The sequence below is a fragment of the Equus przewalskii genome, chromosome 17 (assembly GCF_037783145.1).
Source record: "Equus przewalskii isolate Varuska chromosome 17, EquPr2, whole genome shotgun sequence".
Taxonomy (NCBI): domain Eukaryota; kingdom Metazoa; phylum Chordata; class Mammalia; order Perissodactyla; family Equidae; genus Equus; species Equus przewalskii.
In genome coordinates, this window is record NC_091847.1 from 12,730,967 (window position 1) to 12,875,145 (window position 144,179).

At 41.9% G+C, this 144,179-nt stretch overlaps 1 long non-coding RNA gene across 3 annotated transcripts; it reads left to right on the forward strand.

The window, feature by feature from the left end:
• Positions 1-332: 332 nt before the first annotated feature.
• LOC139076767 (uncharacterized) lies at positions 333-97,883 on the forward strand. Of its 3 annotated transcripts, none has more exons than XR_011528696.1 (7): positions 333-531; positions 60,829-60,966; positions 62,893-65,550; positions 80,989-81,034; positions 83,641-83,698; positions 88,295-88,434; positions 92,328-94,436. It is a non-coding gene; the product is annotated as an uncharacterized lncRNA (long non-coding RNA). The 3 variants fall into 3 exon arrangements; XR_011528695.1 differs by having other exon boundaries at positions 353-531; positions 62,893-62,957; XR_011528694.1 differs by lacking the exon at positions 333-531 and having other exon boundaries at positions 60,772-60,966; positions 62,893-62,957; positions 92,328-97,883.
• The last annotated feature ends 46,296 nt before the right edge of the window (positions 97,884-144,179 follow it).

Consider the following 144,179-nt stretch of genomic DNA (forward strand, 5'->3'; position numbering starts at 1 on the left):
CTGCTCTTTCAGCACATAGCACCAGAAGGAATCACGGTCAATCATTCATTCAGCAAAATTGATTGAGTGCCTGCTGTGTGCTGGCGCCATCTGAAGCACTAGGAACACAATGGTGAACAAAATTCAGATGCCGTCACTGTTCTCTTGGTGCTCTGAGTCTGTGAAGGTCAAACATTAATCGGATATTTACACGTAGATGTATCATTACAAAGGGAAAGTAGCGTTCTATGAGTGCATATGGCATGAGGAAGTGCTGAGGGCAGAGGCTGCTGTTACCAGCCTCTCGTGAGGGCAGTCCTGCCACTTGGGCGGAGCTTTGGAAATGTGTGGGAGCATTTTTGTTCACCACCACAAATGACTGGAGGCATTTAGCAGGAGAGGAACAGCGTTAGACATCCTAGAGCTCACAGGATGGTCTTCTACACAAAGTATTGTCTCTCTTCACACGTGACTTTCAGGTACTCTTCTGGATACGCATGTGTTTCATTATCTGAGCTTGGAACTGAACTCCCTTTTACATAAAGATACAAGGTATTTTTGCATGATTTTAATATATAGACTTTTCTGAGACCGTGAGCCACGTAACTCGGGAGAAGATTGTACTTTATTTTGTGTGCGACTTTAATTACAGTTGTTCATTATTTTGGAAAATCCTGTCACTGGCGGCAAAGCTGCTGACGGTGTTTGAGTCCCCAATGCAACAAACCTGTATTGGTCTGCGTTTGGGACTCTGATTCACAGTGATTCTGTATATGGAATCATAGGCAAACGTGGTTACTTTATTGGATCTTTTCCTGTGGTCATGACTAATCATTTACGTAATGAAAGACACCTTACTGTTTATTATAAATTGCTTTATGTTACAGTTTGGGTACTACATTGTTTGTTTTTAAAATTATATGTATAGAGAGGTTAGATGATTTGTAAATTTAATTTTAAGACAGTAAAGGAGACACTATAAAATATTTGTCATAAAAAAAGTGCTGGGTCTTATGGAGTTGAGAGGCACAAGTGTGTAACAAAGAATTTTCCAGAAGAAGTAACACCTCACCTGAGGGCTGAATGACGACGGGCTGGGGTTAACTAGGGAAAGAGTGAGTGGAGAGATGGGTGTGGTGTGCAGTGTCAGACAATAGGGTGAGGTGTCCCTGGAGGATGGAGCCAGGAGTGTTTGAGGAACTGGTAGAAAGCTCTTATGGCTGCTGCTCAGAGATCAAGGCAGAGAGCAGCATGAGATGAGGCTGGTAAGATCGGTGGAGGCTGGTGCCTTCTAGGACCTGTAAACCAAGATAGATTAGATTTTGGTTTTAATTTAAATTTAAAATCAATGGGAAGCAATTGAAGTGCAGAGAGTCATACAATCAGGTTTTCATTTAAAAAAAAATAAGTTCTTGTAGTGCTGGGAAAAGATCAGAGGGGATGGGATGTGGGGTGAATGTGGGGGAATGATGCTAGTTCAGGTGAGAGATGATTATAGCCTGGATTAGGGTGGAGGTAGTGGTTCTGAGAAATATTTGGGAAGTAATACAGACAGACTTTGGAATAAATTGCTTGTTAGCTACACGCAGAAGGGAGAGAATGGTGTCAATGAGGAATCGTAGGACTTTGGCTTGTGAAATTGTGGTGAAGCCATTCACTGAGTTATGGAACCCTGGAAGAGGAAGAGGACCTGGTTTGAGCAGCATCAAGATCACAAGTCTGGCCTTGGAAGGCTGCGATGGTGATGCTGTTGAGACTACGAAGTGGAGATGTTGAGCAGGCAGTTAGAGCTTAAAGAAGCTTATGAGAAGTCTGGCCAGAGATAGAAACATGGGGTCATTTGTGTAATTTAAGGAGCAGTCTTGGCTGTAATTGTACAGGAAGAGAGTGTAGAGTGAAATGAGAGGAGAGCCCAGGATGGAGCTGGAGGAACTTTGACATGTATTTGTGTTGAAGGATGGTTCGTAAAGTGTGGTCCCCAGACCAGCAGCAGTAGCATCACTTGGGAACTTGTTAAAAATGCAAATTCTTGGGCCCCACCCCAGACCTACTTAGTCAGAAATTCTGGGAGTGGGGCCCAGCTCTCTGTGTTTTAGCAAGATCTCCAGGCGATTCCGATGCTCCCTAAAGTGTGAGAATTGCTGGTATAAGAATAGGAAGGAGCAGCCAGAGAGGTTGGAGAGGAAAGGAGAAAATGCGGTATCACAGGAGCCCTGGATAAAAGATGTTTCAAGGAGATTAGCCCACAGCAAAATCCTGCTGAGAAGTCCACCAGTAAATCTTGGTATCTGGTGGCTGAGCAACGTAAAAAAAAATAATATATATATATATATATATATATATATATATAACTCACCACCTTTATAACTCCAAAGTTTCTCTGCGCTGCTCAGCTTTGATAATTTCTGTGAGCATGAGATTTCAAAATATATAATTGGCTGCAACCCAACATATTAAATAGGGGGTCGAGTTTATTATTGTCTATGCTACAATCTTGCATGTGATCACAAGGAGGGAGAATTAGCAGAAGTGGGGGAAACTGGATGTAGAAAGTGACCCTTCGTAATCTTGACTCAGCCACACGCAGACGTGGGAGCACCCTGACTGCCTTGCTCAGAGTCCCTGGTTATAGTTTTCAGCCTGGACTATTCTTAAGAATGTCCTGGGGAGCTTCTGTAAGATACCGACATCCAGGTCTTACACCAGGACAAGCAAATCAGAATCTCTGAAAGTAGGCTTCCGCATTTTAAAAACACTCCACTTGATTACAATGTTCAGTCCAGGGTGGAGCACCTTTGAGCAGGTTGTTTGATGAATTCGGATTCTATTAATTGGGCCATCTACCTTTAACGTAGATTGAGAGGAGTGGTTTATTAGATTAGTCTCACCTGGGTAGGTAGAGCATTCCAAATTTAACAGGCCGTCGAATAGCTCCTTTTTTAGGTTGTAGTTTCTGATGAAAATCAGTCATACACTCCTTTCTATTTTGTTAAATCCACCACTTTTAGCAACATATTGACACTTACAAGATTTAAGCCAACAGTAATTCATTTGCTAGCCCTGAGACCAAGTAAATAAATAGATTCCATGCAGATTTATGAGTTTGTGTTGTACAACACTAACAACAGCGTTGTGCAATATGCTTTTGGTTAAAATTACCTAAAGAGGGAGATAGGGAGGGTTATTTGTGTCAGGGTACTAAATATACATTTTTTTAAGTTGCAGTGAATTAAGCGGTAAGAAAAAGCAGTTTTTCTTTTGTAGGAGACCGCCTATAGAGAGATTCAACCAACCGTGGGTGAGGTAGACAACTTATACAATGCTGACAATGCTCAGAATCACGTCGAGGAGATATTAGTTTGTAGAACCTGCTGTTTGGAGGCCCTGGCTGCCTTAGCTTACTTATCTGATTCATGGCCATTTTTATCTGATGGCCAAGATCTACAAACAACCACCAGGGGGCCCCCAAAGCTTTTCTATCTGATTTCAAGGACCACGGTCTTTGGCAGCAAGCGCAGCTGATAAAATAACCCCAGAGGAAAGTGGAGGGGTGCCTTGGTCCATATTTAAAGTCTGGCTTTCTCCTGTGGACATTTTCATCCAGAATGTAGCAGCAGCTGCTGAAATAGCTTTGATGTACTGTGGGTTTTATCAATTTTTTACTGTAACATTGAATAATCTTTTATGCCTTGGCTTCTTTTTGATGAGCTAAGGTTTTGTGTAAATTCAATATTCGAGGTAGTAAGAAAAAAAAGATTCATTTCTTCTTAAATTAAAAATGAAAAGAAAGAGGTTAACTTTGTTTCTCTACCTTTTTACTGAGCTAGAATAACTGGAGATTTGCAAGGTCTGTGCTGAATAGAGTGGTGCGTTTTCCTAACATCCATTCTTTGTACCAGATCTGTCTTGAATTTCCTTTTAGATCTATTTCAAGAACCCTGAATCTTATTCAAGTGAATGGTTAATTTTGGCCCTTGCAAGGCAACTGCTAATTGTTCTCAGGGGATATGATTCGTAGCCATGAAATATTTTTATTAATCTGGGCAATTCATTTAAATTTTTAGAGAAATATTCCTCATTTTCAGATAGATACTAATAGATTCTGCATCAGTTTGAAAGTATTGTTATTTTTATTTGAATGATCTCTTTTTGGGAGGAGGGATTCACACTATTTAAAATGACATACAGGTAGTAAGGCTCTATCATTTTGAAGAAATGAAAGATGATTCTGTTTATATTTTGGATTGATTTCTATAGAAGTAACATTATTTATCTGAAGTCTGGTCATTCTGAAGTAGTAGAAAGAATTTTATAGTTTTACTGAAACATACATTGAACTCTAAATTAAAGTTGTACCAAATGCAAATATTTAATAACACATGAATACATTCTAGTAAGGATTGAATAAATATAGAATTAATCCAGAAAGTTCTCTGATGATGGATTCAATGATAAACAGATAACCATGTGGTAGGAATTGGCAGGAGAGATTTAAGCATCACAAATCTGGTAAGTAGAGATGTCCTTAAGGTATTGCCCACTTTTTAGATTTTGTGCATATGTGAAATCAGATTCTACTCTCAGTTCCATTAAAACTGTGGTTTCCCCAGACTCCATAGTTTCTTTTTTTTCTTCTTTTGTTTTTTGGTGAGGAAGATTGGCCCTGAGCTATCTGTTGCCAATCTTCCTTTTTTTCCCTCCCCAAAGCCCCAGTACCTAGTTGTCTGTCCTAGTTGTAGGTCATTCTAGTTCCTCTGTGTGGGATGGCACTGCAGCATGGCTTGATGAGTGGCACTAGGTCCACACCCAGGATCCCAAATGGCGAACTCCTGGCCACAGAAGCAGAGTGCGTGAACTTAACCACTCGGCCCTGAGACAGGTACCTCCACACTTTCTTTATGGAGGAAATGTTTTTGTGATGTGAAATAAACTTGAAGTTTAATTTGAAGAATTCTTAAGACCCTTGAAAGATATCTACACAGGATTAAAGTGAACTGAGTTTGTTTCCATAACTGGTCATGGGATGTAACTGAGTCTGTGGGCCTTTATGGTTTGCTTACCATTGTCTAAATACATACAGGGTGTATGTAACAAGTGTTTTCTTTTCTTTGTTTTTTTTAAAGATTGGCACCTGGGCTAACAACTGTTGCCAATCTTTTTTTTCCTGCTTTATCTCCCCAAAACCCCCCTTTACACAGTTGTATATCTTAGTTGCCAGTCCTTCTAGTTGTGGGATGTGGGACACCGCCTCAACGTGGCCTGATGAGCGGTGCCATGTCCATGCCCAGGATCCGAATCCTGGGCCGCCGCAGTGGAGCGCACGAACTTAACCATTGGGCCACGGAGCCGGCCCCCTTTTTTTTCTTTTTTACATGTTAAGGTGTTTATTACAACAGATTGGGTATTGGGAAAATATTGGAAACTATTAATTATTCAACAATAGAGAATTGTGGAAATAAACAATGGAACATCTGCACAATGGAATATTATGAAGCCTTAAGAGTGATGGGGAAATGTTTGTGATATATTAAGTAAAAAAAGAATTATCTTTAATAAACAAATTGAAAAGAAAGAACCTAGAGATTGAAAGAGGCTTATGTGACATATTAACCACTTGGGATGTATCATTTTGTCTTTATAAGTCCAAATGCGCACCCATAATGGGTGCACACACACACAAATTGAGGAATTTTGAAGATTAACTAGTTACTATTTTTTTCATTTATTTTTTTATTTAATTTTTTTTGAGGAAGATTAGCCATGAGCTAACATCCGTGCCCATCTTTCTCTACTTTATATGTGGGATGCCTACCACAGCATGGCTTACCAAGCGGTGCCATGTCCGCACCCGGGATCTGAACCGGCGAACCCTGGGCTGCCGAAGCGGAACGTGCGCACTTAACCACTGCGTCACCGGGCCAGCCTGCTAGTTTTTTTTTAATTGAGCAAACACTGGTTTATAACATTATATAAATTTCATGTATACATCCTTATATTTCGATTTCTGTATAGATTGCATCATGGTCACCACCCAAGGACTAATTACCGTCCATCACCACACACCTGTGCCCAGTTACCCCTTTTGCCCTCCTCTCTCCCTGCTTCCCCTTTGGTAACCACCAATCTAACCTGTATCTATGTGTTTGTTTGTCGTTGTTGTTTTTCTCATCTATTTATGAGTGATATCATACAGTATTTGACTTTCTCTGTCTGACATTTCATTTAGGATAATACCCTCGAGTTCCATCTATGTTGTCGAAAATGGCAAGATTTCATCTTTTTCTTATAGTTGAGTGGTATTCCGTTGTGTATATATATACGCCACATCTTCTTTATCCATTCATCCCTTGATGGGCACTTAGGTTGTTTCCAAGTCTTGGCTATTGTGAATAATGTTGCAATGAGCATAAGGATGCATATATCTTTACACATTCATGTTTTCATGTTCTTAGGATAAATACCCACCAGTGGAATAGCTGGGTCCTATGGTAATTCTATTCTTAATTTTTTGAGGAATCTCTGTACTGTTTTCCATAGTGGCTGCAGCAGTTTACATTCCCACCGGTGGTGTATGAGTTCCCTTTTCTCCACATCCTCTCCAACACTTGTTATTTCTTGTTTTGTTAATTATAGCCATTCTGAAGGGAGTGAGGTGCTATCTCATTGCAGTTTTGATTTACACTTCCCTAGTAATTAGTGATGTTGAACATCTTTTCCTGTGCCTGTTGGCCATCTGTATATCTTCTTTGGAAAAATGTCTGTTCATATCTTTTGCCCATTTTCTAATTGGGTTGTTAGTTTTTTTGTTGTTGAGATGTATGAGTTCTTTATGTATTTTGGATATTGACCCCTTATCAGATATATGGTTTGCAAATATCTTCTCCAAATTGTTAGATTGTCTTTCCATTTTGTTTATGGTTTCCTTTGCTATGCAGAAGCTTTTTTAGTTTGCTATACTCTTATTTCTTTATTTTTTCTATTGTTTTCCTTGCCTGGTCAGACATAGTACTTGAAAATATGCTGCTAAGACCGATGTGGAAGAGTGTACTGGCTATGTTTTCTTCTAGAAGTTTCATGGTTTCAGGTCTTACATTCAAGTCTTTAATCCATTTTGAGTTAATTTTTGTGTATGGTGTAAGATAATGGTCTACTTTCATTCTTTTGCATGTGGCTGTCCAGTATTCCCAACACCATTTATTGAAGAGACTTACCTTTCTCCATTGTATGTTCTTGGCTCCCTTGTTGAAAATGAGCTGTCCATAAATGTGTGGGTTTATTTCTGGGCTGTTTGATTCTGTTCCATTGATCTATCTATCTGTTTTTCACCAGTACCATGTTGTTTTGATTACTTTGTTTGTTCTTCTTTTTCCAATTCCTTTAGGTGCACTGTTAGATTATTCATTTGAGATTTTTCTTGCTTGTTGAAGCAGGCCTGTATTGCTATAAACTCTCTCTTAGAACTGCTTTTGCAGTATCCCATAAATTTTGGTGTGCTGTATTTTTGTTTTCATTTGTCTTCAGGTATTTTTTGATTTCTCATTTGATTTCTTTGTTGACCCAATCATTGTTCAGTAATGTTTTGTTTAATCTCCACGTATTTGTGGCTTTCTACTTTTCTTCCTGTAGTTGATTTGTAGTTTCATACTGTTGTGGTCAGAAAAGAAGCTTGGTATTATTTCAGTCTTCTCAAATTTGTTAAGACTTGTTTTGTGGCCTAACATGTGATCAATCCTGGATAACATTCTATGCACATTTGAAAAAAATGTATGTTCTGCGGTTTTTGGATAGAATGTTCTGTATATATCTGCTAAGTCTGTCTGGTTTAATGTGCTATTTAAGGCCAATGTTTTCCTATTGTTCTTCTGTTTGGATGATCTATCCGTTGGAGTAAGTGGGGTGTTAAAGTCTCCTACTACTATCGTGTTGCTATCTATTTCTCCTTTTATTTCTGTTAATAATTGGTTTATATATTTAGGTGCTCCTCTGTTGAGTGCATAGATATTTACAGATGTTATGTCCTATTGTTGGATTTTTCTCTTTATCATTATGTAGTGCCCTTCTTTATCTCTTATTACAGTTTTTGTTTTAAAATCTATTTTGTCTGATATAAGTATTGCTACCCCTGCTTTTTTTAATTGCCATTTGCGTGGAGTATCTTTTTCCATCCCTTCACTTTCAGTTTGTGAGTGTCTTTAGGTCTTAAGTGTGTCTCTTGCATGCAGCATATATATGGGTCTTTTTTTTGGGGGGGGAAGATTAGCCCTGAGCTAACATCTGTGCCCATCTTCCTCTATTTTATATGTGGGACACCTCCTACAGCATGGCTTGATAAGCAGTGCACAGGTCTGCCCCTGGTGAACTGAACGTGTGAACCCCAGGCTGCTAAAGTTGAGTATGTGAACTTAATGGCTGTGCCACCAGTCTGGCCACTGGGTCTTGTATTTTTAGCCCATCAGCCACCTTATGCCTTTTGATTGGAGCATTTAGCCCACTGACATTTAAAGTAACTATTGATAAGAATGTACTTATTGCCATTTTGTTACTTTTTTTCTGGGTGTTTTAGTAATTCTTCTCTTTTCCTTCTTCTCTTGCTCTCTTCCTTTCTGGTTTGATGGCTTTCTTTAGTATTATGTTTTGGCTCCATTCTCTTAATTTTTTGTAATTTTTTATAGGTTTCTGGTTTGTGATTTCCATGAGGTTCATATGTAAAACCGACGTATGTAGCAATCTATATTATGTTGATGGTCTCTTAATTTTGACCTCTTGCTAAAAACTCTACTCTTTTACTCCCCTTTCCACATTTTATTTGTTGATATCATATCTAACCTCTTTTTGTGTGTATGTCTGTCCGTTACCCTCTTATCATGGAAGTAAATAATTTTAGTACTTTTGTTCTTTGACCTTCATATTAACTTCATAGGTGGTTGATCTGCTACTGTTATTGTATATTTGACTTTACCAGTGACTATATTGGGTTTTTTAAAGATAATTTTCTTATTCCTTTTGTGGTCTTTTCTTTTCCACTTAAATAAGCCCCTTTAGCTTTTCTTCTAAGGCTGGTTTTTTGGTGATAAATTCCTTTAGTTTTCGCTTGTCTGGAAAACTCTTTATCTCTCTTTCCATTCTGAATGATAATCTTGCTGGGTAGAGTATTATTGGCTGTAGATTTTTTCCTATCAGCACTTTAAGTATATCACGCGTCTCCCTTCTAGCCTGTAAGGTTTCTGCTGACAAGTCAGCTCATAGCCTTATGAAGTTTCCTTTGTATATAACTTGTTGCCTTTCTCTTGCAGCTTTTAGGATTCGCTCTTTATCTTTAATTCTTAACATTTTAATTATAATGTGTCTTGGTGTGGGCCTCTTTGGATTTATCTTGTTTGGTGCTCTCTGTTCTTCCTGTATGTGGATGTCTGTTTCCTTCCTTAGGTTAGGAAAGTTTTCAGTTATTATTTCTTCAAGTAGATTCTCTGCCCCTTTGTCTCTCTCTTCTCCTGCTGGGATGCCTGTAATATGGATGTTAATGCTCTTGATATTATTGCAGAGGTCCCTTAGACTGTCCTCATTCTTTTTAATTCTTTTTTATTTTATCTGTTCAGCTTGGGTGATTTCCTCTAGTCTTTCCTGCAGCTCACTGTATCATCTACTCTGCTATTGAGTCCCTCTGGTGAATTTTTCATTTCCATTATTGTTTTCTTCATTTCTAGTTGGTTCTTTTTTATATTTTCCAATTATTTGTTGAAGTTCTCACTGTATTCATCTGTTCTTCTCCCAAGATCAGTGAGCATCCTTATGACTATTAGTTTGTGCTCTTTATCAGGCAGATTGTTTGTCTCTGTTTTGTTTAGTTCTTTTTCTGAGGTTTTGTCCTCTTCCCTTATTTGGTACATATTTCTTTGTCCCCTCATTTTGCGTCTTTCTCTGTGCTTATATCTATGCTTTGGGTAGATCTACTACATCTCCCAATCTTGGAGGAGCGACCTTATGTATGGGATGCCTTATAAGGCCCAGCAACTTGCTTCCATCTCATCACTGGTTCCAAATGTTCCAAGACTGTCCCCTGTGTGGGCTACATGTGTCCTTCTGTTGAGGTGGGGTTGCTCTTACTGCAGGTGTGTGGGAAGGCTAGGCTGTCCCTCTGACTGGCTGGTTGCAAGGCTCAGCTGCATGTGGCTGCTACAATTCTTTCAGTCACTTTATTGAGTGAACCCCCATACAGTTGGCTGCAAGCTCTAATGGCACATTCCTACTGCAGTTTTTCTGTTCAGTCAGTAGGACCCAGCATGGCTGGTTGCCAGGCTCAGGGGCTCACATTGCTCTAGGCCTCTAGCCTGAAAGGCTGTTGTCAGCTTTGTCAGTAGTGCAGCTGGGTGGGGCCTGCCCCAAATGTGGCAGCACACAATTGTTTCAGGCATTGGAAGGTGGCGTAGATCCCATATGTGGCGTAAGACTGCTCCTGGCCATAAAGAACTATTAGTAGGATGTGGCTTTTTTCCTCTCCAGAAAGGTATTTCTGCCTCTTGTACCTCAGTCAGCACTGTCCCTTGTTGTGCAGGTTCTTTTTATCCAGTTTCCAGTTCTCTCTTAGGGGTAATTGTTCCAATGGCAGTTGTGAATTTGTTGAGTCTGTGGGAGGAGGTGAGTTCAGAGTCCTCCTATGCTTCCATCTTTCAAGAAATCTTATTTTTTCTTATAAATTCATTTATGCATTCTTTTACCCAGTGCTTTCATAGTATCAGCAAAGGATGTTAATTTACTACAATGACTGCCAATTGTAGGGCTCCAAAATGCTAGGAGTGAGCATAGCTTCTTAGGATGGATTTCACAGTTTATTTCTGGAGACAACTTTCACTCGGTGAACTCCAAGACTATTGGGTTAAGTAAAGAGCACAGATTTTGTGTTTATGTATGTATTGGGGTGGAGAATATTTTCTTCACCAGTATTCATGGATATATATTTTATAGAAGTAAATTTAAATGTACAGGAGTCAATCCAAATATTTGCATTTGAAAGTTACTGGTAGATATGGTTCTTAGACTAGAGATTCTAGAAATATTTCTTCAATGAGAAAATGGAGTCACTATCTAGAATGCTAATTCATTCTCATCTTGATGATAGGGAACTTCCCTACTTACCTAGGGGTCACTTAGCTTCTACTATACATTAGGCAACCTGGAAATTAGACAGAAAAACAGATGTTTGACTGTCAAAATAGATCACTTGAGGTACAGAATGTAAAGCCTCTGTCCTTTATTCAAGAAAGAACCTTTCAAGCCCTGGTAGTCTCTGGAGTCCTGATTCACCCACACTTCTATGAAATCTGGTGACTTTACTTTCCCAGTCTACAGAAACCACAGATATTAGGGGTGGGTGGGTGCAGGAAAGAGCAGATACAAGGAGCCATACTGAAGGACAGCAAGAAGTGATTGCTGACCCTGAGAAGGACTCTATAAAACACATCCAAATTAAAAAAAAAAAACAGCAATTTTGGGTGATAATTTGGGATCATTGAGCAATGGAGCAGCCTTCTATCTATCAGCTGCCCTTGAGAGTATTACTATGTGGAGCCAGTGGTTTCTACTGATGATTCCTGGAGTCTGAAGGTTTTGTGTTGTCTCAGGGATAGCAAGTGGGTGGGACTCTACAGCACTACCATCTCCTACTTCAACTCTTTTTCTAAAATCTGTTTTGTGTATTAGGATTCTGTAAAAGGGCTTCTCAGCTAAAACGTATATTTGAAAATCAACATTTTAGAATATATTGTGGTTCCATTATGAGGCTGAATAGTAAAGAAAAGATAAAATTATGCTCAGCATTCTTTGTGTAAAAGGCAGAGGAAGATATAAAATATTTGAGAAATATTTGCATTAAAATGGTGAAAATAAAAGTTTTGTGTCATGGTAGGCTCTAAGTAAATATTTGTTGAGTGAATGCCTTACTAAATGCAAACGAGAAACTCAATGTATCAGAAAAGTTGTCTTCCCCCACATCACTGAATACATAAGGCATCACTGAATGGGGCTTTTTTGTTGAATTTTGTGTTTATAGATACCTGGGTTCAATCTTCTAAGAACAACTCAAACAGAGAAGTGACAACATTTGACAAGGCACTTGTTGAAAGTGCCTTCAAGTACCACTCTGCAATCTGTAAAACATCTTTAAGGGATATTTCGTCGAAGTATTTGGAGTGAAAGTTAATGACCTATTCTCTTGCAAATGTGGAAATTGAGATTAAAATCAGCTGTGGAGGCCAAGTCCAGTTTTTTTGGTCTATATAATTAATATATTTAATTAAAGAAAAGAGTACCTATTTTCTTAAAGGTTATTGATTTGATTGTTTGTTATCTTGTGCATTGAATGTTTGTTGCCAAGAATGAGGCAGAGCCAAATAAGGAATCTAGTTGTTTATATATATGGTGTTAAAATTGTAAAATAAATGTATGTGTGTAAATGCAACATATATATAATATACATGCAAAATAGAAATGTGTATATATGTATATACATATATACAAAATAGAAATGTACACCTCAGTGATTTACTGCAGGGGTTGGCAAACTTTTTGTGTAAAAGGCCAGATGGTAAATATATTAGACTTTGTGGGCCATATGATCTCTGTCACAACTACTCAACTCTGCTGTTAATGTAAGCACAGACACACACAATATGTAAACTAATGTGCGGCTGTGTTTGAATAAAGTTTTATTTACAGAACAGGTAGTAGACTAGGTTTGGGCCGTAGGCATGGTTTTCCAATCCCTGATCTATTACAGTACAAACTCCAGCGTTCTTACCATCCAGGACCAGAAATATCATATTGCCCACATTTCAGGAGCATCCTAGTGTCCACTCCCTATCCCCATCCCAGTCTCTCGCTCCTATCCTGACTTTTATGGTACTACATCCTTTGCTTTTCTTTATAGTTTTATCAGCAAAACATACGTACACTAGTGGAGTCATAGAGTGCCTTCTTTTTTCCCAGCATTATCTCTATCAGATTCATCCCTGGTGCATGAAGTGGTAATTTGTTCATTTTCATTGCTGTAAGGAATTTCATTATGTGAATATATTAACATCCATTTTCTCATCCTAATGCTGGTGGACAGTGGATGGTCATTTCTTGTTTCGGCTCTTGTGAATAAGGCTCCTGTGAGCATTCTTGTGCATGCCTCTGGGTGCACATGTACGTGCATGGCTGTTGGGCATGTATTTAGGAGTAGAATTGCTGAGTTTGCTTTGTACTTGGGTTTTAATAGATAATGCCAATAACTTTCCAAAGTAGTTGTACTAACTTATATTCTTACCTGCAGTGCACAGGAGTTCCAATCTTCTACATCAGGGGTCAACAAATTATGGTCCACTGGTCAAAGGTGGAGCCTGAGACTGAGTTGGATTGTCTGCCTCCTCCATTGTTCCTCCCTTGCCAACAGCCATGCCTCACTGCTGCCCAGGGCCTGTGCTGATTACCGTCTACACGGTGGGGACTCTGCTGTTGGCACGGCCCAGGGACTGAGAGGTGGAATCACAGTCAGCTTCTCCTTGGCCAGCTGCTAAATTGAAACAGCCGGGCTCCTCAGAAGGAAAGAAAGGCGAGTTGGAATTTGAGTGTCCCTGGGCCAGAAAGCAAAACTGACCGTGGTGGCCATCCCTCACCTTCCTTCCTTCCACGGCCACTGGGGCTGTTTCTAGCCAGCCACATCTGGGGGCAAAGCCTGCCTACCACCTGGGATAGTCCACTCCAGTCAAAGGCATTGCAGGGGGGAGAGAAGAGTTTTTTTTTTTGTAGAAGTACCTACATATGTAATATCCTTAGTTCTGTCGCTTGTCTGCAAAGCCTAAAAAATGTACTGTCTGGCCCTTTACAGGAAAAGTTTAGCAACTCCTATTCTACAGTTTCACCAACATTTTTATGTTGCTGGTGTTTCTAATTTTAGCTATTCTGACATATCTGTAATTATATTGCATTCTAATTTTAATTTTTGTTTCTCTAATTTCTAAAGACAGTGGGTACCTCATTGTGTTGATTGGCTATTTGCATATCATCTTCTAAGGAGTGTCTATTCAGATCTCTTGGCCATTTTTCTTTTGGGTTGTCTGTCTCTTTCTTATTGATGTGTAGGAATTTTTTATATATTCTGGATATGAGCCTTTGTCGGTTATGTGTTACGAGTTTCTTTTTCTACTGCATGGTTTGCTTTTCTATTTTTTTCACGGTATCATTTGATAAACAGAAGTTCTACATCTTTATTACCCCATCTTTTCCTTTATACCTATGTTTTGTTGAGGAAGCCTTCTCTTACCTTGATCATGCAGATAGTCTCCTAAGTTAGCTTCTAAAACTGTGGCTCTCAAACTTTAGTGTGCATTAGAATTACCTGGAGAACTTTCCAGAGCTCAGCTTGCTGGCCCCACTGCCCCATTCAGCAGGTCTGGGGTGAGGTTGCAGAATTTGTGTTTCTAACACTTTCCAAGCTGGTGCTGACACTGCTGGTCTGGGGACTACACTTTAAGAACCACTGATCTAGAAACTTTGTTGTTTGGCTTTTCACATTTATATCCATAATCCCCCAGAAATTATGAAGTGAGAGTCAGTTTTCATTTCTTTTGTGTAAAAATCTGAGTACCATTTGTTGAAAAGACTGTCCTCTTTCCACTGTTCTGTAAACTAAGTGTCTACACGCGCATGAATCTGGTTTTGGGCTCTGCAATCTATGCCACTGTCTCTTTGCCTACTCTGCGCCGGTACCACACTGTCTTAATTACTGTAGCACTAATTAATACACTTAATTGTACCTGATATATGGTAGAGCAACCTCCCATCATTCTTTTCCTTCAACATACTTTTATGAACAGCTTGTCAATTTGCAAACATACATGCTTGCACATACACATACACACAGATATACACCCTATTGGAGTTTTGATTATAAGTTAATGAAATCTATAAATCAGTTTGAGAGAATTGACGTATTTACAATATTGAATCTCCCAATCTGGTGCTTCTCAACTTCTTTTCCCTAATATTCCCCCTAAAGAGTCTTTTGTAGGCTTTTTCCCCTACTTATCCCCCACCCTCAAGTTTTAATGCCATAGGTACATTGTATATCTGTGCCTTACACATAAAAACAGTACAATCTTTTCATTCCCCCAAGAACCAATTTTTGCCCCTTCTGGGGGAGATTTCACTCCCATCGTGAATATGTGTCCCAGCCCATAGTATAGCCTGCCAGTTATTTAGATATTCCTTGGTTTCCTCAATAACGAATTATTGTTTTCTGTGTAGCAGTCATGCGCGCCTATCTTTCGGTTGATTCCCAGGTATTTGATGTTTTGGAATGTGGGGTTCATGCCTTTCCAGGTTGACCATGTAGCTCCCGAGCAGGAGCGGGGGAACAGGTGTGGTCGCTGCTGTTCGGGACACCGTGGCCTCTGGGCTCCACACCTGAGCGCCTGCCACCTGGCTGCCCCACCTCAGCCAGTCCTAGTCTGTAGACTCTATTTTTCAAGACATGTGCTCAAAAGCCCTAGTGTCCTTCCAAACCCACTTGTCATTTGTGGCTATAAAAGAAAATAACATATATGGTTTTAAGTGCAGGAACAGACATTTGGAAAGGAGGGCCATGTCCTGGAACATGTTCATAATTAAGGCATAAACAACAGTAATTATTTTTTTCAGGGTTTCCAAGAACAGTGTGAAGATGTCTCAGTAGATGGCACTGTTTCTAAATAGATAGAGAAAGCCCTAAACTGATGGAGTAGGTTTGAGGAAAACATTTTTCTGTTAAATTGGAATTAAGAATAATATAAATAAAACTAGAAAAAGTTCTGCAGGATCCCTTGCGATCTTCTTCTCTGGTGAGCTTAATTAAAGTCAATGAAGAAGCTTAAGCTTTTTCCCTCGCCCCCCTTCCTTGGGGCGGGCTGTTGCTGTAATTGTGTCTTTTCTCAGACCAGGCTGAAGTAAATGACAGCGTATTGTCCAGCTGGTGTGGCCAGAATAAAATCACCCAGATGAAGGCCCCGGTGCCTTTCTGTGTGTGGCCCTGTGCTCTGCACAGAAGGCGATGCTGGTTTTCATTTCAGACCCGTTTGTGTGAGAGAGCTCGGAGCGTGAAAGGATAAAGCCAAGAGCCTGCCCTCAGTGTGTTTTCTGTGCAGTAGAGCAGAGGATTTGGTTGCAAATCCTGCCTCTGGCACGCACTGGCTATTTGGTCTTGGCAAGCTGTTAGATCTCTCTGACCGCAGTTTCGTTACCTGAAAAACAGAGATAATATCTACATGACCTGGGGTGTTGTGAGATTAAATGAGGCAACGTCTGTGGAGCACTTAGTCTGGCACCAAGAAGTGGCAATATTGTGATTAGTCTTTGGAGCTTTGAAAGTGGCCTAGAAAGTAGCCCTCATGGGTTGTAAGTGGTCACTGTCATGTGCCCAGGTGACAGATGTCCTCAGATTTGGCTGCCTGCATTGCTCTTGGGTTTGAACTCTGCACCCCAGGCGTATGGTCTTAATCAGCAGATTAAGCAGATCTCTTTGCTTCCTGGTTCCCCTGAGGAGCTGGCAAAACCCAGCAATGCCCCAGCCCTAGAGATTCTGATTTAATCGGTTCAGGGTGTGTCAGGTCTGAGGTGACTCCAGTGGACAGCTGCGTTGAGAAGCCCGGTCGACTGTGTGCTATCTTTACACGGTGTCACCAGCAGAGATGAGACCAGGTCTCAGGTGTGGGGTGTTAGCATCTGAGTATCTGTGAGGTGTGGAGCTGGCCCTTTCCTCCGGGGCACTGTGCAGTCGGCGCAGGTATGTTGCTGACAGGTACCTTTGACAGCCGATTCTGACTCGGCAGAGGTGTGATTAAAATATAAGGGGCATGTTTTCCCCTCAGATGTGCTTTCTGAAATAGAGAAATAAAGCTCCATGAGCAAATCAGAGACAGCATCATGAGGTACTGTATTTTTTCTCACCTTTTTCCTATCCTTATCTGTGTTTCTGCCTCTGTTTGTGTGTATGACTGCGCCTGCCTGTCTGCTCTCTTTCTGTCTTGTCTGTTTCTGTTTCTTTCTATCTGCCTCTGTGTGTCTCTCTGCTCTGTATCTGTCTGCATCTGTTTCTGTCTTTCTCTCTCCGTCTCTCTGTCTGTCTGTCTGTCTCTTGATTCCTTTGTCCTGGTGGGGCCCGATTTGTGTACCCCAGGGTTACCAAGTATATTAGCCAAGGTTTTCCAGAGAAACAGAACCAATAGGAGATGCCATATATATTTATATCTTTATATATTCCTGCATATAAAGAGCTTTATTATGAAGAATTGACTCACCTGTTTGTGAAGGCCGCCAAGTCCCAAGATCTGCTGTTAGCAAGCCCAGGACCAAGGAAAGTCGATGTTGTAAGTTTCATTTGCGGTCCAAGTCCAAAGGCAGGAGAAGACCTGTGTCCCAGCTCAAAGGCAGTCAGGCAGAGAGAGTGAATTCTCCCTTACTCAACTTTTTTGTTCTATTCAGGCCTTCAACAGGTTGGATGAGGCCTACCCACATCGGGGAGGGCAAGCTGCTTTACTCAGCCTGTTGATTCTAATGTTAATCTTATCTAGAGGCACTCTTGTAGACACACCCAGAATAATGTTTGATCAAGTATCTGGGCGGTCCATGGCCCAGTCAAGTTGCCATAAAAATTAATCAACACACCATGAAAGTCCGTATGCCCACCATCCTAGAACTTCTGAGTCACAGAAGTCTTAAATCGGCTGCCTGAGAGTCAGATTTGGCTCTCAGGGATGTTCTGTTGCTCTCCTCCCCTCTCATTTCTATTATATCAGAGCTTCACTCTGGTATTACCTACCTGACCGCTTTTTCTACATCATGACCAGATATGAGGTCACTGAATTTATGACCCTTTTCCTATCTATTCTAATACAGTAGAATAGAACTAGGTTAAACGTGGTTTGTTTACGTCACTGAGAAAATCAAAACACGTTGACAACTTCCACTGGCTATACTCAGCTAAAAGAATTCAACAATTTGACTATGCAACTAGCTGGTTGCTTCTCAGTCCTCTGTCTTGAGAAGAAAACTCACTTCCTGACTGACTTATCTGTAGAAAGAAGAGGATTTCAGTCCTTTGTACCCTCTTTGCCAGGGTGGACCCTAGGGCATTGGTGTTGTCCATCAGGAAGGATGGTTTCCCCCAATGGACTGTCTCCCCATCCTGACTCTTCTCTTTTTAGGTCATCTTATGCTCCTTCCTTGCTGGAATTTTCCCTGACATACCCAGACAGTTAAATCCTTTATCAACCAAAACACACACCACTGGGCGGCTCTGGATGTAAACCGTCTTCTGGAAATAGTGTGGAGTTTGAAAATACAAGTTTGTCAGGACATACATTTTATGATGTTTAAAACAGAACTTAGAAGGTTTTAAAACAAACTGTACTATCCAATAGGAATAAAAGAAAAGGCAGATCCATAACTATATGTAGAAATATAATTCCCTGAGCTAAAGACCATGTAATTATGCAGTGTTTTACATTCTTTTCTGAAAATCTTTGTGATAAATTATTACAATTTCCTTGTTTTTATATGGTACGGTGAAAGGTTTCCACCGGTGCTATGTTTTGAAAAGTGTAGAGCTAGAAGCAGTCTCAGATATTAAGGATTTTAAAAATATGTGTTAGTTTCTGTGCCCTTGCTGCCTGGCAGGGTGGAGGTGGAGGTGAGAGCTCGGGGCGGAGGAGATTGGGAGAGAAAGGGGTGTACAGAACTGGTTGGGGAGAAAGCAGAGAAGGCAAAGCACAGACAACAAGAACCTCCTGGAGCTCCTTCCCTCAGGACATCAGCAGCCTCCTCGTGGCAACACTGGTCAATGCTTGAACCATCCAAGAAAACGTCTGTGTGCCTCCACTCTCTGGGAGCAATTTCAGAATCAATCGGGGCCATTTCCAATCAATCCGGCAGTATATTCAGGCCTGCAGTGGGAAAAAGGATAAACTGTGGCCATCAATTCTGCTGGAGTTTTTGAAGCCTCCCAACCAATTTAAAGGCATATTGGTTTTTGTACTTCCAAAGAATCCAGGTTTTAAAATAAAAATAGGGGCCAGCCTTGTGGCTGAGTGGTTAAAGTTCCGTGTGCTCCACTTCAGCGACCGAGGTTCATGGGTTCAGATCTCGTGTGCAGATCTAATCCACTCATCAGCCAGGCTGTGGAGGCAACCCATATACAAAACAGAGGAAGATTGGCATGGATTTTAGCTCAGGGCAAATCTTCCTCAAGCAAAAAAAAAAAAAAAATTGAAGCAGGAGGCAAGGATGGTCCAGGAACATTCTATGTTTTAGGGCTCGCTGAGCACAAATCAGGAATCCAGTTAGCGACACCAAGGAAATAGATGAGAAGAAAAACCAAGGCTGTGTCATGAAGAAATGACTGTGATTTGCTTTGAGGAAACCTGTGTAGGAGGCCTCGAGTGATGACCTGATTGATGAGAGGTGGGCCAAGATGTGTTTGCTTTTTGGAAGTTATTGAGTGCCAAAAATACGCAGAGTCTGACGCGTGGTGGGATCATTTCCAAGTGTTGCATGCATTCTCCAAAGCACAGTCTCACAGCCATGACATTCTTGGCTCAGCTTCAATGATGGTACCCCCAGCTCCTCCTGCACTGCCACTTCCACAACCAGAGTACACAGGCACAAACACTCGTGTAAGAAATCCACAGACTTATCCTGCTGCTCTGCAATTGCTGACTGGTGTCTCTCTCTTCATTGAACCGTAAGCTCCTTGCGAGCAGGGTAACAAAGACTCTCTTTGACCATACTTCAGTCAGGCTCCTCTGAGCCCTCTTCTTGATTAGGCCCTGACCTTGGGCTCTGTCCTTGGCCCACTTAGTCCAGTTTAAGCAAGAATTTTGCTGGGTCAGTTTAGCAAAAATCCCCTGCCCTCTACATCTTATCAAGTTCCTCATCCCCCACCCTCCATACTTATCACCCTGGCCTGCTGTCAGCAAAAATCCCATTGAGCCAGTCTAGCAAGAATTCTCTCTTATTCCTGAAGTTTCCTCTTAGTAATTCTCTGTTCGCTGACCCTCACCCTGTGCTTTGGCTATAAATCCCCACTTGCCATTGTTGTATTCAGAGTTGAGCCTGATCTCTCTCCCCTGCTGCGGAACCCCCATTGCAGGAGTCCCTTGAATAAAGTCTCTCTTACTGTCTTAACAAGTGTTGGAATAATTTTTTCTTTGACAAAGGTCAGCTTGACTTTGCTTCCTTAGGATCTAACACAGGATCTAAATCATAGTGGGTTCTGAATGAGGAATCTTTGAAGGGACAAGGAAGTGAAAGATAGAAGAAATAGGTAGCTTAGTTTAGACCGCAAACAGGGGCTTTGAAGCCCACAGACCTGTGTTCCACCTCCTGTTCTGATATTCATCAGCTATGAGATCACGGATAAGCTATTGAACTTTCTCATGTTCAGCTTCCTCAGCTGCAAAGAATAAGGATATAGAGTTGTTTTGAGGAGCAAATGTGACAATGTGAAATGTCAGGCATTTGGTATTTGATCAATAAATGTTATGATTGTTATTGCTATTAGTAATCATAATGGCAAAATGACCACCCAGCCTGGGGCATGTAGGAAAGAGTCATTCCATCTAGAACTTCACTTCTTCCAAGGCTTTCCTATTCTGTTATGGACTGAATTGTGTCCCCCTCAAATTCATATTTGAAGCCTCACCGCACAACGTGACTCTGTTTGGAGATAGCACCTTTAAGAAGGTAACTAAGGTTAAATGAGGTCAGAAGGATGGGGGCCTAACCTGAGAGGAATAGTGTCCTTATAAGAAGAGGAAGACACTAGAGATGTCTCTCTCTTGCCACGCTCACAGAGAGGAAAGGCCATGTGAGGACACAGTGAGAAGGCGGCCGTCCACGTACCAAGAAGAGAGGCCTCACCAGAAATCAACCTTAGCACTTTGATCTTGGACTTCCAGCTTCCAGAACTATGAGAAAACGAACTGTTGTTTAAACCGCCCAGTCTGTGGTATTCGGTCATGGCAGGCTGAACTGACAAATATACACGCTAAGGCCCGCTGCTGACACTGAGCTCCTCACTATGTAAACAGCCATCCTCCCCAACTCACACTGTGATTTCTCCACCCATCATTATATTTGTTACTCATTCAATCTGATTTTTATCAATTCCATCCAAGCCTTTATACCCTTTTCCAGAATTTGGCTCTTCAAAGACTATGATTATCTTCTCGTCAAGCTATCTTTCAAATGAAAATTGGTATTCAATATTTTGAGTTTATAATTTTATATGACCAATGCACTAATTAATTTTATAAACAAGGCTTGGGATGGTTAGAGAAATGACAGAGAATTGACACAAATGGGAAGGCTTCATGGAGGAGCCAAAGCATGTGTTAAGAAAGGGAAGAGTTCCACTATTTTGACCAAAGAGAAAGTGGAAGGCTATATTTTTTGAGGCACTGAGCCCATTAGTGCTTGCATTCAACTTTTAAAAGAGTAAATCCCTCTCTATGACACCATTTGGGTGAGCAGATGCTCCAGTTATTTATTGCCTAACAAACCACCACATAATTTAATGGCTTAAAGTTATTTATTTTGCTTATGAATCTGAAGTCTGGCCAGAGCTTGACAGGGACAACACATCTCCATCCTATGTGACGAGAGCTGGGGCAGGTCTGCTGGGGGCCAGAGGAGCCACTTCCAAGGTAGTTCATTCACACGGCTGGCAAGCTTGGTTGCTCAGCCAGACTCTGGGTCAGGGCCTCAGTTTCCCTCCTCCATATTGGCATCCACAAAGGCTGCTTAGGCTTCCTCACAGCATGGTAGCTGAGTTCCAAGAATGAGGTCTTAAGAGACAGGAAGGAAGTGGAAGCTGCCGGTTGTTAAGGACTGGACTTGGAAATTTTGCTTTAATCTATCTGCCAAGTTGTCACAGAGCCCAGATTCCAGAGGAGGCCCCTAGATGCCCCCTTTTTTTTTTTTTTTTTTTTAAAGATTTTATTTTTTCCTTTTTCTCCCCAAAGCCCCCCGGTATATAGTTGTGTATTCTTCGTTGTGCGTTCCTCTAGTTGTGGCATGTGGGACGCTGCCTCAGCGTGGTCTGACGAGCAGTGCCATGTCCGCGCCCAGGATTCGAACGGACGAAACACTGGGCCGCCTGCAGCGGAGCGCGCGAACTTAACCACTCGGCCACGGGGCCAGCCCCCCTAGATGCCCCCTTTTGATGGGAGGCGTGCCAGAGAATTTTGAGTCCATGTTTTATCTCTGGCACAGCAAATCATGTAAATCAGAGGTTCTCGACTCTGGCTGTCTTTTAGAAACATTTCGAACTTAAAAATAAAATACCAATGCTTGTGACCACCTTGACATATTCTGGTTTAATTGAGCTGGAGGAGGCCTAAGAATCTGCATTTAAAACATTTTCAAGGTGATTCTGACATGCAAACAGATCTCTGGCCAAGGCTCCTTTGTCCAAAGATTGGCAAAAACAGGCCGTGAGTCTAAGGGTGAGAAGAGGCTTCTCCTGTCGTCTGGAGCCCGACAGAAGGAAACACAGCTCAGGTAGTTGACTCAAGAATTGTCCCAACACTGCTGCCTACAAGATAAACTGCTTCCAAATGAGTATAGGGGAAAAACTTTCAAGTAAATGGACCTGCCATCATCACACATGCTTTCTCTCATATTACATTTTACCTGCAGTTTGTAAATATTACAAAAAAAAATCAATAACACTGTCGTATTGCCATAACCTAATTTGTCTTTTCTGATTGTATGAAGCATGAGTAGGTGTCTGGCATCATATTTCCAGGCCCCAGAGAGCAATGTTAAACATTTATAGTGCACTTAATCATCTGTCAGAAATGTACAAAGGCATAATGTCTCATTAATAATTATTAAATCATTGAGTCACACAGAAGGAGATGTTCCCCTCTTTACTTACATAATGACCAGCAACCAGTAAAATGTAGGTCATTTGTGATGCACGACCAGCACATCTGATAGTGGAAATCTGCTTGAGGAAATTAATAAAACGTCTTTTTAAGAGATAGACTTTTAGAAAGGAAGAAATAGCCATATGGATTGCTGCAATATTCAGCCAGGGGAAATGGATGCTGCCTCTCTGTTCAGACAGGTTAAAATTCAGTCAGGTAATTGCTGGGAGGGAAGAGATGGGAAAGGAAATGATCTTATTTGCTTGCAGAGGTTAGACAACTCATTTCAAAATGCCCAGCTTTGGGCTTTTATTCGTAAGTGTGTGTATCATTTTATAAATAAAAGAGATACATATTTTGATTTGGAATGAAGTCAGGATGGAAGGCGCAATCTGAATTTTTCAAGATGTGGCTTTTATTTCCAATGCTGGTCATGAGGATTTTTTATTTTACAAGAACTTTTAATATCAGACAATGTCATTATAGCAACAAATAATATAAGAATTGAATTACATCTGTTGTAGATTCCATTCCCCCATCACCCAATATTCAGCATAGAGAATTTAATGTTTTAGCCTTTAAAAAATTTGCAGGCTATATTTGTCTTAACAGCAGTTGATAGGACATCAAGCCTCTTTATTTTTCATTTTCAACCTTAAACTTTCTTCATTCTGGATAAAAGCGAAGTTTCCCAATCTACACAGGTGACGACTGCATGATCCGGTCAACCGAGGTGGTGGTTCAAGGTTCTTAGAATGGTTATAGGTATCACAAGAAGTCAGTTTGGGCCTGGTTGACATTGTGTGCCACCAACATTCCTTTAGTCAACTTGTGGAGTCGTTCACACCTTGCTCCTTACTATGCTTTGCTGATCTTTGGCAAGAGTATTAAACACACAATTTTGCCTTTGTTGCTCATCTTCCAGGTCTGGATCAATAATCAGTAACCACATCCTTTCCTGCCACTAGTTGTCTCTCTGCTTGGTTGTTAAACACAGCCTTGCCCATAGATCTTTGATCCATTGTGGGGTAAAGCACCTGTTAGTTGTCACTTATGGGGAAAATCATCAGAACTTTTCATTTTTGTCACCATGTCTCACCAAAGTTTTGGGAAGAAGTACATTTAAAATGCATCTTGAAATTTGGTAAGATGTTAACATGCCTGAAAAAATTAATAAATTTGTGCCCCTCCCTTGTCCCTAAATGATTTAAAGTGCTCATAAGGATACATTCAATTTTTCAAAACACTACAAAGAGAAGTAGATGAGAAACAAGAAGAAAAATTACTGGTGGAGATATAAAAAGGAGCCGGAATGAAGCCAAAACAAAAATGCAGACCATACAATCTGTTACTCTTGTAACAGATGGGCCTCAAATTGCTCTGTAAGTATTCTAGAAACTAAACGAAAAGAGATGTTTGATTGGTTACACTATTCAGAGTTCGTGAGATTAAAAACAAACCCATCTCTAAGGAGATGCACAATTCATTTTGATACTACGGCGAGAGTAATATTCCTTCTGGGACTGTCTCTAATGAGCACGCTGTGCAATGCAACAGCATCCTCAGTGTGGATACCTGGCATCCAGCTGTGTCTCCTATTGTGTTTCTCAATGTAAACTGATGATGTCACACCACAGCCCAAATCAGTGAAAGCCTTCCCATGGAAGGAGAGTTGAGAAGGGAAAAGGGGCAAAAGACACTCTTAGTTCACAAATTTCTGCTGTACTAGCTTAATTCCAGAGTAGACTTTAGAATATCTGGATGGAAAGATGAAAAGGATAGATTTCATGCATCCTCCAAAACAGCTTTTTTTTCTCTAAATTGAGCTTTTGATAAATTCCAGAAGGCAGCAGCATGTTTAATGTTGCACTTCCAGGCAAATGCTTAGGCTGTGTGCATTTCATGTTACCAATTAAGCGTGGAACCAAATGCCCTATAGACAGTGACTAGGGGTAAGGTTGACACACCCTGTGAAAACTGAGGTGCTGAGAGGGCGCTTACCTGGATCAGTGTCTGTTACCCTCTCTAGGAGGTGAGCTGGAAGAATATCAGTGTGCAAGGGCAGAGGACTGAGTTATGTTTAATGATCTCTGAGCATTTTTGCAAGTACTGTCACAGGAGCATGAGAATCAAAGAAGCTGGGCTGACAAACCATAATAGTCAAGGCGAGTCATTGCCAAAGGCAGAGGGAGTGAGGAAGTAAGATGGCCCATCTGTGCAGATTCTAAGATACATCTCAATGGAGCTTTCTGGTAAAGCAGCGGATTCACTTGTCCCTTTATTCATGCAATATGTATCCTTTGAGCACTAGAGTGTGGTAAACCCTGTGCAAGGTACTGGGCATGCCTATAGAAAACACGCATGGTTTGGTTCTCTCTCTATTTTTTTTATTCTCATCTTCTACCAATAGATCGATGGTCCGGTGCCTTCCACCAGAGGTTTTGGAGCTCACAATTTGTTTTCCTGGCTTCTCAGCACCAATGACCCTCAGAGAGACAAGGGCCAAGCCTAACCCTGTGGTCATATAAAGACTTTAATTCTGTGTTCAGGTAATGATAGAGGTCCTGGTGTCAAGGAAAGCATTGTTTTTAATTTTGTTATTTTTAAAGTGAGTAATAAGATAAAGGTTGGGAATTACTGTTAGTAACACAGATATGAGAGGGTCCTTATGACTTCCTTACTAGAATAATCATTGGGAAGCCATAGTTTTATGATGAATGATTTTGAGACCTAATTACTAAATCTGAAAGGCTGTTTTTTACATGTCAGTAATGCTAGAAAAAGATCCTTTATTCTTAAGGACTAGCAGGGAATGAGCAGTACAAAATGTTCTTGTTAAAATTTCCCTTCTCTTTTTAAAATAGATGATCAAAGACATTGCAGCATTCCTATCATTTTAGGAGATGTATACGTATATGAGAAATGGCACATAGGAAGACTCAGATCTTATGACAGAATAAGAGAAAATTCAAGCCGGACGGCAACATCTAGCTCAACCTCTTCATTTTGCATATGAGAAACTGTTCTAGAATGGGGGCGTTACTTATAAATGTCACAAAGTTAATGGCAGGACAAATATTGAGTTCACTGCTCCTCTTTCTGAATGTAGTGGCCTATTACTGCTGTCTACATTCCTCCTTGCTCCCAGAATGTCCACTTTGTTGTTGCCATAATATGCCCACCCTCACGGGGATAAATGGTGACTATTGTGGTAATCATCTTCCCCATTGCTAGTGGGTATGCTCTGGTGTGTGATATGTAAGAGCAGATTTATCGGTGCCCTTTGGAAAAGTTCTGCCTCCCTCACAAGAGGGAGACACTTGAGAATAGAACCTTTTTGCTATTACCTACCTTGCTTTCTCCTTTGGATATTGTCATGGCAGGGCACAAAGCTTAGAGCTGTCACAGCTCCCTTTGTGACCACAAGAGGAGATTGTTGTCACTTCACCAAAGTCAGCAGACTGGAAAGAGAAAATCTGTCTTATCCTTGCTGACATCATTGACCTTCTGAGCAAGCCTGTGACTGACTATATCTTCCCCTCAGGTTAGCAAAACTCTCCTTTGATTTAAGCCAGGCAGGAGGGTACTTGGTATATTCAAGAATAAACAAGGGGCCAGAGTGATTAGAGAACGTGAAGGAAAAGGAGTATAGAAGGAGATGAAGTTAGGAGGTACTAGGAAACCAAATCAGGTGGGATTTTGTAGGATGGTAAGGACTTTTAGTCTTTGCTGTGTGAGTGAGGAGCCTTTGGAGAGTTGTGAGCAGAAGCATGATGTGTTCTGACTTACGTGTAACTGAATCACTCTGGTTGGTATTTCAAAAATGGGAGGTCAAAGGGAACCCAGGAGACCTGTTGGGACTCTATTGACATAATCCAGGGGAAAGATGGCAGTAGCTTAGACTGGGGTAGAAGTGGCAAAAATGGTGAGAAGTCATTAGATTCTGGATACATTCTAAAGGTAAAGATATAACATCTGTTGACATAATAAGAGGAGAGAGATATGGAGAGAGAGAGAGAGAGAGAGAGAGAGAGAGAGAGAGAGAGAGAGAGAGAGAGAGAGAGAGAGAGAGAGAGAGAGAGAGAGAGAGAGAGAGAGAGAGAGAGAAAGGGAGAGAAAGAGAAAAAGAGAGAAAGAAAGAGAGATCTAAAATGACTACATGATTTTGGCCTGAGCAATGGAAAGGATGAAGTTGCCATGATCTAGATAGGAAGAATGCAGGAGGAGCTGTTTCTGGGGGGCAACAAGTTCTGTTCTGGACATGTTAAGTTTGAGGTGCCTATTAGACTTATAAGTAGAGATGTTAAGTTGGCTGTCAGATCTTGAAGTCTGGGGTTTAGGGGAGAATTATACGCTAGAGATGTAAATTTGGGAATTCTTATCATATTGATTGTATTCAAAGTCATGGAACTGGATGTGATCTGCAAGTAGATGAGTATAGATAGAAAGGAGAAGAGACCCAGAGACTGAACTCTGGAGTTACTCCAACATTTAGAGGTGAGGAGAAACGGGAGACTGAGAATGAGCAACCAGGAAGGTAAGCGGAAAATCAGGAGAGAGGGTGATCCTAGAGGCCAAATGAAGAAAGTGTTCAAGGAGGAGGGAGCAATCAACTGTGCAGACAAAGGCAAGTCAAGTTGCCTCAGATTCCCATTACAAGATATAAGGGGATGGATACCCAGGGTCTCCTTCCAATATTTTCCAGTAGTCTTGGATGGGGAGAGATGCTTACATCTGTCCAAGTTGCCTCTGACTCTGAGATCTGCTTGTTTAGAGTTCTTAACCTCTACTCTGCATTTGACTCCTCTGTGTACTGCCTCTTTTTGCTACCACATCACTATAGTGGAGACTTTCCTGACTATCCACTCCCCACAGTCCACCTACTCCAGGCTGCATGTGTGGTAGACTGAATGGAAGATTTAGTGGCAACTGGGATGTGATGTCACAGGGCAGCGCAACACACAGTGAAATGAATCAGCCAGGATAGGCTAGGTTATGCTGTCGTAACAAACAACCCCAAATTTCACTGGCTGAAACCAACAAATGGGTGTGTACGATTTTTGCATTTCACTATGTACACTTTGCCAAAAAAACAACTGCAAACAAAGTTTGGGCTCACTTAGCATGTGCATGCTGAGGTATTTAGGGATAACATGTACTGATGTCAGCAACTTACTTTGAAATACAACCAAAAAATGAAATAGATCAATGAGTGGATGGAGAGATGAAAGGATGGATAGATATGTGATAAGGCAAATACAGCAAAATGTTAATTGTAGGATCAAGGTGGTGGGTACAGAGATGTTCAATGAATTCTTTCAATTTCTGAGTGTTTGAGAATTTCCATAATAGAATAGGAAAAACAACAATGATAGCTCATGTTATGCATTGTCATGGGTCAGCATGGGTCTCTGCTCATCATGAATACTCAGGGGCCTAGGCTGGAGTAGTCATCATCTGAAATGTTTTGGATCCCCATGGCAGAGGGGAAGAGAACTCTGGAGGCAATTAAATGTACTGGTTGGGAAGTGACTCATGGCTTTTTAGGGAGAACTAAGCGTACAGCTCCACTCTATTATAGGGGTCTAGGAAATAGACCTTGACCGTGTACCCAGAAATGGAAATACTGGAAATCTTGGATGAACATCACTGATGCCTTCTACATGAGTAGTTAGATATTCTTTGTTCTTTAAAGCCCCTGAACTATTTCCATCTCTGGGGAATTGTCCCTGACAGTATTTTCTTTTCTAATTTCAGCTTCTTGCTATGTTCTTGGGCCTCCTTTATCCTCCCCCTTCCCATGCCTAGCACGCTTCTGACTTTCTTGTCACTTTCTTGTATAAAACAGTTAACTCTTTGTAGCTTCAGTTCTTCCAGGCTATGCAGACAGGGCCTCAAGCCATTATCAAATATGTCCATGAAGCTTGTTTTACTTACCTAATTTTCCCTGAGAGGAATTTTATGCTTATTCTCACAGTAACCATCACCTCCCCTGTCTGCCTGCTTGATCACGGTGTCTGTAGCTGGGAGAAGCTGGGTGTGGGTCAGCCTCTGTAACATGTGATGGCAGTCACGAATTTGGCAGATTGTCATGATGGTTAAGAGCCTCAAGTCTGCAGACTTGCTGGTTTTAGCTCCAGTTCCCCCACTTCCTGGCTCTGTGAGTTGGTCAAATTGCTTCTCTGTGCATCAGAATCCTCATCTTTAAAATGAGGCTGCTGAGAATATTACCTCTTAGGGTTATTGTGAGAATTAAATGAGTTAATTCATGAAAGTGGTTAGCTTACTAAGGGCTCAAAAAGAGACAGCTATTATTATTTCTAGCACTAGGTGACTTTAGGCAGACTGCCGAACCCTCCAAAACTGTTTTGTTTTTTCTATTTGTAAAACAAACTCCTGATGACATCAGCCACTGCATCAAACTACTGCTTTGTGATCATTTTTTCTGCTCATTGCCCTGCTATGAGAGTTCAATGAGTGATGCATGTTGAGATTCTGTTCAGACTGCAACCCCCTAGGAGGCAGGGACTCTCCACGAGTGTACAGCTCCCAGCTGAGGCAGGCCACTGCTTGATGATGCCTGGATTGTGAAGATGACCAAAGCGGTGGGCTTAGACCTCCCTTTTTCCCAATGTCTTTTGGATTCAATTTGGAATTATGAACAAGTAAAATGTTTGAAAGTTTAAAAAGGTGACAGTTACACAGGTAAGGAGACTATTATACCTTGTTAAAGAGACCTATGTTGAATTTTGATACACTTTTCCTTCTTCCTTTTCTTTGTCCACCTTTAACAAATAAACACACATGCCAAGCAAGGGGTAAACAAAATCAGCATGGTCCTGGCTCCCACAGGGCTTATAACTAATGGAGATGCAGACAGGTAATTAAGTAATTGTAGTACAGCCTTGCTAGATCAGAATAGAATGAGTGAAAGTTACTGAATTTATCATAGACAATGTCTGTGATCATAAACCTCTCTAAACATGTCATACATGTCTTGAGATGTATAACAAATATCATTTAAGAACAGACAATCTTTATTTAGGATATTGTTAAAAGTATTTTATATCCATCAATTTATATGGTCCTACAGCATCTCTAGCCAGCCCTGGTGGTTTAGTGGTTGAGATTCAGTGCTCTCACCACTGTGGCCTGGGTTCATTTCCTGGTCAGGGAACTACACCACCCCTCTGTCCATTGTTTTACTGTCACGGCTGTATGTTGCTGTGATGCCGAAAGCTATGCCACCAGGATTTCAAATACCACCATGGTCAGCCATGGTGGGCAATCAACAGAACTTCCAGAGTAAGACTAGGAAGAAGGACCTGGTCACTCACTTCTGAAAAAATTGGCCATGAAAACCCTATGAATAGTAGTGGAGCAATGCCTATAGTGCTAGAAGATGAGAGGACAACACAAAAAGACCTAGCAGCCTTCCGCTCTGCTGTACACAGCATGCTAGGAGTCAAAATTCACTCCATGGCACTAACAACAAACAGTATCTCTGGGAGGTATTCACTTCTTTCTCCATCTCTCCATTCATCTATCCTTCCAAACTTAGGGAACACCTCATATATTCTATCTAGGCCCTTGTACAAAATATTGGGTATAATAAAATATGGTTCTAGACGTAGAGAACCTTACTACCAAATAGGGGAAGACAAGAGATGAACACACAGTTATTTAGAGAGATAGGTGTGGTATAGACACAGGTTTTCCGAGGGATTGAATTGTTCTGGTTATTTACTGTTGTATAACAATTCATCTCAAAAGTTAGTGGCTTAAAACAAGAATAGTCATTCATCTGATAGTTTCTGTGGGTCAGAAATTCAGGAGCGATTCGGTGAAGCAGTTCTGGGTCAGAGTGTCTACGAGGTTGCCTTCAGGTGATGGCTGGGGCTGGGTCACTGCAAAGGCTTATTCACTCACATGTCTGGCACCTGCACTGAGAAGACACAGCAGCTGGGGGCTGGAGCAGCTGAAGCAATTGGGGACATTCAAATATCTCTCTGTATCTCTGTTTGATGTCTCCACATAGTCTCTCCTGCTTGGTAGCTTCAGGGTGGACAGACTTCTTATGTGGTGGCTCAGGGCTCTGACGGTGAGTGTCCTCAAAGAGGGCACAAAGCATAAGCCATTGTCGCCTTTATAAACCAGACCTGGATCTTATGCAGCACAACGTCCGTGCACTGTCATTAATGGAAGGTGTCACAAAGACTTGCTCAAAGTCAAGGGGAAGAAAAACAGATTTTACCTCCTGATGGGGGAGTGGCAATGTACTGGAAGAGCATGTGGGACTAGTGATACTGCTGTGGTCATATTTAGAATATTCGGTCTGCCGCAGAGGCATCTAATATTTTTCTTAGTGGGAGTGTGCACAGGAGCAGTGTCAAGCAAGCCTCCACAGGTGAGGTGATGCTGGGGCCTGGTTTAAGGATGAGTAAGAGTTGACAGTCTGGATTAGGCAAGTAGGACATATTTATTATTCCCATTTTGTATATGGGGAAAAGAGGCACAAAAGAGTTTCTAAAGATACCTAAGGTCGTGAACTTTCATAATAGAAATGCTGGAAGTGGTTTCTAGTCTCCTGACCCTCAGCTCCGCTCTTGAGACAGCCAGGAGATTCTCCCCCAGGAGTGGGGCACTTCCTCCCCCCAGCTCCAGGAAGCACAGCGGAGTCTCCAAGAGTGGAACACGGGGGCTTTTATTTAACAAAAGGAAACCTGTATTAGAAACGGTTGAAAAATGCTCCATTAGATCCTACTGCTGCAATTAATTGTAGACTCTTTTGATGAGTTCTTTGATGCCAAAACCTATCATTTAATTAACAAAAAAACCTGAATACAAAATCCCAGATACTAGAGATTCTAAGAAGTATATTTGAATTTAAGGGGGAAAGAAAGCCTTTACTTCATAGAGATAATTCCTTAAGGAGTTACCAGGTGAATTGATAAATTGAGTTAGTGACTTATGCTTTCCCCTCATGTACATTTTCTTTTTTTTTTTTTTTTTAAAGATTTTATTTTTTTCCTTTTTCTCCCCAAAGCCCCCCGGTACATAGTTGTGCATTCTTCGTTGTGGGTTCTTCTAGTTGTGGCATGTGGGACCCTGCCTCAGCGTGGTCTGATGAGCAATGCCATGTCCGCGCCCAGGATTCGAACCAACGAAACACTGGGCCGCCTGCAGCAGAGCGCGCGAACTTAACCGCTCAGCCACGGGGCCAGCCCCCCCTCATGTACATTTTCTAAAAACCTTTGGAGATTATTGAATGAGGAGGATATTCTCTTTCCTTAGAGATCTTCAGGTCAATAAATGTTTATTGAGAACCGACTATGGGCCAGAAACTGTGTTATGTGTTAGGGGAACGAAATGCACACACCGTGGTATTTCCTCTCAAAAAGCCTACCCATGGTTAATTTGAATGTCAAACAAGAAATGTAATGATACATAGATATGCATGTATTGCTCTGCTGGTTTCGAAACTGGTTTGGGAGGAAGGGGCAGTCCTGCAGGAGAGGATGCTGGGCAGAGTCTGGAAGAATGTGTAGGAGTTCCCCAGGCATAGCTGGTGGGAAACAGGCAGAATAAAACATAATCTTTTGGAACTGCATGCAATTCAGGATTCACGGGATTGATAAGAATGGTGAATAAAATTAATTTCCTCTCCTTCTGGTGTAGCAGTTTCCATTTGTCCACATCAGTGGATTTCCTTAGCTGATGTCTCCCAGTACCCTTACAGATCAGATATAGAACTAATCTATTTTCTCATTTGCTTAAAAAGAAGAAAAATATTATACATTTGTAAAATGAGTAGCAGTGACTGCATTTCAAATCCTCTTTGTCTGGTTTGTGGACCTGAAATTCCCATACTTTATCAATATCAGCCTTTCGAGTTGGTTTGGATTTCCGATGATGGAGCTCTCAATCTTTCAGGACTAATCGCTTTGGTTATTTCAGGGAGGACTCGACACCATAGTTACATGTGTTTCTACTTGCAGTCTCCTCCTTAAACTGGAAGACGGGCTGTGTGTTTCTTTAACAGTAACTGCTAGTTTCCAACAAATTTGATTTGTGGCCACTGGGGAAAGCAGGAAATTTCAGACAGAAATTCCAGACCCTCAGCTTCAGTTACAGGCGTCGCATCTCTCTCTCCTGGGATGCTTTCTCAGATAATTCTCAGAGGTCTGTCCTATCTCAGATCCTTAAATGTGTCTGGAATATCACCACATGTCATGGAAAGACTGATACATAAAAAAAGCCAGTCACAACGTAAATGCCTGACAACAGGGGAATGTCTACATAAGTTACGGCACAGCCAAGCTGTTGAATGCATTGCTGCGGTTAAAATGAATGAGGCAGCTCTGGGTGTTCTATCAGAGAAAGACCTCTAAGATGTATTATTGAGTAAAAAAAGCAAGCTGCGGAGCAATATATGGCACCATTTATGTGCAGGTTACTCCCATAAAACAGTACGACACGTTTTCATGGGTACACATATACGAACGTAAATGCGAGGAACCGCTCCGGGAGCAGAGATGCCAAAGGGTAGCAGTGGTTCTCTCTTTGGAACACAGGACTGGGGCGATGGCCCAGTAGGAGCTGGACTTTATCTGTAACAGTTGAGAGCTTTTGCTACTTGTGTTTTTGTTGTTTATAAGGAGACCATACGCATGTGTTACCCACGTGATTTTAAAAACTAAAGGGAACCTAGGAAAAGGGACTGTCCTAGGCAATGGTTCCGAGCCACAGGGACATGGTTGCCACAGGGGTGTTAAATTAATTAAACAAGGAGGCTGCCTTGGCGGCTACATAAGCAAAGCAATTACCTAAACCTGTAAACGCCTCAAGGTTACGAAATCAAAACTCTAAGGACAACCAACCACGAACAACCAATTAGGCTTTAAGCTGTAGCCAATCAAATAGTTTCCTTCTTTTGCTGCCTCCGTTTCTCTATATGTCTTTCCCCTGGTTCTTGTTGATGGAGAGCTATTAACCACTTCTGGTTTGGCGCTGCCCAATGATTTGAATAGATTTTTCTCAAATAAACTCTTTAAATTTTTAATATGCCTCAGTTTATCTTTCAGCAAAGGACGGACTGAGGCCCCTACAAATACTCATTCTGCCACTCATAACTGTGTTATTTTACTAAGTCACTTATCTCCCTGAGCCCAGTAACAACCACCTTGGAGAGTTGTTATGAGGATTATGTTTGATAATTTATAAAAAGCGCCAGACTCTTTCTCTTTCTGCTTTTGTGTTGTGGATGCTGGCTTCATGGCCCCAGCTTTAGTCCTGCTCTTGGCCTTCTCAGGGTTAGACACCCACCTGGAGTCTCCCATTGTTCTTTTGTTTGTAGTCCCCCGGAGCTCATGCCTCTGATGGCAGGTCCCCTGGAGCTTCTATGGAGAGGCTCCCTCTCCCGTCTCCCTGCAGTCACGCAGAATTCTACCTGCTGGGATGACAACCTCCCTCGGGTGGAGGTGGGGCCTCCTGCATTGTTGGCATTCTTTATCATTTATATTCTCATCCTCAACACAAAGAGGAATGTTTTCAGTTCCTGGCACAGTCTGGGCTTAATTCTCCTCTGGCAGTTCACCCCCAGAAGTTGTTCTCTGCGTGGGGAGCTGGCATTTGTAAATCAATGGAAGATTTGCCTGAGAGCAAACAGCAAAAAGACAGCCCAGCGCTGGGGTTTTGTTTAGATCTAATACACAGAGGGTGGGCTCTTCTGGGGCAAGTTGAGCACGCTGGCTCTGGCTTCAGGAGAGAGCAGGCTGCTGCCTCCGCCCCTCAAGAGGAGACACTTCCAGTTAGCACATTCTCGGGTCAGCAGAGAAGGGCCTTCCTGGCACGAGGACGCTTTAGTTTCCTCCTTAGTACGCATCTTGTTGTTTTACAAAATCATTGCCCCTTTGAGCTTTCCAGGATGGTGGGAAATGTGGCTTATTAATTCCTTTTGTTTTCCCCCTGCAACACACTGCCAACAGAGAGATTTCGCTGTGCGCTTGTAGATTTACAGCGGATGTTTGAGAGCTAGGTTTCTTATTGCCCTTATTTCTTGTTAATAATAGGAAGAACGTGAATTTCTCTTGTTGCTGATGGAGGTGAAGGCTTTTCTGTGAGCGTCTTTGGAGAACTGAACGCGGCCCATGGAGGTGTCCACACTGAGTGTGGCGTGGACTGGCTTCACCCACAAATGGTCCAGCCACTGTGGCTGGTGGGAATTAGAGGATCTGGCCTCCTGGCCCAAGGATTGTCCTTCTTCCTCACGCACTTGCACTGTTGCCTGAGTCTTCCACTGTAAGAGTCTCCTCAAGGGTTGGTGCCAGTAAGATGCAAAATTGTCTGGAAGGGGAGCTGATCAAGGGATTCTCAAATAGTTTTTGAAAAACAAATGCCTGAGAAACATGGCATTAACTATCACCTATCAGATATTAATAGTATAAATTAGCACAGTAAAGATTGAAGACGTTCTCAAGTAAATAAAGTGGTTTATATTTGTTTACGCAGGTGTTTTCCACATTACACAATTTTCAGGTAAACTCTTTTATTGTCTTGAGGAACCAGTGTTCTCAGAGCGACCAACAACCTGATGGAATTAGTTTATTATTTTCCCCAGTCACTCTAGCAAGTCTGAGAGTTCAGGACCCGAGGAAGGAAGGCATTAAGAAAGGAGCAAACCCTGGATTTTGCTCCAAGGGAGGTGAGTGTTCAGTGATGTCTAAAGGGCTAGAGAGCCCTGTGAACTGATTAGCAGGAAGGGGATCTCGTAAGACTGCATCTTTTACATATTGACCCAAAGTTTATATTAACTTTAAGAAATCCTAGGTTCACCCAAAGACAACTATTAAATTGTTTCAGAATCTTCTGGCAAGCTGTGAGTCCTTATCCTACTTATGATGAGGATTATTTTATGCTGGTTACTTTTAAAAACTGCAGATGAGAAGGAGGCTCCAAGGAATGGAATTTGCTTGCCCTTTGATGAGAGACATTTGCATTTGTGAAGTCTCCATCTGTGGGGGTGTCTCCCTCTCTGTGCCAGGAGAAAGGGGGTATGGCCTTATCTCTGGAAACTCTTAATGGGGAAGGCAAGGACTTAAGTTGTTTACTGTCTGATAACCTCATGTAACTGACCCCCCCACCCCACACCACCAACATCCTCCTTTGTCTTTAGCTGAAGATAATATTTAAGGTGGTGACTTCTGGCATTTACTTAATCTGGTTTGATTTTTATATAAAAGCTATAGGACCACCCACTAACCAGACCCCACCTGAGCTGATACCATTTTACCAACTTTTTTTTACATATTCTTTCCTTTGTCTTGTAAAGAGATAACTCACATACCTATGCCTTAAATTTAGCCCTACTCTCAACCCATGTTTGCAGCAGCAGCTCCTCCTGCCTGTGGGTCCTGTCCCCATGCAACAGCAGCTCTTTACTGCCCATGGGTCCTGTCCCTGTGCTATTCCACGCTATTCTCTAAATAAAAGAGCACTACTGCCAGACCTTGAGAGTCCAAGAAATCTTTCTTTTGACTCCTTGGCTCACCGACCCTGCATCACTTATACGGAGTAATTCCAAATGGAATTATATACTAAACCAAACCTTTCCATCTACCCTCCCTCCCTCACTCCCTCCCTTCCTTCCTTCTTTTGTTCCTTCCTTCCCTCTCTCCTTCCCTCCCTTCCTCTCTCTCTTTCTTCTCCCTCTCTCTTCTTCCTCTCCTCTCCCTCCCCACCCTAACTCCTTCCTTTTCTCTTTCCTTAAATGGCACAGTCCATTTCTCATTCTGGACCTCCATTTGCCTCCTTATGAAGCTTTCTCAATTAACCAGTTTTATAGGCCATTCATTTCTGAACTCCACTATTGTAACTTAGCTCCTTTAAAGTTGCCTTGGTCGACAGTTTTTTTTTTTTCCCCCAAATAAAGCAAAGTCTGTAGAAATAGTGGCTAAGAGGATAGACCTTGGAGTCAGATGGACCCCGGTTCAAATCCTGGCCCTGTAGTGGTGGACACTGCAGCTTGGCTCATCCAGTCTCCATTTCCAGCCTCCTTATCCTGTGTCTAACTCTGTTAGGGAGGCTGTAAATGCTAAAGGCTAAAGCAGCTAGGATTTGTCACCTGACATTATTCTGGTAAATGAGTTATTAACTGTTCATATATATTTAAAAATATAGTGAGAGTAAGGGGGGAGAGGGCATGGCCCATACCATATGGAGTGTTAGGTGCATTACCATTTTCCATTAGAGCCTTTTCTTCTATTTTCATGGGCACTCCAGTGCAGAATTTGTGATCTTTCTTACTGAAATGCTGTTGAAACCTTACTCCCTACGTAGTAGAATTTAGTGTAAGTTGAGGTTCCCAAAGCTCTCCCAGAAAATCTTTGGGACTAAAGAGTCTAAAGGATCTTGGAAGATGGTGCTCTCAGCCATCCGCCTAGATCTGCTTGCTGCCTGCTTCGAGGTTGGAGTGTGTCAGGACTGAGCATGACCCAGAGAACAAGGTCCCAGAGCAGGCTGACTGAGCTGGGGAGAAAGGGACACTTGGAGTTGTGGATTATCAGGGTCAGTGTCTAGAAGAACCAAGGTTTATCTGGAGTTATAGGCAAAGCAACAAGCCTAAAGAATAAGATGAGGGTGGAGAACAGCAGTTCAGCACACCTGAGAATCAATGCACAGAGAGAGCCCAGAAGCAGCGTACAAGTGGTGACTGTGCATGGCACTCTGGTTCTGAAGCAGCACTTGTCAGCTGTGTGGCATGTGAGCTGTGCCCCAGCTCACAGGAGGAATGCTGGAGCAGATAATAGCACTGATCCTGATAACCCTGTTTTATGGAGGTGGATTGTCACAAGGGGCGTCCACAAAGAGATTTTCTCTATAGGTCTCAGTTCATTGACAGCACAAAGGTGTATTGTCTGTGCTCCTTGCTTATTTCCCTGGATTTCTTTTTCCAGCTCTGCAGAAGCCAGTACTATTGAATGCATCTTGGCATCATCACTCATCCCCTCCAGGCATTTGAATGATCTTTTTATCATCCCAGTCCACCGAGCGTGACTCCTTAACCCTCTGCCAGGGATCACTCAGTGAATGAAGCCAAATGTGGTAGTTTTAGAGCTGTGCTGACTCTTCGCCTTGGAACCGTTGTTTGAGCACACTGTATGGAGCATTTTCCTTGTCACTGGGCCACGAAGGCAGCTTGTCCCTGGCTTCAGTGGAAAGCTGGCATTTGTGAATTGATGACTGGCTTCTGGGGTATTTTCTCCCCGTAAAGTAAGATCCTGGATACTTTTAAAAATTAAGAGAAAAGGTACTTGATTCATTTGCATATTCACACTGGAGGCTTGTGGTCTACATTCAGCATTAATGTATCTCATAAAAGATTGCCTGATGCATAATTAAGATTTGGAAGCAGGCACTGTGTGAAAGCCATACAGAATGCATGCATTCTCCAAGTAGGTTAGAGCATTTGGTGTCCAAGTTCTCTTGTACAGAGTTTTAGTTTGCATACTGCTCTTTGCTGTTTGCTCTCTGCTCTCAGAGCTCCCGTGTACAATTGTAAGCTAGGCTTATATGTTGTGCAGGTTGTGCACTGCAAAAAGGCACCATTATATTGTATACATCATGGCTATGTGTACTTATTGTAAAAAAAATCTCGCAGATGGCAATAAGTGTCTTATTTTAACAAATATGGAAAATTTTCTGACAGATGGTAGTGATGTGCTTAGAAGAAAGGGTACCTTTTCCGTATTTGCACAAAGGTCCCTGATGAGCAAGCTTCAGGAAATTTGAACGGTTAAGAGATTGTTTTCCCTTGTCTCAAAATGTGAGGGTAGCAAAGTGTCTGTGTGGCCCTAAGGAGACAACCTTTGGAAAGTGGAAGCTTTTCAGGGAGATGGGGAGAGGGGCTCTTAATGGGAGTTGAGGAAGCAACACTGGCTTGACCCTCTTCTCCCCTAGAAATTGGAATGGCTTCCCTATGACCAGGGAGAGATTGGAGTGGGTGGCGGTCTCCATGAGAAGTGGAGATCCAGGCTCTGCTTGTGCACAGCACCCTGGATGGAATGTGCCTGCACTGAGCCAGGGGACAATGGTCTCGCTTGGAAGTCTTGGCAAAAGATCTCTGAGGCTCAGCTTGATACAAGTCAGGGACATTCCACCTTCTAAACAGGCCTGGCCACCTTGGGCACTGAACATCTTAGCAGCAACCCATAGGGGTGTAAGGACATGGATCCCTTCCTCAGATTTTCTGGTCTGTGTAAGCCATTCCTCCCTCCCTAGGACTTCTGTAGGAATTTATATGATATTAAGCATCTCACTAAATTTAATCTAATGTAAAAATAAAGCAATGTGGTGTTTCTTGTATCCAAGTCCAATGGAGCAAATTTATCTGCTCTACACTTGAAAACAGATGATGCTTTTAGCTCAGAATCACAATATTTCCAAACAGATCTCTCGTGTCAGTCACTGGGACCAAGTGTGATTGAGGGAATGTCTATCTTTAGCATTTTGTCTCTTTCTTTATAAAACACCCTCTCTCATTCGACCTCATTCACTTCTTCACCCCAGGAACCCAGCATGCATCTGGTGCATGTTTGCTGACCCAGGTCCCTCTTCTTACAGGAGGTGCCCTGCACTCTCCTCCTTGCCTCACTTTGGTTCCTATCTAAGCATACGGGTCCTGTGAGTCATCCTTTTCAAACCTACCTTCTGATAACAAATTGGGGTGATGCATTAATGACTTATGGTGAATTAACAGGTTACCCTGCTGTCAAGGACAAATAAACCAGAGACCCAATTGGCAAAGGCTATTTATTCATAAACTTGTACCTGCAAGGGAAGCATCCACTGCCACTTTGTTTTCAGCAAGGGCTGGAAAGGTTTTATAGAATAAAAAGAAGTCTTGAGACAGTATTTGATTGGTGAGCTTTCAATTAGGGTGGCTTTCTGGTTGGCCTTTGTGTATATTTGGTAATCTTTAACTAATTCAATGACTGGGGAATTTTCAGGCTGGGCAGAATTAGAAGCACTTTTCCGCCTCTTCAGGGCTATCAAGATATTTCTTAACTACGAGGGGCAGAGTGAGAAATGTGACCCTGGCTGAGACCAGGCAGGGCTTCTTTCCTTTGTGCAAGAGTGTGTTGTTCTTACTTCCAAGAATAAAATTTCTCAAGAAATAGTTTCTCACTGCTGGCATTCTGCCCTTCCTCCTGTCCTATTTGAACAGCAGCAGCAGCAACAATAGTATAAGAAAAAAATCTGTTGTGCACTGAGTACTTATTAAGTATGGAGATTACAAGGTAAGTGTAGTGATTCCCATTTCAGTGAAGGAGAAACTGAGGCTCAGAGAGGTTGAATGAACTGACCAAGGATTTTCAGCTATTCAGGTAGTAAGAGTCAGGATTGAGATGAGACCTGTTTGGTTCTAAATACCATGATCTTCCAACTGTACCATCTCCTCACTAGGTAAATGAGTAGAGTGGTGGCAGCAATTCAGGCCATTAGGCAGGGCTGGTGGGGGACCTGTTCTGGGTAATGAACCCCACTAGCATCTTCTAGATCAAACCTCCTGTTTGGATCAAATGTTAGCAGCCCACATGTGGATCTAGCTTTGTGTATAGAAACTGTCTATTCTGAAGTTGAGCATTCTTCAGTTTCTGCTGTGGTTCACTAGAGAAGATGGCCAAGGGTGGTTTAGGAAGAGGTGGAGGCAGCCTGAGGGCTCCAGGGTCTGGAAGCGACAAGTAGACTGTGGCGACCCAATTGTTACTAAGTGCCTTTGCTGCTGGGATCTGCCACCAAAGCCTTGCATCTTTAGACGGAGAGTAAAACAACTGTTATTAAACTGGCAAAAGGAAAAAAACAGCAGTAGAGATGAACACAAGTTCTAGACATTTTCTCCCTTTAGTATACAATCGAGTGCTTTTCTCCTCAAATTTTCAGCTCAGTCTCATGACTCTGCACAGTCCTTTTATGGACAGATTGCCTCAGTAATTTGACACTAAGGTAGGATGATAGGGTGATGTGTTGAAACAACCTCCCCAGAGTGGAGAGAGATGACAGCAGCCGTCCAGAGAAGATGAGTATCTGATGGGACTTCATTGTACTTCATGGCATGTTGTAAAAATCCCTCCTTCTGTCAGTCTCGCATCCTTAGGGACATGATACCCTTGCATCCCAGGTGTGAAAGTCGTACCTAAATCTCGCTTCCCCTGACCCCTTAGCGTGCATACTTGGCAAGGGGAGGGGGCAGACGTTGGAGGATATTTCCAGGACTTCACTGGCTTCCCATTCACCACCAGGGTGATTCCATCTGCAAAGGGGGTATGTCATTGGTACTTGAAAACCACCCAAGGAAGCGGGTTTTAGTTACAGCTTAGTAAGGGGCCCCTCTGGGTATAAGAAAAGAACTGGAATTAGCTGTTGTCAGGGGAGGGGTAGATGAGTTAAAAGTTCCTGCCACCCCCACCCAGATGCCTAATGAATGCAGATGGGAGACAGGAGACCAATAAACAGATGTCTCTGCTGTTTGTGAATTTTATCGCGGAGGAGAAAAAAGTTACCATGTAAATCAGAGCAGAAAGCCAATACAAATTACTCATTACTTTTTAACTGCCACCAATCAATTAATGTTCTTTTCTCAAACAGTGTTTGCTCTATTCCCATGACTTAGGAACTCGTACTTCCCTTCCCCAGAGCTGTTGAGTCATACTGGGAAGGTGTAAATGATAATCCTTCTCGAAGCATGACAATTCCCAAACTCTTGGGCCTGAATCATAATCTTAAAGGATGCTACAGGTACAGAGCCAGGGACCTCATGTTTCTTTGGCCGCCTATGAAAGGTGGTGGAGAAAGGAGGGCTCCTGGTTATACTGACGAGTATCTGGTGGCTCCTAACCTAGAAAGCCAAACTCTGTCCGTGCCTGCAAACTGCTCAGAGAGGTTTTGTATTAACCAGATGTCAGCGGAGGTCTCCTGACCACTGAGACTCAAATGAAGCTGACTCTGATCCCATTCCAAATTCAGGGAGGAAATCTAAGTCATTCCCAGTCTCTCCAGGGATGCTGGAAGGCGGTGGCTTACATTTCTGCCAGTTGCCCCTGGCTTCAAGTCTCTGTTTCCCAGAGTAATTCAGTTCACAGGGTGTGTTGCTGTCCCACCCATGCTGTCATGTTCCAAAATGCACCGTGTGAGGGCCGCTTCCCTTGCGTTACTACCTCTTCCCGGCATCCCCACCCCAAGGCCATCGTGTGGTCATTGACGTTAGTGAAGATTTGGGCAGATGGAGAGGACTGATATTATAAAAATGCAAACAACCTAAAATTGAATAATATTCTTTATAACTCCTTCACCATTTTTACCAACCCAAGCTCTTGGTTCACCTCACTCCTTTTCCTGATTCCCTCTTTTATCCTGTTTATTTCCCTTCCCTCCTCTGTTCCTATCCCCCTCCCACTAAGGAACAACAGCAATGAAAGGCACAAAGCACTCAGCTTAGCTCTGGGGCTCTTTGCACATCCAAGGGCTCACAGAAGTGCTCTGCAGCACGGGGGACCCTGAACGATGCTCAGCCCTTCTCCTTCCCCATCAGTGTCTGCTGAAAGGGAAGAGGAGTAGTAGAGAGATTTTAATCCTCACTGATGTGGTTTATGACGCTCCTCCTAGCTCTTTCTCAGAAGGCAGAAGCCTCTGTAGTGAGATGCTTTTGGTCACTAGTGTTTCTTCCCTGCCGCACAAGGCTTATGTCGTCGAGCTAAGCAGACCTCTTCCGTTCTAAGATGTGTCTACTATGGTGGTTCTCCAAGTATCATTCCTGGACCGACAGCACCATCTGGGAACTTGTTAGAGATGCAGATTCTCAGGCCTCACCCTAGACCTACTGAATCAGAGACTCTAGGGTGGGGTCCAGCAGTCTGGCTTAACACACCCTCTGGGTGATTCTGAGGTACACTCAAATTTGAGAACCACTGAGCTAACAGATGGGCTTAAAAGGCACCCAGGCAGAGAACACTGGCCACAAATGCCAACAAATCAGTAATTAATTAGAGTGCATGCCAAACACTACATTTTCCTACAGGGTTGATGACTGTAGAGAGGCTGAAGGCCTTATGGATCTTACCAAGTGAGGCCAAGGAGGAGAGTTAATGGAAGTTAATATTTATGGGGAACTTACTATGTGCTGGGCACTGCTTGACATTGTTACACGATAGCTTGTTTATCCTTCACAGTAGTCCTGTGATGTAGGCATTCTTATTATCCCCATCTTACAGGTGGGGAAAGGGAGGCAGAGAGGAGTGAAGTAACTTGCTCAAAGACACACAGCCAGGAAAAGACAGAGCCCATATGAGGGCTTTATGACTCTAGTTCCCCTGTCTTACCACTTTGCCGTACCCTTTCTTTTCCATCAGCCATTTTTGAAAGGACACCTTTAACCTCCTGCTTAGCCTTTTCCTGTTGATAGTGGAAGAAATGGATTCAAAGGACTGTTAGCTCTTTTGCTTGGAAATAAAGGAAGCCAAGAAGATAGGGAGTCACATCTATGGCTCTCTTTCCTTATTTGTAAATAGGAAAGAAACACTGGGAGGCAGTATACTGAGGGAAATCTGAACTTTGAAGTCAGATGGGCATGGGCTAGAAGCATTGCTCATGCCAGCTGAGATTGTGGGCATTACGGTCCTCATCTGTAAAAGGTTTAAATAGTATACATCTCAGGGTTATTGTGAGAATTACAGAGCCCACCTGTGTAAGCTCCAGAATGAACAATCCAAGCATGTGAACCCCTCGCTTGCCCCTTCCTTTCTTCTGCATAGAAGGATTTCCATAGAAGTAGAGTTTGGGAATAGCTCGTAATTTTATGGAGGATCCCTAGATACAAACAGATGAAACTGGAATTACTGATTCTTTAATGTTGCTTTCTAGATTCTATTCTTCCTCTACAAGGGGATTTTAACCCTTCTGATTTCTGTACACCTAGAAGGATGCTGAATGGGATACATTTTGATTAGATGAGCAGTGGCGGTAAAAATCACTGGTCTTAAGTGGGGGTGATTAGGAGGCAGAGGAAGGTTCTCCTGTACCCTGGGCCTGTGGCCTGGTGCTGACCTCCACAACTGGCATACGGAACTGCTCTTGGGAGCTGCTGGATCCTGGGTAAAGTCTTCACCAGTGGACCAAATATTGCCTGCTCTTCTCGGGCCTCCTCACTGGCCTACTTAGAATCTACGCCTTCCAAACATCAAACATCTCAAGACCTCTCAGCAGCAAAGAGCAGAACAAGTATTCTTGAGGAGAAACGTGTGAGGGAGATAAATTTACCACGCGATGTTTAATTTGCCTCAATAATATCACTTCTGAATCCCCCCGACCTTAAAATGATTAAGCAAATTGAAAGAGCTTTGTCATTTCATTGACCTACCATTGGCCCTCGTAAAAAAGTCATCATGAACTTCAAATGTTAGTGTGTGGTTACTAATATCATTTTAGCTTTCCATATTCTATACTTTCTCTAGTAATTATGTTGCTTCAAATAATTCTTTCTCAGTGGCTATCCAGTGTACATTATGTGCAATTCCCAAAGTTGCAAAGAAACTTTCTATTGGCATGAAAGATTATTTTACCATTATAGGGAAAGTGTGTGGCTTTTATGCCTGCATAATTGTCTTTTCTTATGGCAAGTATGCCCTGATCTCCATTCTTAGCTCATGTACTTTGAGGAAATGAATCCACTCCAGATTCCAGGGTGTTTCATACTATTGTAAGCTTGCTTATCTGTGCATTCCATCTTCCCAGCTGTTGGGATTGGTTCAGGAATAGGCCCAAAACCTAAGTCAGGTCCATCAAGGCCAATGAGGCCCTACTGAGGGATTCTGGTACAGTATTATGGGAAGCAGAATCTCTCTTTTCCTCTGGATTTCATATTATATCAATGGGAATAAAAGATGCTGGGCTTAATCCTGAGGATTTTGAGAATGAAGCTGTCAAAGGGGAAGTAGAATTGACAGCTTGTTCCTGATGACATTGTTTGGTGTCTTAGTCTGCTTGTGCTGCTATAACGGTTATCATAGACTGGGCAGCTTTAGCAACCAACATTTATTTCTCACAGCTCTGGAGCCTGGGAAGTCCAAGATCAAGGCACAAGCAGACACAATATCTGGTGGGGGCCTGCTTCCAGTAGATGGTCTTTTTCTCCTTGTATCCTAATGGCAGACAGCAGGGAAGCAAACTCCTTTGTGACTCTTATAAGGACACTGGTCCCAATCATTATGGCTCCACCCTCATGACCTCATGTAGTCCTAATTACCTCCCCAAGTCTCCCCCTCCCAGTACTATCACACTGGGGTGTAGGGTTTCAACACATGAATTTATGGGGGACATAGACGTTCAGTCCATAATATTTGGGTTCTGAAATAGGCCCCAAATTAACTTAATCTTGCCTATAGACTTTTCAGCTTATGTAAGATATATATATATATATATATATATATATATATATATATTTTTTTTTTTTTTCCTGCTTAAACTGGCTGGGTCAAATTATCTGCAATTTGCAACTGTTGAGCCCTGTCATATTATTGTTTATTAATACATTCTTTTTGATTAGTTAGAGTCATAGAATTTTAGACCTGGAAGGAAATCAAGAGATTACCTAGTTCAGGGATTGGCACATTTTTTCTTGAAGGGCCTGATAGTAAATATTTTAGGTTTTGTGGGCCGTATGGTCTTTGTTGAAACTACTCAGTTGTGCCATTGTAGCTAGAATGCGGCCATATACCATACGTAAACAAATGAGCATGGCTGTGTTCCAATAAAACTTCAACAGGTGGTAGGCCCACAGGCTGTAGTTTACCAACCAGTAAGCTGGTTGAATCCTTCTTATTTAACTAGTGAGGGAATCAAGGCCTCTAGAAAATCAAATAGCCTGTCAACAAGGGACCATTTCGTTTCTGGTCAAGCTGAGAGAAGAACCTGTCTTCTGGGTTTCCTAGTACTCCGTGTTGCCAACTCTTAACATAGTCTGGCTTGATGTAAGCTTGAGGTTGAATGAGCTTGGGGACAATGCAACAGCCTGAACTGCATTCTTGAAACTTTTGCCCATGAGGCTGGATGGGACAAAACCTGAGCTGTGTCCAGTCAGTGTGGGCCAGGTGGACCCGCCTTTGGGAGATTGTTGGACCTCATTCTCTGCTTACCAGAGTTAGGTTTTGGTTCTTCTTCTTTCTAGTTTATTATTGAAATTTTTGTTATTTTTTCAGGTTGAGGTAAATTGACAAAGTTGTAATATATTTAAAGTGTACAACATGATTTGATATATGTACATATTGTGAAAGGATTCTCACTATCAAGTTAATTAATATATCCATTACCAAACATATTTGCTTTTTTTTTTTTTTTCCGGTGAGAACACTTAAGTTCTACTTTCTTACCAAATTTCAATTATACAATATTATCAACTATAGTTGCCATGTTATACATTAAATCCTCAGACCTGATTCATCTGATAACTGAAAGTTTGTACCTTTGACCAGCCTGTCTCTATTTCCCCCACTCTCCTGCCCCTGGCAACCATCATTCTACTCTCTGTTTCTATAAGCTTGATATATATATAGATTTTAAGATTCCATATATAATTGATACCATGTAGTATTTGTCTTTCTCTGTTTGACTTATTTCACTTGACATAATACCCTCCAGTTTCACCCATGTTGTCACAAATGATGGGATTTCCTTCTTTTATCAGGCTGAATAATATTCCATTTTATATCTCTCTCTCTCTCTCTCACTTTTTTTTATCCTTCCATCCATTGACAAACATTTAGGTTGTCTCCATACCTTGGCTATTCTGAATAATGCTACAGTGAACATGGGAGTACAGATATCTCTTTGAGATAGCTATTGGTTTCCTTTGGATATGTATCCAGAAGTGGAATTGCTGACTCACGTGGTAGTTCTATTTTTAATTTCTTCAGGAAGCTCCATACTGTTTTCCATGGAGGCTGTGCTAGTTCATATTCCCACCGACAGCATACAAGTGTCCCCTTTTCTCTACACCCTTGGCAGCATTTGTTATCTCTGGTCTTTTTGATAAGAAACTTTCTAACACATGTGAGGTGATATCTCATTGTGGGTTTGACTTACATTTCCCAGATTATTAGTGATGTTGAGTACTTTTTCATGCATCTTTTGGCCATTCATATATCTTCTTTGGAAAAATGTCTATTCCAGTCCTTTGCCTATTTTTCTTTTTATGAGGAAGATCAGCCATGAGCTAACATCCACTGCCAATTCTCCTCTTTTTGTTGAGGAAGAGTGGCCCTGAACTAACATCTGTGCCCATCTCCCTCTATTTTATACGTGGGATGCCTGCCACAGCATGGCTTGATGAGCCATGTGTAGGTCTGCACCCGGGATCTGAACTGGCAAACCCTGGGCTGCCGAAGCAGAGCACGTGAATTTAACTGCTACACTACCAGGCCGGCTCCCTTTGCCCATTTTTTTAACTGAATTATTTGTCTTTTGCCATTGAGTTATATGAGTTCCTTGTATATTTTGTATATTAACCTTTTGTTGATGGTTTCCTTTGCTGGCAAAGCTTTTTTTTTTTTTTTGAGGAAGACTAGCCCTGAGCTAACATCTGCCACCAATCCTCCTCTTTTTTGCTGAAGAAGATTGGCCTTGAGCTAACATCCATTCCCATCTTCCTCCACTTTATATGTGGGACGCCATAGCATCCCACAGGCCTGTCACAGCATGGCCTGAGAAGTGGTACATAAGTCTGTACACGGGATCCGAACCGGCAAACCCCAGGCTGCCGAGCAGAATGTGTGAACTTAACTGCTGAGCCACCATGATGGCCCCTGGGCAGAAGCTTGTTCTTTTGAGGTAGTCTCAATTGTTTATTTTTACTTTGGTTGCCTTTGCTTTTGGTGTCAAGTCCAAAAAATCAGTGCCAAGACCCATGTCAAGGAACTTCCTGCCTATGTTTTCTTCTAGGACTTTCATGTCCTATGTTCAAGTCTTTAATTCATTTTGAACTGATTTTTGTGTATGGTGTAGGATAAGGGTCCAGTTCCACTCTTTTGCTTGTGGAGATCTGGTTTTCCCAGCACCATTTACTGAAGAGACTCCCGTGCCCATTTAAAAACTGCTTCTTTGTTTGCTATGGTCCTGTGGGACTCATGAATGCAAGTCCCATTGGCTATCAGAGCTAGGTGATTTGGGGGCCTGTTTCTTGGGGGGCAGCTATAAAAGTTGGGGCACTAGATGTGTGGACAAGCTGCTTCCAGGGTGATGCTGGTGACTTGATTTTATTGATGGAGTGAGCAGCAGAGAGAAGTCAGGGGATGTGCCCACCAGTTTTTGCAGGCTCCAAGGCAGATTGCAGTCAGGACCTAGATGAGGGCTGTTTAGAAGCGGGACCCTCAGGCAGCAGCTTGTAAAATAGGCAGTCAAACCCTTTCAGGAAAACACTGGGAGATGGGTGTTTTTGCCTGCCCCCTTATGCTGAGCCCTGGGGGACGGCCGTGGAGAGTGTTCATATGCCCTTTAAGAACTGCTTCTTTGTTAGCTTTAATCCTGTGGGATTCTTGAATGCAAGCCTCGTTGCTTTCAGAGCTGGGTGTTCTGAGGCCCATCCTTCGAAGGGGATTTCTCCATGTGTAGCCATACGTTTGGTGCATTCGTGGGAGGAGGGAAATTCAAGAGCTTCCCTTGCCGCCATGTTGGTCCAGGGTCCCCATAGAAGTTTACAGGAAAAGATGGAGTCTTTTAAGGGTCAAGTTGGACTCCAGGCATTTTTCTGGGATGAAGTTATTTTCATATGGTGAGAGTAATTTGGATCTTCTTGTCAACTTTTTATTGCTGAGTGATAGAATGAGGACCAGTTCACCACGTTGCTCATCAGTTCCAAGCATTTGTACTTTTTTCTGTCTTTGTTTTTCTCCCACATCCTGTCTTCCAACATCTGTTCTTCATCTTCATTGCTAACAGAATCAAAGATCACATCTTCCATGAAAGCTTCCGTTATCGATCTAGTTAATTCTCTGGTCAGTTCTCTGATTAGGTGTATACCTGGAGTACACTGTAACAATTTCCACTTGTTGACATATTCTTTTGTGCTGTTTCTTTCATATGTGGGTAAGTGCTTATTTGAATGAAGGATCTCTCTCTTCCCAAACCAACATCAGGAACATTGGCTTTTATTTCTTTGCCTTACCTCCCATAGATCAGGGCTCTAGTTGTGGCAGTGGGTCTGTAAAGTCTGTCTGACGACTCGCTGGTTCTTGATGTGCATGTGAAACCCATACAGTACTGAGTATGAAGTGATGCCTCAGAAACTTGTTGCAATACTGGTTCTGGATGGAAGTGAAGGATGTCAGATGGTGCCACATTGGAATTATCGTGGTCCTAAGCACCAGAACATCAACTTTACGAGGGATTCCAAATAGAAAGTACTCATCTCATTACCACAGCCTGAAGAGAAGCTCACTATTCAGACAAAATGCAGCTTCTAAGGAGAAAGAAGATCACATAGTTTAGAAAGACAGAGAGCTGTAATATTGTACAGCCATTCCTCAGATTGTCAAACAAGCAAGGGAGGGTGCCAAACGTTTGCAGATGTGTGAGTTGTTCATTTTGAACTAATTCTGAGTGTCTCATGATTCTTCACAAAGGATCTAGAGCAAGAAGTCAACCTCTACACAGTGGGCGTAGGGGGGGTCAATGTGGGATCCACAAAATGATCCTGAGGACCTGGGAGAAGAATATAGTCCAGATCAGAATTATTCCTTTAGCCACATTGGTTTTGTTAAATATTTGACAAATATTTATTGAGTGACTACTGTATCCCAGAATCATTACTATTTCTTGGTAAGAATGAAATGGAGATGGATATCTGAACCCATTCCTTTCTGTGATTTGTTAGATATTCATGTGTATAGTAAATTGTATTTGTTTTCACTGTAGAGTATTGGGCCAGCCATTTAACAAAATCTTTTGTGGTCTTTGTAATATTATTTATCAATGAAGATCTCTAAGCATTATATATGAGGCTACCTCTAGGTGCCTTGATTAGGCGGTCTTCACCTGATTTTTTATAGTCATGATCTTGGTGTCTAGAGTGCAGATAAGCAATCTTCCTATGAGATTCTATGTTAAGACTTATTTCTGCCCGGGCCTGCTATGCATTATACTAGGATACGAACAAACCACTATTTTGACATATATTTTCATGGTTTACTATGGAGATACTCCTACCGACAATCTTTACTGCTAAAGAGTTATGTCTGGTGTCTATGGAAGGCTTGAAAACAATTCTTCCAGCTCCAGTCATTCATCCCTAAATAACATCAACCAGTTCTTTACTTTTCAAAAAGCGTCCTTTCTTCCAGGTGGTTTTGAGAAAGTGAGATTCACTTCTGTCATGAATTTAGGCCTTGGAGTGCATTAATCCAGGTTATGAATTGCTCCAAGAGGCTGGACCTGAGCAAAGCACAGTTTTGATATCCTTACTCACTTCTCAGCTGTTATTACCCCGATGTTGGAGGTGGACACTCGTGTCTTCTTGATGTCCCTAATCACCACTGTGGCACCACATCCAAGGTAACCTATTTTGGAAAGAACACTTTTTTGGGGGACCAGCATTAATTGAGTGGCTACTGTGTTCCAGACACTGTAAAGTCTTTACATTTGATATTCGCTGCAAGCCCATGAGGTAGATATCCTTAAATATAATTTACAAAAGAGGAAACTGAGGCTCAGAGACTTTAAGTAAGTTGTTCAGCTCAGTCTGCTTCCTAAGTCCTTGTCTCTTCTAGTGCACCCAAGAGCTCTCTACTTCACACTGCCCCCTTTAAACACAATAAAATTTGCCTGGATCACCGCCCAACCATCTTGGACTATCTTTTCTGTCTTGCAAGCCCATAGTGCTGAGGGGTTAGTGCTAAGGTTTTTTTCCTAAGGTGTTAATTGCTGATTTTACCTTTCTCAGGTGTATTTGCATTTTAAGAGTTCATTCATCTAATCAAAAAATATTTGCTAAGTTAATATTTCAATATTTATAAAGAGGCAATGTAGCATAGCTGTTAGGTGTGGATTCTCTGGTGACAAATTATCTAGGTTTAAGTCCTTACCAGCTATGTAACTTGGTTAAGTTGCTTAACTTCTGTACCTCATTTTAACAATACAGCAGTTACCCCCTTTATCCACAGGGAAAACATTCCAAGACCCGCAGTGGATGCCTGAAACCGCAGATAGTACGGAACGCTACATATACTATGTTTTTTCCTATACATACATACCTATGATAAAGTTTAGTTTATAAATTAGGCACAGTAAGAGATTTACAGAATAATTGATAATAAAACGAACAATATAACAATACACTGTAATAAAATCACTGTAGATCTTAGCAACCTCAGCATATGATTTTTCTCATTCCTTATTAAGTCAAGAACTTTCACTTTTTCACTTAGAGGAAGCACTTTAAGGATTCTCTTTGGCAAATCCGAATTGCCGGCATCACTACTCTTGAGCTTTAGGGCTCTTATTAAGTAAAATAATGGTGACTTGAACACAAGCCCTGCAATACCACAACAGTTGATCTGATGACAGAGACTAACAAGCAGTAGCATATACAGTGTGGATCCGCTGGACAAAGGGATGATTCACATCCTGAGTAAGATGGAGCAGGAGGGAATGCATGAGATTTCATCACGCTACTCAGAACAAGTGCAATTTAAAACTTACGAATTGTTTATTTCTAGAATTTTCCATTTAATATTTTCAAACTGTGGTTGACCACGAGTAACAGAAATCTGTGAAAGGAAAACCGTGGATAAGGAGGGACTACTGTATAATTATCGTGAGAATTAAATAATCAAAATCACATCAAGCTCTTGGAACAGTGCCAGGCAACATAGTAAGTGCTCAAAATACTGAGAGACAGGGAGTGAGAGAGCAGGCACGTATTCTGTGCCAGCACAGGGGATGACCAGAGTCACGAGAGCTCACCTCAGCTCTTTACGGATCACTTTGGCTACTTCAGAAATGATTTTTCGCACAATAATGAAACTGTAATGAAATAGCTAAAATGTACTAAGCACTTATTATATGCCAGGCTCTAAACTAAGAGCTTTACTTGGATTATCTTATATAATCCTCAACAACTCTACGAGGAGCCCTTATCCCCGTTTTACAAGGAGAGGGCTTGAGGGGCAGGGCTGCGATTGGACCCCATCAGCCTGACTGCAGAGCCCGTCTGTGCTGAACCTCTGCTCCCTTCCGGGTTGTTTACACTCGACGCCAGCCCGTGTTCTCCTAACCTCTCTCCTTCAGGATCCCTCAGCCTCTCCCACATGCTCGTGAGTTATTTCCCATATTAGTTCACAGAGACGTATTGCCAACTAGAAACAGACTTTTTTTCACCAGTAAAGTCTGTATTTCAAGAGCTTTGTGTGGATCAGCAATGGGACATCCGGCTGGGGCTGCTGTTTGCAGAAGAGATACAGAGGGAGGACGTACAGGGAATTTGGCCAAATGTGAACATTTATATTTTTCCAGATAATTAACTATGGCAGCTTGTAAGTAAAATATTTGCCAGTGCTCGTGAACATTACCAGTGTAATGTTATCTTTTGATTAAACACCATATGTTCTCTAATAATGCGTATGTATGAGGGATAGAGAGAAAGGTGCCAAGAGGCTCAGAATTCTGAATTTCTTAAACTTGGTGGGTGTCAGCCAGATTGTGATGTAGTTCTTGACTTTCAAGGGAGAAAGAGAGACAAGGATTTTGTTGATGATGCATTGTTCTTTCTCTAATCCGCCTACAAACAATATTGTCAGTGTTAACAATGTGAGTAATACTACACGCAAAGAGCACTGGGTTGAGTTTGGTAGTAGGAACTTCATGAGTTGGGGTTTGGTTTAACTTCTCAATGAAACTCATTTTCTAGGTCAGTGGGTCTCAAACTTCAGCTGCATCAGCATTACCTAGTGGCCTAGGCAAGGTTAAACAGATTTCTGGGCTCTGCTCAGAGTCTCTGATTCAGTAGGTCTGGGGTGGGGCCTGAGAATCTTCATTTCTAACGAGATCCCAGTTGCTGCTGGTGCTGCTGGTCTGGGGACCACACTTTGAGAACCACCAACCTAGGCTGAGGTTTAGATTGTGGGAAGCAGCCTGCAAACATACTCATTGACCAAAGGTCCCATTGTGATGTTTGAAATATGTTTATTTCAACATGCTCTGAGAGATTCATACACATTTTCCTTTATCAAGGGTACGAGTGGTTTGATGAAATGATTTCTGGCATAAAATCAACTTGTGGTTAGCCAAAATTGTAAACCGGACCCTAATCATAAACTTGCATGTTATTATTATTATTATTTTTTTGGTGAGGAAGATTGGCCCTGAGCTAACATCTGTCACCAATCTTCTGCTTTTTGCTTCAGTAAGATTTGCCCTGAGCTAACACCTGTGCCAATATTCCTCTATTTTTTGTATGTGGGATGCCACCATAGCCTGGCTTGATGAGTAGTGTGTAGGTCCGCTTCTGGGATCTGAACCTGCAAGCCCTGGGCTGCCTGAGAGGAGCATGTGAATTTACCACTATGCCACTGGGCAAGTCCCAACTTGAAAGTTATTTATCTTGCTGTAGCCATGAGCAGATCTTCAGAAACACACCAAAAACAGTGTCAATGGAAAAATGCCTATCTGCAGGCATCACAGTGTCCAAGTGGGTGGTCAAGTTCTTAGTCACTGGTTGGCTCATTGACTGGTGCTGCTGTCTCCATTCAGGGCTTTTCTCAGCAGTTCCTCAGTTCCCTGTAGCCTAAAATTCTCAGGATGCACAATTCTGAAGGATGGGGCCATTGCATGGTTTTCTGGGTTATTTTGAGTAATATTGTTATCTTAGCACAGTTACAAATGTTAAAAAAAATATAAAAAGATATCTAACTCAAACCGAATCAACTATGACAGACAGATTGTACCATGGCTCATTGCATGGTGTCTTATTTATTATTAATAAATTATTAATATTGTTTCTAGAATAAGTAGAGTTGGGCTCAATTTTAAGTGGGCGTTAAAACTGCAGTATGTCAGATCAAGCATGATTAGAGAAAGAATGCCCCTAGAATTCATGGACTTCTCTTATTTCAATCGAAGGTGGTTGACTCAGAGTCATCCTCCTCGTCTCTTATATTCCATTGCAACTTTGATTCCCTTTTCTGGTCTAGAGCACCATGAAGAATATGTCACCTTTAATCAGCAGGTGCATTATCCAGGCTGTTGGATTCTGAAGTGATGGCTTTGAGGAGCTGTGGAGCAACATGAGGACACTGAAGTATATAATTAATATATTTGCGTGGGCCAGTGGTTCTCAACCAGGGGCATTTTTCCCCTCTCTTGGGGACATTTGACAGTGTCTAGAGACATTTTTGGGTATTACAGCTGGGGAATTGCTCTTGCTATCTAGTCGGTAGAGGCCAAGATTGCTGCTAAACATCCTACAATGCACAGGACTGCCCCTCACAACAAAGAATTATCCAGCTCCAAATGACAATTGTGCCAAGGTTGAGGAAACCCTGGCCTGGGGTATAAGGGAAGAGAACTGAGGTGCTCTCAGTGCATTGGGTGCCTTAGGAGGGTAAGTCCTTGCAGCCTGTGATGTCGCAGTTTCCAATGAAAGGATCCGAGAAACCTATACAGTGACCCGGGAGTACGTGATACCGTCAAGCCAGCTGGGAGGAGGATGTGGGCAGAAAGGAGGGTCTGTTTGAGGCCTTTTGGGAAGCAAGTCTGCTGCTCTCATCCAGCAGTGTGGAATCCAGCCCTTGCATGAACGTGGCACTCACTTCCAAGGCTGAGAAACAAATTGGCCCTTTCCTGACATCCTCATGTGGAGCTGCAGAAGTCATTAAATGGCATCTTGAAGGAAGAATGATTTCCCTCCCTTCAAACACAATGTTCCGTTAATTTATTCTGACTGGATGTGGAGTGAACCAGTGCTGGACAATGTGTGGGAATACAGGCCCATACCTCATTATCTCTAATGGGAGTTTCAAAGGCGCTCGCAGATTTAGTATCCTATTTGGTCTGACTTGTACAACACCTGTCAGTAGGCTGCTTTCCTGCTATGTCATTAATATTTAAATAATGTGATTTAAAGGTCAAACTGCACCTACAGCAGTGTTAAAATACATCATTTGGTTTTTCTAGATGGTAATGCGAAGGACTCGAAGTGGAAACTCGCAGGAGACAGTGTAAAGGTGATAGCCCTACTGAGGAGAGAGAAGCAGCCACATATGTTTTCATTTTATTATATAATTAACAAATTAAGGAGGTTGCTTCTTTTTTTTCCTGGTCAGAAACCTACATTGTTTGATTTGTCGCAGAGCCAAGCTATAGGGTATGAGTTCTCCCCAGACTAGCCCTGAGTGGGCAGGAGAGGGTGGGGGTCTTGCCTTCAAGGTTCCTTCAAGACTCCCGTCCATCCTTCTCCTGCTGCTGGTACCCTCACTCTTCCCTCATCTGTCTCTCTTCTGAGGCCTCCATCCTCCTCACCTGCCTGACTTACTCAGTGCTCCTTTCCTGAGAAATGCCTTGGCTGGATCGCACGCCTTTGCCTGCTCTGTGCCTCATTTTCAGTAGAGAGAACTGGTCTCCACTATCGTTGCTTTGGGAAGGAGCTCATTAACAAATTTACAAAAGATGTTAATAAGGAAATGGTAGTAAACATTTGCCACCCAGCATTCAACTGCCATTCCTCCTTCTGTTGGGGCTTGGTGCAACACTAAATTCAGGTGCCTGGCTTCCACCAAGGTGACAGAGGGCTGGAATTGTTCCTCTCCAATTGAGACTTAGTAGGTAAGATAAATTCACCTCAGGGGCCCCACGGTGAGTGGACTGTTCCTGCTTTTTGGAGTTCTGTAGCTTTCTTTGTTCTCTCTGTAACCGAGCCTGGATTTATAGTGGTTCATTAACTTTCTGAGCTTCCTGATGCTGTCCTTCGAAGAACTTCCTTTTTCCTAATAGAACAGAATTTTAATGAGATTTTCCTTTTACCTGAGAGTTTTGTCTGAAGGCAAAGCTGAGAACAGTATTTGACACACACTCCTCAAAGCCAAACTAGTTTTGTGAACTTGAGCCCTTCCATTACCTCTTGCCTTGGTAAGAAAGGCTACGTTGGTTTCCTGTTGCTGCTGTACCAAATTATCACAAACTTGATAGCTTATGACAACACACATTTATTATGTTATGGTGCTGGAGGTCAGAAGTCCACAATGGGTCTCACTGGGCCAAAGTCAAGGTGTCAGGAGGGCTGCGTTCCTTCTTTTGGCTCTAAGAGGGAGTCCCTTTCCTTCCCTCTTCCAGCCTCTACATTCTGCCCACATTCCTTGGTTCAGGCTTCCTTCCGTCTCCAAAGCCAGCAACCGCATCACTCCAACCTCTGCTTTTGTCATCACGTCACATAGGACTCTGGCTTTGCTCCCTCCTACTTTCACTTATAAGGACTCTGTGATTATATAGGTCCACTCAGATAATCAAAGATAATCTCTCCATGGCAAGATCCATAACTTAATCACATTTGCCATGTCTCTTTTGCCACGTAACGTAACATATTCATAGGTTCTGGGAATTAAGATGTGGTAAGATGTGACCAACTTTGAGGGGCCATTATTCTGCCTACCACAAAAGGGAGGGGACTTTTTTTTCAGATTTGTTTCCTATATTTCTTTTCTTTTCTCCTTTTTCTTGCACCTTTTTTTGGTTAATAAATGTAAATAAATAAAACACAGACCCAGAAACCCAAAACTTTTAGTTTAATGAACTATTGTAAGGCAAACGCCCTTTTAACCACCATCCAGGTCGAGAAATAGAACTTCACTGGCCACCCCAGAAGTCCTCCATATGTCCTATTCCAAATGCAGGCTCCTTTCTCTATAAACAGCCTAACTTTAGAGTGATCAGGTCTTTCATTTTTTATGGTTTTATCAGTTAAGTGTGCATCTCCAGACACTATAGTTTGGCCTTGCCCATTGGAAACAATCTGATAGGTCTTTTAAATCTCTTTTAATTCACAGGTTTCCTCTTCATCCCTTTTTTTCCCCTAAAATTTATCTATCGGGCTGTTTGACCTTTAGAGCTTCCCACAGTCTGATTTTGCTGATTGCACATTCAAGCCACAGTTCAACATGTTCCTCTGTCCCCTGATTTCCTGCAAATTGGCGGCTGGACCCAGAAACTTAATTGGATTCAGCTTTGATCCCTTTGGCAAGACTCTAGATGATGGTGTGTTCTTTCACCAAGAGCCACATAATGTCTGTTTTTTGCTCTTTTTTGGTGTCAGCACTGTAATTGCTCGATGCCCAGACTAATTAATTCACTGGGAGTTGCAGCATGGGGAAGTCCTAATGACATCATTTTTTGAGAAAAATATAGTTTAGGGGAAGGAGGGCTTTGTGGATCATGAGCGTTTGTGGATATGGGCTCCCCACCCACTCCACCCCTTCCTACAATTCATGGGAGGAGGGCTTTAAGAAAACTCTCCAGAATACAAGATGCCCTAAGCCCTGTCCTTGCCACTACTAGAGTAAGGACACGGAAGTGTCCCCAGGAGAACCTGAGGTGTCCCTTAGGATTTTCGGGTGGAGATGCACTGACAGCAGGGTAAGGAGAGAGCGGTACAGTGGGGCAATGTCATGGTTCCAGGGGTCCTTTTGGACCTTATGAAGGGTAGCCAGGCTAAAGCCATCCTGGAGTCCCTCTGCCTCAAAGGGATGCCAGCAAAATCAAGCCTTGTGGGGAGTCTGGTTGGAATAGAAGCTGAGAGGCTGCCCAAGAGCTCAGGTGGTAGGAATCGCCTGTGTTATGGGATTGTGATGTATGGGGGTACCTGTGAGGTGGCCATCAGGGCACCCACAGAGGACAGCCACATGTGGATATGTGCCACACAGACCTTTGTTCCTTATACTTTTTGTCCTTCCTTGCTGTGCTTACCTAGAGAACTAGAAGCAGAGCAGTGGTGGGGAAGAAGAGTTTGGAAGAAGGTGGGAGACAGGGGGAAGACCAGAGTGTACTCACCTAAGCGCACGTCCACTGCTGTCTATAAATTTGTGGGTCTGCCCTGATCTGTTGGGGAGGGCAGGAGCTTGAATAGGAAGGAGAGATTAAAGTCTTGATGCTAGCGAATTGGACTGGATGGTTTATGCCTGAAAATGACACTGTTCATTAATACTGGAAAAAGACAGAAAAGCTATAGGATCTGATCTGCCCAAGTTGTTGCCAGGGGCGAGGAAGAGAGCCCTGATGGAGGATGGTTGTGGGCATCAGTGAGAGGAAAAGAAAGCTTTTTCTTGATTGTGCCCTACCAATTATTAGACTGATTTCTCTTGGGTTACCCAGAGTTACATTCCAATGCTTGAAATCAAAGCACTGTGCAAAATACAAGAGAACTATGCCTCTAAGGGGTACTTGTGTTGCAACGCAGGGCAACTTTTAAGTTCAAGGTTAGTCTGTTTAGCATCCTTCACGAGGTGGGAGTGGGAAGATCTTGTTAGAGAAGAACGTGATGTTCCCTCCCAAAATGAAACACAGTGGGTTCTGTGTACAAATGGGAAAGATTTTTCTTTTTAATTTAATTTTTGAATAGATAATACATTTCCATGGTTTAAAATATTTTAAAAGGGATAAAGAGAAAGTAACCTCTTACTCCTGTCCCTAGAACGCCCAGTTCTCATCCCAATCTCTCACAGTGTCCACTATTAGTTTTTTATGCTTGTACAAACAAATACCAACATATGTTCTTATTTTTCTTCCTCTTTTTACTCAAAAGTAGCATACTATATACTTATTCTTCTGCAACTTGCCTTTTTTCTCCGTCTGCTTAAAAATATATCTTGAATGTGCTTCCTTATCAATTATAGCTCATTCTCTTTTTTTTAGCAGCTGGTTTAATAAGTTGTCTATTGGTACACATCTAGGTTATTTCCAGTATTTTTCTATTTAGATAAGTCTGCAAAGAAACTGTGTGTGTTCGTGTTTGCATATTGAAATTCCTCTGTCAAAGGTGGAAGAGCTTTTTTTCTTTGCCACTGCAGCTTCCTTGGTTGGAATGGGAAATTCTGGATGGCTCTCCTTTTTGGTGGCTTTCGCCAAGCTCTGATTATTTTACCCTAGACAGGACTGGACTGTACCAGAGGCCAAATCTTTGTAACTTTTAAATTTGAGGAAAGAGAAGGCAAGCAGGAAGACTTGGTCTGGAGTTGGATTTCTCTCTTGGGACACGATGAGCATGTCCCCAGGGAGAAGGGACCAATATTGCTTCCTCTCCTATTTTAGAGCACTTTTCTCATCCAAGGAATGGGGATAAGAACACTCACCCACAGAGTAGCTGTGAGGCTGAAATGAGATTGGAACTGAACTCCCAGCTCGTAGGCACTCTGTAAATGTTAGACACCCGGCTGTTCTGTTAGGAAGGATATTTGATGGCCTCTCACTCAATTCAGTTCACTATTACAAAGTGAAATATGACAGGTGCCAGAGGAGCAGTAGCTGAAGAAAACCATGTGTGTATGGCCATTGTTCATAGAGGCCCAATGACTCCACTTCTTAGTTCTCTCAGTGGGTGTCATGTAAACATGCTTGATGCTGAGACAGCTCACCCCACCCCCTACAGCTGAGCACAACCTGGTCAGACACTGGCAGTTACATTGGCTTCTACAAAAGCAGCTACTGTGAAACAGCAGAGCATGTTCAGGGCAATGTTAAGCAGCCACTGTGGAGAGGGGATGATGCTTGTAGAGAGAGACAGAGGTAGTTGCTAAGAAGTGAGGCTAGAGAGCCAGGCAGGGACTGGATCATGACAAGTGTTGATCGCTAAGTTCAAGCTTTTAGACCATTCCAAAAGCTATGGTTTCCATTGAGGATTTTAAGTAAGAGTGTGACCTGAAATGTGGCTGCATTTGCACGTAGAAAGAACACCGTGGCAACAGTGTGGAAATAGATGGAAGAGGAAGACACTGAGCAGGGAGTAAGGCAAGGGCCCCCCCTCCTAAGGCAGGACCATGGAAATGGAGGCTGTGACCCACTGGAGAGTGCAGAGCATGGGACCTGGTGAGGGGTAGGGAAAGGGCAGAGGGCAGAGTCTGGGACGACTTCAGAGTTTCTGGCTCTGTTGGCCATGGGGCTGGTAGTGCCAGTTTTTGAGCTGTATGTGCCAGAAAAGAAGCTGGTGCTGCATGAGGACTGAAGAGTTCTGTTTGGCAGTGAGCTTGAGTTGCTGGAGGGACATCTAAATGGAGACATCTGGCAGGCAGTTGGGCATGTGGGTGTTCCTTGGGAGAGAGGTCAGGCCTGGCAATAGCATAGATCAGCCTCCTCTACATTCTTTTGCCATTGCTATTTATTTTGGGGGGAATGTTCTTTCCTTTCTTTCATATTTGCATCCTCTCCCACCCCCTCAAAGCTGCCTTTTCCCTACACTGGAGACCATGCCACCAGTGCTCAAACACCCCTAGAGTGCAATTCCTCAACTAGTGGGCCCTTGATCACTATTTCCACCTGTTCCCTGAAACAGAGCCTGGCCCACATGTCTGAGAGTACTGAGCATTTCTAGCCTCTGATGAATGCTGTGTCCACCAGCTACAATCACATGTAATGCAAAGATAGATTAAATGTTTCCTCTTTTGACTACAGGAATAATTATCAATTGTGCAGTGGTTTGTTTTATCAGCATATCAGCAGGTCTCCTGATTGGAACTCTTAAACTATGCCCTTTCACAAGATCAATGGCGGATTGCTGCCTCCCTCTCTCTCACTCTCACACGCCCGCTGTTTCTTCTCATGGAATTAATTAACTGTTGTTCCTTCTTTTCCATATGGATGCCTACAAACCCACGGGCGATCTCCTCCTAAGAAACCCAGTTTTAGAGAAGAAAATGAAAGCTCTTCCATGTATCTTCTTGAACGTTGTAGAACGAGCATTGCAGCATAAATCACCCAAAATTCATCAGCTCTGACATATCATCAAAGAAGAGGAAAGACTTCTAATGAGGTGAGTGAATCTTTGTAAATTCAATAGTCCCTTTGAAAAAACCCTCACGTTTTCTGCTGCCATAGAAACCGTCTTTTTCAAGTGGATTGTAAATAAAAACAGGGCTTTCTGGTTTTATGTTTATATTATATGTGTATTCTCTTTTAAATACGGAAAAGTATGCCTTATTTCTCTCTGAGGTGTCTGGTCTGTTGATCTTATTCTCACTGTGTCTGACTATTGTCATTGGGAAAACTTTAGTTCATCTTGCTGGATTAAGAGATAAGAAACATAGAGAACCAAAAGGTGCCAATATTTAGTTTTAAGCAGTCAGAGGTTTCGTGTTCCTGAGAGCAGATGAAGCATGGAAAAGAATTAAAAAAAAATCTCTCCCTCAGCATGGCTTAAACAGTGTTATAGATCTGTGTGGAATTGCTCACAGAACTCCTGCGACAAGAAGGCCATGGCTATTTTGTGACATTTCTTCTGTTTATTACAATTCACTTTGTGAGGAGAATCAAGTATTTCATCTAGGCAGACGAGGGTTGCCTTCGTGGATGGCTGCCCTTTCTGTATATTCTCCGGTTTTGACTGAGCGCTGTTGAATAGAACATCTGAGAGTCTGAATCAAGGACGGGAGCAGCGTGGCTGGGAGCTGCTCCTGCCGTCAGCTACACCTGCCTAACACCAACAACGGCAGCAAGGCATTCTGGGAGACCTAGAGGTTGAAAGCTTTCTTTACTAACCTTGAGTTAAAGCATAACTGATTTTGCACATTTAAAATGCACTTCAGGAAAAAGTCTCCTTCAAAAAGCTGTCTATTTACCTTTAATTTAGCTATACTTTTCTTCTTTGCATTCCCATAGACTCCATCTTGTCACTCTAAGAATATTGAAAGGGTCCGTTTATGTTTCTGTCTCACCCACCAAACTGGCTACTTTTAAAGGGCAAGGACAGGGTGTTATTTATTCTTATATCCCAGTGCCCAGTTCAGCCCTGCACGTATAGGTCCTCAGTAAATATCTTCTAAACATTGCTGTATCTTGTAACTTGGGATGAGCTTCTCAAGGGCAGGTACCACGTCTCATTTATCTTTCAAATAATTATGAAGATAATTGTTTATATTTATTGGGTACTTGCATGCATTATCACTTCTCATCTTCTCGTCAATTCTATAAGAAACATTCTATTATTGTCCCCATTTGTCAGAGAATGAAATTGAGTCAGAAAGGTAATTTGCTTGAGTTTGTGCTGCTGGTAAGTGGCAGATCTGGGATCTGAACACAAATCCTCTGTTTCCAGAGCATATGGCCAGTGCCATAATATTATACTGCCTCCTAGGCCTCAGCATAGTCCCTTGTTTAGAGAAGATATTAATAGATATTTGTTGAATAAATAAATCTCATAGAAATTCTGGTAGCTCGAAGTCATTAAATGTGTTTGTCTTGCTTTTTAGAAGTAGGCAACACCTAGTTTCTCAGGGTCAGGCTGGTTGATATGCAGGAAACTATTGTGGAAATCATGAGAGCTGTTCACAGATATTTGGATCTTACTCTTTCAGGTACATAGTAGAATTCAATTCCCTGTTACTTTCTGTTAATCATGGACAAAATGATTTGTCTTAGCCCATGAAATACGAGCAGAACTTATGTGTGTCATTTACAGGCAGAAGCTTTGAGGGCCAGTGTATTCTTCACCATGTACTCTTTTCCCTGCAGTGGTGAATGTGGATATAACTGCCACGATGGTGCTTTTCTCAGCCTGGGTGTCCAAGTGACCTTAATAACAGAGCCCCTCGATGGTCCATGTTGGTCATGTGTAGCGTGAGGGAGAAATAAATCTTTTCTGTTGTTAGCCACTGACACTGGGGCTTGCTTGTAAGTGTAGCATAACCTTATTCATCCTGACCAGTACAAATATCGAATGAATGCTCTTCTCTCATTTCAGTCATCTGGATGTTGCTGGCAGAGGTGAGACATCAAGAGGTTCAAGAGGTCTTCATACGATCCCTGGTAATTCAGCAAATATTAAATTATTTCTCCTATCATCCCCTTTTACACTTCAAGGGCAAAGAGTCTTGCCTTAACTTGGAATCTCTTGGTGGTACCTACTAGATATAATTCCACTTGAGTGTATTTTTAGTATGATTGCTTTTCTGGATTTGGCTATGTCTTAGGTTGAGTTCCCCAGAAACAGACTCAGAGATGAGAATTCACATGCAAGGGTTTTATTCAAGAATGGCTACGATGGGAGACCAGGGAGAGAATGAGGAAGCAGGACAGGGAAGGGGAGGAAGCCAAAGCATCACTTGGCCTTGGGTCAAATCTTCAGCAAGATCCCCGGGACTCTGGGTGGTAAGTTATACCTCGGTATTTTCTCATCTGGAGCAAAGGAGTTAGGCTTCCCTCTCCCTGGCTTAATAGTTATTGGTTAATTGTTGCCTTGTTGGGGAGTGGAATGTAAACTCCTCAGAACTGACTCCCTGGCAGGCTGTGGGCAGCCCCAAAGAAGACATACAGGTGCTAGCTGTTGAAAGTACACTGCAGAAGTGGGGAAGAGAGGATGTGCACAGAAAGAGCTAATTTTGGTGTGCACAAAAGAGTTAGTTTGAGCCTACTTTTAACTGTCTTTGCTTAGACATCCGTCAAGAAGAAATTAAAGATTCTCCTTCTCGTTTCTTTGTTACAATGAAAGACAGGGAGACATAGAGGTCCAAAATGACCTTCTTGTCATCAAGGAGGCAGTTGTGATGAAAGATGAAGTTGGCACTTATGACTTCTGAGTCCGGTGTCAAAGAATTGTCCACCAGCTTTTGGACACTCTTGGCATGAGAGCTGGATATAGCAAACTATAAGGGGGCTCTACTTTAATAAAATCTGACATGCAGAAATCTAAATGGACCACAAAAACGAATTAGAGTATGTCTATTCATATTATGAAAGCATTTACTGAAGCTGAAAGGGCAGACGCCAGCATTCCTGGAAACAGATTCTAAGATATCAAAAATAAGAATCTTGCTGTGTAGATTTTTTTTTTTTAAAAAAGAGTTTTACTAAAGAAGTTGGAGGCTTTGTTTCTTTTTAGGTTTTTAACAATAACTTATGTATGGGAATAGGATTATTATCCCAGAGGGGATGTGTTGGAAATGTCCTTTCAAGGTCTCTCAGGTGTTGTGATCACACTGTAACAAAATTGGGATTCTATGTGAGTGTGATCAGAAGTGTTTACGCATGACACCAGGCAATGCATGAGCATATGGAAGGAACACAGACACTGACAAATGTGTAGATTGCATCGTTATGTTTGCATGACTTCTGTTTTATACATCTGTCACAAAGAAAGAAGGAAGCCTGTGATTATCTTTATCTCAGACTGGCAAATGAATGTGTAAAAGTTGGAGAAAAGACAGACATTGTATTTACCAGAAACTCATCAACTACCAGAAGCTGTAAGTAAATGTGTGAGAATCAATTTCTTAGTGCTTGAAAATGTTATCAACCTTTCAGATACAACTGCAAATAACATGAGGTTTAAAAACAAATACCAAATATGTTCCTATTAGGAAATGTTTTAAACTTTGCTCTTTATCAATAAATCTAAATCTCTTCATTCCACAAAATGCTCTGACATTTTGTTTTCCAAATATTATTTTTTCCTTCTGACACCCAACTCTTTTGCTCCCTTACCCCTTCTATGACAATCATAGAAACAAATCAACAAAAATCACCCTAAACGTTTAGTGTTCAATGTGCTGTGCTGGCTTCAACTCAAAAGTTAGCTGAACTTTTTAGTAGAATCATTTTCAACATGTTACTGTCTAGCTATCATACTTATGTCTTTTTTCTCTTTTTTTAAGACAGGAATGTAGCAGAAATAAAATACACCTTTTATTACGACTTTTTGAATCAGTAAGGAAACAGGACTGTGCAGTTGGCTTTTTTCCTTACAGTCCTTGAGTTCCCTGTCTCTTTGTGGAGCCTGCTGGGTGAACTCTAGGGTGCCTGCTGCAGTGGAATTGTGCCTCTTTCTCTCGAAGCAGAAGGTGCAAGTATAGTATTAAAAGCTTAAAAGCTTTAAATTAAAATTAAAAATTAAAAGCGTTAAAGCTGATGGGTACAGGTATATGTGGGTGTCACAGTTTAAAAGTATGTCTGCAAATTCTTTAATTTTCCTCCTTTCAAGAGGTAGAGTCTAATCATCATCTTGCCTTCTTTCCCCAGAGTGTGGGCTAGACTTGGTGACTTGCTTATAAAGACTAGAATAAGGCAGGAGTGATCGTGATAGAACACGACTCCAGAGATTAGGTCATAAACGGGGTTGTGGCTTTCTCCCTGCTCTCTCTGTCTCTCTCTCTCTCTTGGACTGCTCACTCTGGGGGATGCCAGCTGATGCGTGTCGTGAGTACACTCAAGGAGCCCTATGGAGAGAGGTCAATTGCCAACAGCCATGTGAACAATCCACTTTGGAAATAGATTCTCCAGCCTCGTCATGCCCTCAGATAACTGCAGCCCTGGATGACACCTTGATGGCAACCTCATGACAGACTCTGAGCCGGAACCACCCCTCTAAGCTGCTCCCAAATTCCTGACCCATAGAAACTGTGAGGTAATAAATGTTTGCTGCCTTTAGCTGCTAAGTTTTAGGGTAATTTGTTATGCAGCAATAGATATCTAGTACAGTGGGTATTCGGGGAATCAGAAGAATTGTACCTCCTTGTTTCTATTGACCTGCTCAGGCATCAGACATGGAGAATTCTTCCCAGGGAATGTCAGCATAGCACACTTGCCCAGAGAATGAAGGAGAGTGGATTTTTCGTAGATGGAATCAAAATCTGTGCTGGATATTCTCTATTTGTCCTCCTGGATTCACTTTCCACCATTTGCACCTTGCTCTATGTCCTGGAAGCCTGACATAGAGGGACTATGTCAGGTAGGGACTGCCTTGATTGGGCTCCCTTGTTCTCTGTTCTGTTGGATTTGGCCAGCAGGCAAAACCAGAAGGAGATAAGAGAGTGGGAAGAGAGAGAAGCCAGGGAATTTATTCTTCTGGCTCCCTCCCTCCTGGTCAATGGGCTAGCAGCGACTGTATTTCTTCACTGAAGGCCAGAACCCTCATTAGCAGCCTTCTACTGCCTGACTTAACTGTTCCCTCTAATTGCCTTTTGAGGTCTGGGAGGGGCAGGGGCTCCCCGCTGCTAGCCTTGGAGTGCTTCACTGCATCCTTGTGGTTTGCCATAACTCTGGTCACACCTCTGAAAATAGTTTTCAATCGCCCCTTTTGAGTATGTCATCTGTTTCTTGCTAGCACTCTGACTGACACATCCAGCGTGGCTTTCTTTGCTGCTCTCTGCTGCATGAATAGCACCGAGTGGAGACAATTGCTTTGGCCTTGAGGGTTCCAAATTACTACCACCACCACCACCACCACCATTACTACTACTACTCCTCCTTTTGCTACTTCTTCTCTCACCTTTTCCTCTTTCTCCTTCTTTTAGCATTAGACCCCTCTTTCTGGATGAAATTTTATGCTGAACTCCAAAATTTAAAATGTGTGTAAAATTATAAAGAGAGATCTGCTTGGGTTGAAGAGGATGAGGAGGGCAGGTGTCCCATCCTGAGGACCTTTGCTCCCTGTTCTCCTCTAAGGGGATCCCTTGAGGTCCTGCCTGACTATGAAAGCTCATGACTTTAACAACCACCTACTAGCACCTTGTCTCCCTCTGAATCTGATTTTATCCTCATCTTGACCCTGAACCTTCCCTTTTCCCTATTCCCTTTCCTCCTATCTTTGGATTCTCTTATCTAGAAACCCACAGTTATCTTTGCCTTTACAGGCACCAAACACTTTCCTAATTCTCTACCCTTTGAATTTTGCCTGCTTTGACAATTCCTAACCACATACAAATCCCCAGTGTCTGCATTCTCTTTCCAGTATCTATTTACAGGTGTGCATTGTTGTAGGGAACTGAGATGCGACTGTCTGAGTCTAATAAGCATGCATGCCTTCCTTTTTCAACTGGGGCCTCAATTCTGCATTAGCCTCCTTTTAGTTCCATTCTGTCGATTTTCTGTTATGTCCTCTGTTGTACCTACTCTGCCCTCACCTCATCTTTTCTCTCAGTTTATAATCTTACCTTCTGCTTTGCTGAGGAGAGAAGTCCTTCAAGGTGAGCTCTCTCAAATAATTAACTTCCTTACCCTTGTTTGTTAGGAAACATCCCCTGAAACGGTAGTGGCTCAAACAGGATAAAGTCCATTTTCTCTTGTGTATAGTTAGGAAGGGGAAGATTCAGGGCTCTGCATTGGCTCCATGATCCTCAGGAACTCAAATGCCTTCCATCTTGGTGCTCACCTGTACCTTGGGTGTCGCCTCTATCCTCATGATCTGCAATGGCTGCTTAAGATCTAACTATCGTATTCACATTCCAGGAAGGGAGATGTGGGAAGGAGAGAAGACAAACATGTCCCTCTGTTTAAGGACACACCCCAGAAGTCACATGCAACACATCACCTTACAATTCACTCATGAGGTAGTCCCATGGCGTTGCTAAGTCTGGAGAATAAATCTTCTCTGGTTGGTCATTTGTCCAACTAAAATGTCAGAGGTTCTTTGTCTAAGGAAGCAAGGAAGAGCAACTGGTGGTCTGCTGTGCCACTTCATGATGTCTCTGTACAGTCACTCATTGTCTGCCTTTATTCTTCTGCCTAAGGAACCTGAGTCCCTCCTCCTTCTTAAGGCAACACTTCCAAATGTGCCTGTGAACCCACCCACTTCATAGTCATTTGAGATAGCATGCTTGTGTTCAGAACTCTAAGTGTGTTCATTTCTCTTTGTATTTCTGACACTGGGCATTCTTCCTGCATCTACCATTTGTCACGTTTGATTTCTTTGAAGCTGAAGTTATTCCACAGAGGTTTATTCATTGTGTTTAATAAATAACAGAGAATTACTCTTCTGCCTGCCTGCTACCCCTTTGGATTTTTTGTACTTGCTTAACTGCTACCCCTTTGGATTTTTTGTACTTGCTTAACTTTAAAAAAGTATGAATATGTATATATGATATCATGAGAGAGATATATATATATATATCTTATGCTCTCTTTTTAAATGCTCTATTAATGTAGCTATTTAAAAGTCAATATATTGATTAAGAATACATTGTTAGTCTCAGAAAATAATAAAACTGTTCTGTTTCATTTTGGCTGGGCTGTTCAGATCCAAGAGGTTATCTGTAATCTTGTACCAAAGGAGATGCTTTGGAGGTAAATTTCCATTTCAAGACAAAATGTTATCTGGACCCGTGATCTGTGCCCCAGTCTTATTTTATAAAGGTGACAGAGTGATGACACAGAGAGGCCAATGCCATTGAAAGAGAATTTTTATTATTTATATTTCCCAAGAAAAGGGGGCATGTCATGCTTTTCAGGGCCACATGGGGAAACACCAGGTTGGTCAGGAACAGAAGCAGGAGTGAGGGGAAAGCCTGGACTACAGCCTTCTTTGGGGTTTCCATGGGAACAGAAAGGCAGGGCAGGGTAAATAGCTTAGGACTGGCTAGTTTGAGTAGTTCTGGTGTGCTTTGGGGCAGAGAGGCTGTCCCTCACTGTCTGGTATGGGCCCTGGAGTGATTAGGCAGAAGAACACTGCCTCCTAGAGTGCACAAACCAAATAGAGGAGGTGGTTTGAAGTATGTGCTCTGGATTGGTTAGTTTTATATAAAAGGCCCTTTATTATCTCTAGGAATTGGTTAGCCTTGTAGGGAGATAGTCTTTTTCAGGCCAGCAAAGTTTTTAAGATGTCAAATCATCATAAGATGCAGAAAATAAGAGAGTTGATTAATACAACCCCCTATCATTTCCCCAGTTCTCTTCCTAGTTCTCTCACCACCACATCTCTTTGTTCTCTGGCTGTCAGTTTATGTTCTCTCCTAACATTTAGACTTAAGCTCTCCACTCCTCTTTCTCTATGTATTTTCAATCTGGTGCTGACCACATGCACTTTCAGGGCCTTAATCGATGCCCCTGTCTATCAACGATAGGGATATGGACTTGGCTTAGTAGTGTTTCTCTCTGGGCCTCTGCTTCCTTGTCTATGAAATGGGGGGAGATGAGGGTGGAGGCTTCGTTTTTCCTCTAATCTATAACTTTCATCTCAGAGGCTGTAACCAGCCCCTGCAAAGGGACCTCTTTCTGAGATGATGTGTGGAGAATTTTCTCCATCACCAAAATGTTTACCTTGGAGAACAAAGGAAGGAAGATGGAATATTTCGGGGTCAGACAGGGAAGGAAGGGATAGGAACAGATTTCAAAACTCTTCACCATCCAGTTGAGTATACAGCACCTGGATTCCTCTTGTATATTACTCCTGTGATTATTAACTTTAGGTCCCCACAATATTAATGTCTGCTATTTCCCAACACATGCCATTTGTTGCAACCCAATGCATATTTGCTGATCGTCTTGCTTATTTCTACCGATATGTTTTTCCTCATGCTGTCCCCTCTGTCTTGCATGCCTTCTCTCCTTCTTCTTTCCTTTTATGTTTAGTCTTCAAGGCCTAGCATTTATACTCCTGATTTTCTTCTCTGATTTTTCTGACCTGCATTGAGCTCTACTTGGGGGCTTAGAGTCAGTACCATACAATGATCCCTTATCTAATCCTAATTGTTGCATATGTATTAGCTTTTTAAATTGGACCCTAAGCTTTGGTGGTCAGGGGCTGCTTTTTCTTTTGAGGAAATTAGTCCTGAGCTAACTCCTGTCAATCCTTCTCTTTTTGCTGAGGAAGACTGGCCCTGAGCTAACATCCGTACCCATCTTCCTCTACTTTATATGTGGGATGCCTGCCACAGCATGGTGTGCCAAGCGGTGCCATGTCTGCACCCTGGATCCGAAACAGTGAACCTCAGGCCACCGAAGCGGAACGTGCACACTTAACCACTGCACTACCGGGCCGCGGGGCCACTTCTTGAATGCCCTGTCAATTAGAAGTCTATGATCAAAGTTTACACAATACGTTTTCTCCATAGGTCTTTCAATGGTGTTCTACTCTTCTTCCTGTACCAGCTGCGGAAGGGGTTTTCTGAATGCTTTGCTGCTTCAAAGTTTTATGCTTTTATCCATACGATCTGCTATATTTGTACACTTGCTCCAGCCCTACTACTGTTTTATTGGCCCTACTATTACTACTTTAAAATGTAGTCAATTCCATAAGCCTTGGTTTACTTATCTGACTGTCCCTAGGCTTAAGCCCCATGAGGGACATGACTTGCAATGGTTAGCACACAGTAGGTGCTCAAGACCTGCTCTTAGTATAATTGAACAAGAGACTGAGCTGGCTTTTCACATCATATACTCCCCTCCATCCAGAATACACCACCTCTATCTTATCTTGAAGGCTGATGTTTTATCAGAGTGTGCCATGAATGATGGCTTCCATCTGACCCTTGTAGAGACAATCTGAATATTTTCCCTGTGGGCGCTTTAGTGAACCAAATTAGCCCCGTGCTTGTCAGATTCTTCCCTGTCTTTTTGCTGCAGATGAAAGTAGAAGAAGTGAAAACTGGAACTCTCTTAACCTTTTCAAGTCTTCAAATAATGATTTTCTAGACAGATAAGACTAAATTGGTATTGGATCTCCACTTGGGAGCAGGAAAGGGAGCTGTTTACGGGCTGCATGCGTGTTGCTCATGGCTTCATTGTCTTCTCTGCTCTTTGGTGGAGGAAATTAAAACTCTGATGGTCAGATTAGGTGAGTCTAAGCCTCTGCCCCTTGTCTGCTGCTGCTGATGTGAGAATTAGGCTTATCTCCCGGTTCAGATGAGGTGGTCGATAATTTGAACACTTGAAGAAATAACTCAGGTAATAAGATCCTTAAACTAAAGGGCTTGTGAATTGTTTAAAAAAACCACACGCACAATCAAGAGCAAACAAACAATCCTTGCCCTAGGCTTCCCATCACAAAGCAGAGGGTTATCTACCTTGAGTAAAGTAGAGGACATTTCCAAATCATCTGCTTCCTAGGATGCCCTCCTGTCTGAACTACCTCTATTAGTCATTCCCTTGAGTTCAGGTATCAGTCTAAAAGGATGTGTGTGTTAACCAGGAGTCATCCGCTGTTGCCTTGTATTAACATGACTTTCATCCAGGTGTTTAGCTAGGCTTGGGGGAGCTGGACCATGGACCAGGTAAACCTTCAAGGGCAAAGGAGGCTGGCAGTGCTCCAAGTTCAGGAGCTATTGCTGAAGGCCCGTTTTCATTGCATCACACAGGGAAAGCAACTGGAGGGCACCGGTTGACTTCCCGAAAGGGAGAAATCATGGTTGAGAGGATAGATCTTCCAACACACATATAGCCCACTTTTCAGTGTTGCCAAGACTTGTAATAGCCTCTTCAACGCATCCTTATCAAGGGCTATTAGTTAATCTGTGTTTATTGAATGTCTTAATTCTTGATGGAATGAGAATTAGAAGGCTAGATAGAAAATTTAAGTCATCAGACTTCACTCAGTTTAGTGGTGGGCATCATTATAAAATATACTTTTTTTGTACTTGCTCCTCTGTGTTACTAATCCTCTTATGGGATGGCTTTTAATCTCAAATCATATAATTCTGCACTATCTGGGATAAAGTGTTAGGGGAAATAAGCCCTGGATATTCATTCCCCTAAGGTTTCTCAGAAATAAAGCTTTATTTATTTATTTTTGTTCATGCTCTGTAGCTAAAGGATATGGAGTATCGCTGCATCTGATTCTCACAACAGTGTGACTTTTCTTCAAAAACCAGTGGTGCAGAATTGGTTTTGCACAGTTGCACAAGTAAAGAATCTGAGAGTCACAGTGGACCACTAGTTGAAGCCTAAATAAGACTACACAAAAAAATACTAATGAGATGCTGGAATTTTTCTCTCCATTTCTTAATCTCTTGCTCTCTCTTTCTCTGTCTCGGTCCCTCTTTCTTTCTGTTTATAGAAGGAAGAGGCTGTCTATCACACGGTCACTTTCTCCTGTGACCCTTTCATCTTACTAAAACATATCTCCTTGTTGGGCAAAGTTCGGTTCAGAATAGCATTGATTATCGTTCTTCAGTTTACTTAGTGAAAGATGAAATAGTTATTTATGTAGAGTTTATGTGAATGTTTGCAGTCCCAAGCTAAATATTGTAAAATGTATGACCCTTTTATTAAAGAGGCTTATCAGTTCTAGCCTGAAAAGTGTCCACAGCATAGATGATCAAAGTCCCCTTCTCTGTCTTGTGCAGACTCTCGCATGGTTCATTCTAAGCCATACTTTCTAAGAGGCCATTCACAAGGCTTAGGATGAAATCACACTGAGAAAACATGTCTTATAAGTAGCAGCTGAAGGAGCCAGGGGATCTTCAGCCTGGGAAGGAAGGAAACAGACTGAAAAGGTATTTGCTGTCTTGAGATATTTGAAGTGTTCGTTGCCCTGTTGCAAAGGAGCAGACTTTGTCCAGAACTTGGCCTGACATCTAGGAGTTATGAGCAGGAAGATCTGAACTTGTTATAAGGAGCAACTGTTCATCAGTTACCAGGGGAGGGAGTGAGCTCTCTGTCACTTAAAGTATTCAAGCAGAGGCTGGATGCTCACTTGGGAGAGTATAGTAGGCGAGATTGGGCAGGGTTATCCTACACGCCTGCATCTCAGGTGAGGTTTCCCCCAGCATTATCCAGCAAAAGAGCAAGAATTCTTTTATGTTTGAATACTTACACAGGAAACACAACAAATGTCTATTTGGGGAAGACTCATAACCTTGCAAATACTTTAAATGCTTTGGTTGATTCTACTTTGAATGCATTGCAGTTTTAAATAATAGAGTCAGTGAAAAATGAGGCAAAAGAATTTTTAAAAAGTTTAGTAATGGGTTCTGGGTATTTGACCTTGAAATTCAAAATACTGAGGTGGTTATAAATAAATAATTTAAAAATCATTAATACAATAGTACAGTAAGAGGTTACTCTATGGTGGTAGTTCCTATCTGGGTGGCGGGGGGGGGGGGGGAGATTTTGCCTCCTGGGGATATTTGGAAATTTCTGGAGATGTTTCTGATTGTCATGACTGATGGGGTGGTGTGTGCTCCTGGTACATAGTGGATAGAGCTAAGGATGCTGCTAAACATCCTGGAGCACACAGGACAGCCTCTACAACAAAGAATTATCCAGGCCAAATGTCAATAGTGCCACAGCTGAGAAGCCTTGCTTTATGGAAATCATGAATACAACTACTAGACTGATAAAATTGTCCCAGTGACAACGTCATGTGAATTCACAAAATGTTCTATCTTAAACAACTATTATGTGAGTGAAGATGATATGTTTTGAAGAACTGTGTTTTTTGTTACGTGGCTCAAAAAATGCCTTTGGTGACACCAGACATTCTATTGTCAGCAATGTGTGTGAAGAGTTCTAAGAAAGCCTGTTTTATAAAATGTGTGAGTCAAAAAAAGCAATATTTCTAAATAAATATGTTGTTTTGTATAATGTGTGATTTAAAATATTTGTTTGTAACTAATTTAATAAAATAAATTTTATAGTCATTGGGCAATTTAATCTGCTTTAATAGTTGATATATTGAAGCAGGCCAGAAATAAATTTTGATCTCCTCATTGGGAAAAATGGCTGCGTGCCTCGTATTCAGGCTAGCCTTGTATTTGGATGTCTACAGAAAATCTAATTCCAGGGTCCTAAGCTCTTTGTGTGTTTGTGTGTGTGTGTGTGTGTGTGTGTGGCTGTGTATGTGTTTGGTCATGGCATACATTTTTTGGTTATGATCTGAAATTCCTTCAATCTTAAGAATCTGGAAATATCTTCCAAAGGTAATCAAGTCTTTCCTACTTTCATTTGCTTCAAAAAATTACACACTGGAGGCCAGCCTAGGAGCGTAGTGGTTAAGTTCATGTGCTCCACTTCAGCAGCCCGGAGTTCGCAGGTTTGGATCCCGGGCAGGGACCCGTACATTGCTCATCAGGCCATGCTGTGGCAGGTGTCCCACATATAAAATAGAGGAAGATGGGCACAGATGTTAGCTCAGCACTAATCTTCCTCACCAAAAGCCCCCCGAAAAACACACTGTAAAATTCAGCACACTCGATGAGTTTTGACAAATGTGTACAGTCGTGTAACCTCTGCCACCACCAAGATGCAAAACAGTTTTCTGATCCTCCAAATTCTCTCCAGCTGCCCCTTGGTTATCCACCCCTTTCCTCTATGTTCTTGCTTTTTAAACTTAATCTTACACACTTTACAAGTCTAATGCTCATTTTCAAAATAAACTCTTATGCGGAGACCCAGCATCTAAATGAGACCCACATGGATCTCTTCTGGGCAGAGTGGGGCATGTAGTCCTGAGTTCACCTGCTCTGTCTCCCTCTGGCACCAGCCAGGGCCCTGGGGATTTTTCTGGGAAACTGGTGCCCTGCAGAACGGTCAACACCACTGATCAACTTCTTCCACTGATCGAATGCTAGGTGGGCCCTTACAGTGTGCCGGGATAGCGGCTGGGGGAAGAAGGATGGACCAGATAGACACAATCCCTGCCTTCAGCAAACTTAGACTTCGATAGACAGACATTAGTCAAACATACTTACAAATAAAATGTAAAATTAAAACTTTGATAAGTGTTGGAAAGGAAAACTACTTGGTACTCTGGGAGAAAGAGCCAGTTAAGCTAAGGCAAGAAGGATGGAATTGCCCCTGCCCACCATTCATGTTCCAGGCAGAGGAAGCTATGAGAGCCCTGAGGTGGAAGGTGTAACCATGGGACAGCTGGTGCGGCCAGACAGGAAGGGAGGTCCTGGAGAAGTCAGCAGGGGCTAGACTAAGCAGGGCTTGCCTGCCATTAAAAAAGAAAGAAAGAAAGCAATTGAAAAAATTGAACTTCAACTCAAGATTTGGAGCCATTGAAGAGTATTACTGTACATAGGAGAGTGACAGGATCAGATCTTTTGCTCAGTCACACTGGCTGCTGTTTGAAGAATGGATTGGCGTGTGGGACGGGCAAGTACAGACGTGGAGGGAGTGGGGAAAAGACTGTTTCAGCAGCATGGGCAGGAGATGAGTGGGGTTGGGCCAGGAAGGTGAAGGAGAAAATAAAGACAAGCTAATGCATGGAAGGTTCGCGTTGGAGGTAAGTGAATGCTGGCCTCTTGGTGGGATGAGGAGAGAGTGACAGGGAGGTGGACCAGGTTTCTGGCTCAGGGGCTGCAGTTCCTGAGGTGGAGCCCTCTGGAGGTGGATCAGGTTTAGGAGGAGAATCAAGAATTCATTTCTGAACATGTCAGATTGTGGGGCATGGGAGACATTCAGAAGGCGATGCCAAAGAGGCAGACACATATCAAGGTGGAGTGCTGGAGTTTACCTTCCAACTATCGTTTGCTTATTCTTTAGAAAGGTCCACCACTCCCTGGTCCCTGAGCTAGGTGTTTGGGTGAAAATATAGCTGTGGTGTGGTCTCTGCCCTGGAAACACTGGAGAAGGAAGTAGCATGCATTTGGGTAAATACGTTCACATAGCCATGGTGGCTCAACAAAAGATGCAATTTCTTTTCCCCAAGGGAGTCAGGAAAGTTGAGTTTTCATCTTTGCTAGATGGAGAGTTCTCTTAGATGGAAAGTGGGAAGAACATACTCTAGGGAGAGAAAGCAGATCATGCAAAGATTGCAAGGTATGAAAAATGATGGTCCACGTGGAGACTTTCAAGTAGTCTGATATAGGCAGGCTGTAGAGTCTGTGTATTATGGGGAGTGCCTGGAAAAAGGGACTTTGGGGTACGAATGTTGAACTTGCACACCTTGAAAGGGAGAAGCAGAAAGGGCTGTAAGGAAGGAAGAGATATTATCGGATCTGTAGCTTACAGACTAGAGTGTGGATTGGAGAGGGAGCGAGTAGGGCCAAGGAGACGGGCTGGGAGGACATCACACTTGTCGAGATGGGAGAGGAGGAGGGGCTCACGGCTGTGGCATTAGGGATGGAGAGAAAGGGAGGATTTGGGGATTTAGGAGGCAGACTCCATTGGTATGGCTGACAGAAGAGATGAAAGGGACAAGAGATTATATTGTTTCCATTTTGAACAAACAGGTGGTGGTGATGCTGTAGCTACACTTGCAGGCTTTGGATGAGAAGCAGTTTTGCGGTGAAAGTAATAAATGCTGCTTTGCACATGCTGTGTGTGAGTTCCTGAGGGGCCTCTGGGGATCTCCAGTGGTCCATCAGGATGATGCGAACCCACCGTGTTGACTAATTCTCTGGCACATTGTAACCCACCCAGCCCACACTACTCTGCATTCCAGTGTTTTGTTTAGGAGTCTCTTTAGATTATGGATATTTTCAAGGACGGGAGCTTGGCCATATTTTCCATTTATCTCTGCTTGTTATGCTGTAGATCCACACCTTTCAAAAAATTTTTTACTTCAGCCATAGTAAGAAATAAATTTTACATCATGCACAGACATATATCTAAAACATACCTTAAATTTTTTTTAAAAAAATGCTTACCCATAGCACCTGCAGTGCACTTTCCTATCTCCTCTCCCCTCCCCTCATCTCTTCTCTTCTCCTCTCTTATTTTCATCTTCTATTCTAATTTCACTTTAAAAAGTTACTCCTTCCTATATTCCCTTTGGGACTAGTGGGCTGCACACTGCAGTGTGTGCAGTGTGGAGAGCACAACAAATAGTAAAGATCCTGGAAAATGTAGTCAGATAGATTTGGGTTTGAATTTTACTCTGTCACTGAATAGCCATATCACTTAACTTCTCTGAGCCTCAATTTTCTCGTCTGTAAAGTGGAGATAAATGCTTGAGTCATAGTGAAGATCAAATAAGAAAGTGAATGCACATAAATGTGCCTACTTGTATTAGTTTGTCTTGTTGCTCTCACAAATTACCACAAAATTAGTTCCTTAAAACTACACAGATTTATTATCTAACTGTTCTGGAGATCAGAAGTCTAAAATGGTTCTTACTGGGATAAAATCAAGGAGTCAGCTGGGCTTGTGTTCGTTCAGAACGCTCTAGAGGTGAATCTGTTTCCTTACCTGTTCTAGCTCCTGGAGGCTGCCTGCATTCCTTGGCTCATGGCTTCTACCTCCACATTCAATGCCAGCAGCATAACATTTTCAGATTTCTCGGACTCTGACCTTCTGCCTCCTTCTTCCACATTTAAAGGACCTTGTGTACATTGGACTCACCCAGATTATCCAGGACAATCCCTTTAAGGTTAGCTGATTAGCATACTTAATTCCATCTGCAACCTGATTCTCCCTTGCCATTTAACATAATATATTCAGAGGCTCTGTGGGCTAGGATGTGGATGCCTTTAGGGCCCACTATTCTGCCTGCCACAATAGTATAGTGAATAGAACGTGATGGATGTTCAACAAAGAGTTGATGACATTGAAGTTCCCTTTTAACTCTGACATTCTGTGAAATTGAAAAAGTAATTATGATTTAAACCAACACAACAGAAACCAAAGAATCTAACCTTTAAATACATATTGAACTTTAAGCCAGATTCTCATTTTACCTTTGGAAAAGTCACGTTTGAACCCAAGCACTGGACTTTGCGTTTGACTATCTTATAGTTTTGAACCCAGGCATTACCATCAAAGCATCTTCTTACAACGCTTTGCTTCAGTTGAGAATTTGATGAGCGTGCTGTCAGTGCCAATGTTCAAGTCAACAATAAGAATGTTGAGTGGGCCAGGACTCAGGCCAGAGTCTTGTGGAGCTCTCCTAGACGCTTTTTTCTGAAACCGATCATTAATCAATGCTTCTGTTTGACCTGAGAGCCAGAAGGAGAGGGAGAACAGAGACAGAGATAAGAGAGAGAATGAGTAAGAGCAAGCTGTACTTCTGAGAATATCATACGAAACATGGTTTTTCTGGGCATCTGTGTCTTGGAAAATAAAAAGTAGAATTGTAATAAGGCCAACTTTCAATAAATATTAGCTATTTTTATTATTCTACATATTTCAACATTTCTCCTAGACTATACCTGGAGTTCTGTACAAGACTCTTGCTGTTTCATGCTGGAAAGTTTGCCTCCCCTGCTGATGAGATTAAAGGGCTAAATCCCTGGATGATTAGCTAGCCTGCAAGCCCACAGCCGAGGCAGCACTAATTCCCGGGCACCTTGACTGCAAGAGATTTGGAAGCAGAGTCAACAACAGCACAAAAGAATTTTGGGAGCTCTTGGAGCATCTTAAGCAGCACTGAGAAGGGTGATGTAGGGCCGGGAGTTAGGAATCAGGAGAGTGAGTGTAGGACAGCTCTGCCTCCTCTGAAGAGGGCTGATAAAGGAAGACAGAGCAGCACAGCAGCCAGCTAAAGGAGGCGAAGGACATCACCACTCAGCATCAAACATGAGGATTTTTGCAACTCTCTGAATGATGGATTGACTTTTCAGATTCCATTTGTCTTTCCACACTCACAAAGAATTGTGGTTTTCTGTTTCCCCGATATTCTGCCTTTAGATGCATGACTGAATCATGCAGTTGTCAGCTGATGTCTGATGTCATATTGATTCAGGTCAAGGAAGTTCTAGAATGTGAGGTTGGTTCTTCTTCTGAAACCATGAGCGGGGCCCTTATTGAGCACATTTCTGTAACTCGGTGCCTAAACCAGAGCAGACGCTCTGTAAATTTTGTTGAATTTAAGAGATAATAGGTTCAAATTGCTTCTCATCAGACTTTTGTATGCATTTTCTTGATTCCTGGTCATTATGCAAATAATTTTGTGGGAATAAACTGCATTTTTGCATAATAATAATATTTTATCATGGTAAGAGAACAAGCTTGGGAGTTAGGCCCATGATCAATCTCCATTTTGGCATTTACTTATAATCTATGTGACTTCAAGACACATTTAAATTATCTGAGTCTCAGTTTGCTCATCTGTAAAATGGGAATAATAATATTACCTGCCTTACAGAATTTTTGTGAGAAGTACTTAGATTTTTTCTACCCCACTTGAGTCAGGACCCTTTTGTCTGCAGATAACAGAACACTCAGTGAACATTGGCTTGATGTATGAAGATGTTCATTGTTAACTTACAAATCAATTTATACATAGGCAGTTCTAGGGTCTTTTGATGGTTCAGCCATTTCAGCTGGGACCCAGACTCTATTCCTTTCTGCTCTGCCATCTTGGCTCTTCTTAGCTTTATACCTTATGGCCACAAGATGGCTGCTCCAACTCGAGGGTACCATGTGTTCACAGCATTGCCACAAGAGTGGTGCTACAAAGCTTTCTTCTCAGAAACAGTCTGTCTTTTTATCGTATAAGTGAAAACTTCCCATGGACTTCCCCTTATGAATCATTGGCCAGAATGGTGCCCATCCCAAGATCAGTCTTTGGCAAAGAGAAATGGGTTCCCCATTGACTTCGGATGATCATGATTCATATCCTGGAAGGTGAGGTGGGGCTGCTTCCTTCTCTGTCATCAAGGAGTCTCTGCCCTTAAGCAGGAAGATGGAGAGAACTGTTTGTTGGGTTGACTGTGAGCAATGTGTACCATGCCTCCTTCATGCTCCTCCCCCAACTTTTTCACACTGCCTGCCTTCTCCTCAGGTGCCTGATCCAGGACCCAGGCCTCTGACCTTTGTTTTCTTTTAGACATCAAAATCCCCAGTAGGCTAGTAGTTCTAAAGGGTTGAGAAATAACCCCTTGACACATGTTTGTTTTGTTTGCAAGTTCTGTCTCCCCCAATAGAGCATAAAGTCTTTGAGGATGAAGATTGTATCATATTCATTTTTGTCTCTAGTAAGCAGCACAGAGCCTGGGAGATGTTTTGTGTTCAGATAGGTTTGCTGAATGAAACAAGTGCCTGAAATGTGAAATTTAATGAGAAAGTCATGTAGATTGGGGTAGGGATGAGGTTCCAGTTTAGTAAAGAACTCATGAGTGTAGAGTAGAAGAGGGATTTATGTAAATGCCTGATAGTTGAAAAAGCAAATATTTAGCACCTAAGTTGCTGTTGACTTGCACAGTAATCTCCTTTGCACCTAGAGGCAGCTTCTGCCTAGGAAGGGAGGAGGAGCTGGTGAATGGTGTGAATTAGCTGGGTCTAGCACAAATGTTGCTGTGTGTGCTTATACATGTGTGTGAATATTGAGTCAAGTGGAATCTCCAGTAGTCTGTGCTCTTTAACTCCTATCTAGTGCCCTGAGCTTTTGTCCAGCCCTAGCCTGGGACCCTTGCCTTGTTTGGGTATGACACTCCTCAGCTCTCCCCACTCCCCTTGCCAAACACACAAAAGGCAAGGCTAATGTCACACACATGTCTATATTTCCTGCAGTGAGAATACTGAGCCATTGCACAGAAAAGATGAAGAAAATACAAGTGGCCTCCAGCCTGATACTAGGTTCACCTGCATGGGGATTCCTTAGTCAGCTTTGGGAGAGATTATTGAGCATTGCTTGAAACTTCACTCATAGTATGTGGTTCTTATTCTATTTGTGTTATTTAGTCTTTCCTACCCTCTACATTGCTAATCTCTTAAGCACTCCAGCATCTCTGGAGCTATATGTAATGATTATTGCCTGGGATTGGGGAATCCTTTGAAAAGACATTTTATTCCTCACAGACTGCAAGTAGTCAAGACTGACACTTTCATTGAGCCCGTTTTCTCACCCTCTGAATTGCTATATGCTACATGCTGTTGAAGATGACCTGTCTCCTACAGATTCAAAACCATACACTGTACTTTCAGTCCAATTCATTAGATTTCCTCCAACTTGGGTCTCTTATGTACCTGCACATAAATAATTCACACCAATTTTCCCCAAAATGAGGAAGACTAGAATCATAGTATGACATATTTACTTTATTTATAGTGTGAACATCTCATAAGTTACATGAACTGTTGGTATTTGTGATGGAATATCTCAAGGTTTACATTATTCTAGGTACAGGAAGTGGGTGTCTATCTAACAAAGGTCAAGATGGAGGTGAGGACGGCAGACAAGTAGGAAGAAGTGAAGCATGGGTCAACAAACTTTTTCATTCATTGCTTCCACCATCTCTTTTAGGTTTTTCCATCTACCAAGGATGGATAAGGCTGAGGATATAATTAAGGTAAGATCCCACAGTAAGGCTTGGCTTACATGAGAAACAAAGTGATTAAAAACAATTAGATGATGGGAGTAAAAGAAATGATTGTTAGACGCAGCTCTGATAGCCTAGTGGTTAAAAGTTTGGCATGCTCTGCTTTGACAGCCCAAGTTCGGCTCCTGGGTGCAGAACCACACCACTCATCTGTCAGTAGCCATGCTATGGTGGCAGCTCACATAGAAGAACTAGAAGGACATACAACTATGTACTGGGGCTTTGGGGATTAAAAAGGAGAGGAAGATTGGAAACAGATGTTAGCTTAGAGTGAATCTTTCCCAGCCAAACAAAAGAAAGAAATGATTGTTAGACCTTCTATTACTTGGAGCCCAGTGATAGCTCTACATTTCTAAAATCCAGTGAAGATCATTAATTCTGATAATGATCCTAATATTCCTTATTATTATCCCACATTCATTATTATAACTTTCTGAATATGTCAGGTGCTGAGAGAATGGATTGATGCATTGGTATATTTTGTTTAAGATGGAAAAAATGTGAACCACATTGGAAGAGAATGCTATTGTGAAACACACGTCTGGATTCTAAACCTGATTCCTTTCCTAAGGGAATGAACTTGGCCAGTGTATTTAGTCTTTGAGACTCAGGGCCCATCATATGATAAACTGGGGCATTATCACCTATGTCTTAGTATTCTTGTGAGGGTCAAATGAGATCATGCACGTGAACAGCATGAAACAGTGCCTGGTACCTAGAAGGTGCTCAATACATGTTAATTCTCTTCACTGTATGCTGTAAGCTCTTAAAGTGTTAACCCAAGTATCATGGGATGTTTTAATGGGACTCTTTTTGTCTCTGTTTTGGCTGATACCCAAGACATTAGGTGCCAATAACCACTATATAACAAAGTGAGTGTTTAAGAACAGCTTCCAAAGGCAATTAAAAGCTTATTTATCCAGGTCGGAGGTTGTGGCTGAGATACAAATACTCACCAATACCCCCTATGTTTCTCTTTTCCTGGCCTCCTTGCAGTTACGTGGGGCCACATGAGTAGTTCTGGTCAATGGGCTGTGAATGGATTGGACACCTGTTACTCCTGGGCCAAAGTGTAGAAGAGTGGGTATGGCTTCTACATGTGCTCTCTTCCCTAGCCTTGGTGGTTGTAGCTGAACCACAAAACTGAAGTTGCCTGGAACACTGGGTCACCTGATGGAGCAGCAGCCTTTGCAAGACATCTGGATTCTCAGCAGGCTTTGCCTGAGAGCGGAATAAAGTTTTGCTAAGCTACTGACATTTTGGGGTTAATTTGTTGTTTCAGCCTAGTATGTCTATGTAAAGGAGAAACTGGAAAGACAGGAGAAGATTTCTTTAAGGAAGTTGTCAACATATTGTAGCATGTTCTTTCCCTTGAAAGAACCTATCTTCCCTTGATCAGATGGAGAAGGGCAGGCAGGTGCTTCCCTTTCACTTTTACTTAATGAGAGAGCCTTCAAAGAGACCATGCAGCGAGGCACAGAGACTATAGGATCCAGAGCAGGAAGTCTGAAGGTGAGATACAGTGTCCAGCTGGAGAGCTGGCTGTTTTGGGAATAGCCTGCACTTCCAGAGTTTATGGGGCAAGGATGGATGAGACAACGTAGGATCCAACTGGAAGAGAGCTGATCTGGAGGTGCCTTAAAGAGACTTTGCCCAAGATGGTCTCCTGTAGGGGCTTTAGGACCCAACAGAGCCTTCCATGTCTGGTGGGCTGGAGGGGGCAGTGGCTGGGGAGGGAACCGAAAACAATTAGTTGAAGGAGATAGTGCCTACCATTGGCCTCTGAAATACCCATGCAAAAAGGCCCCTGTGAGAAAGAGTTGGCCTTAATCCTCTGCCACAGCTGGAGGTAATCCTCTCCTGCCCTTGAATTCTCCTCTGCTTACCTCTAGAGGAGGCGGAGGTATCTTGTTGAGTTGAGGAGGGGGCGGACGCTCTAGGTGGGGAAATCAAGAATGTGGCCTTGAACCTGGATGAAGAATGTCTCCTGGGTGAAGAAGAAGCTTTGCTATTAAATGCAGTTGAAGGTTTTGACTCTTGCTTGGGACCGAATAGTTTTATTATGAAAAAACATTGAGAGTCTGAAAGTAGAGAATTTTTTTTAATACAAAAGTAACAGGAAAAATATAAAAATATTTTTTAATATAAGGAAGAATTAGTCCTACAAAGCAGGTTTGAAAAAGCCGAGGAGAGGATAATGTTTCTTTTGTTGTTGCTATTGTTGTGCTATACTCCCTCTCTCAAAGATATGCTTTCACAAGCATCATATAATTATACTATTGATTGTATTGACACCAAAACGTCCAAAACAGAACAGTAACCTGAAATATATCATAGAGAGATATCTCTTCTTAAACTGTGTTACAGAATATGAAACTGTGTGTAATATGTCATTCTCCTAATTATAGAATATAATCTCTTAATGTGGAAAAGAGTACGGAGATCCAGAGGCTCATGAGCCTTCTGTACAATGTCTTAAAAAAAAATCAATTAGTTGTAATGCAAAGTCTCTTGATAGGTAGAGCTCAGAGAAAAATTGAACAGTAATTTTCCTAACTGCCTTTTATTGTCTGCAGCAATAGAAACAGCAAAACTAGAGATGGTACTCTGCAAACATGTTCCATGAGGAGACAGGTAATTACATTTTTATCAAGTGCACCTCTTGCCTTTTTTAAATGAGTGTGTTTATCCTCCTCTAAAATGTTTTACCTTATCTACTGTTTCCCTGCAAGAACGGCAAATAGTGTGCTCAATAATTATGGACACTGTAGGTTCTGGGAGATTTTCATGGCTGGAGTCAATGGGCAGCATTGTTATCTGAGGCCATCACACTGGGTTAAGTGTCTCTCAGGATGGATTTTCGGAGGATCTCAGTGTGTCTTCCATCCCATCAGTAGTGCCTGGTGGGAGGTGGTGTTGCATAATGGGTAAATGAAGGCCCTTGAAGATGGCTTGGAGATGACAGCCCCCAGACAAGCCCCAAGTCATCTACTTGACAACTGTGCAATCTCGAGCAAGTCACTTCACTTACTTAAGCCTTGAGTTTCTTCTGTATAATAATATTATTACCTACTGAGAGTTACTCTGAGGGTTCTGTGTAATAATATGTGTAAAGCACTAATACAGTGCCAGGTAAATGGCATGAGAAAAACTAATAAAATAAATAGAATTATTTCAGAATGATGATACAATGACACTAACCAAAATTATAAAAAAACAAATGATGTGAAAAGGATAAAGCAGTAATGATGAAATGACAATTGGATAACCAAAAAAGGAGATAATGATAAGACGATGTAAAACTTATTCAATTATAGCAAAATGGGCATATGTCACAGTCCAAACATATGCATTTTTTTCCTCTTTCAAATTGTTTTAATCCTGATATTCCCTTTTAAAATTCAGGAAAGAATAATATTAAAACCACTTAGGATTATTTCTCCTAAAATACTCTATGTAAAGCACTTTGTGCATTAGAAAAGTCAACAAAATTTAGTCCGTCTCTTTTTGTGATTGTAGTCTGCTTAGCTCAAGTCAGAGGATTCTCACCGAAGCCTTTGCTGATAGTCCCCTTCAATAGAGGTTTTGGTGCTCGAGCTGTATTTGAATTACCTTAAAAAGGCATAGGCATGCTTCTCTGAACGTGAGCTGATTGCTCCATAGGGACTTCATTTTCTAGAAATATAGATGAATTTACTAATCTCCCTCTCTCTCTCACTGGTATATAAAGATGATATGGTATTGCTCCTTGCTGAGAAATTGGGTGATTTAACCTAATGAAAAGACTGCAAAGTTGTTGGAATATCCAACCTGTAGCTTATTCCCTTCTGAGCACATGGATCCAGGGTTTGTGTCTGTGGCCCTTACTTGCAAAATAAGACGCTGTCTGTGGCTTTGAATCTGCTTTGATCCTGCCCCAGGCCCAGAGCTCTGAGCATTCCCAGGGCCGGTGCTGTTTGTGGGGAGGGGCTGGGCTGCCAGAGGGAAAGAGTTGGTTTTCTTATTCTTTTTTCCCCCCACTGGTTATTCTGTTAAGGCTGTCTAGACATTCACTGAGGGCAGTCGAGGTGGAAGAGTGAAAACATAAATGCCCAGTAACACAGCGTGCTCGTTCCCTTGTGCTCAGGTGTTGCCCATCCAGGTGTTCTCTGGCTTACTAATTATTAAGACCCTTCTCTTTTCTCTGTCCTTCCTTAGACTGGGTGCCATCTGGTCTTCCCGTTGGGTGTTCTCTCTCAGATAGCAACAGTGATAAATAATAAACAGAAACCATCCATTTCCCTCCTGCTAGCAGATTTCTAATGCCCCTAAAGGCATCTGTGAGGACATCTACATGTGGTAGCCTCCTTCTCCTCTCTCATTTATCTGCTTTGGCTTTTATTCTACTGCTCCAGGTTTATGTCCTTCATTTGTAACCTACCAGAGATCATAAAGAGGACTCACCTATTTTTCTTTTATCTTCCTCCCATTATAAAATTATTCATACCAGACCTCTTAATCTCCAGGTCATGTGTCTGATGTGCAGTAAGCCAAACACTGAGACATTGGTGCTAGGAAATGGAGAAAATTTTATTCTAATTGGCCAAAATGAGAAGATGGGAGGATGGGTTCCCTCAAATCTGCCTTAACAAGAGAAGAAAGCAGGGAGTTTTATAGAGCTAAGGGGCTTGGCAGGAGGTGTTTCAGAGAAACAAAGGGGTAATTGTGTTTCTTTCACTCCAGATAAGCCCTTGGGCAGTCTGACTTCTGGGTATGAAGGGCAGCTGGGGGCTGGTAATCTGGTGATCCTTGAAGGCATTTTTTTTTTTTCTTCTGTAAAACAAGCTCATAAATCCTTGTGACCCTTGAGTCACCACTCAGGTTAAATAAGAAAACAGCAAATTGACAAGGTTAACTTCTTCTCTTCTATGTCTGTGTCAGAAACAAGGTCAAATCATCTTCTTATTGAATATTTGCAGTAACCTTCAGGTTCCTGGCTTCAGTATCATGTCAATTTTAGACTATTTGGAAAACTTGAAAACAATTAAAATAAGACACGATGGATATCCCACCATTGAGAGAAACTAATCATTTATGTTTCATTGTATTCCCATCTTGGTTTGACCTTGTGCATATATGTATATAGTTGAAATCATGCTGTATATTGAGTTTTATGTCTTGTTTTATTTAGCTTTACATTATCTTATGAGTGTTTCCTTATAGTAGTAAATGTGTTTCTCATAACCACTTTTTTTGTTGTGGTAACATTGGTTTCTAACATAAATTTTGGATGTACATCATTATATTTCAATTTCTGTGTAGACGACATCATGTTCACAACCCAAAGACTAATTACAATCCATCACCACACACATGTTCCTAATCACCCCTTTTGGCCTCCTCCCTTCCCCCTTTCCCTCTGGTAACCACCAATCCAATCTGTGTCTCTGTGTGATTGTTTGTTGTTGTTTTTATCTTGTATTTATGAGTGAGATCATGTGGTATTTGACTTTCTCCCTCTGACTTATTTTGCTTAGCATAATACCCTCAAGGTCCATCCATGTTGTCACAAATGGCAAGATTTCATCTTTTTTATGGCTGAGTAGTATTCCATTGTGTATACATACCACATCTTATTTATCCATTTGTCCCTTGATGGGCATCTAGGTCACCAAAATTGTAACAAAACAAGGGCTCATTCTGCTCACTGCAACATTGAAGCCAATCGATTGCAAATGAGTTGGAGAAATGTCTGTTCAGATCTTTTGCCCATTTTTTAATTGGGTTGTTAGTTTTATTGTTGCTGAGATGTAGCAGTTGCTTCCAAGTCTTGGCTGTTGTGAATAATGTTGCAATGACCAAAGGGCTAGATGGGACTAGACTCTGCCTGTAGCTAGTCAACTCTCAGGAAACTTCCAGCATCTGCTGGGGTTTCACTTTCTCCTGGGGACTGTCCCCTGAGTTGCCCCAACTGCTGACTGCCTTCAATGCCTTTTTTGGTGGAAGGAGAAATGGACAAACATCTGTGAGTTGACGAACTCATATCTGGAATAGGGTAAGTCACCTCAGAGTGCACTCCCGAGAACTTTCTTCCTTCTGTCTGGGTGCCCAATTTGTCTTGGGTCCATCTGTTCCTTGGGCCCAGGTGCCATTTTTTAGAGGGAACAGTTGTAGGACTACCCAAAATATCTAGTGGACTATTCTCTGTTAACTGGTATGGGGGTGATATCTGTGCAGCATGTGAGTATGGGTGCTGTGCCATCTGTGCCCAAGAAAGTTCCCCTGGGTTTCATACTGACTTGATGGGAAGATTTTAGTTATGAACCAATGATAAAGAAGATCTTTTAGTGTAACACTGCTTGGCCTCAGTATACTTTAGGTTCTGGGGAAAAATGGCCAACTAATGAAACATTAAACTATTACACCATATTGGAGCTTGAAATATTTTGCAAAAAGACATAAAGATGATGATATCTGATATGTACAGCTTTCATGTTATTATATCAGTATAAAAAAAGGAAGGGAAAGATAATTTAATGGTATAGAACCCCCTGTGTTACAGGAGGGATGAAAGGATGATGAGATGTAATGATTTTACAAACCCTGAATGCACCAGTGACAGTCTGTGTGGCGCTGCCTCATCCCCCAACCAGGGAAGAATGCCTGACATGGGACCTGGACTAGGAAAGGGGTTTTTCCCTTTCCAGACCAAAGAAGGGACACAATTCGGCCATGGGGCTTCTGTTGGAGTGGGGCAATTTTCACTGTGACGATATCCTGTAGGGGTAAATGGCCAGGGCCAACTTGCAGGATTTGTATAAGTGCACAACCCCTCCTCCACCTCTGACATGTTTAATTGGAAGAACAATAATCTACACTATAGGGAGGATCCTCAAAGAATTACTGAGTTATTTTCCTCCATTTTGCTACTTGCCATCCTTCTTGGGCAAATGTTCATATTTTCATGAATGTGTTCCTAACTGGAGATTAAGAAATGATGGTAACTGATAAAGCAAGAGAGGAAGCAAACAGGCTCCATTTAGTGGATCCCGCTGGTACCCTTGAGGCAAACACTGCATTCCTATGGCTGAGCCAGCATGGGCTCCCAGAGATGCTGCAGGGAGACTCAGACTAGAACATTATAAGAGGCGTATTCTGGCCAGATTAAAAATGGGAGTGCTTAAGCAGAAAAGTTTAAATAAGATACAAGACATTCAACAAAAACCTGATGAAGACCTTCTAAATTTCCAGAAAGAATCTACCAAGCCTATAGGCATTACACAGACGCAGATCCAGAAGACCCTAAGAACCTCAAGATGATGAATATGACTTTCATAGGACAAAGTGCCCCAGACCTTACAAGGAAGCTAGAGAAACTGGATGGGCATTAGGTATGAATCCATCTTACTTAGTAGACATTGCTTTTTTTTTTTTGCTGGGAAATATTAGCCCTGAGATAACATCTATTGCCAATCTTCCTCTCTTTCTCTTTTTTTTCCTCCCCAAAGCCGCAGCACATAGTTGTATACTATAGCTGTAAGTCCTTCTAGTTCTTCTATGTGAGCTGCCACCATAGCGTGGCAACTGACAGTTAAGTGGTGTGGTTCCACACGCGGGAACCGAACCAGAGCTGCTGAAGCAGAGCACACACAACTTTAACCACTAAGCCATCAGGGCTGGCTCAGTAGATATTTATTTTAAGGTGTACAACAACAAGGAATGATGGATAAAGCAGGAAGAAGTTAAAAGAAATGCTTCTCTGGCAGCTGCTCTGAGTGGACAGAAACCAAATCATCCCAGTGGAGGGGCCAGCCAACTGAAGGGAGGTAAGCACCACTTGGGAAAGAACCAATGTGCCTGTTGCAAAGAGGAAGGACATTGGAAAAGGGAATTCCCTGAGAAAGATAAGAGAGCATGAAAGAAAGAAAAAAGAGAATCCACTCAGATGGTTAATAGAGAGGAAAACTCTGATGAGGGTTGAAGGTGCCTGGGGACCCTCTTGGACAGAAAACACCCTATCCTGATTTCCCCACAGGAGCCCTGAGCACAACTGACAGTGGGAAACAAATGGGTTGCCTTTGTAGTTGATACTGGAGCTATATATTCAGTTTTAAATACCAAATTAGCACAAAAAATGTCAATCTCAACCCCCATCACAGGGGTCGCTGGAAAAATCCAAAATTGTGCTTTCCCACAACCATTGGAATTTCACATAGGGGACTTGACATTAAAACACAGTTTTCTGTACATGCCTGAATGCTCTATTCTCCTTTTGAGCAGAGATCTCCTTTGTAAATTAGAATCATAATTGACTTTTGCTCCAGGGCAACGCAATATATGAGTGCCTCTGGAACAATCCTTGAGGTTACAGATGGCTTTGCTGGGTATCCAGAAACGAGCATTGGAATTATTGCAACCCAAAATCTATGAGAAAGTAAGGCTCCATGTCTGGGCAGATGGGAAACCAAGGAGAGCAAAGAACGCTCAGCCAGTACGTATATCCCTAAAGGAAAAGAGAAGGAAGCCTAACCTAAAAGAATATTTACTGAAACAAGAGGCTCAAAGAGGCATCCAGCCTATTTTCAAGAAATGCTTGGAGGCAGGATTAATTAAGCCCTGCCAGTCTCCATGCAACACCCCGATTCTCAGTAAGGAAGCCTAATTCTGGTGAATATTGTTTTGTCCAAGATCTGCTTGCCATAAATGAGGTGTTTCAGGACTTGCACCCTGTGGTACCCAGCCCTTACACCATATTACCAAATATACTGGGAGAATGTGGTTGGTTTTCAGTCCTGGACTTAAAGGATGCATTTTTCTACAGAACATCAGTAGAGGAAACCCAACAATTGTTTGCCTTTAAATGGCGTGATCCAGATACTCAGACAACTCAACAATATTGTGGACAGTCCTCCCCCAGGGATTTAAAAATTCTCCCACTCTATTTGGAGAAGTCTTGGCCAAAGACCTAAGCCATCTGGAATTACAAGAGGGACTGTTATTATAGTTACATGGATGACTTGCTGATAGCAGGTCCCACTTATTAACAGTGTTTGGCTAACACAATAAAGACTTTAAATTCCTTGGCAGAATGAGGACGTAAGGTCTCACAAAAGAAAGACCAAATCTGTAAACAGAAAGTCATGTACTTGGGATTTACAATATCCAACTGCCAAAGAGAATTATTACCAGATCAGAAGAAGGCCATAGCATGTTTAAGTCCTCCCAAAACCTGCCAAGAACTGTGAGAGTTTTGGGGAATGGCAGGCTTCTGTAGGATTTGGATTCCTAATTGTGGACTTATAGTAAAACCCCTCTATGAGGTTCTGAAAGGTCTCGACTCAGAACATTTAAACTGGACCAAGGAGTACCAATTGGCGTTTGACACCATTAAGGCTAGGCTGAGTTCAGCCCTAGTCCTGTGATTGCCCAACCTGGACAAGCCCTTCGGTCTCTATGCACTTGAAAGACAGGGCATAAGTCTAGGAGTGTTAACTCAAAAATTGGGAACAGTCTCTAGGCCTGTGGCCTGTTTTTCTGAACAATTGGATCAAACAGTGAAGGGATGACCCCCTTACCTCCTGGCGGTAGCAACCACATGTGACATTCTTCAGGAGGCTGAAAAGTTTACTTTAGGCCAACCCACCAGAGTATATGTATCTCACCATGTCCTCAGATTACTGGAACAGAAAGGAGGATACTGGCTCACATCAGGAAGGATGGGCAAATACCAAGCCACCTACTGGATAACCCAAATGTCAGGCTACAAGTCACCTCAGCTCTGAAGCCAGCCACCTTACTCCCCAGTGAAACCTCACAAGCCTTAGAACGTGGCTGCTTACAAGTCGTTGAGACATTTTATTCCAGCTGGCGAGATTTAAAGGACCATCCTTTGGAGGAAACTGACCTGAAACTCTTCACATATGGTAGTAGCTCCATGACCTAAGGTAGGAGATGTGCTGGGTATACAGTTGTGACTTTGCAAGAAACCCCGGAAGCCAACACCTGGCCCCCAGGGACTTCAGCACAGAAGGCTGAAATCATTGCCCTCAACAGAGCTTTACTCTTGGCGCAGGGAAAGAAGGTAAGCATCTAGACAGATTCCTGGTATGCATTCTCAGTAGTACCGGACCACAGGGCAATCTGGAAAGACAAAACAACAGACAAAAATGAAATTAAACACAGCCTAGAAACATTACAAGTGTTAGAAGCTACCAATTAGCCCTCCCAGGTGGCCATGATACATTACCCTGGCCATCAAAAGGGAGAAACCCCTATTGCCAAGGGCAACTGGCTGGCTGATTAAGCAGCCAAAGGGCTGCTAAAATAGAAAACCCCACTATGATCAGCCCCCTCCTGCCACAGATAGAACTATCTGGATACCAGCCAAAATATTCAGAAAATGACTTGGGCCAGGCCAAAGAATGGAGGTACAGTGTTGGGCACCCAGCAGGCTGGAAAAATGATACCCGAGGAATAATTCTGATCCTGGAGGCCCTCTTGTACCCCATCTTAAAACATGCACACGAGAGCACTCATTATGGAAGGGATGCTACCCTACAATGGGTCCAGAGGTACATCTCAGGGGCTCATTTACAAAAGACTATATAGCAGGTGACCCCAAACTGCATGATTTGTTTGAAAAGCAACCCCAGGACAGTCCCAGGTCCCCCTCATATGGGAACTCAACATGGAAGGGGCTGGCGTACTGAAGATCCGTGAACAGACTTTATTCAGATGCCATGACTAACTGGGGACCTCAGGTATTTGTTAGTGTTGATGGACACATTTTCTGGGTGGGTAGAAGCATTTCCCACTGGGACTGAAAAGGCATCAGAAGTAGCTTGTATTCTGCTGAATGAAATTATTCCTAGATTTGGCCTGTTTAACACTTTGCAGTGACAACGGACCTGCTTTCGTGTCATAAGTCACACAAGAAGTCTCTAAGATACTAGCCCTCAAGTGGATACTCCACTCGGCCTGGAGGCCTCAATCAACAGGAAGCACAGACAAGATGAACCACACCCTCAAGAAGAACATTGCTAAGATTTGTCAGGAAACACAATTGAATTGGGATAAGGCACTACCCTTTGCCCTGCTGCGAATCAGAGTAGCCCCCCGAAGTGGGCTTCGATTAAGCCCTTTTGAAATTCTGTATGGTAGACTATTTCAGGCCTCCTCCCTTGGGAAAAATTCTCCAGAAGCCTTATGGGGATATAATGATCACTAACCATGTAAAATCTCTAAGTTCTGTACTAAGCTCTATTCCTGACTTTGTTTCCAGCAGGTCGACCTACCCATCTGATTTCGCTTTACATTCTTACCAGCTGGATGACAGAGTCCTGTTCAAAAGCTGGAAAGAACAAGGTCTTGAGCATCAGCTGTCTGCTAAATGGACAGGCTGCTTTCACCACCTGTTCTTCCATGGAGCTCTCTGGAGTAAAACCGTGGATACATTGAATCCAGATAAAACAAGCTCTACCAGAAGAGACAACAGAGCAACCTGAGACCACCTCCTGAAAGTGCGAACACATCAAGGATTTAAGATGTGTATTCTGTAAAGTTCCTTAATCTTTACACAATACTTAGGACAAATACAAGGAATCAAGTATGCCTTAACATGTCCTCTAGCGCTCAAGAGACAATTTGTTTCTGTTTTGCTATTAATGGTTATGAGATTGCCTCATGTCAGTTATAACTTCTGCCTCCAGAAACATCTTCCCTTTCTGATTGTTGGTTACTGATCATGGAGAAAAGTCACTAACTTTGATCCCCTGACAGATGGCCACAATACCCACTTTAATTCTATGAGGCTAGTATTTTTATATGATATAAACACCTAGACATTAATTTGGACTTTATGGGGTACATTTATTATATAGGACAGACTTTAGGGAAAACTGCTTGGGAACTTCTCCCAGGGAAGGTTTTTGGTAGAGATATAATCAGGACTAGAGCCACCAAGTATCAGCATTATTATGTTGCCATTGGAATCAATGATGAGTTGCTAAAAAAAAAATACCAGGTTATAACAGCAGTTACTTAGCCAAACCTTGTGTTTCCTGTCATAGTGCCATGTGTCCCCATTCCCCTCAGCCATGTTTTTGTGGATGGGTACCAAAAACCAAATCTTCTAATAAGAAGGGATGATCACATGCAGTAGGAGTAAAATGGTGGACCACTGCTAACAAAGGACAAAAAGAGATTTTAGGATCATTCGGGGCTAGATTGAGTGTATTGGGCCAAGTGGAAATGGCATTTGATAAAAACTATCACAGGCAAGAGATGCAATATTTAATGGCATCAGGAAAATTAGGTGGATTATTGTTTCAAGAAGAAGGAAAGGGTTGGGAAGCAGTCTGGAAGACCAACCAAGCTTTAGACAAATGGATAAGCAAAACTCAGGAAATAATGACAAAATATGCTGAGTCTCAACTGTGGGAAAAGGCATGTGCCTCTACCCAGCAAAGCTTAATAGACATGCTTCTCTAAATGGAATCAGAAGTAGCAATGAAACAATGGCCCACTATCTTAACAGTTGAGGCCCAAGAAACCCACTTATGGGAAAATATGGGACACCAAACATATGGGAAATAATTGAAGGAATTTTAAGTCTACGCTGTTGTTCTCTGACTGCCTTAGTACTCAAATTAAGAAAAGATTTCAAACATGAAGTAGTACAGCTTGTAGGAATAGATACCCTCCACAACAATTACCAAATACTTCCTATGGGAAGTTTCTGGACCCTCTTTTCCTTGCATAACTCAATGGGAACCAATTTCAGTTATGAGTTGTAAATAACGAAATGGTTACATTGGCTATTCCAACATATGGCTATGCCCACAACAGCAATGGAACTCAGAGGTAAGTCTGACTTGGCCTGTGGTAAGAACTCTGGTTCAAGATACATTTGGTACATGGAAAAAGGGAGATTCTGTTGGGAAGGTGCCATGAATCATACTGATTCGTCCGTTTGATCTGATAATCGTCCGTTTATCAGATCCTTATCGTGACCAAACTGAGTTCATAATGAATTTGTCTAATATCTGGTGTACTACAGAGGTTACAGGTAAAGTTCATTTGCTGGAAACTAACAAAACCTGTGATAACACTGATGAAGAAGACTATACCTATCAGGAGTTAGAACTGAGACCCTCCACAAAGGTAAACTTATAGAAGATAAATGGCCTAAGCAAAATCTAAACTTAGCATCTCAAGAAGTCCAGAGGTTCTTGAACAAGCTGGAGTAATTGAACACCAGGCAGAGGTCACTGTTACAGAGAGGGGAAAGAGAATCATTCAGTTAATCCAAAAATATGCAGAAGTTTGTTCTGGTTTCATCAGATGGCTCTCTTGTCTGATTGGGTCTGCCTCTAGTAGTGATAAAATCTTAAAAGTTACCTTTTTTGCCTCCTTCTGATAATTTGTATCCTTTTCTTACCCTGAGGTTGTGTTAACTGATAAAATGGAAAAAAAACTAAAGTCTCAAACAGTGTTAATCAACACTGTTGCTCGAGAATACTTTCAAATCAAGTTTCGTCAGTTCCATTCCTCTATTCTCTATGATGCCCCTTGTCAGCAGGAAGTAGCCAGATAGAAATGATAGCCATATAAGATTATAGAATGGATAACTGACAGTGAGAAATTGATACTGGCCTGAAGTAAGTTTGATATGAGGGAAGCTATGTTGTAACTTAGAATAACCTCTGACTAAACCACCCAAGCTGTATGTTTTACCTTGCACTAGCCTAGGAGATAAATAGCTACCCTCTAGGAAATAATCCTGGCTGACAAATGTACAGCCCAATAGATATGGATGATAACTTTGTTATTTTGAGTTTCTTAGGAACATGGTGACCTCCTCAGAGAAGAACATCTATGCTGGCATATATCATCGAAGACAACTGAAAGACCTGTGGCATCTCCAGTCACTGATGCCAGATAGTCAATGTTCCTGAGCCCCTCCTTCATAGCTCACTAGTCTCTATACAACTGCCTCAAGATTATATGCTTGTTTAAGATGGTCTTTGGGACATGAGCCTACCGTCTTCTGATTTTGCTGGCTAATCAAATTAATTCCTTTCTCAACCACTGACTCATTTGTAGTTGATTGGCTTCAGGGTTGTGGCAAGCAGAATGAGCCCTTGCTTGGTTACAGAATTTGTCTGACTTCCAAATGTTTGGGAATAAGGTAACTGGAGAGTCTGATCAGCACCTGCCAAGGGTGTCATTGCTGAAGACTGGTCCTGTGCAGTTCAGATCCTTAGCTGTGTGTCCCACACATGCTCACTTGTTGTTTCCAAGCTCAGAAATTGTGCTGGGTTGGCTGGGTCAAAGTGAAGGTCATGTTGGTAGCACTGTCTCATGCTACCCTAGATCTAGCCTCTGAGCTTCAGGGCCCTCTATTGTGCCCAGGCCATTAGATACCTCCTGCCTTGTGGTGAGATCTCTTTGGTGCCCCGCATATCCTTTCCTCTCAGCAGACCTAAAGGGCCAGGAGCAACTGGTCCAGCCAAGGTGCTGGGAATTAGAATCTGCGAATAAGTTCAGGGCTGGGATCTCAGAAGACTCCTGGGCTGCTATTGAAAACTCATCCTCTCCTTCCAGGAGATTTGCCTCCCAGGGAGTGGTAGCTTTTGCTAAAGTCTGGATGTAAGAGTATCCTCTGTGGTCTGACTGCTTGACTTTGAATCCTGGCTTTACCATTTCTAAGCTGAGTAATCTTGTGCAATTTGCTTAATCTGTTTAAGATTCAATTTGCTCATCTGTGAAAGAGGGTTTATTAGAGTACCTTCCCCTTAGGATCCCCAAGAGGATTAAATGAGGTAATCCATGTGAAGTATATAGTGTAGTTCCTGGCATGAAAATACTCAATAAAAGTTAGCTGCAAAATTATTATGCTACATAAAACCCAATAGGTCCTATTACACCAAAATGGAAGTTTTGGTACAAGGGGACTATTTCTTCATTGTGTGGAGAAATGGCTGGAAACTTATTTCTTGTTTAAAAAAATCTGTCTTAACGTCATTGATTAGTAAGTTTAAACTGTTTGTCCCCAACTTTATTTGCTGTATTTACTCTTTGGTGAATTGTCAGTTAATACTTTTCTTGTTTTCTGCATTCTTTGTATTTTTTTAGCTAAACTTTTTATTTTGAGATAACTGCATATTCTTATGCAGTAATAAGAAATAATACAGAGAGATTCCATGTAACCTTTCCCTCAGTTTCCTGAGCATCTCTGTGTGTGTATTTATTTATTTTTCCAGTCTCTTTCTCTCTCTGGTTCAAATTGGATCATTTCTATTGTCCTATCTTCAAAGTCACTAATTCTTTCTTCTGTCCTCTACATTCTGTGGTTGAGTCAATCTACTGAGTTTTATTTAGGTTATTGTATTTTTTACTTCTAAAATTTCCATTTGATTCTTCTTTATGTCTTCTGTTTCTTTGCTGAGATTTTCTATTTTTTTCATTTGTTTGAAATGGGTTCTTAATTGCTCATCAAAGCATTATATGATGGCTGATTTAAAATCTTTGTCAGGTAATTCTAACATCTCTGTTTTGGGGGCTATTTTTTTCCCCATTCAAGTTGAGGTTTTCTTAGTTTTTTGTATGATGAGTGATTTTTGATTGAAACTAGACATTTTATGTATTACATTATGAGATTCTGGATCTCAATTAGACTTTCTGTTTTAGCTGGCTTTTGTAACATCGCTCCATCAGAGGAAGGGGAGCCATTCCTTGTTACTGCCTGGTAGGGGTGGGATCCTGGTTCCTCATTCACCCTCTGTTGACCCCTGAGAGTGGTGGTGCTCCTCCTTACTGATGGGTGGGACTGAGAGATCTGCCTCCCCACAAAGTCTTTATCCTCACCTTGCCTGGGAGGGCAGGGGTCTCTTGTCACTGCTCCTACATTGCCTTCACGTGTGTCAAGGTGGCCACATCATAACTGGGTGGTGGTGAAAGTCCTGACTCTCTGGTAGGCCCCTTCTGACCTCCCCAGCATGGTGAGACAGTGCGCCTTGTTACTAGGTAGGTTATTTGGTATTGTGGTTTTGCAGCTTTCCCACATAGTCTCCATAATGTGATTGTGGGGGACCTCCTCATTGCCCATTACATGTTCATTACTGCATATAACTGTACTGCATGTTTGGCTTCTTGCTCTGCCTTTTCTGGCATCACCCTGGTGGGGGAGTTCGGGGCACCTTGTTACAGTCCAAAGGCTGGAAGTCTAAGCTCCCCACATGTCCTTTGCTGGCATGGGCAGGGATGGGTCATAGTTTTATCTGTGATGTTTGGCTGAAGTAGAGCATTATTGTCTAAAACTTATCTGTCTTGCTAGGCTGCCTCTTGCATGGTCCTTTTATTGGGGAGAGTAGGCTTTTCGAGGAGCTTTTCTTGGTCTGCATCCATTGGCCTTATTGGCTTCTTCAGTTCCAAATCTGGGATACATATATGAGGCAAAAAGAAAACCCAGGGAACTCACTACTGCATCATTCCTCAGGTCTCAAGGTTCCTAGCTGGTCTGCCCTCTTCTCTCCACCTTTCAGAGTCTTCTTGTTTGTTTTACATACAATGTCCAGGGGTTTTAGTTGTACTTAGTGGGAGGACCAGGGAAAAGTACATCTATTACATCTTCCCAGAAGTGGAAATTTCTCTGCTTCTCTTTAAAAAATAAGGTCTTATTGTTTTCCTTATAAGCTGCAAGTCAAATATTAAGGATATCAACTTTCTGAATGTCAAAAATTTAAAAAATATTTTTTTCCCATATACAGTTATTTGTGTGCTTTTTCAAGACCTGTGCCACATTCTGCTGGACACGTAAAATAAATCATATTGACAATAATGGTGATGATGGTGATGATGAAGCAGAAAGTACTGGCTAAAATGAAGTGCTTAGATCTTTGGCCCATTGAATTATCCAGGCTGTCTCCTGTTGCCATGGATTAATGAGAATTAGTCCCAGGGGAGTGAAGTCATGGTAGCAGATTTAAGGTTTGCATGGCCCTGTCCTTGAGTAAGAAGTGGGATTTTCAAGAGACTGATCAGGAGTATTGGGAGTATTGATAACAGGAGTGTCTTGGTCTCCAGTGGGCTGGGGAGATTCCTGTTAGCTCTACTGAAGGACCTTAATGAGGACAGTTAGAGCTGCATTGAACAGCTGTCCCTTTGGCAAAATGCTGGGGACCTGCCTTTTATGACTCAAATGCTGCAAAGTCGAGACTCTCCTGGGACTCAGCGGCTTTGTGGGTCCTTATTTATATGGCGTTCTTTCTTCTCCCTACAATCAGGGGATGCCCTCAGGACTTTCTTCTCCCTACAATCAGGGGATGCCCTCAGGAAAAATGTGAACCTTGGGATCAATGGTTTTGGGACATTCTACTCCATTTTTGCTCTTCCTTCATTGAATCCGTTTCATTGTTTAAACACTTATTAGATTACTACATTATTTTCAGGAGGCATGGGGGAAAACAGAATGAAAATTATCCTTATTCCTCACAGGATGATAGTCAATAGGAAAGACAATGGCCATTACATTTAGACCCATGATGGAAAGAAGGACAAGATTATATTGGAGTGCAGAACAGACTAGGGAAGATGGTCAGGAAAGGCTGCCCTAAGGAGGTGATAGCTGAGCTGAGTCTTGTTGGGGGAAAGGAATTAGCCAAGTAAAGAAGGAGGAGGGAGAGGCTGATCCCTGCATCAGAAGGATGTGCTTCCAGGTTGGTGTACATAAACAGTGGGAAATGTGGGGTGTATGAGAGGTACAACTGGAGAGGCAGAGGGGGTTTGGTGATGGAAGGCCTTATTGTCAGGCTACCAAGCCTGAATTTCAAGCTTAAGGACAAAGGACAACCAAGAAGGGTTTTAAATGCAGAACAGTAGCACAATGTTCCAGAAAGCTCATCCCGATTGTCACTCGGAAGAGGAGTGGTTTGGGGAGGCATGAACCTTTGTCTTGAGTGTGATCGCTGCCCCTTCAGTCTTGGAGGAATTCAGTACATTCATTTCTACTAAGATATTAGTGTCTTTATATCACCCCTTAAAAAATATTTTTGTTGTTGTCACTGTGGTAAATTAGGATTGGGAGAAGGGAAGACAGCCTCAATCTTGTGGTGAGCCCTCAAACCATACCATATAGGTAAACATATTTGCTGAGCTCTAAGACATGCTAAACTTTTTCTTACAACCCATAGATAACTGAGAGTTGTTATCATCAGATAAATTCTTTCCATCCATCTATTTATGTAAATAACAGAAAGGGCCCTTGTTGCGAGTTGCGAAGATTTTCCTGGATGAGAAAATAGCTGCTTTTCAATGCTTTGGAAAAATGATAAAAGCTGATAGTAAAAGACGGGAAAATGAAGGCCACTTCCCTTTCATTTCCTCCCTTTGGATCAGAAACCATTAAAATCTAAATTAAACCTTGAAACACTCAGGCAAGCAGAAATGGGAAAACATAGGACAAAAAGTATTTGAGACATAACTAGTGAGTTTGGGGAGGGGTGGGAGGTAGGGGGAATATTTGCTGTCCTTAGCAAACAATATCACTTTCATCAAAAAGAAGAAAAATAAGTTCTCTGGTTTCCTGTGTCCTGAGGCTGAGTTTAATTAAGGCAAGAAAGGGCAGAGAGAAGTGATAAATAAAACAAAACCTAGATCTGTGGGAAACTGCCCTAGAGAAGTTAGAAGAGTGCGAGACTGGTAATCATCATTACGTGAGGGATGGGATATGTCAAGGACAAAGGATGTCATGTGGACAATATAATGAAGCGCCATATGGGATGAGATAGTAAAATCCACACACCTTTTATAATAGCAGAACTAAGACGCAGGGTGCATGCATGAATGCTGGTTCTTTGCAGTTTGACAAAATGAATCCTAGGTGTCTTCCTCTTTGTCAACCTGGAGGATGGAACAAGTGGTACCTTCAAGGTGATGTCCTTGGCCCAGGGCCACTTAAAATATATGAAAAAGGAACCCTGGGTGATGGATAATTTGTACGATAAGGGTCACATTTCACATGATTTCAGGGAACAGGAAATATAGGCAAAACATAACCTAAGGCAACAAGCATGCTCAGAGAAAATGAAAAGCCAAGATATTAAATGCAGGATGAAAAACCCAGGTTTGCCTCTTTTGAGCTGGGTGACTGGGCAAGTGACAACTTTGCTATTTATCAGTTAGTCAACAAATGGGGTTAATGTGCACCTGCCTCATTGTAGGTATTGTTAAAAGGGTTAAGTGAATTAATATGTGTAAGGCATTTAGCACCTGGCACACAGAAAATACAATATATAAAAAAAGTTAAAAAGCTATTGTGATGAGAGTTGTCTGCCATAGTTATTGGGGCTCTGGGGACTCAATTTGAGATAGTATAAAAATAAAAAATGTCATTGGGTAGCTCTGAGCCAACTTGTAGAAGAGTCTAGAGTCAAGGGAGTGAGAAATCAATATTAGCATCCAATGAGGGATAGAAAGGATCAGGATGGGAAGCTGAGCCATGAATCAGGGGTAGGCTGGAGAAGACATGGAATCATAGCCATGCTGGATCAAACTGAGGGTGGTGTGTAAGTCTAGTAGGCAAGGATTTATGTAGCTTTTGTTCATTGCTATAAGCCCAGTGCCTGGAACTGGCCCTCTTTAAGTATTTGCTGAGTAAATGATTGAAATGTTGAGTGGGCAAGGGTCATGTTGGCCTTGTATAAAGGAACAGAATCAGGATGGATGATTGTTACTGGGAAGCAACCTCAAAGGCCAAGGGAACTCCCACAGTAGACAGTCTAGATTCTCTGGGATGTCCAAAATTAGAAAATCCTCAAGTTGAGATGGTAGAAGAAACCTAAGGTAGGATTAAAGCAATGGGAAATAGTATCTCTGAAGAAATGAAGAACAACTTGAATGCGTGGAATTGTTGAGCTAAAATAAGGAAGACTGAGGAGCATCCATTAATGTTTTTCTCTTTCTCTTCTCCCCACCTCCTTCCATTTGGATCTCTGTCTTCTATCGGTCGACTTTGATGCAAAGGAAGTGGTTGCCACCTGATTTTTAGTTCTTCTATAGGTGGAGTGAGGACACAACTAAGTGAGTTTAAGGAACAGTTGAGAGACTTCACTTAGCTTTGAAGAAGAATTTCTTGCTAGCAAGGAGTGCTCAATCCTGAAATCTGTTAGTCACTGAGGGAAGTAGGAAAAACCTTTTGGTCTAAGAGATCTCTGCCAGTAGCATAAATTCTCCAGTATCTAGAATGCTCTATGATCCCACATGAAAGAGAATGAACAAGGAAAACTCATGAGGGGCTTTTGCCTGGGAGGATGTTGAAGTGAAGATGACCTCAAAGATTCAAGCATGCAAAATGGAATTGGGTGGTGGGAGAGAAGGGAGGAAGTCAAAAGACCGGTCAAGGCAAACAGCAGCATTTTACTTTCAGCAGATCAAAGAAGAGAGGATGTGAATCCTTGCCGTATTTATGATTAGTTACTTATTCTGAGTTTTTAGCCTGTTTCGGATATTGTGATAAAGATGTATAGGATGATAATGGTGGTGGTGGTCTGTGTGTAGGTGTGAGTGTATGTGGGTCCGTCTGTATATGTATGTATCTGTGTGTGTGTGCGTGTGTGCATGTGGACAAGAATGAAAAAGAGGGGTCTACATTTTCAAACACTGTTAAAGTGCTTAGAGATCCCCAGTGTGGGTTTCCATGGAAACATTAGAGGCTGCCTCAGAAACAAATGACAGGATACTGCAGAAAAGGGCACAGATAGTCACATTTAACATTTTTTTATAATCTACTTATTTTTTGTACATTTGTGAGGACAAACAGGCTAAAAGAGGGATGAAAAAATACTCAAAAATGTTTTAATGGTTATTTTAATAAAAAAGGAGGGCATCGGTCATTCGGCTTTTGTTTTATACAGCTTTCACACAGCACAGAGGTTATTTCCAAGATTGTCTCTTTGATTTCTTACTTTACTTCAGCTTGTGTACCAACCAGTTCTTGTTAAATATTTATGGACAAGATTAAAGACTTTATAAAACTTAGCAGCTGGCAGCTGTCCTCGCCTAAAGGATAAAGCGGAGAGTTTTCATTTTAATTGGATAACTATGTGACCGAAATATCTAACCCCCAAGGGAAATACAAGAATTAAAATATGTGAAGCAATTTTTAAAAGAGAAAATCGCCTTTTACATTTTGTAATCTTTATTTCCTTGGGTAGTTTTGTGTGAAAGTGAAGTTACAGTGTTGTCTTTTATAGTTTCCTAAGGTTGAAGACACATTTCAAAGTCTCAGAATATTTCCTAATAAGATTCAGATGGTGAACACACAATTTTGGTCCTTGTTGTGACACAAAATCACTCATCATATTTCACTTCTAAGGATCTTTAACACAGCTGTCTCAAGACCAAGTTATAAAATGACAGAGTAAACTGAAAAATGCAAGGGGTGGAGGAATCTACTGCACTGACTGTCTGACATTGAATGTAGCAGACAGCAGTTGAAACAGTGGGTTTACCATTTTCTAGTCAATAATTGCCTGACATTTAATAGACATGCTCTTTGTATTGAGCCTTTGATGTTGGTCTGAAAGACCCACTGATCATGCATAAGTCACTTTCCATCTGTGCATCTAATGCTCAGCCATAATATATAGTGGTTGGACAAGATATTTCCTGAGAACTTTTTAGGGTCTAAGTGTCTAAGTCAAGGTTGGCAAGCAAAGGACCATGAACCAAATCCTGTCTACTGTCTGTTTTTGTTCAGCTATGAAAGCTAAGAATGACTTTTTATATTTTTAAATAGTTGGAGAAAAAATCAAAAGAAGATTAACACTTTGTGATATGTAAAAATTATATGAAACTCAAATGTCAGTGTCTATAAATAAGGTTTTACTGCAACACAGCCAAGCTCACTTGTTTGTGTACTGTTGATGGCTTTTTTCATACTACCATGGCAATTGAATACTAGCGACAGAGACCATATGGACTACAAAGCCTAAAATATTTACTCTCTCGTCTTTACAGAGAAAGGTTGACATCCTCTGTCTAAATGACCCTGAATCAATCTAAAGGAATCAGTCAAATCATCTTTTTTTATTTGTTTGAATGGTTACGTTCTTAATAGAACTGATCGTGTTTGGACAAAGTCTTGGTTAAATTTTTGCTCTGTTATTAAAGGGGAAAAATGTGGCTTTCTTTTATCAAATCAGATAAGTTATTTACATAAACCAATTTCTCTGGGTAATTTTTCCTCTCTCGGCTTTACCTGGGTAGAGTTAGCTGAATTCCTTCAGGAGAGGAGTAGGTGGGTGAAGGTAATGTATTGACCAAAGGTTTCAAGATTCCATTCCTTTGAGATCTCCCATGTTTACAGGTCTCAAACCCAAGTCCTGGGGAAAACTCTTGATTAGCTGAAGTGCAAATGATATTGATTAGTAGTGGAACAACTAGGGAGCTAACACTTACTGGTCCCCTGCTTTGTGCTAGCCTCAGTGTTAGGCATTTGCATGAAGAATTTCATTTATTCCTTATAATGACCTCATCTCCCAGGAGGGAGAGCCTGGTACTTGGAGAAGTTAGACAGATAGTAAGTAGAGGAGGGTGGATTTGAGCCTACGTCTGTCTGACTTCAAAGCTCAGGTACTTACAAAGTCAATTTAATATTTACAAGGAGAATTCTCTTTTCCCAGTAAGGAAGTCATCCGAAGAAACCAAAAATAAGTCAAAAAGATCGAATTTGGATAGCAAGGTCTGGGAACCTCTGTCAGTCTTTTTGGATATGTCTCCTTGAGCCAATGCTGATACTCCCTAAATTTCTCTGAATCTATATTTTCAATGGCAAGGCCCTTTTGTACGAGATTCTATTTGTTTGTTTGCTTTTTCCCATGTGATCACTTCTTGTTGCTGATGTCCTATCTGACTTTAAGGGCTGCAGTGTGCAGAGCTCTCTAGTATGCAGAGCAGAGCCAGGAGCCTTGACACCTTTGCTGGTCGTTACCAAGCACCACCTCCTCCATCCAGTCTCAGTGACTAACAGATTTCAGGATTGAGCACTCCTTGCTAGCAAGAAATTCTTCTTCAAAGCTAAGTGAAGTCTCTCAACTGTTCCTTAAACTCACTTAATTGTGTCCTCACTCCACCTATAGAAGAACTAAAAATCAGGTGGCAACCACTTCCTTTGTATCAAGGTCGACCGATAGAAGACAGAGATCCAAATGGAAGGAGGTGGGGAGAAGAGAAAGAGAAAAACATTAATGGATGCTCCTCAGTCTTCCTTATTTTAGCTCAACAATTCCACACATTCAAGTTGTTCTTCATTTCTTCAGAGATATTGTTTTCCACTGCTTTAATCCTACCTTAGGTTTCTTCTACCATCTCAACTTGAATAACTCACCAATAAATCCATATGTGTTGTTGGCTGTCTCTGGGCCTTTTCTTTGGTCTCTTGGCAACCTATCCCACACTGTTCACCCAGCTGGGCATGTAGCAGAACATGTTCACTCTGTGGGTGGCAGGTGTAAGCAATTGGGAGGGAAGAGATACAGGAGAAAATTTGAGAAGTCCTATTTCTCCTCCCTGCTCTCACTCCCCACCCCTACTTCTGCTCCTACATCATTGGCAGTGGCGTAAGCATCTCTCATTGTGTCTTCAGCAAAGCCTTTGCCATGTTGGAGTGAGCCATTTTTGACATCCATTTGTGGCAATGTTTGGCAGAGTCATTGACACAGCAGTGTTAGGTAGATGGACCACGTGTTTGTGAGTCTTCTGAGCTGCCCAGGATGGGCCCGGGCCTCTGTCACAGTCCTGATCCCTGATCCCACCTATGTGCAAGGTGAGCTGGGAGGTTGGGCTGGGGATGCCTGTTCTTTCTACCTGGGCTCTAGGCATAGAGTAATGATGCAAACCATTTGAGCATTTACTCTGTGCCAGATGCTGTTCTAAACACTTTATAGATATTATTCCATTTAACTCTCACAGCCATGCTCGGTTTAGAGCTAAGGAAATGGATGAAGAAAAGTTAAGTAACCTGCCCAATATTATACAGCTGGCAGAGCCAACAATTAAACTTAAGCCATCTGACGCCAGAAGCGAAGGCGAGATAAACCTGAGTGGCTTGGTGTTTTTCAGCTACCAAGATTTTTTCTACAATCTCTGGCAAAAAAATTTGCAGTCTTCAATGATATACTTTTGACTCAGGTGCTGTAGTTCAGATCCCCAGCTTTGTTTTCTTAGGGAAAAAAATCCAATTGAGAAAGGATCATACTTGGAGTCATTTAAAAACTAATTTGATAGCTGTAATTGTCCTTTAGAAATAAAACCTGTCTCACTTTGTGCTCTGGGAGCCTTTATTTCTGAGTGTGGGGGGGTGTAGGGTAGTGGAGAGTTGGAGGAGGAAGTTGGATGAGCTGTGAAAATAAGTGGATTTTCTCTGATGTCTAATCCACTAATTATGCAGAGCAAAATTGGATCACGCTTGTAATTCAGTTTTGCTGTTTGCATTAAGAAATGCTGTTGGCAGAGATGTGAGCAGGAAAAGGGAGAAGGACACTGCAAATCATTATTTAATGTGAACAGTGACTGGTAGTTGTTTTGGAGGGGTGGGCAAGGTGTTGCATTTGAACTGTGTAATTTAGCTAATGTAGCTGCAGCAGTAACGACTAAAGAGGCAGCAGAGAGTATTAAGGAAAGTAATGTGGTAAGGAATTTGAATATAAGTTGTAATGACTACTCTGTGTTTGCACAGATGAGGAGTTAAGTGCGAGGCATGAGTTCTTCATTGGGTTTAAAAGAACTTTAACCCCCAAATTGACTCTAATGCTAGAAATTTCAGGAAGGTGATAAACTATTGGATGAAAAACTTAGGACTGGCCAGCACTTGGACCTTTCTTCTAATTTGCTCAAAATCCAAGGCTACCACCTCCCCACTGTGTGTAATGGTGCTTGTCTCTCATGGGATGACTTTCATGTCCCCAAACATCTTGAAGCTGCTTGGAGGTGTACCTCCTTCCAGTCTTCATGGCCTGCCACATGCCATCAAATGCTAACATTCTGAGAAAAACATTAAGAAGGTGAATGACCAGGAATGAAAGCAACCCTGGGTGGAATGTGTGTGGGGAAGTAAAAAGTTTTCTGGAGAGTTTTTATGGCATTGGGGTGGGATCATCTCTGCCCAGCACTTTTGCTCACATTTTTCTTCCTCTCTCCTCTGTCATTTCTTGCTAGCTTTATAAAATTTCTTCCAGAAAGAGGCTTTGCTCAAAGCCTCTCCTTCAATTTGGGCCCCGTTCTCCATTTGGGACAGTGTGTTTCTGCCATATACCCACTGAGCAGGCAGCAAACCCAGACATCTAACCTGACCGAGCAAGTGGAAGACCCTGAAGTCATGAAGCTATTTGTCCAGCCTGAGCCCTGAGCTCACCTCCTCCCTTTTTTAATTGTGCAAGTCTCTTTTAGTTCCAGGTGGAATTCATTTTCCCGAAGCCACTTCTGGGAAGTGCAAGGAAATGGAAAGAGTGGGTTGACCCTGGCATGGTTCCAGGAAGAGAAGGTGAACACTGTCCTTTGATACAAAGTACGTCGTGGGGGTTGGGTGTGAAGTAGGCGGACGAAACCAGGAACAAGGACCTCAAGACTCAGCTCTTCTCTAGTTGGTAAGATCGCTTTATTGACTCTTCTTCTTGCCACAGCACAGGTTTTGGTTTTTGTTTTATAATAGTTATGTTAAAACTTAATTCATGTACTCTACAATTCATCCACTTAAAGTATGCAATTGGTTGCATATTCACAGACTTGTGCAGCTATCATCACAGTATTAGAAGAACATTTTCATCTTCCCCCAAAATCCCACACTCTTGGTGGTCACTACGCATTTCCCCCGACCCTTCAGCCTTGGCAACCACTGATCTATTTTCTTTCTCTATGGACTTGCCTATTCTGGACATTTCTTATAACTGGAATTGGACAGTATATTATATTTTGTAAATAGCTTCTTTCACTTAGCATAGTGTTTTCAAGGTTCATCTTTGTTGAAGCATGTGTCCAGATTTCATTTCTCTTTGTTGCTGAGTAATATTCCATTGTATGGATAGACCACATTTTGTTTATGCATTTATCAGTTGATGGGCATTTGGATTGTTTCCATTTTTTTGGCGATTATGAATGATGCTGTATGAACATTCGTGATTAAGTTTTTATGTGAACATATGTTTTCATTTCTCTTGGGTATGTATCTAGGAGTGGAATTGCTGGGTCATATGGTAACTCTATGTTCAACCTCTTTGAGAACTGCCATACTGTTTTTCAAAGTAGTTGAACCATTTAGCATGGGTTTTGCAAATACAATTTCTTTTGCTCCCTTCTCTCATTACCTACTCCTTCAGAACTTGTCTCATATATCATTCCATCGGGGACACCTTAGCTGACCTGCAAGACCTTCAGACCTCTTTATTATATACCCTCGTGGCAATAATATTTTTTGGTGTGTAAATATTAATTTTTATGTAAATATTTTATTAACTTGAGACTCTTTGTGCCTTGATTTATTTATATATCTATGTATTTATTTGTAAAAATAGGGATAATAATATCTAAATTACACATGAGAAAATTAGAATTAAAGTGTCTAACATCTTGAGGCCTAGGGCATAGTAGGGCTAAAAATGGCAGTTATTATTTTAATATTCTCTGTATGAAATATAAAATCAAAACCATAATTACAAATTCAGTAAACAGGAACCAAACATAATTGACCTTTCCCAAAGTTTTCTGTTAATAACTGGGTAATATTTGCTTTGTGTGTTTTGTTGCTTAGGAGTGTTTACCAGCAAACAAATAGGCAACAGAGGTGTAGGAAAGTATAATGGAAAGAAGTTGTGAGTAGAGAAAATTCCATCAGTTAATTTGTTTGAATTTGGCAATTTATTTGATTTGGGAAAATGGCTAATATTTTAATTTATAAGGAAAGACCTTCGTCTAGCTCAAGGAACACCAGGAGTTGGTGGAGCATCCTTTATGAACCGTGGTTCCTAACAACATAAATAATGATTTTTCTTTGGTTCATTTGCACATCGATTTGTCCCTGAGAATTCTGAAGAGCAATTTCTACATTTGCTTCGGCTTTTTTCCCCTGAAACTCGGCCAAGGACAAGGCTAAGGCCAATTTCCCAGCATGGCAGTGATTCTCTCCGGCTGGGAACTGGGCTGCCTGAGCTGTTTCTCAGCAGCTCCCGAGGCTGGCTCGGCTGAGCAGAGAGCACAGAGAACCATTTGGAAGACAGAGTGGGCAGCGTCCCACCCACTGCCTGTATCTGCGGATTTGGTGTAAGCCGTGCTCCAGGCAGTGCCAGAGTTGCTAGAGATTAAAGGGGCAGTCCCTGTCAGGGGCTGGGGTGGATGCAGGGACCCTTGACAGCCCTTTGTGACCTGGAGAGTGAGGAGTTGGGATCGCGCAGTCATGGCTGAGAGAAGGCTTTGAGGATGCCTCTCACTGCTAGAGTCTAAGGCTTTTCTAGGCTGAGTGTTGGGCAAGCGCAGAACAAGGCGGGGGAAAATACTCCCTTGCCTGAGAGAGCTGCTGGAGAAGAAATGACAGTCTCTAAGGAACTGTCCTCAAAAATCTCTCATATTGATGGGAGAGTCATCACATCCGTGCATGCACGTGCCCACACACACACATATGCTCACACACGCACACAGAGGCACCATTTTGAAATCTTCCCTTTCCTCTTCTGGCCTCGTTCTCTTTTCTGTCTTCCAATTCTTCTACCTAGTGCCTGCCTGGAGCTCCATCGCTGGGGCACCTCAGGCCCCCTGATGGTCCCTGGCCTATAGTGGATGCTCCTGGTGCCTGCCCAGGGGCGTGATGGGCCTTCACCCCCTGTTGCGAGGAGTGGCTGATAACCCTCTTACCACTGGGAGGCTCCTCAGTCGGTAGGTGGCCCTGTGCTGTCCTCCTCCTCTGCTTCCTTCTTGCCTCATGGTGGGACCCATCCTGAATCAAACTGAAGCTCATCTCTGGCTGAGACCCCATCCTTCCTCAGCTTTTTCCCTGCCCTGTCCTGCTTCCTTCACTCTGCTTCTCCCAACAGCACTCGCCCGTAGAGTACTTGAAGAGGAATCCCCGTCTCAGGCCCTGCTTCTAGAGAAGCCAAACTGAAATAGTGCCTGTGCTCAAGCTTTCCTTCTGTTTGCTCTTCAATTAGGACCTGGCCCTCCTTCAAACTTCTAGTCTCTACTAGGTGAAGATGGGTCATATTAATAATTAATCATAAATAAATTCTCCTAGTATATTTGTAGGCTAATGTGTTACTCCTTCCTGATAACATAATACCTTAACTCTGCTAAGAATTTATTTTTAGGATTTGCTTAAGTAGCAACCCCAGTGGGAAAATGCCAATGAAATCTTATGAGTATGGCTGACGGTGCCTGCAGGAAGGGGAAGGAAGGGATACTTCTGCTTGGGCTGGCCTTTCAGCATCCATTTTGGAAAGACTTTCTGAGTCACCCTCACCATCTGCAATTGACTGAATGTGTACCCTCAAATTCATATATTGAAATCCTAACCCCTAATGTGATGGTATTTGAAGGTGAGGTATTTGGGAGGTGATTAGGTCATGAGGGTGGAGCCCTCATGAATGGGATTCATAACCTTATAAAAGACAGCCCTGGGAGTTCTCTCTACTCTCTTCCATATGAGAATACAAGGAAAAGTTGGCAGTCTGCAACCCAGAGAGGGACTTCACCAGGACTTGACCATGCTGTCACTCTAATCTTGGACTTCCAGATTCTAGAACTGTGAGAAATACATTTCTGTTGTTTATAAGCCACCCAGTCTATGTGGCACTTCGTTATAACAGCCCAAACCAACCAAGACACCATCCCTATCCACCAATGAATTGAACTCTCTCTCCTTGCTCTGATGAGCACCTGTTTATCACACTTACCATTTGCATTGCAATTATTTGTATTCCTGGCTGTCCCCCCTACTAGACTGAGAGTGTTTAGAGAGAAGATGCCTTGTCCTGTTCATCTCTGTATCCCCAGTGCCTACCAGAGTGCCTGGGACACAGTAGGAACTCAAGTAATGCATGCGATAAAAGGAATTAGTAACGCTGATAGAAGCCCACTTTCTTCTCCTCCGCTTTCATATATATTAGGCCCTGGGCAAACATAACATTTTGGGTGGGATGAAATGTTTAGAATATTAATCCACTGGTTTTTTTCTTGGTATTTCTCAAATTTTGAGACTGGAAATTGAAACCTCTCAATGAGGGAAAGAGAATAGAGTGCTGAGAATAGGTGAGGAGAAATGGGAAGATGATGGGTCTCGGAAGTAGTTTTAGGGGGTGAGGGTCAGGGCAGAACCCAAGATAGACTTATGGAATCCAAAAGCTGCCTTTCTCTAGTGGATCCTTTGTTAGGAGACAAGGACCAGAGGAAAGGAGGGCATGTGGAGAGCTAAGCAGAAAGATCTTACATGGGAATTTAGGGTTTCCTGGGAGCTAGGCCAGCCTAGAAGCAACAGACCTTTTTCTATACAGCCGAGGGGCCCAGGAGTAAATGGAACTGAGGGGCCTGTGGGATAAGATATGACTCGACGTCTACGTGATCCTACAGACTGAAGGCTAACCAGAGGGAACAACCACCTGGAAGATGGACAACTACTACCTCACAGAAATTATTTTACTATGCTTGTGGAATAGGTAGTCAAACAGAGGAAGAGAATTGGCTTCTAGGAAAAATTTTGAAAGTTACACGTAGTCCATAGCTCAACTTTGGACCAAGACTTTTATTTATTTTATACTAAGGAGTAAAAGTGAAAACTCTGGGCAAACAAATCAACATTATTGACTCAACAATAGCATAGGGGCCTAAAGAGATTTAGGCTAAAGGAGGGAGTGGGGTTTGAGGCATGGCTCATGGGATTTCAAGGACCTGATGAAGTCAGGGTTGAGCCCCTGGGGCGTATACTGGTTGCACAAAGAAAGGAAAATGATAGCTGATCTTGTCTTCTGGGTTTTTTCAATTCCAAGCATACCACCCATGAACATCTTATAAGCATAAGGGGAGGCCCAGACATTTAAAAAATCTAACCAGCAGGGCTCTACAAGAGGCATCCCAGGCACTGTCATGATGGGGATATTGAAACTGCTGTGGCTGTGAAAACTGAAAACCCTGCCAAGTACTCACTTGCCTCAGGTCAGAAAGACAAGCTGGAAAACTTCGCTTGATAAATCTAATCATTATTTTTCCCCCTGGATACTCTTGGGCAGATTCAAGACCGCTTGGAGAAATGGATATCAATACGTGGAGATAAATACGCATATACAGACATGAATGCATACAGATAAACACTCATAGGCAGACATAAATACACAGACACTATCACTTACTGAATACTTACTATTTTGGAGGCTCTATATATGATTTCACATATACTTGTTTTTTTCTGCCTTCAACAATAAAAGGGGAATGATATTATTCTGTTTTTACAGAAGAGGAAATTGAGGTAGAGAGTGGTTAACTGATTTTTCTAGGGTCAGAAAGCCAGGAATGGCTAGGTCCTTTTTCTATGCCCGTGGGTAATCTACTGACACTTCTGTAGGTAGTTACGTAGATGGATGCATTCAAATGACCCCTGCCCCTCACTCCTCAACCCTCATTATTCGGCTCTTTTTAATTCCTTTATCAACATTATTTGCAAGAACTATATGGGAATGATCCTAACGTAATTGTATAAAACAGAAAACCTCTCTGGAGAAAGGTCGTGTGTGTGTGTGAGTGTGTGTGTGTGCGTGCACACACACATACCCAGCCACACACACATGTTTCACACAGGTAGAAATAGAAACTCAGAGAAGAAAGTGACTTACCCAAGAGTCCACAAACCAAGTCTAGAAGGACCCTGGCAGGCTTCTGCCTGAGAGATGGAGCTGCAGGTCTCCAGCTCAGCCTAGAGTTGGGGAGGCAGAGTGAGGGGGCAGAGAGCAGCCCAGTTCACTGACTCTTTCTGAATCAGCTCTTAACTTGGGAATTTGACTGCAATGTGACTTATCAGAACACCAGTTATCTTTGCCTTAAGACGAAGGCATGAGTATATTTTCCGAAGCCAAATTGAAATGGATTTTGGATTATCTCCTATTATTCAGAAAGATCCTCTCTGAACTGGTTGCTTTGAAGTTTCCCAGCCTCCCAGAGCCCTGTGTGTCCTTTGGGAGTTGTGTTTGAGAATATCCTGAAAGGCTTCTTTCCATCCCTGACCAGGCAGGTCCACAGGGCTCACATCCAGCAAGTGCTGACCTGTCCCTTTGCCAGGCCCTACGGTTCAGACACGACCCACTTGCTGCCCTCAGAGGTCAACCAGCCCTTGCTTCTCTCATAACAGGGACACTTGGAGGCATTAATATATATTTGTTACATAAAAATTTTAAAGATCAAAAATATTAAAAATAGAAATATAATAAATACTCATGTATATTCCACCCAGATTTATTTATTTTTAAGAAATAAAACATTAAAAATATAAAGTTCCTTCTGTATCCCTCCATTTTCTAATCTTCTCCCATAGCCAAGTCCTATGGCAATGTTTATAATGGTTTTACATGTATTTCACATTTTTATTATATATTCATATGCACATAAAATATTATAAATTTAAAAGACATAAACTCATACTGTATATGAATTAAATTTTATATTTAATATAAACATAATTTACATATATAAAATTATATTTATATACTGCATAAACTTTAAGCTTAAATTAAATATAATTAATTTAATGAAAAATTAATTATATATTCATATAAATATAAACTAATGTACTTATATACTGTATGTAAATGCTGTATGTACATTAAAATTTATACTGTATAGATTGTATGTAGATTAAAATTTACAGAGTTAGTATTAAACTCTTCATATCATGGTATAACTTGATTTTTTTATTTAGCACTATATTTTCATTTTTATCTATTTTGATGCATGTTGCATCCCCTCCTTCTTTTGAATTGCTGTGGAGTCTTCCATTATAGGAAAAAGGCATGATTAATTTATGATTTTGCAAAGTACAGTTGTGTGAAATTTCTCACGATTACAAACACTGCCGCCACACACATCCCTGTGGATGTCTCCTTATGCACTCATGTGAGCGATCTAGGGCAGATAATTGGATGTGAGATCGATGGGTGTAGGGGTATCAACACTTTTACTGTACCAGGTATTGTCAGCTTGTTCTCTAAAGTCTGTGCTTGTCTTCCCCTCCCCCTCCCTCCCCTCGCCCATCCCCCAACAGCAGGATATGAGGCTCCCATTTCTCTGCAGCCTTGCCAGCACCAGGCCTTGTGAGTCTGGACTTTCTTTGCCAACTGGAGGGCTGTGAACTAGTATCTCACTGGTGTTTTATTCTTATCTTTCTGGCTACTCGTGAAGTCAATAGTCTTTTCATGTGTTTATTGACCCTCTGGGTTTCCTTTTCTGTGAAATGCCTTTTCATTGCTTTGGTCTATTTTTCTCTTGGGTTACTTATCTTTTCCTTATTAATTTGTAGGAGTTTTTTATATTCAGGATTTTAAGCCTTTGTTGGTTTTGAACATTAACAAGGCTTCTTCTGGTCTGTGACCTACCTTTGAATTTTATTTATAATGCCTTTTGTTATGTAGAAGCATTAAATTTTGATGTATTTAAATTTATCAGCTGTTTTCCTTATGATACGCCTTGTGTATCCAGTTTAAGAAATCCATCACCTGCCTCTGACTACTGACATTGCTCCGTTGGTAAGGTGACATCTGTGCATATATGTGGGACAGGGGAGGGGGCTTTTCTTTTGCTTTCTAAATTCTTAATTACAACAGCAATCCAATGATTAGGCAAGTTCCAGTTTGCTCTAACAATTCCAAATTCTTGTGTACCATTGGCTGTAGTGTAGTGCTTAAAGGCATGAGTTCTGGGGGGAGACTGCCTGGGTTTGGATCACTTACTTAGGGGAAGTTACTTAAACTCATTCTGGGAATGATACTACAGTACCGACCTTGTAGGGTTGCTGTAGAGATTAAACTAGTTTAAGTAAGCAAAGCCCTAAGAATACTTTCTGGTACCTTATAAGAGCCAACTGTTATTACTGTTGTTAGCATTATTTTATCATTACCGCTACTCAGTTTACCTCTGGATTTCTAGAGCTTACCTGGAGACATTGGATCTGCCATCCTCCGCATGCTTTCCTGTGCCTGGACTGACATCACTTTGGTCCATTTGGCCACATGTCACCTAGAAGACTTATCCATTGGGAAGTCAAGGCCTTAGAATGCCAGTGGTCTATTCATTACATCTTGTGCCCCAGTTTGCTGGTAGCAGGCATTCCATTTGACATAGCTTTCAGAAAAAGTAGAGAATTAAAGGTTTCAAGGGGCCAAGTACTATGTGAGTTCAAACAGAGTCATCATCCTTTTAAATCTCCAAAGTGAGATAGATGCATTCGACTTGCAAGGACTTCATAGTGTGTGTCTGTTGTGGTGGTTTGCCCAGTGCTTCTTTCCCTTCTGGTTTAGTCTCACCTCATTTCTGTGTTTCTTAAGTAGGCTGCCAGCCAAAGCATCAACTCTCTTCTACACACAGGGGTGGGCATGTTACCCAAATTGAATTATACCTCTGGCTGTACTAATTTTTCTAAGAGGTGGGCATGTGACCCAAGCTAGGCCAATCAGAGACCTTCTTTGGGATTTTTTTGAACTTGAGCAATTGGAGAAAAGCGCTTTCTTGCCTGGTGGCAAAATGGAAAGATGAGCCTGTGAGATGCTGAGCAAATTGTGGTATTATGAGCTCTAGATTTGCTTGGCTGGTACCAGATTTTTCATTGCATACATCCAGCCTCATGGAGAGGCCCCTCACAGATGAGGAAGGGGGTCTCAGAGAGAAGTGAAGAAGAGAGGCAGACAGATCCTAGGAGTACCTGAGTTCTACTCAATTTCCTTGGACACTGAGCTGAGAACAGAGCTGGAGGGGGATTCAGATGTGCAGGCCCTGTGATTTCCAAATCCTGGTTGTTAGGTTCTTGTTTGGATTCTTTGAGCTTCTGCAGTACCTTTATCACCTCCTTTTATTCTTAAGCAAGATCCCTTTGGGTTTATGCCACTTGTGATTGCAAGAGTTCTCTCTGTTACGACATATAAATAAGAGGTGTAAGGAAAAGATTAATGGCTTTTGTATCAGACCTGCGTCCACATTCTGCTTTTGCCACTTACTAGTTATATGGCTTTTACTTATGACTCGGTTTCCTCATCTATAATCAGTGGAAGATAAACACTCTGTAGGGTTGTGTGCATTTAGTAAGATAATGAATATAAAGTGCCTGGCATAGTTCTGTACACATAGTAGGACTAATATTTTAGTGATTATTATTGTTTTTACTACCACTTACTACTGCTACTATTATACTAAGTAAGGATTTGATCATTCAAGTCTTGCATTCCAGGCATCTCTGTAAGCTCCCCCAACCTTTTCTCTGGATCTATATGCATAAAAAAAAATAACTAAAATATACAAAAATAATATTGGTTACTTTGCTCATGCAGAGGATTAGGGCATATCATAAAGTGGCAAGGAGGAGTGTCAGTTAGGTTCCTGACAGGAAACAGAAAGCACAGGAAAGGGTTTAACTGAAGATAGCTCAATGAAAGGACTTTATGGGCAAGTGGGCAAGATTAAAGGAGTAACATTAAATGGCAATTTATTCGAGGACCAGCAACAGTGGGGGGCTATTATTGCCCCCCTGGGCCTAAAGAGGTCAGTGCAGGGCATAGGGTTACAGAACTCTTTGAGAGCTGTAGCTGTAGAGGCGAGGTCACCCAAAGCATCGTGGTTTTAGAGGAACACAGCCATTGCCAAAACTGTGGCCTGGGGAGGGAGGCAGGAAGTATGCACCCAAGCCTTTCTTTCTTCCTACTCTCCAATCTTCTTCTAATGTCTTCTCGTGGCTGGATTCGACAAATGGTCTGTTGGGCATAGATCAGGTGTAGCATGGCCAGGAATGGAGCTGGCGGGGAATTCAGAGCTGGCACGGAGAGTCTTGGAAATTACACATTTAGGTCGGATGGAACAATATATATGTGTATGTATACATGGGCATTCCACAAACATCTTCCCAGTTAACATTTTCTCAGTAGTCTGCCTCTTTTTTTTTTTTTTTTACTATTTTTATTTACTTTTAATAACAATTGTATACATTTAAAGTATATACCAATGTTTTGATATACATATTCATAGCAAAATTATTATTATAGTTAAGCTAATTAACTAATCCATCTGCTCACATAGCTCCTTTTTTTGTGTGATGACAGCACCTAAAATCTACCCTCTTAGCAAATTTCCCATACACAGTACAGTATTATTAACTATAGTCATCACGCTGTACATTAGATCTCTAAATTCATTCATCTTACTTAACTGCAACTTTGTACTCTCTCACCAACATCTGCCCATTTTTCCTACCTCCCCACCCCTGCTAGCCACTTTTTTATTCTCTGCTTCTATTTATTTGATGTTTTTAGAGTCCACATATAAGTGAGATCGTGCATAATTTTTCTTTTTGAGATAGGGCTTATTTCACTTAGCAACATATCCATTAGTTTCATCTATGTTGTTGCAAATGGCAAGATCTTCTTTTTTAAGGCTGGATAATATTTCATTGTCTATATATACCACAATTTCTTTATTCATTCATCTGTCAATGGACATTTTGGTTTTTCCATATCTTGGCTATTGTGAACAATGCTGCAATGAACCTGAGAGCACAGATATGTCTTTGAGGTTCCAATTCCATTTCCCTTGGATATATGCTCAGAAGAGGGATTGCCGGATCATATGGTAATTCTATCTTTAATTTTTTGAGGAACCTCCATACTATTTTCCATAATGGCTGTACCAATTTACATTCCCACCAACAATGTACACAGGTTCTCTTTTCTCCACATCTTCACTTATCTCATCTTTTTGAAAATAGCCATCCTAACAGGTATGGTTTTGATTTGCATTTCCCTGATGATTAGTAATGTTGAGCACGTTTTCATGTACCTGTTGGCCATTTGTATGTCTTCTTTGGAAAAATGTCTATTCGGGCCCTTTGCCCATTTTTCAGTTGTGTTGTTTCTTTTGCTATTGAGTTGTCTTTGTACTTTAAAAAAATGTGGCTACTAGAAAAAAAATTTGCATCCGCTCACATTTATTTTTGGCTCTGCAAGCCACGGGGTCTCTGTCACAACTACAGTGCTCAACCATTGTAAGTTGTGCCAATGTAAGTAAGTGCCATTTGTAAGGCAAAAGCAGCCATAGATGACAAGTAAATGAATGGATGTCACTGTGTACCAATAAAACTTTGTTTATAAAAACCAGCAGCTACCCAGAAGAGACTATAATCTGCTGAACCCTGGTCTAGACCAGTTTCTTAACCTTGATCCTCCTGACATTTGGGGCTAGATAATTAGTTGTTGTGGGGGCTGTCCTGTGCATTATAGGATGTTTGCAGTATACTTGGCCTCTACCCCCAAATGCCAGTAGCACCACTTTCCCAAGTTTTGACAACCAAAATGTCTCCAGACATTGCCAAATGTCCCCTGGTAGGGGGATAAGATCACTCTGGTTGAGAACTATTGGTTTAACCTATATGATTTGATGTTCACGCAAACAAAAATTATGTGCTTGTGTAGGTGTTCTGTAAGGATATACACCAAGGTGGTAGGATTACATGTTTTTCCCCCATCTCTTTGCTTTTCTGTGTTTTCTAAGTTAAACATATGTTACTTATTTAATATGTATAAAAGCACAAACTTTTAGAAAAAGAAAGCAAAAATGACACAATAAGATGACAGAAAGAAATCCAGGTGTAGGAAAGAAAGGGTGGATTTGGGGAGAATGCAACCTCATCCCCAGAGGACAAGATCTCCCCTCGATCAGGCCCTCAAGTGCCACCCCAAGATGTAAGGTCCCATGACCGTGTATGTGGTGTGGGCTGATCAACTGATCTCTGAGTTGATAGGTTTGCAAAGATGCATCTGCCACGCTGGAGTAGGCAGGCATTTGCCTGGGGTGGCGTAAGTATTTACCTGAGGAAAACTTGATCTTTACACATGACCCCTCCTCAGGTGTAAAGCGTGCTAGGACCTCCACAGCTGGAATCTTAAGATTGCTCCCAGCCGGCCGTGAAGCGCTGTGGCTAGAATGTGTTTTCTTCCTCAGCAGAGGTACCTTTCTGCCTCTTCCACCCCTGTCAGTGTTGTCTCTTGTTGTGAGGGTTCTTTTTATGCTGTTTCCAGTCCTCTCTCAGAGGTAATTGTTCCACAGGTAGTTGTAGATTTGTTGTGTCTGTGGGAGGAGATGAGTTCAGAGTCCTCGTTTGCTGCCATCTTCCCAGAATCCGATCAGTAGTCCACTTCTTGATTTTTAACACTCAAACTTCATATAACCTACATATCTCTTAGTATAATGATTTTGGCCAATGTTTATACAGGAAAATTTTATATTTGTCTTCCCAAAACTCAATATGTTTTAAGTAATGTTATGTGCTGCTAAGTCTCAAGTTGCTGTGTATCCAATTCAATTAGTAGCATCCCCTGTTGAGGTTCAGCAAAGCACACCAGGTATCAATAGAGGGATGAGTAACAACCACATACAAAGCAACTCTTGGTTAACACCATGTTAATTGACTAGTCTTCCAGAAGCAGTGTCTTAAGCATTTAACACCCAAACCTGATAGTTTATCATTTATAGATAGGCATTTTACTATGTTTTAGTAAATTGATTAGGGATTTTCGCTTGGTTTTCAGTTAGTATTTTAATGCCAGAAGTCTAATTTTCAGGAACAGATTTCTGACATTAAGTGGGAGATGCCTAGGTATATTTCTAATGTAATCAGACTTCACCAGTTTAGACAAATGGGAAAAGGCAAGTCTGAATTGCAAATTCTGTTTAGAAAGATGAAGTTTTATTATTTTAAACCTCATATGGAATTGAACATCAGGCTGACAACCTTTTGCCTAGAGGAAATCCTTGGGGGTACACAGTAATGAGTAGAGAAAAATGGTTTAAAAAGAGCATAAGCGTTGTCATAAATGAAGGATTCTAGTGTTTTCTTGAGAGGGTTCACCACTGCCACCCTGCCCCTGCACAGAGGTACACTTATTTAGCAAATTCTTTCTGCAGGATGCTATAAAGCTATGATTCCGTAACCCACAGCTCTGTACTTGCACTTTACATACTTTTCACTAAGTAGAATCTAAGCCTTGGAGTCAGGGACCGTGTCTACCTTGCTTGCTATTTTATCTCTTGCATCAAAGAGCCCAGGGCCTGGGCACGTGATAAAAGTAGTTGAATAAAATGGCCCTTTACCTCCAGAAAGCTTCTAGGCTGCATGCTGCTCCACTCTGCCTATTGATGCTCACTCTGTACTTTCTTGGGTCCTCTGGTTCAGGGCCTCAGCTCCTATGATTCATCCAGAATACCTGATTGACCAGATTTGGATTTGACCTTCAGGCTTGACCTAGCATCCTTTCCAGCACGTAATTTGTAGCATTCATTCTTCTCCATCCAGGTGATTGCAGTAAAGAGAGTCCTGGTCTATGTGACCTGCTTTCAATTCGTCTGGAGTGAGCACCTGAGCTTACCCAACTCCCACCCCATCTTAGGTCAGGGAAGGAGAAGCATTCAGTCAGTACTTCTCAATTCATCTCATGCTCCTTCTTTGTGATCATAGATTCTGCACTTGCCATCTGTGAAGTGTGACTGTGCAAAAGGAGGAAGCATATAGTTAAGTCAGCAAACAGTAAAAATACTTATTTATGGAGTTTCCTTTAATCTGGTGGTTTTTAAACTTTAGCATGCATCAGAATCACCTGAAGGGCTTGTTAAAATACAGATCAGTGGGCCCCCCTCCCAGAGTTTGAGTCAGAAGGTCTGAGGTGGAGCCTGAGAATCTGCATTTCTAACAAGTTTTCAGGTGATGCTGATGCTGCAGGCTGGGGACCACATGAAGAACCATTGTTCTATCCATGTTCTCATTCAACATAGGTGTTCACTGTCAGGATCTGAAGGGCTTTGGGTCAGGGGTAAGTATATGGTTCTGGGATCTGTTGCAGAAATAGAAACCACACTAACTATTTAAAAGGGATTTAATACAGGGCATGAAGAGCTGATGTAACTGTTGGAAGGGCTGGAGGAGTGGCTCTAGGCTTGGCGGCCAGGAACAGCTCCTGAGACAAGGTGGCTGCATGAGCCCAATGTGGGGGCATCTACCTCTGCCCCAGTGAGAGATCAAGAGGCCACCACTAGCAGTACGACAGCTATCTAGGCGCTGCCATTGCACAACTGCCTCTCTACACCTGAAGCTGCTCACTGCTCCCAGTTGCTGCTGCAGAAAAACCCCACATCTCTATGCTCTGTGGCCAGAAGAAAATGTCTACCTCCCTTCTACCTTCCAAATATCACACATCCAGAGCCCTCGCACAGTGGTGTCTGGATGTTTTTTAACTTATCAAAGTAAGAGCTTAGGGAGCAGCGGTTGGGAGAAGTAACTCAGTATCTGGAGAGGGAAAGGGCTTGGGGAGATATGGTTAGCACACGCAAGCGCTGTGGACTCAACTTCTCCTCAGATGTCCTGACCCGAGATGAGCCGCTGGCTCTCTCTGGGCATTTGCTTTCATTTAGAAAGCAAGTGTGAACGTCTGCATCAGGGAATAAAAGAGGAAGAATATGAATCTAACTGAATGTGTTTATGCTCTTGAAAAACAATAACCACTATAGGAATATTTGAAACGGCTGTTACACTACCGTACATTTACTTTATGTATTCCAGGGTTTCTCATCCTTGGCACTATTGACATTTTGCATCGCATGATTGATTGTTGTGGGGGGCTGTACTGCGCACACTGTGGCATATTGAGCAGCATCTCTAGCCTATACCCACTAGATTACAGTTGCATCCTCCCCATCCCCATTTTTTGAAAACCAAAAATGATTCCAGACGTTGCCAAATGTCTCCTGGGGGGCAAAATTGCCCCTGGTTGAGAATCACAGATGTGTTCAATCTTTATGCATATGATATTTGGGCGATTGTTGTCCTCACTGTGAAGAGAGGGAGGGAGAGATCTGACATTTATGAAACATCTGTTCTAGTCCAGCCACACAGTGTCCGACGCCACCAAACCCTCGTCCACTTTAAGGCATTGTGCAATGACACCAGAATGGACTGGAGAGGCGGGCAGAGCTGGGTTCAAATCCCGGCCCCCAGGATCTGCCTGGCCTTCTGTGAATCATTTAATCTCTCAAGTCTCTGTTTTATCCCCTGTAAACTGGAGCTAACCTTTCAGGGCAGCTGCAAGGATTAACAGAGGTGACTTATGGCACGTATTATCAGTGATTATTAAGCAGAATTTGCCCATGGGTGGGGAAGTACCCTTTCTTTTTCCTCCACCACATCAGTCCCAATCTTGTGGTCGGTGGCTGCCATGCTGCCATATCTGGTCTTCCCTTTCCTGTCTTCCTCATGAAGAGACAGTAGACCAAAGAAGAGGACTGTGTCTTTAAGGGCAAAGGAGAAAGTGAGTAATGCAAAAAGCCTGGCACTTGTAACTAGCTGGGTTTTCTTTCTCCTTGACAGGGCTGTTGGCTGGCCCTTTAGCAATACAGAAACTAATTACTTGCCAGGAGTAAAAGAAAATGTGTCATTTAGTTGTTCTGGCTTTTCCCAGTGTAATAAATCACAGGCATGGGACCCCAGCTTCATTTGATCTAATAAAGATTTTAAAGAAAGAAAAAGTTTTCCTTGTTTTTATTCAGAACTGCTGGTCATTTATATCTGTTTCATCTGAGCTCTTAATTGCATGGGACCTAACCACATTACAAGCCACTTTTGACACTTCAGAGTCCAGCTGTCTGCGTTTATGTTTGTCCATATGACCCTCCCAATTATCTGTTGGGCCTAGAGCCCCCTGCCTCCTCTTCCTGAGTGCCCCAACCCTCCACTCAGTTCATCAGCTTCTGACATGCAGAAACAGGCTCTCCTCACTATGACAGTCCGTTTGGCCTCGCTTGCCTGGCTCTGACCCTCACAGTGACCTCCCCGGAATAATCTTACAACTGCCTGCTGGTCCCCACATAGCTGTAGGTGACAGGTACTTATGCCCCCACCTCACCAACCTTCCTCATATCAGGTCCACACTGCCTGCATCCCCCGCTGGGCCTCCCCACCAGGTGAGGGGCATCCGATTCAAATTATTTGCAGCAGCAAAAGAGAATGGGCTGGTTAAAAATCAGTGGTAGATTTTGCTTATTGTATGAAGACTGGAGTGTTCTTGGTGAAGGACATCTTTGCCAGCAGGACTTCTCCTCTTGCTCTGGCTGATAGTCATATTTGTCTTGTTTCTGGAAGGCCTGGCTCCTTTGTTTTATTTTGTTTTCTCAATCACTATTTTACAATGATTGAAAGCCACACACCTGACATGAAAGCCCTGACAAGCCCCGACAAAAGGGAGGTGAAAGGACATAGTAGCCCTGTTTCAGGAGCCAGGCTTTTTCAGCTGGAAGGAAGAGGTTGAAGGATTGGCTCCCACAGGCCTGTGGCTCTGTAGCCAGACAAGCAGTCAGAGGGAAAGCGTGCCAAGGGCTGAATGCACAGACCCATGTCCCTGAGCATCGCTTTTCTTCCTGAAAACAGCAGAATGCCAGAACCAGAAGATGCCTTTGAGATCAGACCGCAACTCTTCTTCTACCAAGGACGGTGAGGTCCAGAGAAATTAAATGACTTGCCCGAGGGCATCCAGTTACTGAGTCAAGTGAGAGGTGCTGGAGCCCAACTGTCAACTCTCAGTCCTTTTCACATAGATCTGAACTGAGGTCTCATTGCCTCTGAGGCAATGTTTCCTTCGTTTTGAAGGAGATGTGTGGATCTCCTTTGCATCTGTTTGTACTTCGCTAGAATCTAGGCTCTCCTCTCCACCCCTCCAGGGTGGGGTTTCTCTATAATGGTGTTGCCTTTTGGTTCCAGGCCTCTGTGTGGCTGGCAGCGGGTGAGCAGGTGAATTCCTCCTTCCCCCTGGGAGTCCTCTGCCTCCCCTAGCTAACTGGGCCAGGTTTGAAATCATCTCATAAATTAATTCATTCTAGAGATGTTAATGACTGGTAATTGTTTTATTTTTCGCTTTTGCTCAAAATTTTTGCATTTCAGCAGAGGAATTTCTAGGGCTACAAAGCTTTGGTAGAGTAGTTCTCAACCATGGCTGCACATTAGAATTAGCTAGCGAGCTTTAACAAATTACTGGAACTCGGGGTCCTCATCCTCAGATACTCTAATTAAATTGGTCCTGGAGGGGCCTGGGGAAATAGTAGTTTTTTAAAAGCTTTCCAGGTGATTTTAAAGTATAGCTATTGTTGAAAAGCTTTGCCTAAATATGAAGGATGACATCCTCAAAGGATTCTGGCTTCCTATGGCCACCAGGGAGATTTCTCGCAGTGGGCGCCTCAGTCCCTTCCTAAGGGAAAGCATGTGGCTGTCTTTCTACTGCATCTCTGTGTGGCGTCCAAGCAAGTCTCAGTGAAATGGGATGACCAGAAGTGGACTAAGGGGCCAAGGAAACTACGTGGGATGGAACGTTTTCAGTCAATCTAGTCCACTTTAGTCTTAGGATGTTTAGTTTCATCTAAATCTTTCCAAGTAGAGATTAAATCAGAGGTTGCAAACTGGCAGTACATGGGTCAGTTCTGGCTCATCCTTGTTGTCACAAATGGCAGGATTTCCTTCTTTTTTATGGCTGAATAATATTCTATTGTAAGGGCTGACCCCGTGGCCAAGTGGTTAAGTTCACGCGCTCTGCTCCCGTGGCTCAGGGTTTTGCCAATTCTGAGCCTGGGCGCAGACCTGGCACTGCTCATCAAGCCATGCTGAGGTGGTGTCCCACATAGCACAACCAGAAGGACCTGCAACTAGAATATGCAACTATGTACTCGGGGGAGGGAGGTGCTTTGGGGAGAAGAAGAAAAAGAAAAAAAGAAGATTGGCAACAGATGTTAACTCAGGTGCCAGTCTTTTAAAAAAAAAACCAATATTCCAGTGTGTGTGTGTATATATATATAGGGTAGTTCTATGTTTAATTTTTGGAGGAACATTCGTACTGTTTTCCATAGTAGCTGTACGAATTTACATTCCCATCAATTTGCACCGGGGCTCCGTGGTGCATTCCTGTCTTTTTGCTAGTAGCCATTCTAACAGGTGTGAAGTGATCTCGCAAATGTGGTTTTGGTTTACCTCCCTCTAAGTGACATTGAGCACCATCTCATGTACTTGTTGACCCTTTGTATTCTTCTTTGGAAAGATGTCTGTTCAAGTCCTCTGCCCACTTTTTAATCGGATTATTTTTTTTGCTACAGAGTGGTATGAATTGCTCATATATTTTGGATAATAACCCCTTATCAGATACATCATTTGCAAATATTTTGTCTCATTCTGTAGGTGGCCTTTTCTTTTGGTTCATCGTTTCTTTTGCTGTGCAGAAGCTTTTTAGTTTAATATAGTCCTACTTGTTGATTTTTTCCTTTTGTTGCTTGTGTTTTTGGTGTCATAAGCAAAGAATCATTGCCAAGACTGATGACAGTCTTCTTTTCTGTGTTTTCTAATAGGAGTTTTATACTTTCAGTTCTTACGTTTATGTCCGTAATCCATTTTAAGTTAATTTTTGTGAGTGAGAGTCATATAGGGGTGAGTTTCATTCTTTTGCATGTAGATATCCACTTTTCCCAAAGCCATTTATTGAAGAGACTCTTTTCCTAGTTGATAGTGCTGGCTCCCTTCTTAAATATTAGTTACCTGCATATGCAGGAGTTGATTTTGGGAGTCTCAGTTTCTGATCCATCAGTTTTTATCCATGTGTCTGTTTTTATGCCAGTACCATATTGTTTTGATTACTATAGCTCTGTAATATAGTTTGAAATCAGCAAGTGTACTGCCTCCAGCTTTGTTCTTCCTCGAGTTTGCGGTGGCTATTCGTGGTATTTTGTGGTTCCATATGAATTTTTGGATTGTTTGTTTTATATCTGTAGAAAACGCCATTGGAATTTTGACAGAGATTGCATTGAATCTATAGATGGCTTTGGGTGATATGGGCATGGTAACAATATTAACTGTTCCGATCTATGATACGGAATATTTTCCCATTTATTCATGTCTTCTTCAATTTCTTTCCTCAATGTCTTATAGTTTTCAGTATATAGATCTTTCACTTTCTTGGTTAAATTTATTCCTAAATATTTTGTTTTTAATGCTATCGCAAGTGGGATTATTTTCTTTATTTCTTTTTCATATAGTTCATTTTAGTGCATAGAAATGCAACTGATTTTTGTGTGTTAATTTTATATCCTGCAAGTTTACTGAATTCATTTATTAGGTCTAACAGTTTTTTTGGTGGAGTTTTTAGGATTTTTTATATACAAGATCATGTCATCAGCAAACAGAGACAATTTTACTTTGTCCTTTTCAATTTGGATGTGTTTTATTTCTTTTTCTTGCCTAATTGCTCTGGCTAAGACATCCAGTACTATGTTGAGTAGGAGTGTTGGGAGTGGGCACCATTGTCTTGTTCTTGATCTTAAAGGGAAGCTTTCAACCTTTCACTATTAGCGTGATGTTAGCTGTGGGTTTGTTATTTATGGCCTTTATTATGTTGAGGTACGTTCCTTCTATACTCAAATTGTTGAGAGTTTTTCTCATGAAAGGATGTTGAATTTTGTCAAATGCTTTTCCTGCATCTATTGAGATGGTCATATAATTTTTGTCTTTTATTCTATTAATATGATGTATCACAATTATTGATTTTCATATGTTGAACCATCTTTGCATCCTGGCAATAAATACCACTTGATCATGGTGTATGATCCTTTTACTATGCTGCTGAATTCAGTTTGCTTGTGTTTGGTTGAGAATTTATGCATCTACATTCATCAGGGATATTGGCCTGTCATTTTCTTTTCTTGCAGTGTCTTTATCTGGCTTTAGCATCAGGGTGATGCTAGCCTTGTAAATGAGTTTGGGAGTGTTCCATCCTCTTCAGTTTTCTGAAAGAGTTTGGGGAGAATTGGCATTAATTCTTCTTTAAATATTTGGTGGTGGGTGGTAGCACACACTTGGCAGGGGGGACCAGCTTCAGGTGCCTGTGTAGTGGCAGGGCCTGATTGCAAATGCACATACAGTGGTGGGAGCCAGGGCAGGTAGCAAGGGCTGAGGCCAGCTGTGAGAACACTGGCAGCTGCAGGGGCCCTGTCTGGTGGCATGAACTACTGTGGCTTCTGGGTCTTGTCAAAGGTGCACGGCAGTGGAGGCTGGTGATGGATGTTAGGCCAACAGCACGCAATTGCACAGCCAGAGTGGTTACCCCTGAGCATGCACGCAGTATCGGGGTTCAGTTGTGGGAGTCTAGTCTGGCATCTTGCACTGACGTGGCCTCAGAGGCCTGGAATGGCTGCCAGTGTGGTTCTTGGGTTCTGGTAGGGATGGAGGAGGGAGGGAGTGAAGAGGGACTCAGGTAGCTGGTATTAGTGATTGTGAATACCTGTGGGGCAAAAACTGGTGAAGCCTGCAGGGGGTCCATGGTGGCTGTCCTGGCTGTTGGTTTCTTCAGTGGTGAAAGCTGCTGAGTGTCTGCAAAGCAGGTCACTGGGAACTGCCATTTCTCCTGCTGCGTGGCTGCCACTGGTAGCTGCTGCTGTGCTTGCTTGTTCCTAGCTGTCCCCATGCATCTCAGCTTTGCTGGTCTCTGTGTGGGGGGAAACCTAGATTCCCAGGGATGTCATTATCTGCCTCATGACTGTTTCTCTGGAAGGTGGTCTGGTGCAGCCCCATGTTGCACTGAGATATTAAAGTTATCGTGGTGGCTTAGAGTAGTTGTTTCTCTGCTTTTACTAAAGAGAAATTTCTGTTTCTTGATGATGAACTGTATTTCTAGAAGCAGCATGCCCAACCCAGCTACCTTGTTTAATTGAAGACCTACTATGTATTGAGTACTACAGAAAGCATTTTACACATGTGATTTTATTTAATCCACATAACCACCTATTTAATCCACATATTTTATAGATGAAATGGAGTCTCCAAGAGGTTGAGAGAATTGCAGAAAGTCATACAGTTACTAGACACTATGTCTCCAAGCAGATATCCAGCTAGTGGTCAGTCAGTTAGTAGGTTGTCAGCATCATTCAATAGAATGAAATACTTTAAATTTATTATTATTTAAACTTTTGAAAGCAGTATGTTTATTGCTGAACTTTTGGTAAATACAACAAAATAAGCAAAGAAAAGAACTCTACCTCCAAGAGATACTGTATCGTTTTTGTGTAGTTTCTGTACCACTTTGGTGTATTTTGGGGTGTGTGTGTGTGTGTGGGTGTAACATATAAAATATATTTCTTTCAAATGTATTTAATAATTGAAAAAATTCCTGAATGTTGGCAGTGTCATATTAAGCTTCTATTTAAAAGGAAACTAATGAATTGGAGATTAATTCACCAGGTGTTTATTGAATATTTACTGTGCACTGTGTGCTAGGCACTGAAATTTCAGAGATAAAAATAACCCTCAGGGAACACAGGAGGTGTGCATGTGCGCGTGTGTGAAATAGAGAAGTAAATGCAAAATTATAATGCAGGGTGATAAATGCTTTGATAGAGATAAGCCCCAGGAGCTTTGGAAATCATCAGAGAGACTGTTCACTTGGCCAAGGGAGAGAGTGCAGGCTACATCTTCATGTCCTGGAGCAGGTGACATATGAACAGAGTATTGCAGAAAGAGTTGAAGACACCGAGGCGAACAGGTGAGAGAGGGCGTCCCAGGGAGAAGGACAGCATGTACAGGGCCTCGGATGTCTAAGATTATTTCTGAATGCAGTCCTATGACCTCCATTTTGTCCAGGAGAAATAGTACACTGAATATATTTTCCTTTATGTCAATAGAAACTGCAAGTTATGGACCCATCAGCATAATGACTTTCTCTTCTACCTGTCCCACTGAGTCACTTAGAATTCTAGGCTCATTCTTGTGGGAGAAAGTTACAGGGCCTTTTCTGTATCCAGTGGGGAGTATATTTTTTACCTACAGCAGAAAATCTGTTTAATCATTTGCACATAATAGACCATATGCTGGCGCAGGGCTTGAGTTGCCATGATAAAGGCAGAGAAAATCACTTGCTACAGGTTTGGGTGATGACTGTGCCAGGCAGGTCTTTGCCCTGGGAAAGAACCTAGATTCATGTGTGCTCAGGTAGGGTGAAATCTTCCCCATCATGAGTGCCGTAGAAGTGACTACAGAGGTTGTGTAGAGCAGCACACAGCTTGCTTAATGAAACATTTAAAAGGGCAAAGTCCCTGCTCTACTTTCCTGTAAAATAGAGTGAGGGAAAGAACCAAAGTTATGTTCCTCAGACCAGATCAATTAAAAAAAGTCATGACGTCATAACAAATCTCTTTGGTATATGGAAATTTCGTGTGTTCACAGTCAGTAATTCTCATTCCCACTTTTGCTCCTGCCTCATTGTGCACTGTTCCTAGAAGGCACCTAGTTAAAAATGCATGGGAAGAAGAGTAATTAATGGTTGTAGTAGCTAACCTTGCAGGGCAACTTACTGTTTGCTTTTGCATATTTATTATTTCTTTCTTCCAGCAGCCTCAAGAGGCAGAGTTATCCAGCTGAGAAGGCTTAGAGAGGTTAAGAACTCATCTAAGAACACAGCCAGTTAGTGGAAGAGCAGGCATTCAAAGCCAGTCTGTCTGACTTCAGACTCCAAATGCTTTTCTTTGTACCACTTTGTCTGCTAAGCTACGTGGATCTAGGGTGTAACTGTTGCCATAATGGATATTCTGCAAAGGGAGCAATGAGGGTGTGCTGGAGTGCTTGGCCTGTTTTTCGGAGGTATAGAGCTTAACAACTCGAGCAGAGGGAGAAGGGATGCTGTGCCTCATTGCTAAGCACAGACTTGGACTGGACCCCACCTTTCTCATCTCATCAAGGACACCGCTCCGCCAGTTGTCCTTGCTCCTTTCCTGTGTCACTTATCTTTTTCTACTGGATCATTTCCATCATCATCCAAAACACTGTAAACTTAAAATTAACCTTCTCTGAACCCCACACTCCTCGTCCAGCCAACACACTATTTTGTTCCTTCCTTGATGGCCAAACTTAAGAGTTGTCTATGCCCACTTCCTCTGCTCTCATTTTTTCTTGAACCTACTCTAATCAGGTTTATCACCTTTCAACAAGGACTTTCTTGTCAAGCTCACCCGTGGCCTTTGTGTCACCGAATCCAATGATCATTTCTCAGTCCTCCTGTTACCCAGCTTAATAGCAGTATTTGACCCAGTTTCCTCTCAAAAACACTGTTTTTCTTTGACCACTCCTCAGCCTTCTTTGCTGCTCCATCCTTGTATCAGGTAAGGGTTATGCTTGGCTGTTAATAAGAAAGTTCAGAAATACAGTGACTTAAACAAGGTATGAATTTCTCTCTCTCAGGTAACAGGAGTCCTACAGGTAGACAGTTCAGGGCTGGTAAGGTGGCTTCATGTATCATCAATGTCCCTGCCTCCTTCTCTTGCCTTCACCTTCCTTAATACATGGCTTCTATTCTCCATGTCTTCTCATGGGATTAAAATGGCTATTGCAGTTCTGGTCATCATTACCACCTCTAGGCAGAAAGGAAGGGAAAGGGGAAATGCAAAAGGGTGTACTTTCAAGCTGAGTCAACCTCCTTTGCAAGGTCACCTAAAATTCCCACTGAATGACTTTCATTCATAAATCATACACTATACATTTCTACAAGGGAATCTGGGAAATGTAGGGTTTTTTTCAAAATTGGGACATGGCTGCTTTTCAATAATATCAAAGTTCTTTCATTATGAATAAGGGGAAAATAGTATTGGAAAGGCAACTAGAAGTCTCTGCCGCATTTATCATTACTATGACCTCTAAAACTTAGTTTTCTCTGTCTCTAAACTCTTCTCTATCTGTCCTAGATCCCGAGGCAATCTAATCCACCAGATATGCAATCCTGACTCCCCATATTATCTCTCCAGTCCTAATCTTTCCTCTGAACTCCAAAATCAAATATTAGATTATCTGCATTGTGTCTCTGCCTACATGTCTAATAACTATCTCAAATGTAACACACCTAAAACTGAACATGCAATTCTCATCTTCAAATTGCTTCCCCTCACCAGCTTCCCCACTGCACTAAAGACACAACTGGGTACTCAGACCAAAAAGAACCTTGTAGTTTTCTTTCTCTCACCTGGAATATAGAGTTAGCTTCATTTAGGAAATATGACCAGAATCCACCCACTCTTCACTCCCTCAGCGCCTATTTCCACCATTTCATTTGTTATTACCTCCAACCTGGATTTTTGTGATAGCCCCTAATTGTTTCCCCCTTGTCCACCTAGTCTATTCCCCACTCAGTAGCCAGCGATCCTTCTAGAAAGTAAGGGGGATCATGTTTTCTCTCTGTTCAAAGCCCTCCAATTTCTTCCTATCAGAATGGGTTCCAAGTCCTCGAATCTGAGCCTTCAATGTCTATTATTATCAGGCTTCAGTCTCACCTCTTCTCCCTCTCCACCTTCTTCACTCAGCTCCTGGTGCTTTGGCCATCTTGCTGTGCCTTGAACACACCGGGTGGGCGTACTACAGCTTTAGGGTCTTAGCACTGTGTCTTTCCTTTTCCCAATGCATCATTTCCCCAAATACCTTCATGCCGTTGTTGCCTCAGTGTGATCTTTTAGGGAGGTCTTCTCTGGCCACCTTATAGGAAACCGCACTGCACTGTCTTCTCAGTATGTTCTTATTTTTCCTCAGCTTAATTTTCTTCATAGTACTTACTGGCACCTAGAATACTCTTTATTTATTTGTTTATTATCTGTTCCTCCCTCCCCTCAATAATGTACGCTTCGTGAGAATGGTGAACATGTCTGTTTTGTTTCCTGCTGTATCTTCAGCGCCCAAAACAGTGCATGGCATGGGTAGATACTCAGTAAATGCTTATTGAATTAACGCATAAATGACCATCTTGGCAATGGCGTTTTGAAAGCGTAAGGGTTCAACTCCCTGACAGACAAGTGGGCTGCCAGTCTGTTTTATCTTTAACACAGAATGCTTCCCCAATTCGTGGAGCTGTAGCTTTCAGCCAAACAGGGCAGCAGAACCAGTAGGCTCAATAAAGCTGTTGAGTTGAGTTTTTGCTCTGCATTTACCTTGACTGATGGTTTGGTTCAAGTTATGCTTTGTGGGAAGTCCATTCCCTCCCAGAGTTTCTTCTGCCAACAGAGGGAAGGCAATCATTTCCTCTTGGCATGATTTCCAACTCAATCTTCTTTGTCTTCAAGAACACAGTGGGAACCATACAACCATTCCAAATCTCATCTCGGTCAAATCAAATGTTGCACTTGTAATTTAACCATCTTCTCCCTGTAGCATCTTGTTCTCCTTATTTTCTTAGCTCCATTATGGAAGATTGATTTTCTTTGTTTTCCAGTTAGGTCCTTAAGTCCATGACTTTGGAGTTCTGGTTTTGGAATGTTTTATTTCCTCATGGTTCCTGTGTTTGTGTGTCTCGAGTTCACATACATGAAATAGCTAGAACAGGGATTTTTGTACTTTGATATAACATACTTGGAATTTAAAAAATCAGATGTAGTTCAAAATGCACAATTTACCTTTTCATCCTGGTTCTGGCCCTAATGGATTACATGACTTTATCTAACACTCTCCCCTTTCTAAACCTTGTAATAAATGGTGCATAAGAATGTTTTCAGTAATTAGATCACTTAATACTTTTAAAAAGTACCCTTTATAGACAAGAGAAAATTGATCATCTAAACTTTTTTTAATTGTATAAAATTAGTAGAGTAAAATTTTGATAAAGTGAAAGTAAACCACAAATTTTCTTTCTATTTGCCACTTTTAGGGGAAGAGTCAAATGACCTCCTTACCCCAACAACAATAATTCATTTCTCTAATTACCAAACATACCACATTCCCTCTTCACAATAAAACTGCGACCCCAAATTTGCAATTATAGGACATAGAGTTGGAAAAGGTGAGTGTTGTTTAGGATTAGATTCAGATGTGATGGACAGCCAAAACAGTAGCTTAAACAAGACAGAGGTTTGTTTCTCTCTCATGTATCATTCCCAAGATAAGCAGCATGGACGGCTTTGGCATTCCGTGCTCTCAGGCACCCAAGTTCCTTCTCTTGTACTTCTCCACCAGCTCTAGGATGTTGTGCCTGTTGTGCAGTCCAATATTTCTTGCCACCGCCTCTGCATTCCAGCTCTCAAGAAGGAGTAAAGGGGCCAAGAAGGGCATGACCAATTCCTTTAAGAATTTAAGAATTCCTTTAAGAATTAAGAATTCCTTTAAGACCGGAACTTCTACCTATTGCTTCTACTTATATCTCATTGGTAATTAGTCATATGTCTAAGTCATGTGGCCATGCTTAGCTGCAGGGGAATGTGGGAAACATAACATATATGTCATGTGCCAGCTGAAAATTGGAGCTCTAATACAATGAAAAAATGAGGGACAACTAGTAGTTTCTGCAATAGATAGCAACACTCTAATTTTATAGGTTAATGAACTGAGTCCAGTAGAGGTAAAATACATAGTGCCAGGTTTTACGGCCCAATTGTGGTGGAACTAGGAGTAGAACCCAGGTCACAGTGGCCTGATGGAGAGAGTGTGTGTTTTGAGTCAGACAGACCTGAGTTAGAATGTCAGTTTTGCCATTACTGACTGTGTGGTTTTTGGAAAAATTTGTTAACCTTTCTGAGCTCTGATTTTTTGATTTGTAGAATGGGGATAATTTCTCTCTCAACGGTTTTCTGGGATGGTAAATGAGTTAAAGCACGAAAGCACCTTTCGGGGTACTCAGCACATCATAAGCACAAAGTAAGTGGTAGGTTCTCCCCTGCCTGACCTTCTTGGTATAATTTCATACTGCATACTGTGGATAGATTTAAACATACACAGGTATTACCCTGTGGAAAAACATCATGCTCAACCCAAATCTCATTTTACTTTTCTATCTCGGTATAATTTGGGTTAATATTCAGTTATGATTTCAAAGTACTTTAAGAGATGGGCACAAAAAAGGGAAGAGATTTTTAGGGAAAGTTTTTTTTTTTTTTTTTTTTTTTTTTAAGATTTTATTTTTTCCTTTTTCTCCCCAAAGCCTCCCGGTACATAGTTGTATATTCTTCGTTGTGGGTCCTTCTAGTTGTGGCATGTGGGACGCTGCCTCAGCGTGGTCTGATGAGCAGTGCCATGTCCGCGCCCAGGATTCGAACCAACGAAACACTGGGCCGCCTGCAGCAGAGCGCGCGAACTTAACCACTCGGCCACGGGGCCAGCCCCTAGGGAAAGTTTTAATGATCTAGAAAATTTAAGTTAGCTGGAGTCTCTCATACCCTGGGCCTTCTGGTTAACTAACTGAATATTTAGCATTATTTCAATAACACATTAATGGCTTCGTCACGTTCACTTTTCTTTTCTTTTCTGTGATGTTTTCATCTCCAAAAACTAATTTCAACATCTGAGTTTTATTTTTTTTTAATGATTTTTGGCCTTTAAATGAACTAGTGTCCAAAGTTTGTAAAAAATTAGGTTGGCTTTTTAAAATATCGGAGTAGAAAAATGTTATTCTTACCTAGTGGAGATTTTTTTCTTGGGTTACTTAAAAATTTCTTTCTCAACTTTTTTTTAAAGTGAAAATATGTAAAAGAACATACACAGATTTGCTTGAGAGAAATCCCTCCAGTCTGAAGAGAAATCATTCAAATCCAAACCATATGTGATATGTAAAGTAGTATTTTGAATATTCATATTATGAGTGGAAATCAGATCCCCAGAACGGTAAGCCTCACAGAATGAATTGAAGTGAAGATGACAGAATGAATGTCATTTCTCTCATGCACAATATTGCAGCGCTATCCAGCATCTTTCTTCCCCAGATCAGATCACTAGAGAGCAATCATGCTTATGGACGTGGCAGGCAGGCCCTCGTTCTAATTATATAAGGCACTTTCGAAAGAAAACAAATTTTAGCTCAATATCTTTCTGAATGAATTCTAATTCTGGTAATGTGACACTATTATTCTTGTCCATGCCTCTTGTTTATCTTGTTTTTGCAACATCAGCGTTTCGCTTTGTTTCTACTAATTTTTGAGTCCTGGTTGAAATCGCCTCTGAAATGCACTGGACATTTGTTTGCAGCCTGCAAATTCACACTTCTTTTTTTATGCTCCTGTTGTTATGCCAAATACTCCTTTCTCTAGTTTCATTCATCTTGTTAGTATCCGTGTCAACAGATTTGTCTCGAAACAATTTAAATTATCTTCAATTGCTTTTAGTAGTGGGAAGAAAAAATTGGACAGCTTTACAGGAAGTATCTTACCTCACTTTTAAAATGCGTTTCACATCCTTATTTTGGCACACCTGGTCAGTCCATTTTAGCATTATTCATCTCCATTTATGCTGTTAATGGATTTCCAATTGCAAATTATCCACAGAACATGTATCAGAATACTTTATACAGTTGTATGAATTGATTCATACCCCCTTAATATTCAGTCAGCCTTTGGCTTGTGTCAACATGTTGCCCCCTGTAAGGATTCTTTTTCCCTTTGGAAGCTAATAGAGAGCCCCATGAGATTGGTGGTTAATTGTGATTCCAGAATATTCTTTTGTAGGTAGAACTAGAGGATTCTTTCACCACCTTCAAGGGTTACACTTGGGTAAGAGAATTAGAAGATGGAAAACTTAGGGATTTTAGGAGGAAAAGCTTCATAAATATTTTAGTGTTCATAAAATGAGAGAATGGATTCAGCAGACAAAATTAAGAGAATGTCAATGATCTTATAATTATTATGTGGTTAAAGACTAAATGCCAATTTCAAGGAGAAGCTAAGAGCAGATTCCTTTCCCCTAATCTAGTGCCACTCAGAATGTGTCCATGGAGCATTGTGTGATCTCTTCATTCACATGAGACAATATAGAATTGAGAATACTGAGAAACTGTCACTATGATCTGATGTGCTGTGACATCCAAGTGCATGACCAGTGGACTTGTCTTACTGAATAAGATATACACTAGTTTGGATGTTGTTGAGTCCATATAGTGTCATGTGTTTGGTCATGACTGGTAAGACTATGCATCAGTCCATGGTAAATTTGCAACAAACAAAAAATTGATCCATATCCATATCCATATCCGTAGGTAGTATGAGAAGCACTGCTCTAAACAAGTGGGAACCTTACTGACTAAACAACAGAAAGCTTTAGTCTTGCTTTCCACCTCTCCAGAGGTGAAGAAGGGAAGAAAATGAGGGCCCCTAGTCAAAGGAAGAGCGAAGTTATAGATTTCACAAATCTCGACCAATGCATTGTGGTTCAACTTCTTTCTGTTTGACTGGCTTCTCACATTTCCTCAGAGGATTTGTTGCTGAACACACTCCTCAATAAAACTGCTACATGCTTTGACCTAAGACAGTTGGGACTAGACGTGGTTCTAGGAAGTAGTCTCTCAAATGGGATGATGGTTGGCAAGGAGAACCCCATGGTACGAAGTAGGTACAATTGTCAAAACTGGGATGGGATATCAGTGGAAGGGAATGCACTAGCTGGTGCAATATCTCAGATGTTTGGAAGGTACAGGGGAAGTAGTGAATCTAAGAAAAATAAAACCAGATGGCTGTTGCTAAGTGCTATCAGTGCCTTGGAGGAAGATAACAAAAGGCTGAAGATGACTAATCATCAATTTAGGTCAAGGTGTGAAAGTGAGATGGATTCCCTGGTAGCGTAAGAGATATTCTAAATCTTTTGCATCTGGAGAGCAGAAAAAGCTGAGAATCAGGCCCAGGGTAATGGAACTCTAGAGAAGGTTAAATTCCAAGTCTCAGCAAGTCTTTTGTGCCAAAGTCAAGACCCAAGTTTGGATAGAGAGGGACTTTGAGACTTGGGACAGTGACATCTGTATCAGTGCATTTAAGAAACTTGAAATCACCCCTCTCTTGAAACTTTGGCTTGCAGAGATGGTACATTCTTCCTTTGAAAGGCTAATGTTCCTTCCCTCGCTTGACGCCAATGCAGGGGCCTCTGCCTGCAAGACACCATGTACTGACCTCATGATGAAACTCCACTCCCTGTCTTGGCCACCAGACCAATATGTATTGTCAAATCATGACATAACTTGGTCAGTGAGGTGCTGGGTCTTCTGAGGGAAAAAATGGACTCTAAGCCACAGGCACTGCAGGACCTAGCCATTACATACCTGCAGAGCCAGGATGGCATTTATGGGATTGGATCCTGAGGGTGCTGAATCAAGGGGTGATAAAACATTAAGTTGGATAAGGGAGAATTGGTTAAAATGAGAGCACTCTCCTGTGATACAGGATTTAATTCTCCCATGATACAGAAAAGGACCCTGGGAGACTGTGCTAACAAGCTTATGGGATGACTCTTGGAAGCTTAGAGAAAGCAAGGGGAAGTAGAAACTGCCAGAACTGCTGTGGCAGACAATAGAAGAAAGGATCAAAAGGCTTGGAAAAAGAGGGCATGTTAGTGTGCATATGCTATGAAAAAGAGGAAAGCTGACTGCGCTCTTTAGAAGAGCCTTCAGGACACTCCATTTACCAAGGCAATTAGGGATGCCCTGGTGAGAGGGGAACCAGCAACACCAAGATCAAGCCAGGGCTGAGAGTAGGAGATGCTGTTACAGAACCCTGATCCCTGCTTGCAATGGGGATGATCAGATCCTGAAATAATAGAAGTTGGGTGGTGACACTTAATCATAAGCAAAGTGGGTAAAATTGTATTAAATGGTAAAGTTGGAATGGCAGCTGGGGGCACAACCCATGGAGACTTCTAGAGATGGCTAGTGTAACGTGGTGTCGCTAGGGGCAAGAGGTGCAAGCTGAAAATGAACTAATGCTACACTTCAGTACCGTTGAAGACTTTCCCTGAAAGACAGGCAGCAATGGGAAAAATTTCAAGGGACAAAGATTTGGGTGTTTTACTCAATCATCCACTTTGTTTGGAAATAGAATTGGCCCCGGGCAAGAACATACATAAACTCATAGGTGTTGAGATGTCTTGGCTGGTTTTTCAGGAGTCTGAAATGAGAAAGACTGAAATATTGGGAGCATGAAGGCATGTGAATGGACCTATGAGAGTGGGCACAAAGTGTGCTCTTTGTTCGCCCATGTTATTGACCACTGGTGAGCATTCGCCATGGAAGAGGCACTAAATAGCAAAAGAGAAAGATAGTTTTGGACAGTTCATGTCTGCTGTCATCAGCCACTCTAATGGAGTTACAATAGGTTCATAAATGAGACCATGATGTAGGGATGGAGGCCATGCATAAGGCCAGCATCATTGGCTTCCTACCAAGGCTGATCTAACTGTGCTGCTGCCGTGTGCAAACTTCCTGCAGCAGAGATGGATCCTGAGCACCTGCTGTAACACTGATTCTCGATTACAGGACCAGCCACTTTGTGATATATCCATTATGTTGGAGCATCTTTGCTCTAGATGGACAATGGCTTATCTTGAGTGGAATCACCCTATATTCTGGGTTAAATTCTACCCCCACCCCCCCGTACCTAGTGCCTCAGCCAGGACTAGTTTCCAAGGATTTACAGTGTATGTTCTATTGACAAAGGACTCTACATAATATCCTAGATGAAGGGACCTACAGCAAAGGAGGTGAGGAAGTGGGCACATGATCATGGAATCCTCTGGTCATATTATACAGCACACCACCCGGAAGCTGCCAACTTGATAGAATGATGAAGTGGCCTTTGAAAGGTATGGCTGCAGCATCATCTTAGAGAATGCAGTATATACTCTAAATAAACAACTCTTAGTTAGATTACAAAGGTCTGAGAAAGAAGGGGCTGAAGTAGGAGTGATGACTGATTTGGGGAGTTTATGTTTCGTGTCTCCTCACTTTAGTCTATAAGTCTAGAGGTTTTAGTTCTGACAGAGAGAATGCCTCCAGCAGGGGATACAGCAAGAGTCCCACTAAGTTTTAGTCTATGGTTGCTACATATCTACTTTGGGATACTCAGGTTAAGAGGCCAGCAGGAGTTGTCACTACCTGGCAGGGATCATTGGCCCTGATAGTCAGAAGGAGGCAGGGCTGCTGTTCCACAATGGGGACAGGGGAAATAGTTTTTTGCTGAGGTGATCCACTGGGACATCACTTGGTAATCTCTTGTCCAATGTGACATAAATGGATACGTACAGAGCTTGAGAGGGGCTTAGCGACTAGGGGCTCAGACCTCTAAGGGATGAGGATGTCAGTCACCCTACTACGTAAGCCACCTAGACCAGCAAGGTGCTAACTAATGGAGTTGGAAATCTAGGATGAGTAATAGAAAAGAGAGTCAATGAGTATCACTGTGGCTTTGAGATCAGGGGTAGCATCAGGAGATATGGTTCATCCCACAAACCTTCCACCTGAAGTTTCCTCATGAAACAGATGAGCCTGAATCCCAGAGGAGCTGTTCCCAAGTGAGAATGGTCACAAGATGAAGCAAGTAGATCCAAACATAGTGATGTAGTGGAAGCTACACCACCCAGACACCCCTGCCACTCTTACGATGGACACACTCATTTCTCAGCTCCTGAGACTGTCACCTATTGATGGCTCTAAGCTGTATCCTTCTCCTGGCATTGTCTTCACCCTTTTGGAGCTGACTCAACCAAGTTGAGGGAATGCCTGCATCTAATATTATTTGATGCTGGGATGCAAAGGTCTAGCCTCCTTGCCTCAACAGGGGGACAATTCTGATTTATACAACTCCAGAGCTCCTTGTAGAATCTGCTGAAGCCTCTCTCGAAACTGCATCATGATTCAACTCCTCCCTCTGCCTTCTATAATAGAATATCATAGACTTGGTGGTTTATAAACAACCAAAATTTGTTTCTCAGAGTTCTGGAGGCTGCGAGGTCCAAGATCAAGGTGCTGGCATATTTGGTGTCTAGTAAAAGACTGCTTCCTGGTTCATAGGCCACTGTCTCTCATTTTGTCCTCCCATGGCAGCAAGGGGAAGGGAGCTCTCTTTTATAAGGGCACTAATCCCATACATGAGGACTCCACCCTCGTGAGCTAATCACTTCTCAAAGGCTCCACCTCTAAATATCAACACATTAGGGATTAGGTTTAAACATACGAATTTTGGAAGGACACCAATATCCTGTCTCTAACAATTTGTTCAGCTTGATCGATATGGTAATGCTCTAGATCTTCCAATGACTCTTTGAAGTAGGCAGGGCTGGATTAAGGATGTGGTATTTAGATGGGTTGCCAGGGAGCCAATCTGTGAGGTATTAAAACATCCCTGGGTGAAATGCAGAAGATTGTATTTCCTAGAACTCCTCCCAGGGAGAGAAGGTAACACACACTTAGGACCAGAGCCAAATTGCTGGAGTCGATAGTGGAGAGAATGCACATTGCTGCCCCAGTCTTCCTTCTCTGTGCTTCTGCTTTGTCTTGGTGGTCTCCAGCCTCTCCTCTATCCATGCCTTAGGCAAACATTTAAAAATGTAGTGAAAGAGCTCCTATTTATGAGCCTGCCATGGATTCCCACATTTCTTAATCCATTGCATCATCATTTTCAGAAAGAAAGTGAGGCTTAGAAAGAGTCAAGTTTGTACAGGTTTGTAGGTGGCAGAACCATGCTGGGGACTCAATCCTCTCAGACCCCAGCTCATTTCATCATGCCTTCTCTCAACATTTAAGCACACAACTCTAAAACGCTGGCACAAAAATGAGGTATGTGACAGTGACATAAGCTCTTAGCATGGCTTTTATTTAAACAACCTTTGTAGTGGTCATTTTGTTGTCATGGTTGCCCCAATCAATGAGATGGATTAGGGTCTTGGGGCTGCAGCTGTTTGATCATCTAACCTTCGGAAGCAGATTTTATTAAAGTGTTCCTGTTGCTGAAAATGAATTACAAAACTTTCCCTTTTCTGTAGGAAATAAGAGGGCCCAGATGAGATTACATGGCTTCCTATGATATCTAAATAAGATTAGTTTGCTGAAGATCACATTAAAATCCCATTAAAAGGATGGTTCCGCTCCAGCCCCCCTTCTCCTCAGGCGAGTTCGGAGCGGGTTGATGAAAATTGCTCAGGGATGACACACAGGCATTGCGCACCCTGTGGAGACTTGGGGGCGGGGTGGAACTCTTCCCCAGCTCCGTTCGTCACAGGAATAGGATCTGTGTACACGGCCCATTACTTACAGATGACAGTTCTGACTGAAGAAGGGAAGACTTCAGGGAGGAAATGGTAATAAGATGAAAGGCTCAAGGGAGGGAGGTAGTGAGGTCATCCCCAGAGAGGGTCCAGAAAACCATTAATTCTTTTGTATGTGTGACAAGGATCATGACATTAATGTTGAAGTATTTATAGCCTTCCGTTAAGCCCGCTTCTGAGGAGGAGAGACACCTTGCTCTCAGGAGGCTGCTAAGCCTGGCTTTTTGAGGTGCTGACCTACGTATCACTGTAGCTTTGGATTGATGCTGAGCAAAGTCAAATTGATTTTCCTTAGGAAGCGATGGGGCAACTCCTACAATGCTCAAAGAGGGCCGGCAGGGTGGTTGGAGTTTTGAGGGAGAAAAGGAGAAGCCTGTAGAGAGAAAAAGAAGGGGAATTGAGAGGGGCTGTTGTGATAGCTGGGCTTGTCGGGGAGGCAGGTGGATGATGAAGTCTGCCATGTAATTACCTCTTTCATCTCTTCTAGGGGCTTCTTTGAAGATCTTAAGTACTGTTCAATGATTTATTTTCGGGGATGCAGAACTGAGGTTTTTTTGAATGGCCATGATGTAGCCATGAAATGGCCAAACTTCATTTGTTCATTAATTCAATTATCAAATTTCTTTGAGTGCAGACATACAGAAAAGATGTATAGAGACTCTGCTCTAAAAGGTTCATAGTCAAGTTCCAGGGAAATGTGAATAAATAAACATAATTTGGTGCAATAGGTCCTTCAGGAGAAGCAAGCACAGGGAGCACCGTGGATATTCGGAAGGGGAAGCTGTATGTGGCAATCAGAGAAGGCTTCACAGAGGAGTCCTGGGCCATGACGACTTCGAGGGCTCTGTCTCCTTGAGACTTATGAGATCTTATGCTTGGGTGTTTCCAGCTGGCTGCAAAGGCCAATTTTACTGTCCTGGCTCCTCCTCGCATCCTGAGGGGCTTGATGGTCAAACTTTGTATTGACTTTCTCTGCTAATGGGAGATCGTGCCTTTTATCAAAAAGTGAAAGTAAAAAGGAACAATCTTTAACATTCGATGTTCCTAATGACCTTCGTTTTGAGGACCTTCATGAGAACAGCGCTGATGGAGCCTTGTCTTGGGGCACACATCTCACTTCTCAGCATACCTCTTTATTAATATTATGTAGCTTTTCTTTGTAGTTGTTACTACGATGGAGACTAGAATCAGATTCAGTCGTTTGGAATCCTTTGCCTATTTACTTCTTTTTATTTTGAAATGAATATAATCTACGTTGTTAAAGCTTTTGTTGAAATACTTCAGGTCTTTTTTTTTTTTTTTTTGATGAGGAAGATTGTCTCTGAGCTAATATCTGTTGCCAATCTTCCTCTTTTTGCTTGAGGAAGGTTGTCGCTGAGCCAACATCTGTGCCAATCTTCCTCTATTTTGTGTGCGGGATGCTGCCTCAGCATGCCTTGATGAGCAATGTGTAGGTCTGCACCTGGGATCCGAACCTGTGAACCCCAGGCCGCTGAAGCGGAGCGTGCAAACTTAACCACTATGCCACTGGGCTGACCCCCAGCTCATTTATTTTTTGTAACCATATAGGCACAATTTAGTGAAATATAAAATAAAATAAGAATAGACAGAATGAGTTAATCAAAAAACTAGCTGTTGGGGCTGGCCTGGTGGCATAATGGTTAAGTGTGTGCACTCAGCTTTGGCAGCACTGGGTTTGTGGGTTTGGATCCCAGGCGCAGACTCCACACTGCTCATCAAGCCATGCTGTGGCTGTGTCTCAAGCACAAAATAGAGGAAGATTGGCACAGATGTTAGCTCAGGGCAAATCTTCCTCACCAAACAAACAAACGAAAAACTAGCTCTTTAAAAATATGTGTAATTCTTACAAAAAATAAAATAAGCCAAACCCAAAGATGCACAAAAATAAAATAAAGTCTATATTAGTAAAACATCAATTTGCTAACAGCATTTTTTTTTCAAGACAGTGGTATCAATTGGGACGGGGATGAATTTTCTCCTTTATATTTTACAAAGGTTTCCAAATTTGCTAAAAATGAACATGTCTGACCACTCTGGTAGTCAGAAAAAAGAGAAATAAATCTTACATAAATTTGTTACAGAGGTCAACTGGACAATTCAACGTGTCTGCTCTTGTAAGAGTTCTAGTGGAATGTCACCAAAAATGTTTGGTATTGTTAATGTTTTCACAAGCCACTTTTGTTTTTTTTTTTAAGATTGGCACCTGTGCTAACATCTGTTGCTAATCTTTGTTTTTATTCTTTTTCTTCTTCTCCTCCCCAAAGTGCCCCTGTACATAGTGTATATTCCAGTTGTAGGTCCTTCTGGCTCTGCTATGTGGGCCGCCACCTCATGGCCTGATGAGCGGTGACATGTCCACGCCCAGCATGTGAACTGGCGAAACCCTGGGCTGCCTAAGCGGAGTGTGTAAACTCTATAACTCGGCTATGGGCTGGCCCCACAGACCACTTTTAAAAGATGAAATTAGGCCTTAAATCGTTAATCTTCATGTTCAATTAAGTAACAGTTAATGAAATTGTGGAAATAGGCTCACACCATGCTTTCTCTGATGGTGGTGGTCGTGGATCTGAGAAAATGGTGATGATGAGGATAACTTCAAAAGGTTGCTGTACCCCACAGAGTTAAATGAGGTCAGCTGTGAACTCTATTTTGTAGGTAAGGAAATAAAAATTTAGAGGTTTGTTCAAAGATACTCATCTTCCCCAAGGTCATTCACTACAGATGGAAATGAACCAGAACCCAAGTCTTCAGATTTCTAGTTAATTTCTCTCTTCACTACCCCCTGCTATTATTGTTATATTATTGTTAATGTTTCTTTGCCTGCCAGAAACTACATTGATTGGTTTTTGGTGTGTTTGTCCCCACCTTTTTAGACTTTAATATTTTTGCATGCTCATGCATGAACTGAGGTGGTTAGTCCTAGGAAATTAATTCCTCTTTCTTTCTTTGCTCTTAGGGGTAGTACTTAGTGGTAGCATTTTCTTTTTTAGCTTTGATTTTCATCACTTTCAACGAAGACTGGGTTTTTGTGTTTATTTTTAAAAATAAAAAGCTTATTTAATCATTTCAGTAGGAAAAATCTTATCCCAAACCATAACTCATTTCACTGAAACTGCCATTTGAGCTTTCCATTTTCAACCAATCGTGCCATTGTTTAGATACTATTTATGTGCAGACTCTGATCCTGTTTGTACTAACGCAATAGGTGTGACACTTGTGTGAGGTGGGAAGTGAATGTCGTCTACTCTAAGTCACAAAGGAGCTCTGAACAGGAAGGATAAACATAATCAAATTTATTCAGAGAACTTAAGATCCCTAGATTTTGTTTTTGGAGCAACCAAGAAGAGGGCTAATATGAACTTAATCACTTTTCTATTTGTAATTCAATTGAATAAATCCTTAAGGTTTGAGTGACAAAGTGTAAGCCATTGAGATGGCAATCTTCACCTTGCTTTATCCTTATTAAGGATTTTGACTTTGGAGAGGAGGTATGTCGGGTGTCTTCTGTTTTCACTAGCGCCTCTCAGTTGCCACTAGATTGATTAATTTCATCCTCAGTGTTCTTTATTGTGTTTATTTTAAGGCAGACTAACTTTGGTCGGACAGTCTATCCTTCCTGTGTTAAAATGGGCAAACAGTGATTCATTTTCTGCTATTTGTTTTATTTATGAAAATGAGTTTGACCCAAAGATAAATGGCTTATGTGCCTTTGACTTTTCTGGATACTTTAAACTTCAGCTTCAGAAAAAAAACCCACAAAAAAACAGCCAGATTAAATAAGGTTAAATGATTGAC